This window comes from Lepus europaeus, chromosome 13 (genome assembly GCF_033115175.1).
Source record: "Lepus europaeus isolate LE1 chromosome 13, mLepTim1.pri, whole genome shotgun sequence".
Taxonomy (NCBI): Eukaryota; Metazoa; Chordata; class Mammalia; order Lagomorpha; family Leporidae; genus Lepus; species Lepus europaeus.
Genome location: NC_084839.1, coordinates 80,741,271 through 80,854,054, shown reverse-complemented (window position 1 = coordinate 80,854,054; position 112,784 = coordinate 80,741,271). Strand labels below are relative to the sequence as shown.

Below are 112,784 nucleotides of genomic sequence, written 5' to 3'. Positions count from 1 at the left end.
TCCTTTCCCAGCTACCTTGCACGTGCCTTCAAGAGACAGTGTGTGTGTGTTTGGGGGGCGGGGGTAGGTTGCTGACCCCATCAGTGGTCAGAGGACAGCCCAATGAACCAGACAGGGACGACCCAGGGCAAAGGATTTTTCCACCAACCTGGCCCTGGGCCAGAGAAAGGCCAGAAAAAAATCCTCTCTTCCTGGATGGTGTTTATCAAGACACAAGAACAGTAACAGGGACCTGCAGAAGGGAATAAACATTCTTGCCTCTTCCTAGGAGAAATGGCAGTTCCAAAGAGGAAATGTCAACTTCACCAACACATACTTTTAAAAAAAGAGAGAGATTTATCCGAAAGGCAGAACATCAAGAGAGGGCAAGAAACAGAATAAGAGTGATCTTCCATCTGCAGGTTCATTCCCCGGATAGCTGCAACAGCCAGGTCTGGGCCAGGCTGAAACCAGGAGCCAGGCACTCCATCCAGGTCTCCCATGTGGCTGGCAGGGGCCCTGGTACTTGGGCCTTCCTCTGCTGCCTTCCTGAACACGTTAGCAGGAAGCTGGATTTAAAGTGGAGCAGTCGGGACTCAAACCAGTGCTTTTAAAAAGTTGTGTTTTTGTTTTGTTTTGTTTTGTTTTGTTTTGTTTTGTTTTTAACAGGCAGAGTGGATAGTGAGAGAGAGAGAGAGGCAGAGAGAAAGGTCTTCCTTTTTGCCGTTGGTTCACCCTCCAATGGCCGCTGCGGCCGGCGCATTGTGCTGATCCGAAGCCAGGAGCCAGGTGCTTCTCCTGGTCTCCCATGCAGATGCAGGGCCCAAGGACTTGGGCCATCCTCCACTGCCTTCCCGGGCCATAGCAGAGAGCTGGCCTGGAAGAGGGGCAACTGGGACAGAATCCGAAGCCCCGACCGGGACTAGAACCCGGTGTGCCGGCGCCGCAAGGCGGAGGATTAGCCTGTTAAGCCACGGCACCGGCCTTAAAAAGTCTTTAATACATTTTGTCTTGAGACATCTTTTTTCTAACTTAAATACAATTTTGTCCCCAATTAGGTTGTAAGTTTATTAGATTACATACAGACATGAATTTTAGTGGCCAGGACAAATAGCCTGGGAAACAAAGTGTGTACCAGCCTGCTTTGGCAAAGAAACATGGCTGCCTCACCCTTCTCAGGTTCCCACAGGGGCAGGTAGAGGAGGAGTGGAATTCTTAATCTCTACTTGTGTCGTCCAGACCAGTTGCCATTAACCACTTGTGGCTGTTGAGTACTTGAAATGTGGCCGGTCTGAACTGAGATGTGTTGTAAATGTAAAATACACACCAGAGTTCAAAGATGTAGTATGAAAAAGAAGAATGGAAATATCGCATTCATAATTTCATATGTTGATGGCATGTTAGAATAATGTCTTGGTGTGGGGGGGTGAGTATTGTGGTGCAGTATTTAAACCACAGCTCAGGACACCTGCAATCCCATATCGGAGTGCCAGTTTGAGTCCCGGCTACTCCACTTCCCATCCAACTTCCAGCTACTTCCTGGGAGGCAGCACATGAAGGCCCAAGTACTTGAGTCCCTGTCACCCACATGGGAGATCCAGATGGAGCTCTGGGCTTCTGGCTTTATTCTGGACCAGGCTTGCTGTTGCAAGTATTTGGGGCGTAAACCAGATGGAAGATGTTTCTCTCTCTCTCTCTCCCTCTTTCTGTCTTGCTCACTCTGCCTTTCAAATAAATAAATTTAAAAAATACAGAAAGAAAGAAAGGGAAATGGAGTAGGATCCCCAGAGTGGGAATCAGGGTTATGATAGTTGAGAAGTTACTAGGCTCTCGCCTGCCACTGCCAACCTTAACATAGGTGGGTGTCCCTGGGGGAGCTGACCAGTGGCCTAGACTCAGCAATCATCAGCAGGTAGAGTCCAGAGTGTCCACAGAGGACCACCATAATCACACCCACACAAGTGGGCCAGGCGTTTGTGCACCGGGGCTAAGTTGCTGCCTGGAATGCCTGCATTCCATATTGAAGTACTTGGTTCAGTTCTGGCCCTATCACTTTCGGTGCGGCTTCCTGTCTGTAGCTGTCTCTGTCTCCCTGTCTCTCTGCTTTGTCAGGGGACGCAAGTACATGATGCTGACATCTGCCACCTCCCGGGATACACATTAGCAGGAAGCTGGATTGGAAGTGGAGCCGGGACACAAGCAGTGTCTTAACCAAACACCTGCCCATCTGATGTGGGCAAGGGCGTATTAGTTTCACAAAAAGATATTTATTTACTTATGTGAAAGGTAGAATTGCAGAGAGAACTCTTCCATCTGTTGGTTCATTCCCCGAGTGGCCACAACAGCCAGGGCTGGGCCAGACTGAAGCCAGGAGCCAGGAGCTTCATCCAGGTCTCCCGTGTGGGTTCAGGGGCCCAAACTCTTGGGCCATTTTTCCACTGCTTTCCCAGGCTCATTAGCAAGGAGCTGGATTGGAAATGGAGCAGCTGGGACTCGAACTGGCACCCATATGGGATGCTAGTGTTGCAGGCAGTGGCTTTACCTGCTACGTCATAATGCCAGCCCCCATCACCAAGTCTTGATTCATTCTTGGTCATGTCTCTCATATCCCACCCCTCCTTCATAGTCAATTGCAGGATTGGCCTGCAAGGCGCGCCTGCCGGGATGGTGGGGCAACAGTATTCTTCGACAAGAAGCACCGGGGACAAGTTTCAGTGAGCGTGTTTGTTTATTAAACCATCAAGTATAAGCTTTTAAAGGGCAGACAGAGGGGCCGTAGCTAATTCAGGGCAACACTAATTCTATAGGATGAAGCTGATATTGGCGCTACTATGCTTCTCCAATCAGCTTGAAGTTCACATAGGCTACAGTAGCCTCTCAGGTGCTCCCTATGGGCCTGGGTCCCACCTGGGAGCTGTTTACCTGATTCGCAATGACAGGGCCCTTTAACAGGGAGGGGAGGGGATGTGCCTGGGGCTCCCATCGGCCAGCAGTCAGGTTAATCTCCTGTGTGGGCTGGGCAGGCAGACTCCCAGCAAGGCACAGAATCACCACAGTCAATGCCAGTGTGATCTCTTCTCGGATAATTCCAACCTCCTCCAACTGACCATTCTTTCCCTGTCCATTCCTTTGGTGACTATCTGCTATCTTCCAAAAATACATATTTGAGTAGGCTCCACCCTGCCTCCAAGTTGAAGACCGAACTTCTCAGCATGGCATTTCAAGAGTGTTCTCAACCTGCTTTTCTAAGCTTATCTGTCATGAGACTCACCTCCCAGCCAGCCCTGCAGCCACACTAAATTACTCGCCCTTCCCCCAAGCACCTTACTCCATTCCCTTTTATATCTTTGCATAAAAGTTTCCCTCATCAGGATGGCACTGTGGCAAAGCAAATTAAGCTGCCACGTGTGACGCTGGGATTCCGTATCAGAGCACCAGTTTGTGTCCTGGCGGCTCTGCTTTTGATCCAGCTCCCTGCTAATATGCCTAGGAAGGCAGCAGAAGATGACGCAAGTCTTTGGGTTCCTTCTACTCACGTGGGAGATCAGGATGGAGTTCCTCACTCCTGACTTTAGCCCAGCCCAGCCCTGGCTATTGACATCATTCAGGGAGGGAACCAGTGGCTGGAAGATATCTCTTTCCCCCATCCCCAACTCTGCCTTTCAAATAAATGATTTTTTTTTTTTTGAAAAAAGGTTCCCTCATCACTGCTTGTGAAAATTGCATTGATATTTAAGACACAGCCTCCATGAAGCCTTCCAGATTCCCTTACCGAAGATAACTTGGGGCAGGTGTTTGGCACAGTGGTTAGGACACAGATTGTGTGCCCACATCCCAAATCAGAGTGCCTGGTTTGAGCTCTGGTTCCTCTGCTTCTGACCCAGTGTCCTGCTGATGTGCCTCTGGGGAGGCAGCAGATGATGGCGTAAGTACCTGGGTCCCTGCCATCCACAAGGGAGACCCAGAATGTATTCCAGGCTCCTGACTTTGGCCTGGTACAGCCCTGCCTGTTGCAGGCATTGGGGGAATGAACCAGCAGATAGAAGACATTCTCTCTCTCTCTCTCTCTCTCTCTCTCTCTCTCTCTTTCTCTGTATCTGTGTGTGTATGTGTGTGTGCACGTGCTTTTCAAATAAGTAAATAAAATATTTTAAAAAGTTCACCTTTTCCTTTTCAGATCTCCATCACATTTGATTTCTCTTTCATAGACTCCATCATGTGTTCTGCCATTAACTGCATACACATTTGACACCTCTTAAGAGCCTAAGTGTTTTTTTTTTTTAGATTTATTTATTTATTTATTTATTTGAAAGTCAGTTACACAGAGAGAAAGTCAGAGGCAGAGAGAGAGAGAGAGAGAGAGAGAGGGGTCTTCCATCTGTTGGTTCACTCCCCAATTGGCAGTAATGGCCAGTGCTGCACTGATCCGAAGCCAGGAGCCAGGAGCTTCCTCTAGGTCATCCTATGTGGGTGCAGGGGCCCAAGCACTTGGGCCATCTTCTACTGCTTTCCTAGGCCATAGCAGGGAGCTGGATCAGAAGTAGAGCAGCCAGGACTCGAACTGGTGCCCACATGGGATGCCAGCACTGTGGGCGGCGGCTTTACTCACTACACCACAGTGCTGGCCCTGAGCCTAAGTTCTATGAAGTCAAGGCTAACTTAGGAAAAAAAGAAAGAGAAAGAATGACATGGAGGTCAAAGGACACAGAATTGCCATTCCGGACACTGAACAGTGTCCTGTGAGGCAAATGCTGAAGTTTCTATAGGGGACTTCCACATCGATGGGCAAGAAATTCGCAGCTGCAAACCCGTTCTGACTGGTTCATGAACTACGAAATTCCCAGCTGCAAGAGGCGGAAGACTGGTGGAGACTGACTTCAATTGTTTTCCTAAATCTGTTGGAACATTCTTTAGCTTAACCTTTAGCATCTCACAATCTCTAGAATCCACTTGAGAAATTCTTAACCTTTAGTTCTTTTCTTCTTCTTCTTCTTTTAAGATTTATTTATTTATTTGAAAGGCAGAGTTACAGAGAGGGAGAGGGAGAGGGAGAGGCAGAGACAGGGAGAGGAAGAGGGAGAGAGAGAGAGAGAGAGGTCTTCCATTTAATGGTTCACTCCCCAGATGGCTGCAATGGCTGGGGAAGGCCAGGTTAAAGCCAGGAGCCAGGAGCTTCATCTAGGTCCCCCATGGGGGTTCAGGGGTCCAAGGACTTGGGCCATTTTCAACTCATTTTCCAGGCACATTAGCAGGGAGCTGGATTAGAAATGGAGCAGCTGGAGCTCAAACCAGTGCCCGTACGGGATGGCAGCATCTGGGAGGTGGTGGGCTTAACCTGCCGTGCCACGGCGCTGGCCAACCTTTAGTTGCTTTCCTTCACAGCAGGCAAGGGCTGTGCCCTCCCTTGGGGACCCTGTGTAGTGTATGACACACCCTTTACTTGGGGACCCTGTGTAGTGTATGACACACCCTTTACTTGGGGACCCTGTGTAGTGTATAACACACACCCTTTACTTGGGGACCCTGTGTAGTGTATGACACACCCTTTACTTGGGGACCCTGTGTAGTGTATAACACACACCCTTTACTTGGGGACCCTGTGTAGTGTATAACACACACCCTTTACTTGTGGACCCTGTGTAGTGTATGACACACCCTTTACTTAGCAGGCACCTCAGGGAGTGTTTCTGACACTGAGTTGAGAGATCTGAAACATGAGTTCTTTTTCCATAATGCGGACAGAACGATGATTTAATTTCTTTCTTTGAAAGGCAGAGAGAGAGACACACATACAGACACATACGTACAGAGAGAGAGAGACAGAGACAGAGGTATCTTCTATCTGCTGATTCACTCTTCAAATGCCCAGAACAGCCAGAGCTGGGCCAGGCCAAAACCAGGAGCCTGGAACTCAATCGAGGTTACCCACATAGGTGGCAGACACCTGGGAGGCACATTAGCAGGAACCTGGATCAGAAGCAGAGTCAGGACTTGAACCTTGGCTTTCCAATATGGGCTGTGGGCACTTTGACTACTGTGCCAATGCCCACTCCTTTTTAATCTTTTGTAAAAACAATTTTTTTAGGAAGGTGATTTTTTTTTTACATGACTGACTGCTTTTTATGGTACAACTCTAATTCTTCTTAAGATTTATTTATTTGAAAGGCAGAGTTACAGAGACAGAGAGAGAGACAGAGAGAGAGAGAGAGAGAATCTTCCATCTGCTGGTTTATACCCCAAATAGCCACAACACCCAGGGCAGAGCCAAGCCAGAACCAAGAGCTAGGAAATTCCTCCAGGTCTCTCACATGGATGCAGGGGCCCAAGCACTAGGACCATCTTCTGCTGCTTTCTCAGGTGCATTAGCAGGGAGCTAGATCAGAAGTAGAGCAGCTGGGAATTGAACCGGCGACCATATGGGATGCCTATGCTGCAGGTAGCAGCTTTACCCACACTACACCACAGTGCAGGCCCCAGAAAGATGATTTTTATTAGAAAAGATTCATGGGATCAGCTTTGTGGAGCAGTGGGTTAAGGCATCATCTATGATGCTAGCATCCCATATAAGCACCAGTTCAAGCCCCAGCTGCTCTACTTCTGATGGAGCTCCCTGCTAAATGTGCATTGGAAAGCATCATAAGATGGCCCAGGGGCCAGTGTTGTGGCATAGGGGGGTAAGACTCTGCCTGTGGTGCCGGCATCCCACATGGGCGCCAGTTCTAGTCCCGGCTGCTCCTCTTCTGATCCAGCTCTCTGCTTATGGTCTGGGAAAGCAGTGTAAGATGGGCCAAGTTCTTGGGCCCCTGCACTTGTGTGGGAGACCCTGAAGAAGCTCCTGGCTCCTGGCTTCAGATTGGCTCAGCTCCAAATCAGCCCAGTTCTGGCTTTCGCAACCATCTGGGGAGTGAACCAGTGATGGAAGACCTTTCTCTCTGTCTCTCCCTCTCTGTGTCTGTGACTCTACCTCTCAAATAAATAAATAAAATATATTTTTTAAAGTAAATGGCCCAAATACTTGGGGCTCTGCCACCCATGTGAGAGACACTGGATGGAGTTCTGAGCTCCTGGCTTTGGTCTGGGACAGCCCTATCAAGCCATTGTGGCCATTTGGGGAGTGAACGAGCTGATGGGAGATCTCTCTCTCCCTGTCTCTCCCTCTGTCTGTCACTCTACCTTTCAAATAAACAAATCTTAAGAAAAAAAGATTCCTGGCAACTCACCAGGAATCAAGATGGGCACCAAATGGCAGTAGCAGTCATTGTATTCCTCGATGCTATGCACTTGGAATTTTAAAAAATACCATTTTCAATTAAGAATATCCTTGATGATGCAATAAGTCTAAAATTATTAATTTTATCAAACCTTGACCCTAAGTACACATCTTTTTCATGTTTTGTGTGAAGAAATGGGAAATATGTATATAGTATATAGTACTTCCACATGGGATGACTCTCATAGTTTCCAGGAAAATCTCTTGTGCAATTAAACTGAATTAACGTTTCTTCTTATTTTATTTAAAGATTTATTTCTCTATTTGAGGGGCAGAGTTATAGACAGAGAGATCTTCCATCCACTGGTTCACTCCCCAAATGGTTACAAAGGACAAGGCTGGGCCAAGAGGAAGCCAGGAGCCAGGAGCTTCCTCAGGGTCTCCCACATGGGTGCAGCGCTGGTCCCTTGTTTACTTTTAAAGATTTATTTATAAGTAAATTCCAAGAAGTATGATTGTTTGATCATATGTTTTTAAATAATTTTTTAAAAGATTTATTTATTTATTTGAAAGTCAGAGTTACACAGAGAGGAGAGGCAGAAAGAGAGAGAGGTCCTTCATCCACTGGTTCATTCCCCAGTTGGCCGCAATGGCCAGAGCTGCAGCGATCCAAAGCCAGGAGCCAGGAGCTTCTTCTGGGTCTCCCACATGGGGGCAGGGGCCCAAGGACTTGGGCCATCCTCTACTGCTTTACTGCTTTCCCAGGGCATAGCAAAGAGCTGGATCAGAAGTAAAGCAGCCAGGGCTGGCGCCGCGGCTCACTAAGCTAATCCTCTGCCTGCGGCGCTGGCACCCTGGGTTCTAATCCCAGTCTGGGCACCAGATTCTGTCCTGGTTGCTCCTCTTCCAGTTAGTCCAGCTCTCTGCTGTGGTCCAGGAGTGCAGTGGAGGATGGCCCAAGTACTTGGGCCCTGCACCCCATGGGAGACTGGGAGAGGCACCTGGCTTCTGGCTTTGGATCAGTGCAGTGTGCCGGTTACAGCGTGTCGGCTGCAGTGGCCATTTGGGGGGTGAACCAACGGCAAAGGAAGACCTTTCTCTCTGTCTCTCTCTCACACTGAAAAAAAGAAAGTAAAGCAAAAAAGAAGTAAAGAAGAAAAAAGAAGTAAAGCAGCCAGGACTTGAGACGGCACCCATATTGGAGGCCCGCTCTGCTGGTGGCGGCTTTACCTGCTACACTAGGACACCCTGATCATATGTTAAGAGCATGTTTCTAGGGGCCGGCGCTGTGGTGTAGTGGGTAAAGCTGCCACCTGCAGCACCAGTGTCCCATATGGGCACAGGTTCAAGTCCTGACTGCTCCACTTCCAATCCAGCTCCCTGCTAATGTACTTGGGAAAGCAGTAGAGGATGGCCAAGTGCTTGGGCCCTTGCACCCACGTGGGAGACCTGGAAGAAGCTCCTGACTCCTGGCTTCGGATGGGTCCAGCTCTGGTCAGTAAGGCCTTCTGGAGAGTGAACCAGTGGATGAAGATCTCTCTCTCTCTACCCTTCTGCCTCTCTGTAATTCTGCCTTTCAAATATATAAATACATCTTAAAAAAAAAACCAAAGGAAAAAAAAAACCCCACATTTCTAAAAGGAAAAAGATAGGAGCCAGAAGTTGTGACACACTGGGTTAAGCTACCACTTACGACACCAGCTTCCTGTATCAGAGCGCTGGTTGGAATCCTGTCTGCTCTGCTTCCTGGTAACGCATCTGGGAAGGCAGAAAGCGATGGCTCAGGCACTGGGGTTCCTACCACTCGTGTGAGAGACCCACATGGAGCTCCAGCCTCTTGGCTTCAGCTTGGCCTAGACCTGGCTGTTGTGGCCATTTGGGGAGTAAACCAGTGAATGGAAGAGCACTCTCTTTCTCTCTTTGTAAACATAAAATGGCATTGTTGGCAAGGGGCAGGAATTGAATCAAATAGGCTGACTCATCAGACACCTCCTTCTTGTCTTCATCTCTGCTGCAGCTGGGGTAGAGCCCGCAGCAGGAGCCAGGAGTCAGGGGCTGCAGAGAGCCATAGCCCCACTGGCAGGCACCCTGGCAAGCATGCAAAACCCTGGGCAATGACATCTCCAGTGCTGTTTCTGTTCAGCTCACTGACCACTTTGTTCAGCTGGTCATCGTCCACCTCTGCCCACACTGGCCAGGGTCTTCTTGACGTCCTTGGCGCTGGGCCAGGCATTGCTCCCAAGGGCGGCCAGCAGGTAGGAGGAGATGTAGTATGTTGATGGCAATGAGTAGGCTTCGCGTGTGTGACCCCAGCAGCTTCATGGAGGGAAGGCTCTAATAAATAAATCTTTTTTTTTTTTTTTAAATTTTGACAGGCAGAGTGGACAATAGAGGGAGATAGAGAGAAAGGTCTTCCTTTTTGCCGTTGGTTCACCCTCCAATGGCCACCGCGGTAGGCGCGCTGCGGCTGGCGCACCGCGCTGTTCTGATGGCAGGAGCCAGGTGCTTCTCCTGGTCTCCCCTGGGGTGTAGGGCCCAACTACTTGGGCCATCCTCCACTGCACTCCCTGGCCACAGCAGAGAGCTGGCCTGGAAGAGGGGCAACCGGGACAGGATCGGTGCCCCGACCGGGACTAGAACCCGGTGTGCCGCAAGGCGGAGGATTAGCCTGTTAAGCCACAGCGCCGGCTCTAATAAATAAATCTTAGTAAAAACAAAAATCATGCACGAATAAAAGATGCAAAACATACCAATTACTTAGTATGTAATAGAGAAATTCATAGATAAGGTTTCAGATTCCACATTCCAATTAACGTTTAAAAAGCTACTCTTGTGGGACTGGCTCCGTGGTACCGTGGATTAAAGTAACACCTGTGGTACCTGGCCGCTCATACTGCAATGCAGATGTGTGTCCTGACTGCTCTGCTTCCAATTCAGCTTCCTGCAAATGCACCTGGGAACGCATTAATACTTTAGCCCCTGCCACCCAAGTGGGAGACTGTGTGTGGTTCCTGGCCCCTGGCTTTGGCATGGCCCACAGCAAGCTATTGTGGCCATGTGGGGAGTAAATCAGTAGAGGGAAGATCTCCCTCTAGCTCTGTCTCTCCTTCTCTCTCTGTTGCCCTACCTTTCAAATAATAATAAAAAAATTTTTTTTTAAAGCTTGTAAGTAGGGCTGGTGCTTGGTGTAGCTGGTAAAGCCACTGTCTGCAGTACCAGCATCCTATATGGGTACTGGCTCTATTCCGGCAGCTTCTCTTCTGATCCAGCTCTCTGCTATGGCCTGGGAAAGCAGTAGAAGATGGCCCAAGCACTTGGGCCCCTGCACCCATGTGGGAAGACCGAGAAGAAGCTCCTGGCTCCTGGCTTTGGATCGACTCAACTCGCACCGTTGTGGCCATCTGGGGAGTGAACCAGTGGGTAGAAGACTCTCTCTCTCTGCCTCTGTCTCTTGTAACTCTGCCTTTTAATAAATAATCTTTTTTAAAAATGCTTGTAAGTTTAGATATGGTATCAAGAATATCCAAAAGGCTGTTAAAATGCTTTTCCCTTTCCAACTAAATATCTGTGAGGCCGTATTTCCTTCATACTCTTCAATCAACATTTCACAACAGATAGAATGCAGAAGCAAAAATGAGAATCCAGCTATCTTCAACAAAGCCAGATGTTAAAGAGATTTGTATATACAACGAACCTATTCTTGTGAAAAATACTTGTATCTCATAAAATGTTATATAAACATGTAATGGGTTTACTATACATTAAATGAGTCAATCCAATTTTTAAAAAACTATTTGTTTATTTGAAACTTACAGAAAGAGAATCTTCCATTCACTGGTTCACTCTACAGATGACCTCAATAAGCCAGGAGCTTCATCTGGGTCTTCCACGTGAGTGTGGAGGCCCGGGATCTTGGGCTACCCTCTCCTACTTCTCCCAGGCCTAAGCAGGGAGCTAGCTTGGAAGTGGAGCAGCCGGGACTCGAACCTGCGTGGATCACAGGCAGGGGCTTTACCTACCATGCCACAATGCTGGCCTCAAGTCAATCCATCTTTTAAAGCCTCTCCACTTAAAAGCTTCTAATATGGTAAGTATCAGAACATATAACCCATCGACAAAGCTGTTTAGGGCCCTCTATAATTTATAACTGTTTACACTTTTAATAGCCTCGAGACCAACAAGTTGAGACCTGCTGCCCTGGGATGCTTTCCTCTCCTTTTCCTGGCTAATCCCAGTGGAGAGAAGTCCTAGAATTCTGTCCAGGACTCCTAAGCACCCGGGGCCCAGGCACCACACTAGTCACTGCCCTTGCTTTACTGCTCCTTCTTGGTGAGGTTCTTATTTCCCGGGTTCTCCGCACCCACGGGAAGAGGCCATGACTAAAAGGACTCTTGCTTTCACCTGAGTCCTCAACTCTACGGTCAACCTTTCTTTGCGCCTGACTGCTCACGCCAGGGAGCACCGTGAGGCCTAAAAGGGTCGGGAAAGGACCCAAGGAAACTGAGGAGCTAAAGTTTCCTTAGGGCTGAAAGACCAGCAAGGCCTCAGGTAGGCCTTAGGAAGTGACTCAGGCTGTGCATGGGCCCTAGCGTACTTAGGTCTACCAGCAACAGCATCAGACCACCCTTCTACTTAGGCCCCGCCCCAGGCTCCTCGCTCCGCCCCCTGACGCCCCGCCGGTCGGGGCCTTTCACGACAGTGTCGGCGCTTTCCGGCCGGCCACGCTGGTGTTTACGTGTCGGGGAGGTAGAGCCTATGGGAGCGAACTTTCGCAGCACCTCCTGCTCCTGTGCTCCGGCTGTGGCCCGCCTGCTTCAGTGGAGCCATGGCTGTTCGTGTCCGGTCCGCTCGGCCCCCGCCGGGCTCAGGTCGGCCTTGGGCCCTGTCCTGCGTCAGAGAGAGAGAAGGGCACTGGTCCCAGAGGGGAAGGGGCGGGAGGACCTGGGGACGGGGCGGGGGGTTTCGTGGGGTAGGGGCGTGTTGAGCGATGGCGGTCTGCAGCAGGTGATGATGCCCTTGGGCGCACGTTGCAGCGAGGAGGCTGTGGTCCGAGGGGTTCTGGGACGTTGGCGGAGCCTGCAGGAGGGGCTGCACTACATGTAGGGATGTTTGCAGGAGTCAGAGATAAGTGGGAGACGCCAGGTGGGCAGAAGCGCTGGGGCTATTGAGGTGGTGATGTGTCCCCCTTACTGGCTGCAGATAAGGTACAGAAAGACAAGGCTGGCCAGACCTCAGGGCCCAGGCAGGACAGCCGAATGAAGAAACTCTTGGGTTTCGAGTGGACGGATTTGTCCAGCTGGCAGAGGCTGGTTACCCTGCTTAATCGACCAACAGACCCCGCAAGCCTGGCTGTCTTTCGTTTTCTCTTTGGTGAGTCGATTTTCCGGGTGCGGGTCGTGTAGCTGGGGGTGGGAAAATGACAGTCGCCCATTTTGGGGTTCCTTAGTGGTAGAGGTGTTTGTCAAAGTTAGCATCAAATCCTCCCTATCTCCTGCACTTGGGGCTTGGTGGCCAGAAATACTTCGATCTGAGCCCTTCCAGAACTCAGAACAGAGGATCAGGGTCCCGTTTGCTTGTGGTCTGGAGTTGCGCCCTAACTGTGTTGAGGACTTCAGTGAAACCGAGCAAGGATAACAAGGTGCAGACATTGTCGCTGGGACTCCCTGATCCAGACCTTCCTAACTCACGGGCCACGAAGCACTTGTGCTTGGAGTGGGTCACAGGTGTGCCAAAATACGAATTTTTTTCCTCCTTAGCCGGATAGCTTTCACCTGCGAGGCAGTCCCCTCTCTGGTGGGGGGAGGAGGAGGTGACTGCTGGCAGCTGTGTAGAAGCCAGCATTGCTTCTAGATGTCGCGGCAGATGATTAACCAGCCCCACATGGGACTGATCCTGAGGTTGAGAAACCCTGCCTTACCCAAGCGCTCTTCCTGATCCCAGTAGCCCCTAAGGTTCATCCCAGCTGTGCGGCCCAAATCCCACTATTTTCTAGGGGTGCTAAGAAGGAAAAAAAAAAAAAAGGTTGAGACGCACTCTCAGAGCATTTTGTGCAGCCCTCTAGGGTGGATCTTTATAAAATGTGAAACATTTTGAATGTTTTTCTCCTTTAATCCTTCCTACCACCTGGTGAAGTTTTATGACCTTCCTTTTGTTGTACCTGAGTGAGGGCAAACAGAGGAGCACCACACACTGATAAAGTTTGATGGTCTTTTATTGCAGCCCACTGAGAGTGGGCTCATGCCCTAAAGAACTCTTGAGTTTTTATAAAGGCAAAAAAACACAAAATTGGGAGTGTAATGAATACATGGTTACCCGGGTCAAGCTAACCTAAAACCTATGTGAAACTAATATCAATTATAATCTTAATACCAGTTACAATCTAACAGTTTGAATTATAATCTTATTATTTTTTTTTTTTTGACAAGCAGAGTTAGTGAGAGAGACACAGAGAGAAAGGTCTTCCTTTTTCCATTGATTCACCCCCCAAGTGGCTGCTACGGCTGGCGCACTGTGCCGATCCGAAGCCAGGAGCCAGGTGCTTCCTCCTGGTCTCCCATGCGGGTGCAGGGCCCAAGGACCTGGGCCATCCTCCACTGCACTCCTGGGCCACAGCAGAGAGCTGGACTGGAAGAGGAGCAACTGGGACAGAATCCGGCGCCCTGACTGGGACTAGAACCTGGGGTGCTGGTGCCGCAGGTGGAGGATTAGCCGAGTGAGCCATGGCGCCGGCCTGAATTATAATCTTGACATTAATCCAGGTATTGGTTTAAATAATATGTAGGACATAGACGAATTACATTTTTATCTTTTTTTTTTTTTTTTTTTTTTTTTTTACTTTTTGACAGGCAGAGTGGCTAGTGAGAGAGAGGCAGAGAGAAAGGTCTTCCTTTTGCCATTGGTTCACCCTCCAATGGCCGCCGTGGCTGGCACGCTGCAGCCGGCGCACCGCACTGTTCCGAAGGCAGGAGCCAGTTGCTTCTCCTGGTCTCCCATGGGGTGCAGGACCCAACCACTTGGGCCATCCTCCACTGCACTCCTGGGCCACAGCAGAGAGCTGGCCTGGAAGAGTGGCAACTGGGACAGAATCCGGCGCCCCAACCGGGACTAGAACCTGGTGTGCCGGCGCCGCTAGGCGGAGGATTAGCCTGTTGAGCCACGGCGCCGGCCACATTTTTATCATTAACCCAGGTACAGCTTATCCACTTCCAAGCTTGAGCCATCATGCTAGGGGTTTTCTATACTTTGCCAAGTGTGATGTGGTGGACTGCTGTTGTCTTTTAGATCATAGTTTCAGACCAGCGTGTCATGGTGTGTGTGGGGGGGGGCAGAGGGGAGCAGGGTGCTTTCTCAGGATGGAATCTGAGGTACTCCAAAATGGAGTTCCTACTGTCAAGGTGTTACTTCACTTTCCACAAATGGGGAGTTGGGTCAGTGAGCCTCAGGGGTTATCTGAGCTCACACAGTTGACAGTGCTTAGCACAGAATAGGCACTCAGTAATTGTTGAATAAATGGCAGAGCTGAGGTTAGAAAAACAGTGCAGTGTACTGCTGTGTACCGCTGGTTCTGCTTCCTTACTGAGGCCTCTCAGTCCCTCTCCTGTTGCCTCCTCAGGGCTCTTGATGGTGCTGGACATTCCGCAGGAGCGGGGCCTCAGCTCCCTGGACCGGAGATACCTGGATGGGCTGGATGTGTGCCGCTTCCCCTTGCTGGACGCCCTGCGCCCGCTGCCGCTTGACTGGATGTATTTTGTCTACACCATCATGTTTCTGGGTGAGGGGAGCTGTGGGAGAGATGATGGGGACTGACCCGTCAGGAACACAGACCTAGCTTGCTGGCAGTGACTGAGGTCTTGGCTGCCTTCTTCCCTTCTGCTGCCATTCAGTTTCATGCCGCTGATCTATGTGTCACCTGAGCCATGACCCCATAACTCTTCTTTGTAAAGTGTTCAAATAACATTTAGTTTTCATTCAATGTCACCTGATTATAAAATGCCTCAAGAGTTTGCTTAATCCTCACCACACCCTGTCCCGGGGAGGCTGGGCCTGTGGTGACCCCTTGACCTCTTAATCCTCTCCCCACAAATCCCAGGGGCGCTGGGCATGCTGCTGGGCCTGTGCTACCGGATAAGCTGTGTGTTATTCCTGCTGCCATACTGGTATGTGTTTCTGCTGGACAAGACGTCGTGGAACAACCATTCCTATCTGTATGGCTTGTTGGCCTTTCAGCTGACGTTCATGGACGCAAACCGCTATTGGTATGAGTCTGGGGGGACATAGGGGAGGGGTGGCTGGATCCGGATGGTTCCCAGACTTGAGGGGCTAGTGAAGAAGTCCTAGCATTTGCTTTTATAAGCATATTGTCTTTCTCTTTTTTAAAGATTTATTTATTTATTTGAAAGGCAGAGTTAAAAAGAAGCAGAGGTAGAGAGGTCTTCCATCCGCTGGTTCACTCCCCAGATGGCTGCAATGGCCAGAGTTACGCCAATCCAAAGCAAGGAGCCAGGAGCTTCTTCTGGGTCTCCCATGTCAGTGCAGGGGCCCAAGCACTTGGGCCATCTTCTGTTGCTTTCCCAGGCCATAGTAGAGAGCTAGATTGGAAGTGGAGCAGCTGGGACTTAAACCGGCACCCATATGGGATACCGGCACTACAGGCAGTGGCTTTACCTGCTAAGCCACAGCACTAGCCCTTATAAGCTTATTTTCTTTCTTTCCCTTCCTTCCTTCCTTCCTTCCTTCCTTCCCTCCTTCCCTCCTTCCTTCCCTCCTTCCTTCCCTCCTTCCTTCCCTCCTTCCTTCCCTCCTTCCCTCCTTCCTTCCCTCCTTCCTTCCTTCCTTCACAGTGAGAGAGAGAGAACGGTCTTCCTTTGCCGTTGGTTTACCCTCCAATGGCCGCTACGGCCGGCACACCTCGCTGATCCCAAGCCAGGAGCCAGGTGCTTCTCCTGGTCTCCCATGGGGTGCAGGACCCAAGCACTGGGGCCATCCTCCACTGCACTCCCAGGCCACAGCAGAGAGCTGGACTGGAAGAGGGGCAACCGGGATAGAATCCGGTGCCCTGACTGGGACTAGAACCTGGTGTGCCGGCACCGCAAGGCGGAGGATTAGCCTATTAAGCCACGGCGCCAGCCTATAAACTTATTTTCAACCATGCTTTGCAGAGTTATGTGGTGACCTTTGATTAGGATGGATTTTTTTTTTTTTTTTTAAGATTTTATTTACTTATTTGAGAGGCAAATTTACTGACAGGGAGAGACAGAGAAAGATCTTCCATCCATTGGTTTACTCCCAAAATTGCTGCAATGGCCAGAGCTGGGCTGATCCAGAGCCAGGAGACAGGAGCTTCTTCTGGGTTTCCCATGTGGGTGCAGAGGCCCAAGCACTCGGACCATCTTCTCCTGCTTTCCCAGGCCATAACAGAGAGCTGGATTGGAAGTGGAGCAGCCAGGACTTGAACCCATACCCATATGGGATGCTGGCACTGCAGGTGGAGGATTAACCTACTGCGCCACAGCACCAGCCCCGATTGGGATGGATCTGAAAGGAGGAGGGGCAGCCACTTGGGCTGATGAAAAGCAAAATGGCTCCATCCCACCCCTTCACTTTTCCCGTATCTCCCCAGGGGCCTTGATCCATCTACTTCCTGTAGCCATCTTAGAAGGAGAAGACTGAAGCCAGACATAACTGATTTCAGATAAGCAAGGGTGATCATGTGGCAATGGGAGCATTTTCTCTGTGCGAGCTCAGAGGGACAGTTAGAGTCAGGAGTAAAAGTGACTGTGAAGAGGGGCTGCTGCTGTGGCACAGTAGGTTAATCTTCCATCTGCAGTGCTGGCATCCCATATGGTCACCGGTTCTAGTCCCAGCTTCGGTTCTTCTGATCCAGCTCTCTGCTATGGCCTAGGAGAGCAGAAGATGGCCCAAGCACTTGAGCCCCTATACCTGTGTGGGAGACCCAGAAGAACCTTCTGGCTCTGGATCTGCTCAGCTCTGGCCATTGCAGCCATTTGGGAAGTGAACAGTAAATGAGAGATCTCTTTCTGTTTCTACCTCTCACTGTCTGTATCTCTACCTCTCAAATAAATAAATAAAATCTTTTTTTTTTTTTTTTAAAAAGGTATGGAGGTCATGTCAGGAAGAAGGGGCCTGTCAGGGCTGCTCAGATTCTGTCCTGCGAGGAGGTAACCCTGCCCCATGTGTGGCTCTGATAGCTGGCTCTCCGAGGAGGTGGAGAAGGGGTTAAGAGACAAGGTGGCAGGGCAGATGAGTTTAAAGATTGTTCCCATTGTTAACTGAAACGCAAACAGGAGATGTCAGGAGATGAGTCCAGGGAGGAAATTTCAAACATTAAATTTATTAAAAATCATTATGTCTTGGCCGGCGCCGTTGCTCAACAGTCTAATCCTCCGCCTTGCGGCGCCGGCACACCGGGTTCTAGTCCCAGTCGGGGCGCCGGATTCTATCCCGGTTGCCCCTCCTCCAGGCCAGCTCTCTGCTATGGCCCGGGAAGGCAGTGGAGGATGGCCCAAGTGCTTGGGCCCTGCACCCGCATGGGAGACCAGGAGAAGCTCCTGGCTTCGGATCAGCGCAATGCGCTGGCTGCGGTGGCCATAGGAGGGTGAACCAACGGCAAAAAGGAAGACCTTTCTCTCTGTCTCTCTCTCTTTCACTATCCACTCTGCCTGTCCAAAAAAAAAAAAAAAAAAAAAAATCATTATGTCTCATTCATTACATTAGATGCTCCTTTTGTAAAACTTTAAACTCATCCAGAATGTCTGGCTCTGATCATAGATAATTAAGAGGCAGTTTTGACAGAATATCCCTGAGAATGTCCCATTTTTATGACTTCTATGCATTTTTAAAAATTGTATATATCATTAAGAGGCTGGTGTTGCGGCATAGCAGATTAAGCCGCCAATTGCACTTCCCATATCAGAGTGCTAGTTTGAGTCCTGTCTCTTTCCAATTCAGCTTCCTGCTAATTGCACCTGAGTAGAGAGCAGATGGCTGGCCCAATTACTTGGGTTCCTGCAACCCACATGGGAGACTGGAACGGAGTTCCTGGTTCCTGGTTTTAGCCTTGCTGAGACCTGGCTGTTGCAGTTATTTGGGGAGTGAACTAAGGATGGAAGGTCATTCTTGTCTGTTGAGCTGCCTTTTAAATCTTTATTTAAAAAAAAAAAAAAAAAAAAAAGCTATCATTTAATGAGGGTTTTCCATGTGGCAGCCTCTATGCTAAATATTAAAATTTTTCTTTTTTTAAGATTATTTATTTAGATCTGTTTATTTGATAGGGTTATAGAGAGGCAGGGAGAGACACAGAGATCTTCCATCTGCTGGTTCATTCCCCAAATGACTGCGATGGCTGGGCTGATCTGAAGCTAGGAGCCAGGAACTTCTTCTGGGTCTCTCACATGGGTGCAGGGGCCCAAGGACTAGGGCTGCCTTCCATTGCTTTCCCAGGTGCATTAGCAGAGAGCTGGATCAGAAGTGGAGCAGCAGGGACTGGAACTGGTGCCCATATGGGATGCTGGCACTGCATACGGTGGCTTAACCCACTGTGCCATAGAACCGGCGACAAGTGTAAGCTGCCCCTTTGCTGACTTCTACTTCTCAAAGACCTGCTTTGCTTCCAGCTCACCAGAATCCAACTGGTGTCAGTAGGCTGAGTTTATCAATTCTCTTACAGGATAGCAGGTGTTCAAATACACTGTGAATATATGTATTCACACTTTTTTTTTTTTTGACAGAGTTATATATAGAGAGAAAGGTCTTCCTTCCGTTGGTTCACACCCCAAATGGCTGCTATGGCAGGGGCTGCGCCGATCCGAAGCCAGGAGCCAGGTGCTTCTTCCTGGTTTCCCATGCGGGTGCAGGGGCCCAAGCACTTGGGCCATCCTCCCCTGCCCTCCCAGGCCACAGCAGAGAGCTGGACTGGAAGAGGAGCAACTGGGACTAGAACCTGGTGCCCATATGGGATGCCGGCGCTACAAGGTGGAGGATTAACCAAGTGAGCCACAGCGCCGCCCTATTCACACTTTTAACTTTTTCAATGCTCCCTCATGTTCATTCATTCCATTTTGTAGTCATTTTCTAGCATTGAAGTCTTTTCTTCCCTGAGTTGATCAATTGTGAACTGACAGTAAACACTGAATTTTTTCTTTTTTCTTTTTTTTTTTTTAAGATTTATTCATTTTATTTGAAAGATAGCATTATGGAAAGAGGAAGAGACAGAGATCTTTCATCTGCTGGTTTACTCCCCAAATGGCCACAACAGCTGGGGCGGCCAGGCTGAAGCCAGGAGCTGGGAGCTTCTTCCAGATCTCCCATGTGGGTGCAGGGGCCCAAGGATTTGGGCCATCTGCTGCTTTTCCAGGTGCATCAGCAGGGAGCTGGATCAGAAGTAGAACTTTGGGGACTCGGAACCAGCTCCTATATGGTATGTCAGCGTTGCAAGCAGTAGCATCCCATATGAGCACCAGTTTGAGTCCCGGCTGCTCCACTTCCGATTCAGCTCTCTGCTATGGCCTGGGAGGGCAGTGGAGGATGGCCCAAGTCCTTGGGCTCCTGCCCCCGCATGGGAGACCCCGAGGAAGCTCCTGGCTCCTGGCTTCGGATCAGCGCAGCTCCAGCCGTTGCGGCCATCTGGGGACCAGTGGAAGGAAGACCGACCTCTCTCTGTAACTCTTTCAAATAAATAAATCTTTTTTTTTTTTTTTTTTAAAGTAAAGATAGGGGGCCGGCACTGTGGTGTAGCAAGTAAAGCCACCGCCGGCAGTGCTGGCATCCCATATGGGCGTCGGTTTGTGTCACAGCTGTCTCCCTCTCTCTCCCTCTCCCCCTCTCCCCCCCTGTAACTGTTTCAAATAAATAAATAAACCTTAAAAAAAAAAAAAGATAAAAGGGCCGGTGCTGTTGTGTAGTAGGCTAAGCCTCCACCTGCAGTGCTGGCATCCCATATGGGTGCTGGTTCAAGTCCTGGTTGCTCCACTTCTGATCCAGCTCACTGCTATGGCCAAGAGCTTGGGCCCCTATACCCGTGAGGGAGACCCGGAAGAAGCCCCTGGCTTCAGATAGGCCCAGCTCTGGCCATTGTGGCCATTTGGGAAGTGAACTAGTAGATGGAAGACCTCTCTCCCTGTCTGTAACTCTGCCTCTCAAATACATAAATTAGAAAAATAAAGATACAGATGTGGCTGGGCTAAGCCCACCTCAACGCTTGCCTCCCTTGGCGTAGGTCTGTGGATGGCCTGCTGAATGCCCGTAAGAGGAATGCCCATGTGCCCCTCTGGAACTATGCAGTGCTGCGAGGCCAGGTACGGGGTTTCAGGGCCGAGGGAGGAGCCACTGGGACCAGCACGCCGTCCGCTGCTAGGCTGCACTCTCCTCTGTCTCCCAGGGTCTTCTCTTTTTTTCCCTTTGCTAGAAAGCAAGTCTGGCTTTTTCCCAGTCTCCTAATCTCTGCGTTCTCTCGCCTTGCCACAGAAAGAGTAGAGCTTTGTTCCTGCTAGATAAGACTCCTCATGAGAGAAAGGACCACGTCTGCTTCGTGACGCCTTTCTTGGTGCCTAATGCTGTGCCTAGCGACCAGAGGCTGTCAATAAACGCATGTTGGTTAAGTGAATATCGGAAATGAATGAACAGAATGGATCTGTGCTTCCTGGACTCTGGACTGAGATTAGAGCTTATATCATTCTTGATATCTGTAGAAGAAAACAAGATTGCTTTTGTTTGACCGTTGCTGTTGCATTTTGTGTTTTCAGATCTTCATTGTGTACTTCATTGCGGGTGTGAAAAAGCTGGATGCAGACTGGGTTGAAGGCTATTCCATGGAACACCTGTCCCGACACTGGCTCTTCAGTCCCTTCAAGTGAGTGGCAGTCAGGATAGAGGCCTCGTTGTGGCTCAGGTGCAGAGCAGGTGCCCTGTCTGCCTTGGGTGTGCAGTAATGCCTGCTCTCCCTAGTTTGCCTGAATTTGCCACCTGCCTTCCTCTGTTCACTGATCTCCCTTTTCAGCAGAGGCAGAGTCAAGGATATCAAAAGATTGAGGCCTGCTTGCCCCTGAGACCCTGATGGTCAGGTGGACAAGAAGGAAAAAATTCGGAGGGAAAGGAAAACGCTGTAACTAGGTGATTTGGTGGATGAGCTAACGCCTCCTGGTGGTTGCCTGGGATAATGTCTGTGTCCTTTCACTGTCGCTGGCCTCTCCTGGGGTTCTTTAGTCAAGATGCTGAGAAGATAGGCAGCCACTGTTTCTGCTCTCAGAAAACCATTGGGCCAGCGCCGTGGCTCAACAGGCTAATCCTCCGCCTTACGGCGCCAGCACACCAGGTTCTAGTCCCGGTCGGGGCGCCGGATTCTGTCCCGGTTGCCCCTCTTCCAGGCCAGCTTTCTGCTGTGGCCCGGGAGGGCAGTGGAGGATGGCCCAAGTGCTTGGGCCCTGCACCCCATGGGAGACCAGGAGAAGCACCTGGCTTCTGCCTTCGGATCAGCGTGGTGCACCAGCCACAGCGCGCCTGCCGCGGCGGCCATTGGAGGGTGAACCAACGGCAAAAGGAAGACCTTTCTCTCTGTCTCTCTCTCTCTCTCTCTCATTCTCATTGTCCACTCTGCCTGTCAAAAATTAAAAAAAAAAAAAAAATTATGGACTACAGAACAGAGCTTTGCCTCTCAGATTTCACTCTTCCTCTTCTTTCTTTCTTTTTTTTTTTTTTTGAAGGAATACAAACTTCATTTATTTCATAATTACAACTTTAGGAACATGGTGATTCTTCCCACCCACTCTCCCACCCCTCTTCCTCCCTCTCCTATTCCCATTCTTATTTTTTTTTATTAATAACTATTTTCAGTTGATTTTATACACATATGATTAACTCTGTGTTAAGTAAAAGGTTCAACAAATAGTATGGGGAAAAAACTGTTCCTCAACAGCTCAGACAAGAGCAGTTCAAAGTCATTGCTTCTCACAGTGTCAGTTTCAATTCCATAGATTACCTTTTAGGTGCTCTGTTATCACAGGTCAGGGAGAACATACGGCATTTGTCTTTTTGGGACTGGCTTATTTCACTAAGTATGATGTTTTCCAGCTTCATTTTGTTGCAAATGACTGAATTTTTTTTAACCACTGTGAAGTATTCCATGGTGTACATATCACATAATTTTTTAGAAAGCTTTTATTTAATAAATACAAATTTCATAGGTACATATTTTTGATTATAGCAGTTCTACCCCCCATACCTGCCTTCCCACCTCCTTTCCTGTCCCACCTCCTACTCCCTCTCCCATTCCATTCTTCATTAAGATTCATTTTTAATTATCTTTATATACAGAAGATCAACTCTGTACTAAGTAAAGATTTCAACAGTTTTCACCCACACAGATACACAAAGTATAAAGTACTGTTTGAAGACTAGTTTTAATTGTTATTCTCATAGTTCAACTCATTAAAGACAGAGGTCCTACGTGGGGAGCAAGTACACAGTGACTCCTGTTGTTGATTTAACAATTGACACTCTTATTTATTTATGATGTCTGTGATCACTTGTCATGAGCTGCCAAGGCTATGGCAGCCTCTTGAGTCCACAGACTCCAACATTATTTAGACATGGTCATAGTCAAAGTGGAAGTTCTCTCCTCCCTTCAGAGAAAAGTACCTCCTCCTTTGATGGCACTTTCTTTCCACTGGGATCTCACAGAGCTCTTTCATATAGGTCATTTTTTGCCACAGTGTCTTGGCTTTCCATGCCTGAAATGCTCTCATGGGCTTTTTCCGCCAGATCCAAATGCCTTTAAGGGCTGATTCTGAGGCCAGAGGTCTGTTTAGGACATCTGCCATTCTATGAGTCTACTGTGTGGCCTGCTTCCCATGTTGGAACATTCTCTCCTTTTTAATTATATCTATTGTTATTACCATACACTTGATCTTATTTATGTAATCCCTTTGACACTTAATCCTATCTTTATGATAAGCTATGCACTTAAAATGATCACTTTAACTAGTAAGGTGGCATTGGTACCTGCCAACTTAATGGGATTTGGAGTCCCAGGGCAAGTTTTTAGCTTTACCCTTAGGGGTAAGTCCGAGGGGACGTGTGCCGAACTGTACATCTCCTCCCTCTCTTATTCCCACTCTTATTTTTAACAGGGATCAATTTTCAATTGCATTTAAACACCTGAGAATTCTGTGTTAAGAGTTCAACCAATGGTATTTTTTAAAATAATTTTTTAAAATTTATTTATTTGAAAGTCAGAATTACACAGAGAGAAGAGAGGCAGAGAGAGGTCTTCCATCCAATGGTTCACTCCCCAACTGGCCGCAACAGCCGGAGCTGCGCCGATCTGAAGCCAGGAGTCAGGAACTTCTTCCAGGTCTCCCACGTGGGTGCAGGGGCCCAAGGACTTGGGCCATCTTCTACTGCTTTCCCAGGCCATAGCAGAGAGCTGGATTGGAAGTGGAGCAGATGGGTCTTGAACTGGCGCCCATTTGGGATACTGGTGCTTCAGGCCAGGATGTTAACCTGCTGTGCTACGGCGCCAGCCCCTCAACCAATGGTATTAAGTAGAGAAGACAATACTAAAAAGAGTGAAATAGTAAGCTGTTCCTCGACAGTCCTCGACAGTCAGGACAAGGGCTGATCGAGTCATTGCTTCTCATAGTGTCAGTTTTCAGTTTCACTTCTGCAGGTTTCCTTTTAGGTGCTCAGTTAGTTGTCACAGATTAGGGAGAACATATGATATTTGTCCCTTTGGGACTGGCTTATTTCACTTAGTATGATGTTTTCCAGATTCCTCCATTTTGTTGCAAATGTCTGGATTTCATTTTTTTTTAACCACTGTGTAGTGTTCCATAGAGTACCTATCCCGTAATTTCTTTATCCAGTCTTCCGTTGACGGGCATTTAGGTTGATTCCATGTCTTAGCTATTGTGAATTGAGCTGCAATAAATGTGGAGGTGCAGATAGCTCTTTTATTTGCCGATTTAATTTCCCTTGGGTAAATTCCAGGGAGTGGGATGGCTGGGTCGTATGGTAGGGCTATATTCAGATTTCTTTTTTTTTATTTTTTTTTTATTTTTGACAGGCAGAGTGGACAGTGAGAGAGAGAGAGAGACAGAGAGAAAGGTCTTCCTTTGCCGTTGGTTCACCCTCTAATGGCCGCCGCGGTAGCGCGCTGCGGCTGGCCAGGTGCTTATCCTGGTCTCCCATGGGGTGCAGGGCCCAAGCACTTGGGCCATCCTCCACTGCACTCCCTGGCCACAGCAGAGAGCTGGCCTGGAAGAGGGGCAACCGGGACAGGATCGGTGCCCCGACCGGGACTAGAACCTGGTGTGCCAGCGCTGCAAGGCGGAGGATTAGCCTGTTGAGCCACGGCGCCGGCCGCTATATTCAGATTTCTAAGGTATCTCCAAACTGTCTTCCATAGTGGCTTTACCAGTTTGCATTCCATCCAATAGTAGATTAGTGTGCCTTTTTCCCCACATCCTCACCAGCATTTGTTTTTGTTGATTTCTATATGAAAGCCGTTCTAACCAGAGTGAGGTGAAACCTCATTGTGGTTTTGATTTGCATTACCCTGATGGCTAGTAATCCTGAACATTTTTTCATGTGTCTGTTGGCCATTTGGATTTCCTCTTTTGAAAAATGCCAGTTTCAGTTGTTGGCCCATCTCTTAAATGAGTTGTTTATTTTGTTGTTGTGGAGTTTCTTGATCTCTTTGTAGATTCTGGTTATTAATCCTTTATCTGTTGCATAGTTTGCAAATGATTGCTCCCATTCTGTTGGTTGTCTCTGCACTTTCCTGACTGTTTCTTTTGCATACAGAAACTGCGCAGTTTGATATAATCCCAGTTGTTAATTTTGGCTTTGGCTGCCTGTGCCTGTGGGGTCTTTTCCAAGAAGTCTTTGCCTTTGCCATATCTTGCAGGGTTTCTCCGATATTCTCTAATAATTTGATGATGTTGGGTTGTAGATTTAGTCCTGGGCCGGTGCTGTGGCATAGTGGGTAAAGCTGCTGCCTGCAGTGCCAACATCCCATACGGGTTCTGGTTCATGTCGCGACTGCTCCACTTCCAATCCAGCTCTCTGCTATGGCCTGGGAATGCAGTAGGAGATGGCCCAAGTCCTTAGGTCCCTGCACTCACGTGGGAGACCTGGAAGAAGCTCCTGACTCCTGGCTTCAGATTGGCACAGCTCCAGCCATTGCAGCCAGTTGGGGAGTGAACCAGTGGATGGAAGACCTCTCTCTCTCTGTCTCTACCTCTCTCTCTAACTCAATCTTTCAAATAAATAAAATAAATCTTTTTTAAAAAAATTCTCTGCCACTGCTTTGTACACAAAGGCTGTTGATTTTTGTGTATTGATTTTATATCCTGCTACTTTACCAAACTCTTCTGTGAGTTCCAGTAGTCTCTTATTTTTTAATTTTAATTTATTTATTTTTGACAGGCAGAGTGGACAGTGAGAGAGAGAGAGAGAAAGGTCTTCCTTTGCCGTTGGTTCACCCTCCAATGGCCGCTGCGGCTGGCGAGCTGTGGCCGGTGCACCGCGCTGATCCAAAGCCAGGAGCCAGGTGCTTCTCCTGGTCTCCCATGGGGTGCAGGGCCCAAGGACTTGGGCCATCCTCCACTGCCCTCCCGGGCCACAGCAGAGAGCTGGCCTGGAAGAGGGGCAACCGGGACAGAATCCGGCGCCCCGACCGGGACTAGAACCTGGTGTGCCGGCGCCGCAGGCGGAGGATTAGCCTATTGAGCCGCGGCGCCAGCCCCAGTAGTCTCTTAGTGAAGTTCTTTGGATCCCCTATATAAAGAATCATGTCATCTGCCTTTAGGGATAGTTTGACTTCTTCCTTCCCAATTTATATCCCTTTGATTTCTGTTTCTTGCCTAGTGGCTCTGGCTAAAACTTCTAGAACTATATTGAATAGCAATGGTGAGAGTGGGCATACCTGTCTGGTGCCTTTCCAATGTCTTGATGTGTAGGTACCAATTGCCAAAAACTTCCCTCTCAACACTGTTTTTGTTTTTGTTGTCGTCTTCATTTGTTTTCAGAAAGTTTTTGATTTCTCTTTTGATTTCTTCTATGACCCACTGTTCATTCAGGAGTATGTTGTTCAGTTTCCGTGTGTTTGCATATGCTCTAGAGATTGCTGAGTTGCTGATTTCCAGCTTCATTCCATTTTTTGTGGTCCAAGAAGATGCATGGTATGATTTTGATTTTTTTGAATTTGCTGAGATTTGCTTTATGGCCTAGTAGGTGGTCAATCCTAGAGAAAGTTCCATGTACTGCTGAGAAGAATGGTGTATTCTGCAACTGTAGGGTGAAAAGTTCTGTAGATATCTGTTAGAGCCATTTGGTTTAAAGTGTCAGTTAAATCTGCTGTTTCATTGCTGATTTCCTGTCTGGTTGATTTGTCCATTGTTGGAAGTGGAGTATTGAAGTCCCCAACTACCATCATATTGGAGTCTAAGTCTCCCTTTAAATCCCTTAGCATTTCTTTTAAATAGCCAGGTGCCCTATAATTAGGTGCATATATGTTTATAGTAGTTACATCTTCCTGTTGAATTGATCTGTTATTCGTTACATAGCGCCCTTTTTTGTCTCTTGTAACAGTTTTTGTGTTAAAGTCTATTTTGTCTGATTTAGGATGGCTACCCCAGCTCTTTTTTGGTTTCCATTAGCATGGACTATCTTTCCATCCTTTCACTTTCAGTCTGCCTGCGTCTTTGTTGGTGAGATTGTTTCTTGTAGGAAGCAAATAGATGTGTTTTGTTTTTTAATCCATTCAGCCAGTCTGTGCCCAGTTGAGGCCATTTACATTCTGTTTTTTTTTATTTTTATTTATTTTTTGACAGGCAGAGTTAGACAGTGAGAGAGACAGAGAGAAAGGTCTTCCTTCCATTGGTTCACCCCCCAAATGGCTGCTACAGCTGGTGTGCTGCGCCAATCCGAAGCCAGGAGCCAGGTTCTCCCTCCTGGTCTCCCATACGGGTGCAGGAACAAGCACTTGGGCCATCCTCCACTGCCTTCCCGGACCACAGTAGAGCTGCACTGGAAGAGGAGCAACCGGGACAGAATCCGGCGCCCCTACCAGGACTAGAACCTGGAGTACCGGCACCGCAGGCAGAGGATTAGCCAAGTGAGCCGTGGTGCCAGCCGATGCCATTTACATTCAATGTGACTATTGATAAGTTTTGACTTTGCCCTGCCAGTTTTCTGAAGATATTCCAAATTTGTACTTTCAACTTCTTCGATCTTTTTTTTTTTTTTTTTTTTTTGACAGGCAGAGTGGACAGTGAGAGAGAGAGAGAGTCAGAGAGAAAGGTCTTCCTTTGCCGTTGGTTCACCCTCTAATGGCCGCCGCAGTAGCGCGCTGCGGCCGGCGCACCGCGCTGTTCCGATGGCAGGAGCCAGGTGCTTCTCCTGGTCTCCCATGGGGTGCAGAGCCCAAACACTTGGGCCATCCTCCACTGCACTCCCTGGCCACAGCAGAGAGCTGGCCTGGAAGAAGGGCAACCAGGACAGGATCGGTGCCCCGACCGGGACTAGAACCCGGGGTGCTGGCGCTGCAGGCGGAGGATTAGCCTAGTGAGCCGCGGTGCCTGCCTGCCTGCCTTCCTTCCTTCCTTCCTTCTTTCTTTCTCTCTCTCTCTCTTTCTCTTTCTCTTTTCCTTCGTTTCTTTCTTTCTTTCTCTCTCTCTCTTTCTTTCTTTCTCTCTCTCTCTCTTTCTTTTCTTTTCTTTTCTTTTCTTTCGCTGTAGTGGCTTTTATCGTTTTATGTCTCTGTAGATATGTAGAATGTTTGCTTTTGGTGAATCTCTAGAGGCTTGTAGTAGGTGTGGCCAGAGAGCTCTGTTCAGTTCTCGTGTGCCTAAGGTGACACACCCAGGTTTGGCATCGTAAATCTCTCTCTCTTTTTTTTTTTTTTTAATCAGAAGGGAGGTGTATTCTGCTCAGCTGAGCTCTTCTCAGTGAAGACCATGGCTGAGCGCTAGCCCCAGTGGGTATAATATTAGTCCGCTCTGTCCCAAGGACCACACAAGGGATCTGTGCAGTCCTCAGTGTAAGTTCAGCTTGCCCTGCAGTGTCTCTCACCAGGTAACCAGGAACCCTCGAGCTTGTGGAGTCTCCCACTACGACTACTCAAGGTCCCAGCCACACTGAGTTCTCCCACACACCCTCAGTTTTTTTCACAGTCCTGGTTCAGAAGCTTCACACAGTCACAAGTTCCCAGCCCCCTGTTATTTCTCCCGACCAGAGTCGGGAGTCTCCACTTGGCGAGTTGCGGGGCACAGACACGAGCTGGCGCAGCTGTTACGTATGTCCAAAATGGAGCCTGCTCTATCGGCTTGTCACAGTACAGGTTTGTAAAGTGATCAGAGAGAGAGAAATGTGTCCATCCCGTCTTTTTTTTTCTGCTCTGGTTTGGCTGGTACACGTTCTCCGACGGGGCTCCAAGCCTGTTTCCCTCTAGGCTCTTACTGCCGCTTTTTCACCAGTGGTTTGGGCTTCTGCAGTGTGGCCTTCCCTCACTTTCCAACACTGGTACTTAGGCTCTCGGCTGTTGGAGTCCTGAACGGTGGGCACCCATGCCCTCCACATAGGTCCACCATGTCCCTCTAGTTTCAGTAAGAGTTTCCTCCTCCATTTTTTCCCTAACATTTCCCTGAGACTACACTCTCTCCACTTTTGTTTTTTAAATTTCATTTGTTATTTGAAAGGCATAGTTACAGAGAGGCAGAGAGAGAGAGAGAGGTCTTCCATCCACTGGTTCACTCCCCAGATGGCTGTAACAACTGGAGCTGCATGGATCTGAAGCCAGGAGCTTCTGGGTCTCTCACACTTGTACAGGGGCCCAAGGACTTGAGCCATCTTCTGCTTCTTTCCCAGGCCATAGCAGAGAGCTGGATCGGAAGTGAAGCAGCCGGGACTCGAACTGGCGCCTATATGGGATGCTGGCACTGCAGGCAGCGTCTTTACCCGCTACGCCACAGCGCCAGCCTCTATCTCCACTTTTTTTTTTAAACTGTCTTTTCCTGGACTAGAGCAGTAAGCTCCCTCCCTACTGTGCCATCTTGGAACCTCCCACATAATTTCTTTATTCAGTCTTCAGTTGATGGGCGTTTGGGTTGAATCCATATTTTAGCTATTGTGAATTGAGCTACAATAAATGTGGGGGTACAGATTATTCTTTCATATGCTGATTTCATTTCCCATGGGTAAATTCCCAGGAGTGAGATGGCTGGGTCATACGGTAGGTCTATATTCAGATTTCTGAGGTATTTCCATACCATCCTCCATAGTGGCTGTACCAGTTTACAGTCCCAAAAGCAATGGATTAGGGTCCCTTTTCCCCCACATGCTTGCCAGCATTTGTTGTTTTGATTTCTCTGTGAAAGCCATTCTAACGGGTGTGAGGTGAAACCTCATTGTGGTTTTTGATTTGCATTTCCCTGATGGCTAGTGATTCTGAGCATTTTTTCATGTGTCTGTTGGCCATTTGGATTTCCTGTTTTGAAAATTGCCTGTTTGAGCCTTTTGCCCATTTAATAACTGGGTTTGTTGTTGTTGAGTTTCTTGAGTTCTTTATATATTCTGGTAATCTTTTATTAGTTTTGCAAAGTTTGTAAATAATTTCTCCCATTCTATCCGTTGCCTCTTCACTTTGCTGAGTGTTTCTTTTGCAGTGAAGAAGCTTGACAGTTTCATGTGATCCCATTTGTCAATTTTGGCTTTTATTGCTTGTACCTCTGGTGCCTTTTCCAAGAAGTCTTTGCCTTTGTCAATGTCTTTCAGGGTTTCCCTAATGTTTGCTAATAATTTGATGGTATCAGGTCATAGATTTAGATCTTTAATCCATTTTAAAAAAAATTTATTTTATTTATTTGAAAGAGTTACAGAGAGAGACAGAGAAGTCCTCCATCCACTGGCCCACTCCCCAGATGGCCGCAATGGCCAGAGCTGCACCAATCCCAAGCCCAGAGCTTCTTCTGGGTCTCCCACATGAGTGCAGGGGCCCAAGGACCTGGGCCATCCTCCACTGCTCTCCCAGGCCACAGTAGAGAGCTGGATTGGAAGAGGAACAGCCAGGACCAGAGCTGGCGCCCGTATGGATGCCGATGTCTCAGGCCAGGGCTTTAACTAGTTGCATCACAGTGGCAGCCCCCTTTAATTCATTGTGAGTGGATTTATGTGTAAGGTGTAAGGTAAGGTTCTTGCTTCATACTTCTACATGTGGAGATCCAGTTTTCCCAGCACTATTTGTTGAAGAGACTGTCCTTGCTCTAGAGATTAATTTTAGCTCCTTTGTCAAAGGTAAATTGGCTGTAGATGCATGGATTGATTTCTGGTGTTTCTATTCTGTTCCATTGGTCTATCCATCTGTTTTTGTACAAGTACCAGGCTGTTTTGATTCTAACTGCCCTGTAGTATGTCTTTTTTATTTTTATTTTTTTAATTGTTAGGCAGAGTTAGACAGAGAGAAAGGTCTTCCTTCCATTGGTTCAACCCCCAAATGGCTGCTACGGCCAGTGCACTACACCGATCGGAAGCCAGGAGCCAGGTGCTTCCTCCTGGACTCCCTTGCGGTGCAGGGCCCAAGCACTTGGGCCATCCTTCACTGCCTTCCCTGGCCACAGCAGAGAGCTGGACTGGAAGAGGAGCAACCGGGACTAGAACCTGGTGCCCATATGGGATGCCAGCGCCGCAGGCGGAGGATTAACCAAGTGAGCCACAACGCTGGCCCTGTAGTATGTCTTGAAATCTGGTATTGTGATGTCTCCAGCTTTGTTTTTGTTGTATAAGATTGTTTTAGCTGTTCAGCATCTCCTGTGTTTCTGTATGAATTTCAGAGTCTTTTTTTTTTTTTTTTTATCTGAGAATGCCCTTGGTATTTTGATTGGTATTGCACTACATCTGTAAATTGCTTTTGGTGTACGTATATTTTGATGTTATTGATTCTTCCAATCCATTTACGTGGAAGATTTTTCCTTTTTTTTGTGTGTTTTCCTTTTCTTTTCTTCAATATTTTGTGATTCTCATCATAGAGATATTTGACATCTTTGGTTAAATTTATTCCAAATTATTTGATTTTGAGGGGGTTAGCTATTGTGAATGGGTTTGATCTTAGAAGTTCTTTCTCAGCTGTGGCATTGTCTGTCTATACAAAGGCTGTTGATTTTTGTGTATTGATTTTATATCCTGCTACTTTGCCAAACTCTTTGATGAGTTCTAGTAGTCTCTTAGTAGAGTCTTATGGATCCCCTATGTATAGGATCATGTCATCTGCAAATAAGGACAGTTTGACTTTCTGTTAGGAAGAGTTGCAGATTTGTGCTTCCTCACACGGGGCACCCAAATGTTAGGAAAAGAGTCGCAGAATAGAGAGGAGGCAGTGTACGAATTTACAGCCAGACCGAATTTATTCAGAGAAAATAAACTCGTAGAGGTGGGTGACCACCTGCATATGTGTACATTGATGGAACACATGGCAGAGGGCCCTGACCCCCAGGGGCCAGGCCTTTTTATATTTTAGGAGGGCTAGGGCTGGGGATGGGGCTAGGAGGCAGCAGGCAGAGGGGAATTCCTAGAACTTGTCTTTCAATTGGCGTGGGGAGTGGTATGAAGGCGATAGGGTGTGAGACCCAATTGAGATTCAAGGGCAAGGAATATGTTCCAGTGTTTATCTTTCTTTGGGGCAGTGAAAAAGAATGGCTGAGATTTATGTCTGTTCCATCAAAGCAGACTCGGAGTATAGATAAGGAGAAGGGGCACCGATTTCTCTCTGGCTACTACCTGCTGATATGGGGCATAGACATGGAACCAGGAGTCTCTACTCGAGATCGGATTGATTGAAGAAGACGAGCAGTAGAGTTTTTTTTTTTTTTTTCTTTTAAAGAAGGTTTCTATTTAATGAATGCAAATTTCATATGTACAGCTTTTAGGAATATAGTGGTTCTACCCCCATTCCTGCCCTCCCACCCTCAACGAGCAATCTTTTGCTGCAGTTACGAGATGACTTGAGATATACAGTTATTCATTCCTGCAAGAATGTTTGGAATAAGTTAATTATACATGGCAGAAATAGGAGCCCTATGATTATGAGGACAAAAGGGAGATTGCCCACAGTGGAAACGATGGCCAAAATGAGGCAGAGTTACCTTGTGTGTAGCTCTTGTTAGCACACAGCCTGAGAGAGGTGGGTGAAGTCAATCTACCAGTCCTCTCCTGGGAGTGATCCATGGGCCTGGGGAGTGGGGAGTGGGGGTGGCCTGATATTAGATTTAGGGTTAGAAGTTAGACAGATGTTACATGTCCAAGATATGTTATACAGAGTTTCTCTTATGGCAGGAGTTAGATGTATATGTGATCTCAGGAAGTGAAGAAGAGAATTTGAGTTTGAAGGATTGAGAGAATGGAGGTTTTTTAGAAAGGTTGCTTGGGGAGAAGAAGGGAGTATTAGTTTTTCATCTAGAAACCACCATGAATCCTTTCTAGATGCCCCTTGTTGTTAGAACTGAGAGATTTCTAGGTCTGAATACACAGGAGCTAATTTAAAGAGAAAAGAAGGGATCGCCTCCCCACGAGCCGCTGCCTTAGCTGTCAGATCAGCCTTGTTGTTAGCTTCATATAGGTATTGTTTACCTTTCTGGTGGCCTTTGCAGTGAATAATAGCAGCTCTTGTTGGCAGCTGGGCAGCTCCTGGCCCATTGTCTGGTATTGCCACACTTCATACAGGTTCCAGGAGGGCTAGAGCCTTTAACAAAGGTGGGCTTCGAGTTGGAGCAGGCCTTGGCCCAATGCCAACATTGCCACATCAATAACAGGGCCCCTGAATGGTGGGACTTAGCTGGCAATTGGGGTCTTGGTGAATTACAGAGGCAAGCCTCCGAGAGTTTAGTTTTCTATTTATTTCCTTCTGAGTTCTTAATTCTTCATCTCTATTGTTAAAAACATGAAAAGCCACATCTATGAGGTCTGGGGGGTCTGCGGACCATCTTGTAATTTTTGCAGTTTGTGATGGATATCTAGAGTTGACTGGGACGTAAAGTGGAAATTTAAATACAGTCATCCCTCTGGGGAATTGGGATCGGTGTTAGTATACTTTCTCATTGCTTCTCTAAGGCATGATATAAATAGAGCAGGGTTTTCATGGGGTTCCTGAGTGACCTCTCTGATCTCCTCATAATTAACCTGTTTATGACTGTTCTTATCCGTAGCCACCAGCAGGCACTGGCCCCCACGCAAGCTTTTTAAGAGGCAGGCCAGAGGGAGTTGGGTGAGATCCGAGAAATTTTGGAACTTATGGATTAGGCAAAATACAGCCTGAGGGAAGGGCGTCCTTTTCACAGGGCATCCCCTGAAAAATGATAACCCCGAGAACCGAAGTTCTGAGTCCTCCTAATAGGAGAGAGGAGAAATCCCAGAGTCCCAGTTCTAAGCCAGGGAAACTGACCAAACACCCCGAGCCCTATGATGAGGGGAAAGAACCAGTCACGAGCATCGCCCCAGTGCGCTTGAGGTGACGAAGGCCTCTCTCACCAGTCCGATGGGTCGAGAATGAGATCCAGTGTTGTGTGCAGAGATGAGATCCGGCAAAGGGTTCTGGCTGTATATTCGTTGGGAAATGAGAAGCACAAGGAGGAGGAAAAACATGTTTGGAGAGATGTCTCAGGGCTGCTCGGGTTAGAAGAAAAAAAGGAGACTGTAGGAACAAGAAGGTAAGGTGGGGTGGGCAGAGGCAGTAAAAAGTGGTAGGAGTTCAGAATAGAGAAGAGTTCGGAGGAAGGGTCGGGCATCACAGCTCTTACCCAGAGAATGCAGGGAGCGGCTGGTGTGGGCAAGATGCTGGTTCCTCACTCCCCTCTTCACACAGGGCACCATAAATGTTAGGGAAAGAGTTGCAGATTGGTGCCTCCTCACACGGGGCACCAAAATTTTAGAAAAAGAGGTGCAGACTAAAGAGGAGGCAGTGTACGAATTTACAGCCAGACCGAATTTATGCAGAGAAAATAAATTCATAGAGGTGGATGACCAACTGCCTGCGTGCACATTGATGGAACACTTGGCAGAAGGCCTGGACCCCAGAGGCAGGGCCTTTTTATATTTTAGGAGGGCTAGGGCTGGGGGTGGGGGTAAGGGGCAGCAGGCAGAGGGGAATTCCTGGAACTGGTCTTTCAGGTGGCCGTGGGGGGTGGGGTATGAAGACACTAGAGTGTGAGACCCAAATGAGATTCAAGGGCAAAGAATACATCCCAAAGTTTATCTATCTATTGGGCAGTGAGCAAGAATGGCTGAGGCTGCTGTCTTTGTCCCATCTCTTCATCCTTCCCAATTTGTATCCCTTTCTTTCTTTCTTTCCTTCCTTTCTTTCTGCCTAATGGCTCCAGCTAAAACTTCCAGACTATATTGAAGAGCAGTGGTGAGAGTGGGCATCCTTGTCTGGTTCTGGATCTCAGTGGGAATGTTTCCAACTTTACCCTATTCAATAGGACGTTGGCCATGGGTTTCTTATAAATTGCCTTTTGTTGAAGAATGTTCCTTGTATACCCAATTTGCTGAGTTTTCATCATGAAAAGGTGCTGTATTTTATCAAATGCTTTCTCTGATCTATTGAGGTAATCATGGTTTTTATTCTTCATTTTGCTAATGTGATGTATCACATTGATTTGTGAAATATTGAACCATCCCTGCATACCAGGGATAAATTCCTCTTGATCTGAGTGAATGATCATTCTGATGTGTTGTTGGATTCAATTACTTAATATTTTGTTGAGGATTTTTGTGTTTGTGTTCATTTGGGAACTTGGTCTGTAGTTCTCTTCATCTGTTGTATCTTTTTCATATTTAGGAATAAAGGTGATTCTGGCTTCATAGAAAGAATTTGGGAGGATTCTCTTCCTTTCAGTTGTTTTGAATAGCTTGAGAAGAATTGGAGTTAGTTCTTTGAATGTCTCATAGAATTCAGCAGTGAATCCATCTGGTCCTGGGCTTTTCTTTGTTGGGAGAGCTTTTACTGATTCTCTTCCTATCTTGGTTATTGGTCTGTATAGGTTTTCTATGGCTTCATGGCTCAATTTAGGTAGGTTGTATATGTCCAGGAATCTGTCCATTTCTTCTGGGTTTCCAAGTTAGTTGGCATACAGCTCTTTGTAGTAATTTCTGATGATGATTCTTATTTCTTTAGAGTCTGTTTGTTACTTTCCCTTTTTCATCTCTAATTTTGTTAATTTGGGTCTTCTCTCTCCTTTTTTGGTTAGTTGGGCCAATGGCGTGTCAATTTTCTTTATTTTTTTCAAAACACCAGTTCTTTGTTTTGCTGATCTTTTGTATTATTATTTCTTTTTGTTTCAATTTTGTTGATTTCTTCCCTAATTTTAGTTATTTTCTCTACCAGTTTTGGATTTGGTTTGCTGTTGTTTTTCTAGGTCCTTGAGATGCATTGATAGCTCATTTATTTGGTGCATTTCCAACTTCTTGATGTGTAGGCACCAATTGCCAAAAATTTTCCTCTTAACACTGCTTTTGCTGTATTCCATAAGTTTTAATTCATTGTATTATCATCTTCATTTGTTTCCAGAAACGTTTTGATTTCTTCTATGACCCACTGTTCATTCAGGACCGTGTTGTTCAGTCTCCATGTGTTTGCCTATGTTCTAGAGATTCCTGAGTTGTTGATTTCCAGCTTCATTCTGCTGTGCTCCAAGAAGATGCATGGTATGATTTTGATTTTTTTTGAATTTGCTGAGACTTGCTTTATGGCCTAGTATGTGGTCAATCCTAGAGAAAGTTCCATGCCCTGGAGAGAAGAATATATGTTCTGTGACTACAGGATGGAAAGTTCTATAGATATCTGTTAAGTCCATTGGTCTATAATGTCGATTAACTATTGTTTCCTCGCTGATTTCCTGTCTGATTGATCTGTCCATTGCTAAAAGTAAGATGTTGAAGTCCCCCATTATCCTTGTATTGGAGTCTGTGTCTCCCTTTGGATCCCTTACGCTTTCTTTTAAATAGCCAGGTCCCCTGTAATTAGGTGCATATATGTTTATAATAATCACACCTTCCTGTTGAATTGATCTGTTAGTCATTACATAGTGCCCTTCTTTGTCTCTTTTAACAGTTATTGTGTTAAAGTCTATTTTGTCTGATATTAGGATGGCTACACCAGCTCTTTTTTGGTTTCTGCTAGCCTGGGAGATCTTTTTCCATCCTTTCAGTCTGCATGTGTCTTTATTGGTAAGCTGTGTTTCTTGTAGGCAGCAAATACATGGGTTTTGTTTTTCAGTCCATTCAGCCAGTCTGTGTCTTTTAACTGCAGAGTTGAGGCCATTAACATTCAAGGTGACTATTAATAAGTATCGACTTTGCCCTGCCATTTTTCGGTAAATATTCCTATTGTTTACTTTGAATTTCCTTTGTACTTTTACTGGGAGATTTTTTGCCTTCTCCTTTTTTCCTCCTGTCCATCTGTCCATCCATCCGTCCTTCCTTCCTTCCTTTCTTTTTTCTTTTTTTTAAATTTTTGACAGGCAGAGTGGGCAGTAAGAGAGACAGAGAGAAAGGTCTTCCTTTGCCATTGGTTCACCCTCCAATGGCCGCCACGGCTGGCGTGCTGCGGCCGGCGCACCACGCTGATCCGATGGCAGGAGCCAGGTGCTTCTCCTGGTCTCCCATGGGGTGCAGGGCTCAAGCATTTGGGCCATCCTCCACTGCCTTCCTGGGCCATAGCAGAGAGCTGGCCTGGAAGAGGGGCAACTGGGACAGAATCCGGTGCCCTGACCAGGACTAGAACCCGGTGTGCTGGTGCCGCAAGGCAGAGGATTAGCCTATTGAGCTGCGGCGCAGGCCTCCTTCCTTTCTTTTTTAAAGATTTATTTATTTATTTATTTGAAAGAGATAACACAGAGAAGGAGAAGCAGAGAGAGGGAGGGGTCTTCCCTCACTGATTCATTCCTCAGTTGGCCACAGTGGCCAGAGCTTCACTGATCTGAGGCCAGGAGCCAGGAGCTTCTTCTGGGTCTCCCGTGGAGGTGCAGGGACCCAAGGACTTTGGTCACCTTCTTCTGCTTTTCCAGGCCATAGCAGAGAGCTGGATTGGAAGTGGAGCACCCAGGACTTGAACCATGCCCATATGGTTCATTGCAGGCAGCGGCTTTACCCACTACGCCACAGTGCCGGCCCCTTCACCTTCTTTTGTAATGATGACCCTGTTTCTGTGTTTCTGTATGTCGCACATCCTTAAGCATCTTTTGTAAAGCTGGACAAGTAGTGAGAAATTCTTTCAATTCTGTTTGTTATGGAAGGTCTTTATTTCACCGTCATTCATAAATGAGAGCTTTGCAGGGTACAGTATTCTGGGTTGACAATTTTTTCTCTTAAGACTTGGACTATATCTCGCCATTCTCTCTTAACCTGTAGCGTTTCTGATGAGAAGTATGCTGTGCGTTTAATTGGAGATCTCTGAAAGTAATCTGGCCTTTCTCTCGTGCACATTTTAGAACCTTTTTACGTTTCACTGTGGAGAGTTTGACTACAATGGGTCATGGTGAAGATCTTTCTGGGTTGTGTCTGTTAGGAGAACTCCTAGGAGTTCTATCTGCTTCCTGGACTTAGATGTCCCTTTCTTTCTCCAAATTTGGGAAGTTTTCTTTAATTCACTGAAGAGGCCTTCTAATTCATTCTTTGTTTCCATGTCTTTAGGAACTCCTAAGACCTGCATGTTGGGTCGTTTGATAGTATCCTATAGATCTCCAACAGTGCTTTTTAATTTTCTGATTTCTTCTTTTTTGGTCTGACTGTAAAATTTTCAGAGATTTTTTTTTGACAGGCAGAGTGGACAGTGAGAGAGAGAGAGAAAGACAGAGAGAAAGTTCTTCCTTTTTCCTTTGGTTCATCCCCCCCAATGGCCACTGCGGCCAGCGTACCACACTGATCCGAAGGCAGGAGCCAGGTGCTTTTCCTGGTCTCCCCTGTGGGTGCAGGGCCCAAGGACTTGGGCCATCCTCCACTGCACTCCCTGGCCACAGCAGAGAGCTGGCCTGGAAGAGGGGCAACTGGGACAGAATCCAGCGCCCCGACCAGGACTAGAACCCCGGGGTGCTGGCGCTGCAGGCGGAGGATTAGCCTATTGAGCCGCGGCGCCGGCCAGATATTTGTCTTCTAATTGGGATATTCTTTGTTTTGCTTCACCAAGTCTGTCGTTAAGGCTTTCCACTGCATTCTTTATTTGTTCTGTTGAATTCTTCATTTCCAGTATTTCATTTTGATTTCTATTTTTTTTTAAAGATTTATTTATTTATTTGAAAGGCAGTTATAGAGAGGCAGAGAGAGAGGGAGAGGTCTTCCATCCACTGATTCACTCCCCAGATGGCTGTAACAGCTGGACCTGAGCCTATCCAAAGCCAGGAGCTTCTTCCAGGTCTCCCATGTGGGTGCAGAGATCCAAGAACTTGGGCCTCTTCCACTGCTTTTCCAGGCCATAGCAGAGAGCTGGATCAGAAGTGGAGCAGCCGGGACTAGAACCATTGCCCATACGGGATGCTAGCTCCACAGATGGAGGATAAACTTAGTGTACCACAATGCTGGCCCCAAGAATTCACCTTTAAAAATTTTTTATAATGTGAAAACCAGAGGCAGTGAGGGAGCTCCCATCTCTTGGTTCAATCCTCAAATCTCCAGTGGCCAGTGCTGGGCTAGGCCAAAGTCAAGAACTAGGAATTCAATCCAGGTCTCCCACATGGGTAGCAGGGAACCAACTACTTGAGCCATCATCTGCTGCCTCCCACAGTGCACTTTAGCAAGAAGTTGGAACTGGGAACAGAGCCGGAATTTGAACTGAGGCATTCTTACATAGGGTATGGGTATCCCAAGTGGCATGTTAACCACTATGCTAAACACCTGCCCCAACTTTCTACCATTTAAAGTTTTGTCCTACTTGTTCCCTTTCTGAGGAGCCTGCCCTCACCACTCCTCAGATTTCATCCTAGGAGACCTGGCCTTGTTCAGTACAGAGGGTATGTTGAAAAATGGATGCCTCGGGACTGGCACTGTGACGCAGCGGGTTAACGCCCTGGCCTAAAGTGCTGGCATCCCATGTGGGCGCCAGTTTGAAACCCGGCTGCTCCACTTTTTTTTTTTTTTTTTTCTTTTTAAAGATTTTATTTATTTATTTGACAGGCAGAGTTACAGACAGTGAGAGAGACGGAGAGAAAGGTCTTCCTTCCGTCGGTTCACTTCCCAAATGGCCGCAATGGCCGGAGCTGCACCGATCGGAAGCCAGGAGCTAGATGCTTCTTCCTGGTCTCCCATGCGGGTGCAGGGGCTCAAGCACTTGGGCCATCCTCCACTGCTTTCCCAGGCCATAGCAGAGAGCTGGACTGAAGAGGAGCAACCAGGACTAGAACCGGCGCCCATATGGGATGCCGGCACTGCAGGCGGAGGATTAACCTAGTGCGCCATAGTGCCAGCCCTGCTCCGCTTCTGATCCAGCTCTATGCTGTGGCCTGGGAAAGCAGTGGAAGATGGCCCAGGTCCTTGGGCCTCTGCACACACATGGGAGACCCAGAAAAAGCTCCTGGCTTTGGATCGGCGCAGCTGCGGCTGTTGTAGCCATTTAGGGAGTGAATCATCGGATGGAAGACCCCTCTCTCTGCCTCTCCTTCTCTCTGTGTAACTCTTTAAAAAAAATGAATAAATAGTAAAAAAAAAAAAATTGGATGCCTAAAGCGTGTGAAGCTGTAAAAGGTACAGGAGAACTACCGTAGTCTGTGTGGGTGGGTTCGGTACCTTGGTTCTGCCACCCCCTGGGGTATGTCCTTTGGCATCAAGAGGGAAGCAGAGGCCCATTTGTCACATGCAAATGTGCCGTGACTGCTGGCTTCACCAGTGGCCTGGGCCTGACCCCAATGCTCATGTCTGCAGATTGTTGCTGTCTGAGGAGCTGACCAGCCTGCTGGTGGTGCACTGGGGTGGGCTGCTGCTTGACCTCTTGGCTGGTTTCCTGCTCTTCTTCGATGTCTCAAGGTCCATTGGCCTCGTCTTCGTGTCCTACTTCCACTGCATGAATTCCCAGCTCTTCAGCATTGGTCAGTATCTGTAGCCTGGCAGGAAACAGGAACCACCAGTCTCTAGGGAGGGACTAGCCAGGGGTATTGTTTGGGAGTGGGGAGATGCTGTTGGGAACAAGAGCTAGACTGAGTCCAGTGTGGTCACTGAAGCAGGAATAAATGGAGGTTTTTACAAGATTGCTTGATTGATTGATTGATTTGAAAGGCAGAGATAGAAGGAGAGACAGAGGTCTTCTATCTGCTGGTTCACTCCCCAAATGGCCACAGTGGCCAGGGCTGCGCCAATCCAAAGCCAGGAGCCAGGAGCTTCCTCCAGGTCTCCCATGGAGGTGCAAGGGCCCAAGTACTTGGGCCATCTTCTGCTGCTCTCCCAGGCATATCAGCAAGGAGCTGGATTGGAAGTGGAGCAACTGGGACTCAAACCACTGCAGGTGGAGGCTTAGCCTTCTGTCTCACAGTGCCAGCCTCTGGTCTCAGCATACAGTAGAGTAAGGAATCTTTGAGAGAAACAAGTACAGATTGAGCAACCCTAATGTGAAATTTTGAACCTTTCTGAACTGAGAATTTCAAATTTTATATTTTTTAAAGATAGATTGATTTATTTGAAAGGCAGAGTTGGAGGGAGGGAGGGAGGGACAGAAAGACTTCCATCTATAGGTTCACTCACCAAATGGCCACAACACACTGGGCTGGGTCCGACCAAAGTTGGAGACCTAGAACTCCATCCAGGGCTCGTGTGGGTGACAGAGACCCCAGTACTTGGGCCATCTTCGGTTACTTTGCAGGCACATTAGCCAGGAGCTGGACTGGAGGTGGATCAGCTGGGACTCAAACTGGCACCTATATGGGATACTGGTGCTGCAGATGGCAGCTTAACCTGCTGTGCCACAACACTGGACTTGATTCATTTATTTGAAAGAGAAGATCTTCTGTTCAGATTCACTCTCCAAATGGCTACCAAAGCTGGGGCTTGTCTAGGCAGAAGCTAGGAGCCTGGAATTCTATCTGGATCTCCCACATGGGTGGCAAGGGCCCAGGTACATGGGCTGTCCTCTGCTGCTTTCCCAGGCACATTAGCCTGGCACTGGATCAGAAGCAAAGCAGCTGTGATACAAGCTAGCACTCAGATATGGGATGCTGGCATTGCACACTGCAGCTTAGGTCACTGCACCGCAACGCCAGCCCCAAATGTTGGATTTTTGAGTTAAGGATGCTAACCAGTGAAGTGTACACAGATAGTCTAAAATCTGAAACACTTGACAGTCTGAAACACTTCTGGTTTAGAAGGCATTTTAGATGAGGGAGACTGTGTGTCCTGTGGTTCAGAACTCCTTTCATTTTAAGTAGAACACGCGAGAGGCTTGAGGGAAGAGGGCTGAGGGGTTCAGCTTTACTAGCACGGAGATGTGTGTTTTCTCCCTGCCTTCCTAGGTATGTTCCCCTATGTCATGCTGGCCAGCAGCCCTCTCTTCTGCTCCCCGGAGTGGCCCCGGAAGCTGGTATCTCACTGCCCCAAAAGGCTGCAAGATCTACTGCCCCTCAAGGCTGCCCCTCAGCCCAGTGCTTCTTGTGTGTACAAGAGGAGCCGGGCCAAAGGTGGCCAGAAGGCAGGCCTGCGCCATCGGCTGGGAGCCCTCTTCACCTTGCTTTACCTCCTGGAGCAGCTGTTCCTGCCCTATTCCCACTTCCTCACCCAGGTTTGTAAGGGTTGTGGGTGTGTAGCAGTGCCTGGGCACGGAAAGTGGCAATGGTGACAACAGTTGCGAAGGAATGGGGCTGGTTTCGCACCCCTTTCTTGGTGGACGTAGGGGTCTGTATGGGAAGCATTGAGCTGATTCTCTGCACTGCGGCCTAGGGCTATAACAACTGGACAAATGGGCTGTACGGCTACTCCTGGGACATGATGGTGCACTCCCGCTCCCACCAGCACGTGAAGATCACCTACCGTGATGGCCGCACGGGCGAGCTGGGCTACCTTAACCCTGGGGTGAGACATCTGGTGCTGACGGGTGACTGTTCTCCTAACCCCCTTGAGCCTCAGGGTCTCGTTTGGTCCTACACACACCTTAAAGTGAAACAAATTTGAATCTTCTCTGCCCTCTCTTAAGAGCTAGACTAGGCCGGCGCCACGGCTCAATAGGCTAATCCTCCGCCTAGTGGCGCCGGCACACCAGGTTCTAGTCCTGGTCGGGCCGCTGGATTCTGTCCCGGTTGCTCCTCTTCCAGTCCAGCTCTCTGCTGTGGCCCGGGAGTGCAGTAGAGGATGGCCCAAGTGCTTGTTCCTGTACCCGCATTGGAGACCCGGAGGAAGCACCTGGCTCCTGGATTCAGATTGGCGTGGTATGCCAGCTGCAGCGCACTGGCCGCAGTGGCCATTGTGGGGTGAACCAACAAAAAAAGGAAGACCTTTCTGTCTGTCTCACTGTCCACTCTGCCTGGGGAAAAAAAAAAAACCTTTTTGTTTTTAAGATTTATTGACTTGAAAGGAAGGGTCATTTCTCAAATGACTCCAATGGCGAGGGCTTGGCAAGGCTGAAGCCAGGAGCCAGGAGCTTCATTCGGGTCTCCCACATGGGTGCAGGAGCCTGAGGACTTGGGCCATCCTCCACTACTTTCCCCCGTGCATTAGCAGAGAGCTGGATCAGAAGTAATGTAGGCAGAACTCGAACTAGCAGCCATATGAGATGCCAGCGTCCCAGGCTGAGCCACAATGCTGGCCTTTAACCTCTTTCTTTCTTTTTTTTTTAAAGATTTATTTATTTGAAAGGTAGAGTTACAGAGGCAGAGAGAGAGAGAGGTCTTCCATCTGCTGGTTCACTCCCCAGAAGGCCACAACGGCCAGAGCAGTGCCGATCCGAATCCAGGAACTTCCTCTGGGTCTCCCACACAGGTGCAGGGTCCCAAGGACTTGGGCCATTTTCCGCTGCTTTCCCAGGCCATAGCAGGGAGCTGGATCAGAAGTGGAGCAGCCGGGACTCGAACCAGTGCCCATAAGGGATGGCGGCACTGCAGGCAGCAGTTTTATCCACTACGCCACAGCACCGGCCCCTAAACCTTCTTTAACGTGGGCTCAATTAGGGCAGTGACTGTCCCTTGCTTGAATTGTGATTAGGTTTAGGAAATGTTAGGTTCCACTAGCCCAGCAATGAAAAATTCATCCCTAAAGATGAGTGTTTTTTTGTTTTTCTGTCCAAAACGGGCAGCAGGCAGGACTCTGTGCTGTTGTGTGGGACCTGTGTGACCGGAAGTGATGAGGTTGGACTAACGTAGGGGTTTGGGGCAGGTGTTCACACAGAGCCGGCGATGGAAGGATCACGCAGACATGCTGAAGCAGTATGCCACTTGCCTGAGCCGCCTGCTTCCCAAGTACAATGTCACTGAGCCCCAGATCTACTTTGATATTTGGGTCTCCATCAATGACCGCTTCCAACAGAGGTGGGCCATGGGAGCAGAGAATGGAGAAAAATGGAGTATAGCTCTTGTGTTTCCTGGGTTTGGTTTTAAAAGGTTCTCTCTTTAGTGCATGTTCTGGTTGATCTAGTTGTGGGTATAACTGGTTGCTTCCAGCAGGGGGCACCACCATCCCGGAGAAAAGGGAGAGGACTTTTCCATGCTGTGAGCACAGTGCCTTCTCTTGGCCACTAACGCCCATTTTTCCCAGTGCTGCAGACTCTCTTCCCTCTCTCTGCCATAGACAAGCTGACATAAAGCTGTTTCTTCTATCTGGAAACTCTATTCCCTCTGCCTGGGAACAGCAGTAGAAGCAACAGGCCTAGCAGTTCTGCCGGGTAGGTGGCTGTGGCCTCCTGAGCACTTGGTTTTCTTTCCCAAGGCTTTTTGATCCTCGTGTGGACATCGTGCAGGCTGTTTGGTCCCCCTTCCAGCGCACACCTTGGTTGCAGCCGCTCTTGATGGACCTGTCCCCCTGGAGGACCAAATTACAGGAAATCAAGAGTAGCCTGGACAACCACACCGAGGTGGTCTTCATTGCGGATTTCCCTGGTATGGAGGAGAGGCAGAAGCAGCTTAGCTGTCTTCCGTCCCTTCCGGCTCTCTTGGCCAGAGATGGTGCATGTGGTAGAGAGGGAGGAGCGTTTATGGTAGGAAGAAGGGCTGTGAAAGCTGGGGGTGCTGATGGTGATGGTGATGGTGTGGCAGCTCTGTTCTGACTGGGAGTGAGTTCACTGCTGCGGCTGATGGTAACTGTGTGCCCCGGCAGGACTGCACCTGGAGAATTTTGTGAGTGAAGACCTGGGCAACACCAGCATCCAGCTGCTGCAGGGGGAGGTGACTGTGGAGCTGGTGGCAGAACAGAAGAATTGGACTCTTCGGGAGGGAGAAAAAATGCAGGTATCTGACTGGGATTAATGGCAGAAAGCTGTGCTGAAAAGAGTTTGTTTGCTATAGATGTCAGATGCTTTCCTGTGGTGGTAATGCAGTGGGGGTGTGAGCTACAAGGGCCTGTGAATAGACTTATCCAGGATTCCTTTTTTTAAAAATGTGCTTATTTTGTTTGAAAGGTAGAAAATCAGATCTCGCTTCTGGTTCCCCAAATGCCCACAATGGCAAGGACATGGCCAGGCTTTGGAACTCACTCTGGGTCTCCCATCTGGAGGGCAGGGACCCAACTCCTTGAGCCATCGCCTGCTGCCTCCCAGGATGTGTGTTAGCAAGAAGCTAGAATCAAGAGCAGAGCTGGTACTAGAACCCAGGCACTCCAGTATGCTATGCGAGTGTTACAAGCACTGTCTTAACCACTGTGCCAAATGCCTGCCCCTCGTTCAGGATTTAAAGGTCAGTGAAATACGTCCATTTCTTCCCCGTCAGTTGCCTGCTGGTGAGTACCATAAGGTGTACACCGTGTCGTCTAGTCCTTCCTGCTACATGTACGTCTATGTCAACACTACAGAGCTCGCGCTGGAGAAAGACCTGGCACATTTGCAAGAGTTAAAGGAGAAGGTAGAGAATGGAAGTGGTGAGTATAGTATGAAGATCTGGGCTGACACAGCCTCTGGTTTCAAGAAGTCAGGGTTATGAATGAAGACCTAGACATTAGACAATGTAATTGAAGCGTCTAGCTGGTAGAAGGGGAGTTCCAAGGCCAGACTGATCCATCTCAGTGATTCCTCTTTTTGTTGTCTTCCGGACAGAACCAGGGCCTCTGCCTCCGGAGCTGCAGCCTCTGTTGGAAGGGGAAGTTAAGGGCGGCCCCGAGCCAACACCTCTGGTTCAGACCTTTCTTAGACGCCAGCAAAGGCTCCAGGAGCTCGAACGCCGGCGAAATGCCCCTTTCCACGAGCGACTCCTCCGCTTCTTCCTGCGGAAGCTCTATATCTTTCGCCGCAGGTAGGTTTTGGTGGCACCTTGTCATTGCTGAGATGTTTGTAGCCATGTAGCTTTTCTCCAATGATGGTAGCACTGGAAGACCCTTTTCCAGAACAGTCTGGCTCTAGTACTCTTTCCCTTCCGTTTTCCCCAATTACTGGTAGATTAAGCGGCCCAATGGCCTGTTTTGTTCTGCCTCAGCCCTTCTCCAGGCCCCTCCAGCTGGGAGGTGACCGATCACTAGGGAGATCCCCTACGTGCCTGGGTGAGAGGAGCGAACACCCAGCTAAGGGCTTTGGCTGGAATTAGTTAAATCGGAGTTTAAACTAGTGACCGTTTTCCTGTTTTTCAGCTTCCTCATGACTTGTATTTCACTTCGAAATCTGGCTATAGGCCGCCCTTCACTGGAGCAACTTGCCCAAGAGGTGACTTATGCAAACCTGCGACCCTTTGAGCCGGTTGGAGACTCCACAAACATGGGTCCTTCAAATTCTGATCCTCCTGAGCCAGATGCCGATCCTGTCCACTCAGAGTTCTAGGGAGGCCAGGTAGTTACACATCTACCTATGCAATAGACGGTTGAGAACTCAGATTTCCCCCTTGTCCAAAGGTCTTTTAAATTAAATGGCAGCCTACAGGAGTCGAGGAAAAGAACAAGTTGCCACCTTTGACACCAGCACCAAATTGGAGCTCCTGGCTATTGTACTTCTGATCCAGCTACCTACAAGTGTGCCGGAAGGCAAGGGAAGATGGCTCAAGTACCTGGGTTCCTGCAGCGACTCAGATGGGATTCCCAGGGCTTTGGTCCAGCTGTTGCAGCCATTTTGAGTGAACCAGCGGATGGAAGATCTCTCTACCTCTCCCTCTGTCACTCTACCTTTCAAATAAATCTTAAGGTTGAAGGGCCAAGAGATTACAAATGAAAATAGCTTCTTAGGATAAAGAAGTAAGAGGTTTAAAGTGACTGGCTCTTTGGGGGAAAGATTTAGCCAAGTGTTCCCAAATGTGCTAGGCACTATTACCTTTAATTCTTATTAGTCATTAGCCCTATTTTAATTGTAGGAACTGAGAGAAAAAGGTAAAATAATTTGGTCAGATGTTAGTAAGGAATTTTTCATATTATCTAAGCTTTTTACTAGTAGTAATGAATAGCACTGTTAAGAAACATTAGCTACTGCTAGTGGCATTTGGCATTATTCTAGCCTTTAATGAGCAGGTGACAAAGTGATTAACATGGTAAGAGACCAGGGAACAGACCTTTTAGTACATCTGGATTTGCAGGGGTGACTTGGGAACCTCCTTAGTACTGAGCTTGCAAAACAAGAATGCAGAATAAAATAAGGGTCCCTCCCCCAGCACAGCCTGACAATAAATAGGCACTGTCAGTAACCTCTTTCTTCCACTGATCCCTTTTCCCACCTCTTTGGACAGTGGTCCCAAGCCTTGTTAGTAGTGGACTGAGTATACCTATCCCCAACTCAGACCTGCCTCTCATTTACCCTCCCATTCTCCCTACACCCACCTGCAGTGTACCTACCTTGTCAATGTTTTCACCTTCATTAACCTGGGTTCTTTCAGTTAGGGACTGATCACTTTGCAGTAGGTGGAGTAGGAGACTACTGGTTTTCAGACACTGGGAGCATTCAGGGTAGTCCAGCCATAAACATGGAGCACTGGTTTTTATTTCCTTGTTCTAACCCCTTGCAGACTTGTTAGGGAAAAATGGGTCTTCACCTTGGAACAATTACAATGGCACTTTAACATGTAAGTATGCTACCTTTGTCAAGAAAAATGTTCAGGTGGGATGAGGTCAACAGAAAATTAGACATGTTGATTTTATCAGTAAGAAAAGTTTCTCAGCCAGGCTGCTTTAACACCTGGATCCCTGATTACAGCCGCCTGTTTTTTAAACACCCATAGTCTGCAAAGTGAACATACGCGGCCCTCAGGGGGGTACCTGGGACAGGACTGTAAACCTAATTGCTTGCACAGCACATCCAAGGATTGAGGTGATTTTCTGAAATATGGGTAGGGTTACAATTGTTCCAGGTAAAAGGTGACACGAATACATTGTTTTCAGCTCACATTTATACCAAAATACTTTAAAAAAACAATGGACACAGTTAAGGTAGAACCTAGCATTTTATTTAGATCTTCATTAAACTGTTGGAATTGAGAACCAGACATACGTAATAAACCTCCAAAAATAGATCCTGAAAGGCACTTTCTGCTTAGGGCAAGCAGTCATGGATGAAGCATGTAAACAAGCTGGCTTCTCTGTACCACACCAGCCAAGTCCGCTTTCTCCATGGCCAGCCGCACCAGCTCTGCCCTCCCTTCCGCTAACACCAGCCAGACCCCCTGTAGGTCTAACCCAAGGTTTTTCTGTAGGACACCTTGGCCTACCTGGGAATGCTGGAAACATGTTGTTAAAGGAATCATGGTGTTGAGAGAGAAAGAAAAATCTTTTAAAAGCTGCCATCTGAGGAGATGGCTTCTCTGTACTTACGCCATCCCCCAGAATACAATAAATAAGCAATTAGAAAATGTTCAAGTATGAAGGGATTGCCTCCTCCCCGCCAAAAGCACTGCTCTCTGAAGGAAGCTGGTTTCTCTGTAGCCACACCAGCTGTTCAGAAAGCTCATTGGACCTGGTTTTGAAAATAAAACAAAGTTAAAACCCTGGGAGGAGTTATTGTGCAGTGTGGAGTACTCGGTCTTTCTTATAAAGAAAAAAAAAGTTATCTGGTACCAAAGTGTGCAACCTACAGACCCTCGGGTACTGCCCTGTGACTTCTCTGTATGACGTCACAAGGGTGCCAAGTGCCTGTCTGCTAGAGCTAGGAGTTGGTGAGGTTTGGCTAGTGCTGAAACCATGCATAGGATTGGTGTACTAAATAAAAACCTTATTACGTACGTACGTCCTCCAAAAGACAGCTGAAAGTGGAGAGATTTAATTTGGTGCTGTTAGAGGTGGCCATTAGAGCATGAGCACCAGGGAGATGGTTTAATGGTAACTGCCTTTTCTTATGTCAGGCTAGAGCTCCAACTGGAACTTGCGTTACATGCAAGATTGATTGGATAGGGAACACTCCCTGACAAAGAGCTACATAATTAGAGACGGACTGCGTTACAGGGAGGATAAGGGAGGGCTTCACATTCATAATAGAGCTCAAGACATTACAAATTCATGCTGACAGGGTTGTGGCATTGCCAGACAGAAGCTAGAGTGGAACTACAAATACTTTACGTGCACATTACAAGGACATTTTCAGCATCTGGTGGGGAAGTCAATGCAATTAGGACTTCGGAAGGTTGGGTGATGGGGCACAAAGGTTCAATTTCAAAGCATTATTTACTACAGTGTTGTTTCTAGGCAGTTACATGGATCACCTATGCTCACTAAATTCATTATAATGGTGAACAAAACACCTAGGGACAGAATAGCAAGCCCAACTTACAGTCCCAACAAAGGCTAAAATTCATGTCATTGACTATAGAGTGACTGCAACTGATCAGGAGCTGAAAGAGGACAGGAAAATTTAGGAAGAAGGGCCCTTTCCCTCAGAGCTTGAAGGCTTCTCTGTAACCTACGCCAACAAGTCTGGGGAAAAAAGGCTAACACTTTCAGTATTTAAGCTTTTTGGGCACTTCCCATGGGAAGCTGTCCCTACCAAAGTGGCCATAGGCTGCAGTCCTCTGATAAATTGGCTTCTTCAGATCCAGATCCCTGGAATATACAAGTCCGTAACTTAATATGTAGCAATGAATTAAAGTAAAGCAAAACAATCAGCAAGACTCATTTTCAAGAGCTCTGGCAAATGAGTTCAGTTCTCTGGGGTATGCTAGGAAAAAAGTTTGCGGCAAAAGTGTTACTTCCCTCGTGTCCAAACTCCTTGCACAGTCCTTATTAGTAACTACAGTTCTTGTTTTTCCATCCCTGGCTCAACAGATATGAAAACTTTTGTCATTATTCTGAAAAATTCCAAGTTGTCAGAAGCTCATCTGTAATCACGGAATACTTACCAAGATCTCACTGTCCACTATATTTTAACAGCCCTAAACATCCCACTTATCAAGTTCTCAATGTGAACACCCTTAGATGAGTACAAAATCTAATATCAAATGTGGAAGATTTTCTGAGGTGGTTAGTCTAAACCACTGAACACTAGTTTTAGATTCCTCAAGTAACTCGGCCATCTCCTGAAGACAGTTTAAAACATCAACTTGTTCTAGGAATGTGTTTCCTCAGTTGAGCACCTTTTCATACTTTTACATCCTTATATTTTAGTAGTGTATGCATGTGTGTGCATACTGACACAGCCTCAATGTTTTTCACTAACAATAGGCTTTACCATCTTTACCTGACAATGACCCCAGGGCGCAGATCAAAATTCTTCTTCACAATCTCTAATAGCTCTCTCTCACTCTTCTGAGAGGTACCATAATGGAAAATGGAGATAGACAATGGATGAGAAACTCCAATAGCATAAGAGACCTAAAGGGATTCAAATGTCATAAGAGTCAGTGATTAGAAGACCACACACTTGTATTCTGGCATAACAAGAGACAAGCAGGTTAAATATTATAAGACCCTCCCCACCTATGAGTCTGAATCACTCCAATTACATATAATGAAAGAGTATATACCTGAACAAGAACCCTCCTGCACAGACCTCCTTTAACAAGGGATTTTGCCACCCAACGAGCAGCGTAAGCAGCTGAGCGGTCCACCTTGGTATAATCCTTTCCTGAAAAGGCACCTCCTCCATGAGCTCCCCAACCACCGTAAGTATCCACAATGATTTTCCGGCCAGTCAATCCTGCATCACCCTGAAATGACAGGATTTAAAGTCACTTTATGCCCACTTCTTTCTAGTAGGTGGTTCTAGATTGAAGACACCTCTATAACCCAAGCAAGTATCCTCAGAAGATGCACACGTAGGCCTGAGAAAGCCTAGACAAAAGGTGGAGGCACCCAGAAGTTTATTACATAACCCAAGATCCAAAACAATGAATTGACATTACCTGAGGCCCGCCAATAACAAATCTGCCACTTGGCTGCAGGTGGTAGATAGTGTCCTCGTCAAGATATTTTGCAGGTACAACAGCTTTGATGACTTTCTCCTTTAGGGCATCCCTCATCTCATCAAGACAAACTTCTTCATCATGCTGAACAGATATAACTATCGTGTGGACTCTGATGGGAAGCACAGCACCTCGATCCTGCATATACTGCACGGTCACCTTAAAAGCAACACAGTTCATCAGAACCCCAGTGCACAGCACAATAGCTTTGTTCTTGGTTCTCTACTTAAGTGAGAATTAAGACAAGTGCTATTTTCCAATTAGCTATTAGCTATTCAACACCTTTATGGATTTCCTTTACCAATATAATATGAGTTTAGCTTTATGATCACTTACTTGAGTTTTAGAATCTGGGCGTAACCAAGGCAAAGTGCCATTGCGGCGCAGTTCAGCCAGTTTGGCATTGAGCTTATGTGCTAAGACAATGGTTAAAGGCATACACTCCTCCGTTTCATCAGTGGCATATCCAAACATTAAACCCTGAAAAGAGAAAATCACTAATGTGATCGAGGCTGCAGGATTTAACATTAGTGGAGATGCAAACAACCTCTACCAAGTTACCTGGTCTCCTGCACCAATGTCCTCCTCATTCCGGTCAAGGTGAACACCCTGAGCGATATCTGGTGACTGTTGTTCCAAGGCTACCAGCACATTACAAGTCTTATAGTCAAATCCTATAAACAAAAAGCTTGTTTAGGAAAAAAGTCATAGTACTACCTTCTATTTAGAATCCTAAATACTGGAAAAAAAAAAAGATGCAGTATCTTAACTGCAGTTTCTACTTTGCATTATCCATGTCCAACCACCACCTAAAAATGTTACACAGAAAATTCCAGAAATAGTTTTTATTGTATGCTGTACAGTGTGATGAAATCCTGAGTTGCCATCACAGCAGTGGGTTAAAGCCACTTCATGCAATGCTGCCTTCCTATACTGGGCTCCTGGCTATATTCTGCATCCAGTCCAGCTTTCCATTTATACGCCTGGGAAGGCAGCAGATGATGAGTACTTTGGGCCCATGCCAGCCATGTGGGAAACCAGGATGGAGCTCCTGGCCCAGACCTGGCTGTCGTGGGAATTTGGGAAGTGAACCAGCAGATGAACACCTCTATTGCTCTGCCTTTCAAATAAACATAACCTTTAAGGAAAAACAAATCTTGGGCTGCACAAAAATGTTAATTAGCCCTTCTTCCACTGTATCCATGCCCTATGCTACTTCCTGTCACTCAATCCAATTTTTAAACATTTGAAAAGCAGAGATTTCCCATTGCTCATTCACTCCCCAAATTCCTGCAACAGGGAAGGTTAGATCAAGCTGAAGCTGAGACCAGAACTCGCGCCATCACCACAGCTTTCAGGGTGCAATCAGCAGGAAGCCGGATTGCAGCACAGCTGGAAATAGAGCCAAGCACTCATGATGTATGCAAGAGGCATCTTAACTATTGTACCAAACACCCCATCTCAAAACAGTTTTTAGATCTCCAAAGCACAAGAGCAGTAATTCTGAAAATTTGGAGGCCAGCACTGTTAAAGCTCTGGCCTGCAGTGCCAGCATCCCATATGAGCGCTGGTTTGAGTCCCAGCTGCTCCACTTCCAATCTGGCTCTCTGCTATGGCCTCTGCACCCACGGGGGAGACCCGGAAGGAGCGCCTAATCAGATCAGCTCAGCTCTGGCCATTGTGGTCATTTGGGGAGTGAACTAGAGGATGGAAGACCTCTCACTCTAATTCTTTCAAATCTTAAAAAAAAAAAAAAGAAAAAAAAAAAGCTAGAGTTCTGTACTGACAGATTCCAGGCGCTCACAGGTGGAGGGTGAACACTTGTAATGGATGAAAGGTAAGGGGGACACTATATATATATATACACACCTACAACATCACACTTTTTAGAGAATTCAATATAGCTGGAACAAAATAGTAAAACTCAGGATTATCAAACACTCTGCTAAATAGTCTTCAACTTTCACTAGCAGTATCAAAAAACAAGCTCAGAAAGACGAAATCATTAAAATGTACCTTTGGAAGAATCATCATATCCAATGTGTTTAATGGCCTCACGAACCACTTTCTGGTAGTCCACAGCAGCTCTGGATGTGATCTCTCCAGCAAGAAGGATCATGCCAGTTTTAGCAACAGTTTCTAAGAAGAGAAAGGCTCACACTCAAACATATTTTTCCTGAGGTTACTTTTCTTCAGTTGACATGCAAGCACATATTCCAAACCTACCGCATGCCACTTTGGCATCAGGGTCCTGCTGGAGGTGGGCATCAAGGACAGCATCACTGATCTGGTCACAGATTTTATCTGGAAAAAACAAATCCTCGACTCATTTTAAGTTTGTTAAATAGGTCATGTCCCTTCCGAGCTCTTCAGCACTGCTTTAGCAGAACCCATTTGCTTGAATAAGTGTTGGAGACAGTGCTGCCTATTACTTGAAAACTTGACACCACAGTCTTAAGATAGTTGTGCAAGCTCACCAATTCAGATAATCCAGCAAAACACTGCATATTTAACACATCTTACTCCCTTATGATACATTTATATCCAACTGACTCCAGTCCCATCTCAAAAATATTTCAAATGTTTTGAAAAATTAAGCTCATAAGCAAAGCAATTTTCGCCGTTGACCTGTAACCAATTAATCAGGTTAAAGTAGAAAACAGTGGTATCTTTAAAGAAACATTTCCCTTTATAACATTCAAGAGCACCTCTTAACCCCTGCACACCTGGGGCCTAGGATAACTAAGACCACCTGTCTCAAGCTGTTACCATAATTTAAGGATCACCAATTTGGGCAACAGAATTAGAACTAAACAACTGACAGGAAACATTAACTTTATGAACAATGGGAGTAAGCACTTATTTGGTTCTGTTAGAGCTCTCCAGGAAAAACTCAACATGCCCAAATGTATTCTGAATCCTTCATCTGTTAGTGGAAATGGTGACCAAAATCAAGACTTATGAACAAACTGTTTTGAAAAGCCTGTAACTTGTAAAAGCTGGGTCAACAGAAACAAAAAAGCCGCAGCCGGAACAGCCGGCCTCCATCACGGATCACCGGCTCGCGTCTGTCCTCTCCTGCCACTCGCTGGCCTGTGGGCTCTCAGCGCAGCACTGGCGCCTGGAGAGAAACAGATCCTTACGCCATCAGACTAGACACCACGTTATCGTGGTCACTTTAAGGGCAGCAACACAGTCATTATCTGTATTAGAGAGCGACACTTCCTAGGGGCGCTTCCCTCGCTCACGTGCAAAGTGGCCCCAATCATGGCGGCGCAGTGGACAAAGCCCCGAGAAAGGAACGTGGAGGAGGACCTCGCCCGGCGGTCGGCCCCAAAGCCTTTAAAAGGAAACCCCACGCAATGGCAGCTCCCGCTTCATTCAGCCTCCCCACCGCGCCCAAATAAGGGCTGCCGCCTCCACGGCGCGCTATATTTAGTCGGAGACTGTCACCTTGACGCCAAGGCCGCTGCCGCCTAAGGGCACGGCCGTCCTCTCGCGGGCGTGGGGGGGCACCGAGCCCGCGCCCCCAGCCCCAGGCCCCGCGCGCGAGCGGCCCCGGGCGCCGCCACACGCGGCGGCGGCGGCCACGTGGTCGCCGCTGCAATGCGGGGCGCGCGCTCCCGCGGCCGGCCGCGAGCCTGCGGGGCGGGTCGCCCACTCGAGGGCTTTCGGGCCGCAGCGCCGAGAGGAGACAAGAATGCCCGCCCGGGGCCAGCCCACGAGCGGCCGCGGCCCCCGCCCTGCACGTTTTCTGGAATCTTCCGCATGCCGGAGCGCGCGGCCGGATGGGCGGGGGGAGGGGAGGGGCGGCCACGCGCTCGGCACCGGCAGCGCCACGAGGAAAAACGCGCAGCCGCCGTTCTGCCCCCGCCGCCCGGCGGCCAGGGGCGAGCCGCGCGGGCAACGCTGACCAGCGGGGCCGGCCGGCGGGCCTGCGTGCGGCCCCGGCCCCGCCCCTCCCGCCCTCGGCTGCGGGCCCAGGCCCCTCACCTGGGTGGCCTTCCCCCACAGACTCGGAGGTGAACAGGAACGTGCCCTCCTCAATGAACGCCTCGTGGAAGCCGTTGAGCTGCCCGTTCATGTTGGCGACGGTGGCGGAGAGCGAAGGCGGCGGCGCTGAGGCAAGCGAGCGGCAGCGAGGCAGCGACGGCGTTCCACCGGGGGCTGTCGGCCGGCGCGGAGCAAACGAGGCGACGGCCAGCGCGGCCCAGTATTTATAGCGCGGCGCCCGCGCGCGCCCGCCCCGGGCCCCGCCCCTCGGCGCCGCGCGCCAATGCACCACACGCGCGGGGGGCGGCCGGGGAAGGCGGGTGCGCCGAGCGGAGCCCGGGCTGAACCACTGTGCGAGGCGGGGGGAGGCGAGGGAGCGGAGGCACTCGCGTAGTTAGCCATCTTAGGAAGCTGTGTGTATATAGGCAGGGGAGTACGTGGAAACGTGAATATCCTGAGTCTTCGCGGTGGGAGAGGCAGAGCGACCAGGGCTTTATGGCACGGGTCCCCTGTGCTGTGAAATGGCACCTCCCTCCCGACCGTTGGCTGCGCTGCTTCTCCGCCAGGTCGCGCCCCCCGGTGGTGGCGGCGGGAATCGCCGAGGTTTTGTGCTAAGGCTTTTGGGCGAGGGTCTTTCCCGCCGCCCCGGCTTATTTATTTAGGGCCTGGTGACAGGCAGCCCGTGGGCTCTCAGGCGTGTGGAAGTGGCCATCTTGAGTGACCAACATACGCTTCTTATCCACCCCACCCAGCTCGCGGCGGGCAGCTAGAAATTCTGAGGGGCCCCGGCCCAGCCAGCAATGTCTTGGTTAGTGGCTCTGACGAAAATGGCTGGAAAGCTGATTAATAACAGTGCTGTCGCCGATTTGAACAATTGCTACCCCATCCCCCCCCCGCGAACGTGTGTTAGAGGCACCCCCAGCCTCCGTCGACGCCACGGCGAGGCCGCGCTCCGGCCTCCTCCTCGTCGGAGAGAAAGGAGGCCGCTCACCAGGCTTCCCGTGCCTTTGCAAGAGAAAGAATCGCTTGCCGCGTCACTGCAGCCTCGGGACGAGGGGGCTAGTTCTTCTTGGGGGCAGGGCCTTAGCCAAGCCCTTGAATGTGCTTCTGCAGAGCTGCAGAGTGAAGCTTTCACTTTAAAACGATCACCTGCGGTGCCCTCGTTTTACCCATGAAAGGAATTCTGAAGGAAAGAGAGCAAAAAAACAAGACTGAAGCCAACAAGGAGTAGGGAGGACCGATTGCTTGGAGTCCCCACCAAAAGGGAGCCTCAGCGAGGACGGGTGGCACCCCAGGGCGGGCTGTGGGGGGCTGCGCGTGCCCAGGATGCCAGGGGCAGGCGGCCCTGACACAGCCTTCGGCGGCCTGGGACGGTGACTCCTCAGCGGAGAGGAAAGGTGGGATTCGCCCAAAGGATCCCTGGGAAACAAAGGAGGCTCTTGGGCTGGGACAAAGAAGAGTAATAAAGGGCTCATCTGCTGGCTTCAAGACCACATTCGTGGTCACTCGCAGCAGGCAGCAAGAAAAGCAAGAAGAGACAATAGCCTTGTTATCTTCATTTGTTGGCTTTTACTTTTCAAGCTCACCGTGGAAAAATGACTGTGTCAGAGTTTCATAGTTTTTTGTTTGTTTTAATGTTAATTCATCGCTTTTAAAAGCAGGATGCCAATTTATTAACTCACAATGAGTAATAAAATTGTCAACTGCAACAAAATGCGTGTGTAGGCTGGTCAGTGCATTATCTCCCAGCAGAAAAATCCATATGGGAAGCCAGAACATAATTAAAAGGATTTTATTAATAGAGAGAACAAGGGGATTAGCTAAATTCAATGATTAGCTCATTAGACCCCCATACCCCTATGCTACCAACTCCGCAGCGGGGCCGTTCCTGCCAAGGAGATTAGAATCTGCTGTATATACTTGCTTACCTACTGTTCTTTCTCGCTCCCAGTAAAGGCAGTAAAGTGGCTGAGTGGGGGTTGGGAGCCATGCCCTTGCCACTTATTAACAGTCTTGGGCAATCGAACTTCTGTATACCTCCGTGCCCTCAGTCTGTAAACTTGGGATAGTAATACTATCATCATAGGATTGTTTGAAGGGATAGATAAAATTGTGCAAATAAACTGTAGCACAGCACAGTCAACATTCGAAAAAGACTAGCATATTTTTCTTTAAATGTTAGCAGAAAAATATCAGCTGTGATTCCGGTAAGTAACTTTCAGGGGCTCTCCATGTGCTGTCAGGATGAAGATCACAATCCCTACTTGCCCTTAAAGGGCTGAGTGTGATCTGGCTGTGACTTCATCAACCTCCTCTTGCGTCACGCTCTCCTCTTTCTGTCTCCTACTCGGGATTTCTTTTGGTTAGTAACAGTCAAATGTATTGATTAGCACAAAACAAGCATAGTCACTCATTTTGCCCTTCCTGTCTCCCAAACACTGTGAGCAGCCCCACATACTGACACAGTCCTGCTCTCAGCCCTGTCCAAGCTCTAACTGAGGGAAGGTGCCTGGCTGACTAACTCGTCTTTGCCCTCTGCGTCCCCGCTCACCTGCTGCTTCCTGGCTAAAGCCTTCAGCTACACACATTTCTCAGCGTGTCCTGTGCTTGCCTTCATGTCACTAAGCACAGTTGGAAGTGACAGAAGTGCTGAGTAGTTGATGGATGTCCCCAGCTCCCAGTTGGAATTATAAACTCCATGATGAGAAGCTGCTCTGTGTTCCTCAAGCTTTGCTGCTGAACGCCTGGCACACATAAGCTGCTTACGAACGTTTGTTGCAGGGGAGAGAAGAGAGGTAGGAAGGGAAGAAGGTGAATGAACACAAAGAATGGCAGAAGGACGCAGGGAATGAGACCCTCGTGATCAGGTGACACCCGTGGAAAAAGGCCCTGCTTAGTTTTAGTCAGAAGCGCCGTGACGAATAACATTGCGACGTCTTTACTAACAGAGAAGCACATGGCCATCCTGTTCTGGGAGGAATGAGATTTCTGATTTCATTGACTAGTGCCCTAAGGGTAAAATAAGCCAGGAGTAGCTATTGGTTTCTTTCATATTTACCATTAATGAGATTTATTGAAGGCGAAAGGCTGTAAAGCACATTGGAAAAAATCTAACCACTGCTTAGAAGCTCCATATTTCTCAGCCCAGAGAACATACATTTAACATTAGTCCTGCTAAAGAGGCAAAATTGGAATTGCATAACTAGTATTTGTAACCCAGACAGCAAATACTCAGAAACAAATACGACGTGAGTCTCTCCTCATTTTTAGGTTTTTTGTCTTTTGCTTTTATTTCTGTTTTTCCCTCTGGGTACTTAAATCTTTTTATAGCCCTTATGAAGACGTATGGGATGGACAAATGCACAAGATACAGCGAAGAGGACCCTGGGCCACTGATAACAATAGCTACAGTTGTGACAGGCAGTTGTAATATCTACTCACAACAACTCTAGTGAGGCAGTTACCATTTATTTCTTCTTTTTTACAGGCGAAGAAACTAGTGTGTAATTCATACATGTCACGTATCAAATCAGCCTGGGTCTCCGCCCTAAATTCATTCCCCTTTTTATAGATAAATATTTCACACTCCACAAGGTAATTAATCATAACACTTTGGTTCGCACCTTTCCGTATCTTTTGCTGTGAACATACACGTGTACACACATGTGTGCGCACATACTTGTGCACACTTGAGGTTTATCACTCAGAGAAATGCGGATTTCTCTCTTTTTAAAAAAAGATTTATTTGTTTATTTTGAAAGGCAGAGTTAGAGAAGGAGGGACAGAAAGAGAAATTTTCCATCTGTTGGTTCACTCCCCAAATGGCCACAATGGCAAGGGCTGGGCCAGACCAAAGCCAGGAGCCACGAGCTTCACCTGGATCTCCCACGTGCATGACCAGGGCCCAACGGTTGGGCCATCTGCTGCTGCCTTCCCAGGTGCATTAGCAGGGAGCTAGATCAGAAGTAGAGCAGCCGGGACTTGAACTGGCACCCATATGGAATGCCAGGGCAGCAGGTGGTGACTTAACTCACTGTGCCATAGCACTGGCCCTAGAGTATTCTCTTAGCAATTTTCATGACCATCTCTCCAGGATATAGAAGCATAAATCATTCTTTTTGATCCTCCTTTTTTTAAAAATTGTGATAAAATAGATATACCATTAAATTTGTTATTTTAACTTTTTAAGTGTGCAGTTCTGTTCCATTAAATACATTGATATGCTGCCAAAAGATTTTTTTTAAAAAGATTTACTTATTTATTTGAAAAACAGAGTTAGAGAGAGAGAGAGAGAGATCTTCTACCCACTGGTTCACTCTCCAAATGGCCTCCACAGCCAGGGCTGGGCCAGGCCAAAGCCAGAAGCTTCTTCCAGGTCTCCCACATGGGTGCAGGGGTAAAATATAATATGATTGTTATATAATCCATTCAACTGTTACCTTATTTGTTTTTTTTTTTTAAGATGTATTTATTTATTTGAAAGTCAGAGTTACACAGAGAGAAAAGGAGAGGCAGAAAGGTCTTCCATCCACTGATTCACTCCCCAGTTGGCCGCAATGGCCTGAGCTGCGCCAATCTGAAGGCAGGAGCCAGGAGCTTTTTCCAGGTCTCCCACACGAGTGCAGGGGCCCAAGGACTTGGGCCATCTTCAACTGCTTTCCCAGGCCATAGCAGAGAGCTGGATCAGAAGTGGAGCAGCCGGGACTCAAACCGGCACCCATATGGGATGCTGGCACTGCAGGCGGCAGCCTTACCCCCAATGCCACAGTGCCGGCCCTACTTTATTTGTTGATATTCAAGTTTGTTTCTCATTTCTGCCCTACACACATTATTGAACATAACATCTTTATGAACCTACATAGACTTTTGTGAACCACTATTTGTATTTTTATGGAAAAGATTTCCAGAAGTGAGACTGATTAGAAAAAGGGTATATGTGTTTTATATGCTGTAGTTACAGCCAGACTACTTTCCAAACGACTGTCAAAACTCACATTATCAGTAGGGTATGTGAATATTATTTCCTAACTTTTACCAGTGCTGGGTATTACTACTGTTTTCAATTTTTGTCATTATGAGGCATGAAAAATGGCCAAAGAATATTTTTATAACATTGACAATATACAGAAGTCAAAGAAAAAAGATCAATACATTTAACATAAAAATGAAAAGTTATTGTATAAGTAATACCCAAAGAGACAATAGGTGAAAACATTTATAAAACACATGAGAAGGGTTAATGCTAATTGATAAGAAAAAAAAAAAAAGTCCAATGAAAACTAGGGGAAAAGTGTGTTAAGTAGTTCACCAAGAAGAAGATCCAAGTTATCAATAAACATGAACAGAGGCTCAACCTCACTGACAGGAAAATGAATGAATTTATTTATAAAGAGAGTTTGGGGAAAATTAAGGACAGAGAGGTGGGGTGGGTAGGTCAGAGGCAGAATCCTGCTGTGTCTCTAGCTCTCCAGTTTGGGGAAAAGCTCTGGGGGAGCTTTCATGATGCTGACAATGCTCTCCACATTTTCTCTATTTTTTTAAAAAAAGATTATATATTTGAAAGAGAGAGAGAGAGAGTCTTCCATCTGCTGGTTCACTCCCCAGATGGCTACAATGGCCAGGGCTGAGCCGGACTAAAGCCAGGAGCCAGGAGCTTCATCCGGGTGGCAGGTTCCCAATACTTGAACCATATATGTTCTTTTTTTTCAGGCCATTAGCAGGGAGCTGGATTGGAAATAGAGCAGCCAGGACAAGAATTGGCACCCATATGGGATGCTAGAGTTGCAGGCAGTGGCTTTACCTACTATACCACAACGCCAGCCCCTCTCCAAAATTTCTAATATTGGCATAGATGGGGGTGTACAGGGTTTAAGCATTAACATTCAACCCTCTTCCTAGGGGGGCATCCTCAAGAACCTCTGTATCCTTCATCTTCTTTATCTTGCCTATCTCTGCCCTTGGGAGGTCATAGCTGTACCCAGGGACAGAAAAATACTTCAGGACAGAGACTGCTGATTGGGTGGGGCAGCTGGGAGCATGTGGCCCCACCCTCAGTGGTGTTGCCTGCATAATGCAGAGAGACCTTATCTACTTGCTATAGGTTTTGCTATGCTTGGATAACTTTTCAGTTCTCAGGCTACCCAATTCCCCAGGAAGCTTAAATCATTTGTATTCTTTTTTAAAAAAACAAGATTTATTTATTTATTCGAAAGGCAGAGTTAGAGAGAGAGAGAGAGAGAGAGGTATACCATCAGCTGGTTTACTCTCTAAATGGTTGCAACAGCCAGAGCTGGGCCAATCTGAAGCCATTAGCCTGGAACTTCTTCCGGCTCTCCTACATGGGTGCAGGGGCCCAAGGACTTGGGCCATCTTCCACTGCTTTCACAGGCCATAGCAGGGAGCTGGATTGGAAGTGGAGCACCCAGGATTTGAACTGGCACCCATACACAATGCTGGCACTGCAGGTGGCGGCTTTACCCACAGTGCTGGCCCCTATACTTTGTATTATTATAATCTCATTTACATGGGGCCAGCATTGTGGTGTAGTGGGTTAAGCTGCTGTCTGCAGTGCTGCCGAGAGCTCCCACTGCTCCATTACCAATACAACTCTGCTAATGCACCTGGGAAGGCATATGAAGATGGCCCAAGTGCTTGGGCCCCTGCACCCACATGGGAAACCCAGAAGAAGCTCCTGGCTCCTGGTTTTGGATTGGCCAAGATCCAGCTGCTGAAGCCATTTGGGGAGTGAACCAGCGGATGAAGACCTCTCTCTCTATCAAAAAAATAATAATCTCTTTCTCTCTTTCTTACTTTGTCTCTCCCTCTCTCTCTGTAGCTCTACCTTTCAAGTGAAATAAATCTTTTTTAGTAAATAAATCTTTTTAAAAAAGAAAGAGAAAGGGAGATTTTGGTTTGATTGTGCTTTGCGATTACAGGCCTGGCAGAAGAAGAGTTAAAAACTAGCTCATGACCAGTGTTCACGGAGGTCGAGATCCTCTCAGCTGCTGGGGAGCAGAGTTGTAGTTTTTGTCCCCGAACTTAGCCTGGAGTAAATGTCACCCTTCGTATGACATCCTGGAAGACTCATGGCACCCATCACAAGGAAGGTGACCCAGCACAGCACTCACCCGAAAGGCCTGCTCCTCTGGTCAGGCTCCAATGCTGGCACCCTCCTTCCAGCCTGCCAGGTGGGTTAAGGTATCAACCCAACCCTCTGGGATGAGGTGATGCGCAGATTAAAACTAGAGGTTGTTTTTCTGGAGTCTCTTGAAAACTGCACCAGCTAGGAGGAGAGTAATGGGCAACGTTTCTCATGTAGATAATTCACAGGAACAGCATTGTGGTCTCAGCCCTGGTTGCACATTAAAATCAATGGAGGTACTTTTAAATCAGTGACACCTGGACCCCATCAAGTATCTCTGGGTTTAGGACAGGGTACAGGCGGTTTGAAAGGCAACCCAGGTGATTCTAGTGAGAAACCAGTGCTGACAATGATTGGTTGCTGGGCCAGCAATTGTTGGTTGAATCAATGGTAAAAATCTTAAGTGTTACCTTTCTAGACCATGAACACCTTTGCTGGAAGCAGTGGGTTCTTGAACTTAAATATGCAAGTAAATCATGCAGAGAGCCCATTATGCTATGCACTTAACGAGAGCCCGCAGTTCTGACAAGCTCTCAGGTGGTGCTAATCCTGCTAGGTTGTTGACCACACTTTGAATAGCTAGAACCTAGATCGGTAATCTGCAAACTGCGATAGGACACCCCTGGGGCGACATGAAAGCTTTCCATGTCTGTCTAAAGGTGGATAGCTTTGTAAAAAAAAAAAAAATTTTTTTCAAAAGGCAGAGTAACAGAGAGAGAAGGGCAAAGAGAGATCTTCCACCCACTTCTTCACTCCCCAGAAGGCTGCAACAGTCGGGACCAAGCTAGGCTGAAGCCAGGAGCCCTCTGGGCTTCCCTGTGGACTGCAGGAACCCAAGCACTTGAGCCACCTTTTTGCTGCTTTTTCAGGCACACCAGCAGGGAGCCACATCAGAAACAAGCCAGACAGGACTCAAGTTGGCACTCTGATATGGGATGCTGGCCTTATAGGCAGAGGTTACCTGCCCCAATGCCAGCCCCAGAACATGGATAGTAGTAATGTGTTCAATTTCCAAACCCCCAACATGTGTATGAACTATTTTCTCAAACTGATGCAAGAATGGCCTGAGATGGAAGAGCGCACAGCTCTGCAGACAGCTGGGATGACTGGAAGGATGCAGGTCACGAGTAGCTCTGCATTGATGACTATGGGATGGCTCCCCAGAGATACTCCAGAGGGAGACTTCAGGCACACGCTCAATGCTTTCCTGGTGGGATCAACACCCAGCTAATTGTGTCCACAGCAAAGGACTGAAGCTAGGGATTTAGGTAGACGTTGAAAATAAAACCTGCACAAGCCTCCCTGGGAGTTTGGGATACTGTGACATTTGCTGACTGGGAAGTAGATCTGCTAAAATGTGACAGTATGGAACATTCGGCGCGCGGTTATACATGCATAACGATGGCCCTGAACAGCTCCGGCAGACGCGTTTTGCATCGCTGTGAGTGGCCCCTTTATAGACGGCCCTTACATAAGCTCGGTTACACAGAAATCCAACAGCACTGCCATGACTGGCGCGACTTTGCTGACATTTATGATTCCTGACAAAGTGTAAAGAGTGGCCTAGACAGCTTCTAACAGCAGGGAATTATGTCGCTGGACCAGGAGGTGGGAATGACCCAGATAAGTTTGTGATTGGCAACTTTGGCCTCAGCTGGGATCAGCAAGGAACTCGGATGGCCCTCTGGGCTAGCGCGGCAGTCCCTTTATTCGGATCTAATGATTTCTGACACATCAGCCCCCAAGCCAAAGCTCTAATTCAGGATAAGGACCCCTTAGGCAAGCAGGGGTATCTGGTTGGAAGACCAAGTTGAGGGATGGGAATGACCTCTCAGATGTAGCCTGGGCTGTAGCTATCATACACCTGCGGGAAGCTGGCGGCACTCCCACTCACACTCTTAACTGCTTCCCTAGGTGAGGCGGACTGTAACCCTGCCTGCCTCGTCACGTAGCTGCTCTCTAGGAAAAGGGAGCATGGGCTTCTATGCATGCCCTACAAACTTAACTCAAGTCCCATGGGCACTGTTTTGCTTTCGCTAGAAGAAACAAGTCAAACTAAATGAAAAAACATACATTAAAACGTATACAGTAGGCTGGCGCCATGGCTCACTAGGCTAATCCTCCGCCTGCAGTGCCGGCACCCGGGGTTCTAGTCCTGGTCGGGGCATAAGATTCTGTCCCGGTTGCTCCTCTTCCAGTCCAGCTCTCTGCTGTGGCCCGGGAGTGCAGTGGAGGATGGCCCAAGTGCTTGGGCCCTGCACCCCATGGGAGACCAGGAGGAAGCACCTGGCTCCTGGCTTCAGATTGGCGCAGCATGCTGGCCATAGCAGCCATTTGTGGGGTGAACCAACAGAAGGAAGACCTTTCTCTCTCTCTCACTGTCTAACTCTGCCTGTCAAAAAAAATGTATACAGTAGTCCCCCTTTATCCATAGAAGATATGTTCCAAGACCCCCAGTAGATGCTGAAGCTGCAGATAGTACTGAACTCCTTATTTACTGTTTTTTTCCTATACCTAAATACCTATGGTAAAGTTAAATTTATAAATTAGACATCATAAGAGATTAACAACAATAATAAAACATTTATAACAATATGCAGTTTGGGGGATGACACTGTGGTGTAGTAGGCTAAGCCTCCACCTGCATCGCTGGCATCCCATTGGGCACTGGTCCGTGTCCCAGCTGTTCTACTTCCAATCCAGCTCTCTGCTACCACCTGGGAAAGCAGAGGAAGACGGTCCACGTGCTTGGGCCCCTGCACCCACATGGGAGACCCAGAAGAGGCTCCTGGCCCCTGGCTTCAGATCGGCGCAGCTCCAGCTGTTGTGGCCATTTAGAGAGAGAACCAGTGGATGGAAGACCTCTCTCTCTCTCTCCCTCTCTGCTTCTCAAATAAATAAAATCTTTTTTAAAAAAACGCAGTCACCTGCCACGCAGTGTGTCAGTCAGCAATGGAGGGCATATACAGTAGCGGTCCCATGTGATTGTATTGCCTAGTGACATCTTAGTTTGTGTGAGTGCACTCTGTGCATTCCATAAAATCACCCAACAACACTTCCCAGAATGCACTCCTGTTAAGTGACACATGCCAGTAAAAGTTATGCAAATTTTCCCTCTCAAAAACATGGTACTGTGCTCAGCCTTCTTGTGATGATGTGAGATGCTACAATGGCTAGGTGATGAGAGGAAGTGAGGTAGGCATTGTGAGGTAGCACTAGCACCGGGTCCTACTCTGTAAGGATGACTTGAACACAAGCATTGCGATACCGTGAGAGTCGATTTGCTAACTGAGAGGGCTACTAAATGATTAACAGGTAGGCAGCATATACAGAGTGGATGCACTGGATGATTCACATCCTGGTTGATGGCATGATACTTGATCACATTGCTTAGAGCAGTGTGTAATTTAAAATTTATGGGGGCCAGGACTGTGGCTTAACGGGTAAAGCCACCAGCTGCAGCACCAGCATCCCATATGGTTGGTTTGAGACTCGGCTGCTCCACTTCCGATCCAGCTCTCTGCTGTGGCCTAGGAAAGCAGTAGAAGATGGCCCAAGCCCTTGGGCCTTTGCACCCACATGGGAGACCTGGAAGAAGCTCCTGGCTTCTGGCCTTGGATCAGCACAGCTCCAGCCATTGCAGCCAATTGGAGAGTGAACCAGAGATAGAAGACTGACCTCCCTCTCTGTCTCTGCGTCTGTAACTCTGCCTTTCAAATAAATAAATAAATCTTTAAAAAACCCACTTATGGAAGGTGCATATTATGAAAAAAGATAAAAATTTGTGCATTTTTTATTTCTGGAATTTTTTATTTAATATTTTCAGGCCACAACTAACCACAGATAACTGAAACATTGGAAAGTGAAATTGTGGATAAAGGAGAATTACTGTATTTTGCTGCCAAAGTGACTACCCCTCTTCCTGTCTACTTTTCCTCCATTGCCACTTAAAAAGCTCTATTTTCTTAAATAAAGTTTTCCAAAGCTAGAACTCTTTAAGAACGGAAACCTCTAATCCTTTGTTTTCTGCTCAATTTGATGATTTAAGGACAATTGTTAGCTGATAGATCATTAAGCAAAATTTTGGACAGTAAATCACTATGTGGGCTTTGTTTATTAACATTTACCTTGGAAGGAATTTGATTTAAAAATTAATAAAATTGCCCCGACAAAAAACTTCCACACTCTGGCCTCAGAACCAGCCCTTAAAGCATTCTGGTCTGGCTGAAAAGCCCATGAGAGCATTTCAAACATGGAAAGGCAAGACACTGTGACAAAAAAAAATATCCTACATGAAGGACCTCTGTGGAGACCCCAAGGGAAAGCAATGGCCATAAAAGAAGGATGTACTTTTCTCTGAAGGGAGGAGAGAACTTCCATTTTGCTTATGGCCTTGTCTAAATATTGACGGAGTTTGTGGTTTCAAAAGGCTTCTATAGGCCGGTTCCACGGCTCACTAGGCTAATCCTCTGCCTGCAGCGCCGGCACCCTGGTTTCTAGTCCCAGGAGCTTCTTCCCAGTCTCTCATGTGGGTGCAGGGGCACAAGGACTTGGGCCATCTTCTACTGCTTTCCCAGGACACAGCAGAGAGCTGGATCAGAAATGGAGCAGCCAGGTCTCAAACGGGTGCCCATATGGGATGCTGGTGCTTCAGGCCAGGGCTTTAACCCAATGTGCCACAGTAACGGCTCCAAGATTCATTTTCAATTAATTTTAAAAACAGAAGACCAACTCTATACTAAGTAAAGATTTCAACAATTTGTACACACACCAGAAAATAAAAGAAAAATCTAGGCCGGCGCCGTGGCTTAACAGGCTAATCCTCCGCCTTGCGGCGCCGGCACACCGGGTTCTAGTCCCGGTCGGGGCGCCGGATTCTATCCCGGTTGCCCCTCTTCCAGGCCAGCTCTCTGCTATGGCACGGGAAGGCAGTGGAGGATGGCCCAAGTGCTTGGGCCCTGCACCCGCATGGGAGACCAGGAGAAGCACCTGGCTCCTGGCGCAGCGGCCATTGGAGGGTTAACCAACGGCAAAAAGGAAAACCTTTCTCTCTGTCTCTCTCTCTTTCACTATCCACTCTGCCTGTCAAAAATAAATAAATTAAAAAAAAAAAATCTGTTTGAGAACAAGTTTTACAGTTAACTCTCATAATACAACTCATTTAGGACAGAAGTCCTGCATGGGAAGCAAGTGCACAGTAACTCCTACTTTATGCATGATGTCAGTGACCACCCAAGGCTCTTGACATGAGCTGCCTAGACTATAGAAGCCTTTTTTTTTTTTTTTTTTTTTTTTTTTTGGCAAGCAGAGTTAGACAGTAAGAGAGAGAGACGGAGAGAAAGGTCTTCCTTCTGTTGGTTCACCCCCTAAATGTCCGCTATGGCCAGTGCGCTACGCTGATCCGAAGCCAGGAGCCAGGCACTTCCTCCTGGTCTCCCATGCAGGTGCAGGGCCCGAGCACTCGGGCCATCCTCCACTGCACTCCCGGGCCACAGCAGAGAGCTGGACTGGAAGAGGAGCAACCAGGACAGAACTGGCGCCCCAACCGGGACTAGAACCAGGGGTACTGGGGCCACAGGCGGAGGATTAGCCTAGTGAGTCATGGCGCCAGCCTGTACTTACGAAATGTAAATGCATTAAATAAATGGTTTCTTGGGGGTGGGGAGAAGAGGCTTCTGTAACCATTTACATATTCATGTGAAAGCGATTACTTAGTCCTTGCTTCTATGAAAGCAAAAATAATATTGGAATCAATAATGAACCTTGTCTCTAGCAACAAGTAATATTTTTTCTTTTTTAAAGAAAGATTTATTTATTTATTTGAGACGCAGAGTCACAGAGAGAGGGAGAAACAGAGAGATAGAGAGAGAGAGAGAGAGAGAGAGAGAGAGAGAGAGGTCTTCCATTCACTGGTTCACTCCCCAAATGGCTGCAATGGCTGAAGCTGAGCCAGTCTGAAGCCAGGAGCCAGGAGCTTCTTCCAAGTCTCCCATGTGGGTGCAGGGGTCCAAGTACTTGGGTTGTCTTTTGTTGCTTTCCCAGCTGCTTAGCAGGGAGCTGGGTTGAAAATGGAGCAGCTGGGACAGGAACTGGTACCCATATGGGATGTCATTTCCACAGGCAGCGGCTTTACCCCATTATACCACAGCACTGGCCCCAATAAATATTTTTATAATAAATGATTTATTTTAACATAAATAAATTTATATGATATTTGTATTCCATTGGGCATGGTGACAGCGTGTTCCATTGGCACAAAGTGACAGCTTTATTTGAAATGCCAGTATTTACAATATGCTGAAAATGACAATCTTATCAACTGTATGTATGATGGGAAACTTTATATGTCCACTTAAAATGTGGTGGATGAGCCAGAGTTGTGCCATAGTGGGTAAAGCCACCACGTGTAATGCTGGCATCCGATATGCTTGCCAATTCAAACCCCAGTTGCTCCACTTCCAGTCCAATGCTAGTGTACCTGGGAAAGCAGTAGAAGATGGCTCAAGTGCTTGGCACCTGCACCTGCTTGGGAGACCTGGAAGAAGCTCCTGGCTCCTGGCTTTGGATCAGTCCAGCTCTGGCTGTTGTGGCCATTTGGGGGAGTGAACCAGTGGATGAAAGATCTCTCTCCCTCTCTGACCCTCTCCCCCTCTCTCTGTAACTCTGCTTTTCAAATAAATAATAAAAATTTTTAAAAATGTTATGGTAGCGGCTGGCGCCGTGGCTCAACAGGCTAATCCTCCACCTGTAGCGCCAGCACAGCAGGTTCTAGTCCCGGTCGAGGCACCGGATTCTGTCCCGGTTGCCCCTCTTCCAGGCCAGCTCTCTACTGTGGCCAGGGAGTGCAGTGGAGGATGGCCCAAGTGGTTGGGCCCTGCACCCCATGGGAGACCAGGAGAAGCACCTGGCTCCTGCCTTCGGATCAGCGCGGTGCACCGGCCGCAGCAGCCATTGGAGAGTGAACCAACGGCAAAGGAAGACCTTTCTCTCTCTCACTGTCCACTCTGCCTGTCAAAAAAAAAAAAAAAAGTTATGGTAGCATAATTTTTAAAAATTTGTTTGGGGGTGAAAAGCCACAATAATTTGAAGACCACCTATTTAGACACACTGAAAAGAGAAAACGTCTGAAGATTCAACCACAAATTGTTGAGAAATGGATTTCTCTGAGTTTGTGTGAAAGCGATTATAAAAGATACAGCCCAGGATGGTGCAGGCAGAAATCACATGATACCTGGACTGGGTAGCCTGTAGAAATATGGTCAAAACTGTGGTCACTCTCTGGTTCCAAACAACATGGAGATGCTGTTCATCCGCTAATTCTCTAACCTTGACACAATGGACAGTTCGTGTTGCATATTTCTTTTTTTTTATTTTTTATTTTTTTATTTGAAAGACAGAGTTACAGAGTGAGGTAGAGACAGAGAGATCATCCATCGGCTGGTTCACTTCCCAGATGGCCACAACAGCCAGAGCTGCACCAATCCAAAGCCAGGAGCCAAGAGCTTCTTCCTGGTTTCCCACATGGGTGCAGGGGCCCAAGGACTTGGGCCATCTTCTACTGCTTTCCCAGGTGTATTAGCAGGGAGCTGGATCGAAAGTGGAGCAGCCGGGACTTGGACTAGAAACCCGTATGGGATGCTGGCACTGCAGACTATGGCTTTATGCACTGCACCACAGCGCCAGCCCAAAACTTTTAATAATAGGAAGATACCCATATTTTCCTCTTGGATATTGAACAATCAATATAGATATCTTTTTCTATTTATTTATTTAAGGTTACTTATTTTTTTCATATAAAATAAAGCACTTTAGGGGCCAACACTATGTCATGGCAGGTAAAGCTACTGCCTGCAGCACCAGCATTCCATATGGGTGCTGGTTTGAGACCCGGCTGTTCCATTTCCAATCCAGCTCTCTGCTATGGCCTGGGAAAGCAGTAGAAGATGGCCCAAGCCCAGTTCTGGCTGTTGCAGCCATTTGGGGAGTGAACCAGAAGGTAGAAGATCTCTCTCTCTCTCTCTCTCTCTCTCTCTCTCTCTGCTTCTGCCTCTCAAATAAATAAATATATTTTTTTAAACACTGTAAAGAAAGTTTTGATGAATAGGATTAAGAATCTAGAAATAAACTCATAGGTAGATTATGGTCGACTGATTTTGGAGCTCCTGGCCTTGGCCTGACCCAGCCCTGCTGTTGCAGCCATCTGGGGTGTGAACCAGCAGATGAGGGATGCCAGCATTGAAAGCAGGTAACTCAACCCTCTGTACCACAGTGCTGGTCCCTTTTTTTTTTTTTTTTTTTTTGACAGGCAGTGTTAAACAGTGAGAAAGAGAGAGAGAAAAGTCTTCTTTCCATTGGTTCACTCCACAAATGGCCGCAACGGCCGGCGCGCTGTGCAGATCCAAAGGCAGGAGCCAGGTGCTTCTCCTGGTCTCCCATGCGGGTGCAGGGTCCAAGGACTTGGGCCATCTTCCTCTGCCTTCCTGGGCCACTGCAGAGAGCTGGCCTGGAAGAGGGGCAACCAGGACAGAATCCAGCACACCAACTGGGACTAGAACCTGGGGTGCCGGCACTGCAGGCAGAGGATTAGCCTAGTGAGCTGTGGCACTGGTCATCCCTTAACTTTTTAATAGTAGTCAAAATGTGGTATGCCCATGCAATGAACCATCATTGGCTGCAAGAAGGAATGAAGTACTGATACATGCCACAGCACAGAGGAACCTGTGTTCATGTTTCACCAATGCTTGCTGGAAAAAGCCAATGACAAAAGACCATGTACTGTATGAGTCCAATTAGATTAAATGCTCAGAATAAGCAAACCCATCCATATGAAAACATAGATTGGTGGTGACCAGGGGCTAGGAGAAGGGATGGAGAGTGACTGCTAATGGGTATGGAGGTTTTCCTTGTTTTAGGAAACATTTACTGGGGCCAGTACTGTGGCTTAGTGGGCTAAGCCTCCACCTGCGGTTCTAGTCCAAGCTGCTCCTCTTCTGATCTAGTTCTCTGCTATAGCCTGGAAAAGCACTAGAAGGTGGCCCAAGTGCTTGGGATTTATTTTGTTCATTTGAAAAGCAGGGTGAGAGAGAGGGAGAGAGAAAAATCTTCTATCTGCTGGTTCACTCCCCAAATGGCCACGATAGTTGAGACCAGGACAGACTGAAGCCAGGAGCCAGGAACTCCATCAGGATCTCCTATGTGGGTGATAAGGGTCCAAGCACTTGGGTCATCTTCCACTGCTTTCCCAGGTGCATTAGTGGGAGCTGGATGGAGAGTGGAACAGGCAAGATTTGAACTTGTGCCGGTGCCGCGGCTCACTAGGCTAATCCTCCGCCTTGCGGCGCCGGCACACCGGGTTCTAGTCCCGGTCGGGGCACCGATCCTGTCCTGGTTGCCCCCCTTCCAGGCCAGCTCTCTGCTGTGGCCAGGGAGTGCAGTGGAGGATGGCCCAAGTCCTTGGGCCCTGCACCCCATGGGAGACCAGGATTAGCACCTGGCTCCTGCCATTGGATCAGCGCGGTGCGCCGGCCGCAGCATGCTACCGCGGCGGCCATTGGAGGGTGAACCAACGGCAAAAGGAAGACCTTTCTCTCTGTCTCTCTCTCTCACTGTCCACTCTGCCTGTCCAAAAAAAAAAAAAAAAAAAAAGATTTGAACTTGTATGGGCTACATACAATATGGGATGCTGGAGTCTCAGGTGGTAGTTTAACACACTTTGCTGGCCCCAGAGGGTTTATTTTATTGTATTTTATTTTAATTTTGAGGTGATGAAAATATTCTGGAAATAGAGATGATGAATGTGCCATGATTTTGCTAAAATTTACTAACACACTAAAAAGAATTTTATGGTATATGAATTTATTTCAATAGAAAACTAATTTTTTTAGTTTGGAAAAAAAAGAGAAAAAGCACCTAGTCAGCAGCTGTTTAGCAAAATTACTATTAACATTCCCTTTGCTTTTCTTTTTAAATGTACTGTAAATAATATATATGCAAATTATGCAAATGTTAGTTTCATCCCATGTTAAGTCATTTTCTCATTAGCATTTTCCATGTCCTCACCCAGTCTTCCATTTTGCCATTGGTTCACCCTCCAATGGCCGCTGTGGCCGGCGCATCTCGCTGATTCGAAGCCAGGAGCCAGGTGCTTCTCCTGGTCTCCCATGGGGTGTAGGGCCCAAGCACTTGGGCCATCCTCCACTGCCTTCCCGTGCCATAGCAGAGAGCTGGCCTGGAAGAGGGGCAACCGGGATAGAATCCGGCGCCCCGACCGGGACTAGAACCCGGTGTGCCGGCGCCGCAAGGTGGAGGATTAGCCTGTTAAGCCACGGCACTGGCCCCAGTCTTTGTATTAACAAGTGCAAAGCACTCAACAATACATACAGAGAACTGACTGATGAATTTCCTTCTTGTTAGACATGCAGGCTGTGTGTAGTCTTCCATTATGTAAGTGTTCATGAACTTCTTGTGTATACATTTTTTTTTTAATATTTGGAATTCTTTCCTTAGGAGAGACTCCCCTAAGTAAAATACTGGGTGGAGGTAGTAGTCCTGGGTTCAAGTGTATTGATCTGAGTCTCTTGAGGAGCCTGGCCAGTTTCCTTCCACATGTTCTTGATGTTATGCAGCAATGGGGGAAGCAGAAGGAGGTGAGGGCTCCACAGCGAAGGGAGCAGGGAGCAGCCGGCTGGTCAGTGGAACACCAGTGGATAGAAAGTGCTGCGAGTGGTCCCGTCTTGAACTTTCTGGGGCCGCTCAGTCCTCTTTGCTTGCCTTAGGCCTCTACTTGAGCAAAGGTGAACTTCATGTATTTCCATCACTCTGTTAACTTCCCTGGGCAACAAGGTGACGGTTCAAACATCCAGACTTACTAACATCACTATCCTACAGGGCATATGAACTATTTATGAGCAATAAGAATAGCCAATACATATGTGGAAAGATATCCACCCTCGCTCATAGTCAGAGAAATGCAAAGTAAAACTAGATTCCATTTTATCAGATTGGAAAACAAACAAAAGTTTGGTAATGCCCAGTGTTTACAGGATTATGAAGAAATAGGCACTCTCCTACCTGATTGCTGGGAGTGTAAACAGATTGAGATCTTCTGCAGGGTAATTTAGCAACGTCTGTCAACATTTTGAAAACTCATACTCATTGACTCAGCAATTCTACCACTAGGAATTTGCCTTAGGGAAATATTGACAGAATTATACCAAAATCATGTGCAGGGATGTTCACTGCAACAATTTCATAACAAAAAGAAAACAGCTGCACAGCACATCCATCAGCAGGGATCAGACACCACCACTGACATCATGGAGAAGTCTGCAGTCATTAAAACCTGAGGTGGAACCGTATATGCTGATTTGGAAAAGAACTTTGAAATATATTACGTTGGAGAAAAACCCAGTGTACATGGCAATATGGTTACATGTGTGTTAAATTTAAAAAATAGGTATACAGGTAAATGTAGACTTGTTTTCAGAAGGAATCCACAGCAAATGGTCATAACTTTTGGAAAATGACACTGGTGGTCAGAGGGAGAAGATAACTTGTTTTTTGACACTCTCCCCCCACCACCTTTTTTTTTTAAGATTTATTTATTTGAAAGGCAGAATGATAGAGAGGCAGAGGCAGAGAGAGAGGGAGAAGGAAATCTATCCGCTAGTTCACTCTCCAAATGGCTGCAGCAGCTGGAACTGAGCCGATCTGAAGCCAGGAGCCAGGAGCTTCTTCCCAGGTCTCCCACGCAGGTGCAGGGCCCAAGGACTTGGGCCATCTTCCACTGCTTTCCCAGGCCATAGCAGAGAGCTGGGTTGGAAGTGGAGCAGCCGGGACTCCAACTGGCGCCCGTATGGGATTCTGGTACTGTAGGCAGCAGCTTTACCTGCTACGCCACAGCACCGGTCCTGGCACTTTTCTATAATACTTGGACTCTTACATCAGGTGAATATAAGACTGCTAAAAAATATTTATATATTCATATGAAAGGTAGAGTTACACAGAGAAAGGGAGAGACAGAGAGAGAGAGATCCTCCATCTGCTAGTTCACTCCCCAAATGGCCACAACAGTTAGGGCTGGGCCAGGCTGAATTCAGAGCCAGGAGCTTCATCCAGGTCTCTCATGTGGGTGCAGGGGCCCAAGCACTTGGGCCATCTTCCACTGCTTTCCCAAGTGCATCAGCAGGGAGCTGGATTGGAAGTGGAGTAGCCGGGACTAGAACTGGCACCCAAAGAGGATACCTGAATTGTAGGTGGCAGCTTTACCCGCCACACCACAACACTGGCCTTTATAAGACCATTAAAAAAAAAAGTAGAGATTTTGAAAACAGACAAGGAATGTATAGAGCTCAAGATGAGAGATCCCAGGGCCGGCGCCATGGTGTAGTGAGTAAAGCCACCGCCCGTGGTGCCAGCATGCCATAAGGAGACTTTGGAAAGTTTTTGCAACAGGGCAGGGCTCCAATTGGAGGGGATGGTCGGGGTGGGAGGATGGTCAGAAAGGGAAAGTAGTAGCTTTGGTGACGAAGAGGATGAGAAAGTGGCTGAATGAAGGAGGTGGCCCAAGCACCCGTGGAAACAGTCAGGAGGGGGCAGAGGGTTAGAGGCCAGAGGACACAGGAGAAGAAAATACTGAGTTCACTTTGATTGCTTTTGTTTTTGAAAGGCAGAGAGACAGAGAAAGAACGTGCCTGTCTGCTGGTTCACTCTCCAGTTGCCGACAATGGCTGGGCCGGTCCAGGCCCAAACCCTGGAACTCCATCATGTCTTCCATGTGGGTGGCAGGCACCCAGTTACTTGAGCCACCACAGTTGTCTCCTAGAGTCTGTGTTGGCAGGAAGCTGGATTCAGGAATTGAACTCAGTTCTCCAAGATGGCACATGGGTGTCTCAACCGGCATCTTAATCAGCAAGCCAAAAGCCTGCCTGCACCACGGATTCACTTTTGAATGCGGTAAGCTGAGGGCCATGTTGAGTCTGAACTTGTTGCATTGGTGTGTGGATCCGGAGCACAGAGAATGCTGGGTTGGAGAAAGACAAGCAGGATCAGGTGTGGGCTAGGCTGCTTCTGCAGACAGCAATGTCAGGTAGCGTGGAGTTGAGAGTAAGTGTAAGGAAACTGTAGACCAAAAAGAGGGCTAGTTCAAGGTGAGACTCTGGAGATCCCTGATCCTAAGGGTTGGATAGAGGAAGGGAAGGGAGGCTGAGATGGCGGTATCAGAGCTGTGAATGGAAAACCAGGGGCCTGTAGGGTCACACACGCCTGTTCTCTGCTCCTGGCTGGACACCATGACTGATTTTTTCTAAGTTATTCTCCCACCAGTGCCAATTCTCCTGCTCTTGTCACATCCGCACAGTAAAATCCCAACCCTAGATTTTCTGCTTATGTTCCTAAAGAGGCCACCCAACCAAGGAGCGTGACCCCCACTGGATTCACAGCTTATACCGCCATGCCACCTTCAAGCCTTTTTCTGATGCAACACTTCTCCTTGATGGGTTCTGATTGAGTCCCCAGCTAAACATTCCCTTACTTCACTTCTCATCTCTCACTTCCACTCTCATCTTTATGGCCAATCTCTCCTCCTTCAGGGAACTAACGAGGCTCTTAGGAGTAAACACCTTTAACAGCTCAGCCCTCTCCCTATTTATGTGGTTAAAACCCAGTTACACCCCACAACCCAGTGCCAGATGAGAAAACCAAGCTCAACCTCTCCCAGTGCTCTCATAATATTCTCCCTCTCTCCCCTATCTGATCTTTCAACAAGGGAGGTTCGTTTTGACTTTCTGTAAATTTTAAAAACAAAATAAATATAGTATGTACTTTTTTTTTGGTCTGCTTTTTTAATCATCATTGTGTTTGCCAGATACATCCATATTGTTTCATGCTGTCATTTCCCTTGCCACATAAAATACTCCATTGTATGAATAGACCATAATTTCCGTATCCACGCAAACACGATGACAGTTTGGATAGTTTCCAGTCTAGAGGTATTGTATGGTAGAAGATACGGTGGAAGGTATGATGGAGATAAGAACAAAGCGGGTCAGACTTCATTCATCTTTGTGGGTCCAGTACTTCACATGTGCCTGGCCTAATGGTTTATGTATAAAAATGTGAGGGAGGTAAAGTGGCACTTGTCCACTGTTTGGATGGTGAGACAACTACTGCAATATTACATTCATTCCTGTGGACCACGTTTAAATGTCTAAGAAGTCTTATTGATACCTTGACCTGCCTATGGAGGGCAGCCCTGGAGGTGTGTCTGGAAGCCATGCTGTGTCAGGTATGGTGGGAGGCTCCAAAGACAGAGCAAAGGGAACGAGATGAGGACCGGGTTCCTCTTGAAGACAGCCTTGGGCCAATGACTCAAGATTTCGGGCAAGCAGCTTTCGGCTCAATTATGATACCGTGTAACATTTTTTGGAGTATCTGCCATACACCAGACCCTGGCACATGCTCAGGGCGGGTATCCATTGTTTCAACACAAGAAGGGCTCTTTAAATGATGAGACTTGAACATGAGCTGCGTGGTGAAATGGCGATCACTTTGTTACGGCAGCCACAAGCCCCCCCAGACCACTCCTCTCCCTCTCCTGAGGGCACTGCGTCTTACATCTCTCCAGCAGCCACCTGCAGGGCCTCCGTGGGCTCCATCAGCACCGGCACAGCACAAAGCGCCTCTGTTAGAGGAGTGGCTCCGGTCCTTTCCAGTCTCCCCAGGTCAGCTCTCCAGCATTGCTCTGACTCATAACCTGCGTGTGCGTGTGCGTGTGCGTGTGCGTGTGTGTGTGTGTGTGTGTAGGGGGGAGAAGCAGAAAACGTCGCTCATGGATCTGTCCAGTTTGTAACTTTCGGCCTCAGAGAGAAAAGCCCAGACAAATAAATCCGGGAGGCTACATGCATGCTCAAAGTGTTTGTTAGAAGCAAAATGCTGCCGTCCTTGCAGGGGATACGGTGCTGCTGGCTCGGGGACAGGACACAGGACGCTTTATCTCTCCATTGGCGCCTGAGGCTTAAGCCTGGCGGCTGGCTGCAGGATCACAAACAGGCAGCATCCAGACAGGGACGGGCAGGCTGTGGGGCGCTGGGCCCGCTGCCCATTAGCCGCCCCAGAACCCTGCTCTCTCATCACTCGTGTTTCTTCTGGGTCCTCTGGTTTTATTTGATTGCAAGGTTCGGGAAGCTGGATGACAGTGGGCAGACCCCACCACCACCACTCGCTCCCCCACCCAAGCCTGGCTCCCCTCCTCTCCTGTAGCCCTAATTCATGGCTTATTTCACCTCCCCTGCTGGACAGAGCCCCACGCCCACTAACAGCGCTAGCATGATAAATATCAGCTGTGCTGACCTTTCGCTCTGGGTGCTGGAGTGGCCCCGACTCCTGAGCGCTGACTTCCTTGTGCTTAAAGTGGATTTAAGTGGCTGCAGGGCCCTGTACTCAGGCTTGATGGAATCAAATAGAGATTGCCTTATTTGACTGAAAAAAAATTTTCCACTTGAAAGTTAAAGTCCTCCAGGGAAATTCACCCAGGGCATACACATACACAACTTTAAATTGGATTTTAAAAATACTTTGCCAGCTGTTTGCTAGGTCGTGCTTTAGGTTCTTGCTCTTGATTGCTGTTGGGTCCATTTGGGCAGGGGGAAAGGCCAGGAGGGCGTGGAGTAGCTGCCAAGGCTGCAGGGCCCCAGATGCCAGGAGACTTTCCCAGGAGCCCTGGCAGCTGTTGCCATGGGCCTTTAGAAACCCTCAGACCCCTGGCACCAAAGCCCGCATCGCGCCCAGAGAAAACAGCCAGAGGGCTCAAACCACCTCCCCCGGCCCTGGCCCAGCCCTGCCTGGTCACTCCTGAGCCAAGGCCTGAAAGAAAAGAAGAAGCGCTCTTCTCAGCTGGAAGGGGATTTTGCACTTGATTTTGCACTTTCTGTGGCTAAATATTTCTTTCAGCTCCTTGTGTGACCTTCAAGGGCTGCACAGGTGGGGCCTCTGGAGCCATCGTCCCCCTGCTCTCTCCCTGCTTGACTTCCCATCATCCTCAGGTCCCGGCTGGCTGTCACTGCCGCAGGGAGTGGTGCTGAAGAACTCCGGGGTGCTGGGGTTTGGGTCCTGGCCTAGCACTTAGGAGCTGTGTGACCTTGAACTAGTCCCTTAACCCCTCTGTGCCACTCAGTGTTCTCTTCTGTAAAAGAGAGACGATGGGAGCACCTACCTCAGTGAGGCTGTTGCAAGGTGCGGATTCAATGAGTTAATATACGTTATGTAGGGGCCAGCGCTGTGGCACAGCAGGTTAACACCCTGGCCTGCAGTGCCGGCATCTCATATGGGTGCAAGTTCGAGTCTTGGCTGCTCCACTTACAATCCAGCTCTCTGCTATGGCCTGGGAAAGCAGTAGAAAATGGCCCAAGTCCTTGGGCCCCTGCACCCACATGGGAGACCCAGAAGAAGCTCCTGGCTCCTGGCTTTGGATCGGCGCAGCTCTGGCTGTTGCGTCATCTGGGGAGTGAACCAGCGGATAGAAGATCTCTCTGCCTCTCCTCTCCCTGTGTAACTCTGACTTTCAAATAAATAAATAAATATTAAAAAAATATATATGGTATGTAAATCACTGTTGTAAAATGCTCACAACATGGCCTGGCACACACTACGCCTCCGTACGCCTCTCCTAAGTCCGCGTCCCCAGGCTCAGAAGCCAGCTGCTGCCCTGAGCTCTCCGAGCCTCCTGCACTCTTTCTATGCAGCACCTGCCCTCATTCACCTCTCTGTCCCTTCCACCAGGACAGGAACTACGTCTGTCTTGTGCTCTACTGTCCGGTCCGCCTGACCTAAACCATGCCTGGCGTATGAGAGCCTTAAGAAAGCCTTGTAACTGCAATAGTAAATGACACATAGAAAAGAAGAAATGCTACAAGGCAAATGTGATGCAGAAGGCCGAGAGACTCTGGGCTCTTGGGTCACGTTTTTCCATCCATATTTGCTCCATATATAAACTTGGCCTTTTCATTTTGTTTGTCTGACTGTTAAACAAAGAGAGAGATGATGAATTTTGAGTTCCGGGATTATAAGGACAAGGTTTTATAATCACATCCTTTGCCGGGAATCTCTGCCTCTATCTAGTTTTTCTAGATTTAATTGAATATTAAATGTATGCAAAAGAATAACTTGGGGCCATTGCTGTGGTGTAGTGGGTAAGGCTGCCTGCGGTGCCAGCACCCCATATGGATGCTGGTTTTAGTCCTGGTTGCTCCACTTCCGATCCAACTCCCCTGCACCCATGTGGGAGACATTGAAGAAACTCCTGGCTCTTGGCTTCAGATCAGCTCAGCTCCGGCCATTGAGACCATTTGGGGAGTGAACCAGCAGAAGGAAGACCTCTCTCTCTCTGAAACTTTGCCCTTCAAATAAATAATTAAATCTTTCTTTCTTTTCTTTTTTTTTTTTTTTTTTTTTTTTGACAGGCAGAGTTAGACAGTGAGAGAGGGAGACAGAGAGAAAGCTCTTCCTTCTGTTGGTTCACCCCCCAAATGGCTGCTATGGCCAGCGCTGCGCCGATCCGAAGCCAGGAGCCAGATGCTTCCTCCTGGTCTCCCATGCGGGTGCAGGGCCCAAGCACTTGGGCCATCCTCCACTGCCCTCCCAGGCCACAGCAGAGAGCTGGACTGGAAGAGGAGCAACCAGGACAGAACTGGCGCCCCAACCAGGTCTAGAACCCAGGGTGCTGGCGCCGCAGACGGAGGATTAGCCTAGTGAGCTGCGGCGCCAGCCATTATTGCTTGTCTTTTAACATTGCATAAAATACCTCATGCTGTCTGTTTTCTTCAGCTTGCAGGAGACTCAGCAGGTCAAGCTGCCGCCTGGGGGTCCTGCATCCCTTATTAGAGTGCCTGGAATTGAGTCTCGCCTCTTCGGACCCAGCTTCCTGCTAATGTGCTTGAGAGGCAGCGATGGCGGCCCAAGTGCCTGGACTCCTGCCACCCACCTGGGAGGCTCCGGTAGGGTTTCTGGCTTTTGGCTTCAGCCTGGACTAGCTCTGGCCTTTGAGGGCATTTGAGGAGTAGACCAGGAAACAGAAGATCTCGTTTTTTTTTCCTCTCCCTCTCTCTTCCCTTCTTTCTCTGTTGCTCTGCCTTTCTAATGACAAACTGTTTTCAATAATAAAAAAAAGTATCTTTATACACACTTTGCTTTGCTCACCTCCCAACATGACATATCTGTGATATCTGTGACACTTGCTGTGGCCGTCCCTGTCTCATATTCCGCCACGTGAGCACTCTGCCGCTTTCTTTCCCAGTCCCTGTCAGTGGCCGCTCGGGCTGCTGGCAGTTCTGGGTTTTTGCTGTTGCTGGCAGTGCTACTGTGAACGTTTCTGTGTGTGACTGCTGAGGCCCACAGTCAAGAGTTGTTTTGGGAATTTTCCTGCGTCCTCAAGTTCGCACGTTTTGAACTTGTCTAGACGAAGCTCAGTTGATTTTCTCAAGGAATTCCCCGGCTTCCCATCTGGTCCCAAGCCTCAGGTTCTGCTGTGTCCATCTTCTGGCTGCATCGGGCGGGTTGGGAAGCGGCTGTGAGCAGGGCCAGGAGGAGCCTATCAGTTGCGGCCCCACCTCTGGGGGCAGGAGGGGACAGCTTGGCCCGGTGACTCAGATCTGCACTTGAGGTCCGTTCCCTCCTGCCCACAGCCCCACACAGAGCCGCACAGACAGGAGCAAGCTCTGTTTATCCAGAGCCAAAATGCTCAGTGAAAACCAAACATAGCTGGGAGCAGCAGTGCTTCAGAATAATCCGTTTCTTTTCTTTTCAAGCTAATGAAAGTTAACATTTTTCTCAACTAAGTGAAAGTGGTACCAGTAACTTCCTTTTGTAGCCTGCCTTTGAACCCATTGTTTTAAAATTCAAAAGTGCATTGTAGTAGGGTTTCAAGAAAGAGTGAATTGTGCCTGTGTGTGTGTGTGTGTGTGTGAAGTAGAGACACAGAATTCTCTATCTACTGGTTCACTCCCCAAATGCCTGCAAACCCAGTCCCAGTCTCCCACTTTTTTGGCAGGGATGCAACTATTTGAGCCATCTCTGCTGCCTCCCAGGGTGCACACTAGCGAGACACTAGAATTGGGAGCAGAGCCAGGACTCTGAGATGGGATGCAGGCTTTCCAAAAAGCATCTTAACCGCTACACCAAACACCTGACCCAAAGTTTGTGTGAGTGCTTTAACGTTTATTAAATTAATTTATGTGAAAGGCAGAGTGACAATGAGAGAGCAAGAGATGGAGATCTTCCATGCAGTGGTTCACTCCCCAGATGGCCACAATAGCCAGATCTGCACCAGGCTGAAGCCAGGAGCCAAGAATTTTATTCTGATCTCCTATGTGGGTGGTAGGTGCCCATCTTCTCTTGCCTTCCCAGGGACAATAGCAGGAAACTGGATGGGAAGTGAAGCAGCTGGGACTTGAAGGAACTGGTGTTTCCACATAGGATGCTGGCACTACAGGCCAGAGCATGTGTGGCACCACGGTGCCACAATACCAGCCCTTGAACTCTGTGGGGTTTAAAAATATATTTTTTGAGAGTTTTGTTGTCTCTGTCAGTAGGTCAGGGATCTATTTGCAAAACCAAAAGTAGAAGTTCTTTCTTCCAGGCCAGCATTGTGGTACAGCAGGTTAAGCCACAGCCTGCAACACCGGCATCTCATATGGGCGCTGGTTAGAATCCTGGCTGCTCCGCTTCTGATCCAGCTCCCTGCTAATGAGTCTGGGAAAGCAACAGAAGATGGCCCAAGTGCTTGGGCCCCTGCCACCCACATGAGAGACCTGGATGGAGTTCCAGGCTCCCGGCCTTGGCCTGGCCCAGCCTTGGCCATTATGACCATCTGGGGAGTAAACCACGGGATAGAAAACATCTCTCTCTGTCTCTTTCTCTCTGTAATTCTGCCTTTCAAATAAAAAGAATTTTTTTTTAAAAAAAGCACACACACACAAAACAAAAGAAGTAGAGGAGCTGACCTCTGATAGGGGATGCGGGCATCTGAGGCGGCAGCCTAACTGCTGGGCCAAACCCTGACCCCAACCTCAGGGAGGCGCAGAAATAAGCCCCAGGGCAGGCAACCATTTGGCTCAAAGGCTGCGTCGCCACTCGGGACACCTGTGCCTGGATTAGGGTGCCTCGTTCAAGTCCTGGCTCCTCCACTTCCACTAGTCAGCGCCCTGAGACGGCTCAAGTGTGTCAGCCTCTACCACCCACTTGGGAGACCTGAACGGAGCTCTGGGCTCCTGGCTTCAGCCAGAATCAGTCCTGGCTGTTGCAGGAATTTGGGAAATAAACCAGCAGATAGAAGATTTCTGTCTCTTTCTGCCTCTGCCTTTCAAATCAAGTGCGAATAAATAATTGAAAATAAAATTAAAAAATTTGAGCTATAGAAATAAGCGCCAGAAGGGGTAGACATTTGGTGCAGTAGTTAAGACCACTGGCGGCCATTGCAGCCATTTGGGGAATGACCCAGTGGACAGAAGACCTCTCTCTGCCTCTGTCTCTGTCTCTGTCTCTGTCTCTCTCTCTCTGTAACTCTGCCTCTAAAGTAAATGAATACATCTTAAAAAAAAAAAAAAGTCCCTCTTGGATGCCTACATCCAATATCAGAGTACCTGGGTTTGAGTCCTGGCTCTACTCTTTAAAAAAAAAAATATATATATATATATATATATATATATATATATGTATATATATATAATCATTTTTAATTTATTTGAAAAGTCAGAGCTACAGAGAGAGCGAACAAGAAAACCGCTTCTCAGCCTTTTGGCTAAGATCAAGTGCAGAGAGAGAGTGAGATCCTCCATCTACTGTTTCACTCCCCAAATGACCCCAATGGCTGGGGCTGGGCCAAGCCGAATAGAGGAGCCCAGAGCTTCTTCTGGGTTTCCCATGTAGGTGCAGGGACCCAAGCACTTGGGCCATCTTCTGCTGCTTACCCAGGCCATAGAAGAGAGCTGGATCAAAACTGGAGCAGTCAGGTCTTGCACTGGTGCCTATATTGGGATGCCAGCGTTGCAGGTGGAGGCCTAACAGGCTGCACCATGACACCAGCCCCCTGGCTCCACTCTTGACACCAGCTACCTACTACTGGCAGCAAGAAGGTGATGGTTCAAGTACTTGGATCCCTGCTATATATGTGAAAGACCTGGTGGAGTTTCTGGCTCCTGGCTTCAGCTTGGCCCAGCTGTGACTGTTATAGGCGTTTGGGGAGGAGTTGAAAGATTACTCTCTCTTGGTCTCTGTCTCTCTGTTTCCCTCTCAAATAAAACAAATTTTAGGGGCCAGCGCCGTGGCGCAGTAGGGTAATCAGCCTGTGGTGCCAGCATCCCATATGGGTGCCAGTTCTAGTCCTGGCTGCCCCTCTTCCAGTCCAGCTCTCTGCTATGGCCTGGGAAAGCAGTAGAAGACGGTCCAAGTCCTTGGGCCCTTGCACCCACGTGGGAGACCAGGAAGAACTGCTTGGCTCCTGGCTTCAGATCAGCACAGCACCAGCCATAGCTGCCATTTGGGGAGTGAACCACTGGATAGAAGACCTTTCTCTCTATGTCTCCCTCTCACTGCCTGTAACTCTAACTCTCAAATAAAAGAAATAAAATCTTTTTTTTTTTTCACAGATGAGTTAGACAGTGAGAGAGAGAGACAGAGAGAAAGGTCTTCCTTCCGTTGGTTCACTCCACAAATGGTCACTACGCCAATCCGAAGCCAGGAGCCAGGAGCTTCTCCTGGTCTCCCATGCGGGTGCAGGGCCCAAGCACGTGGGCCATCCTCCACTGCCTTCCTGGGCCACAGCAGAGAGCTGGACTGGAAGAGGAGCAACCGGGACAGAATCCGGTGCCCCAACCGGGACTAGAACCCGGTGTGCCGGCGCCGCAGGTGGAGGATTAGCCGAGTGAGCCGCTGCGCCGGCCAAGAAATAAAATCTTTAAAAAAACACACAAATTTTAAGTTTCTCCAGTACAATTAAAAAAAGCAAGCCTTGGCCGGCACCATGGCTCAATAGGTTAATCCTCCACCTGCGGTGCCGGCATACCAGGTTCTAGTCCAGGTTAGGGAGCCGGATTCTGTCCCGGTTGCCCCTCTTCCAGGCCAGCTCTCTGCTGTGGCCAGGGAGTGCAGTGGAGGATGGCCCAAGTGTTTGGGCCCTGCACCCCATGGGAGACCAGGATAAGCACCTGGCTCCTGCCTTCGGATCAGCGCGGTACCGGCTGCAGCGCGCCAGTCTCAGCGGCCATTGGAGGGTGAACCAACGGCAAAGGAAGACCTTTCTCTCTGTCTCTCTCACTATCCACTCTGCCTGTCAAAAAAATATATATTTAAAATATATATATATATATATATAAAGCAAGTCAGTATTACACATAAATGTAGCTACACCTGCCCAGGCTGTGTTCCTCCTGCCTGTTCCTTTGCTGTATCCATGGCTATGCCACAGGGACTAACATCATCTAAAAGCATTTCCCCACCTGAGCTGCTCCCCTCTTAATTCACCTCGCCTGGATCAACCTTAATTGTAAGAACCAAAACAGCAGCAACAACAAAAACACCCATATGCAAAAATTTCTTACCCATGATCCTCTCTTCTCCACTCATCCCCAAACTTATTGGCTCCCATAGCATAAAATCAGCCCAGTTGTGCAAAGCTTCCTCCAAACTCCCTTGACCCCTTTGGCCATCTCCACAGATACCTGCACAGACACCCCATTTAAAGCCGAGTTTCAGGGTTCGGGATCCCTGGAGCCGGCCACAGATGCCGGGGTCCGAGGCACCGGGCAGCAGCACAGCCCTGCCTGCTTGCCCTGTCATCGGCTGTCTGCACCTCCTGCTGCAGGCTTCAGCCACACCTGGCCCATGTCGGCCCCCAGAGCTTCCAGGTGCCAGTCTCCCCGCCTGGAACCTGCCCACTCCGCCGTTTCCAGGCCCTACCCGTCCTCAGGGCCCACCTCCTCCAAACCTTCCCTGACCGCCATCTCCCCTCCTCTAGACTTCAGAATACGAGGCACACTCCATGCAGCGTGTACAGCTAGGCTGAAACCCCAGAGGGCAGGAATAATGGTGTCTCCGCCTCCCAGGGCCTTCTGCATAAACACAGACAAAGCACACAGCGTTTCAGGACAGGGTGGCGACCGTGATGCTGCAGGGAGAAGTACTGAAAATAGAAAGCGGGGGCCGGCATTGTGGCGCAGCGGGTTAGCCACACTGCCTGTGACACCGGCATCCATGTTAGAGCCCCAGTTTGAATCCCACCTGACCCAGCTCCCTGCTAATGCTCCTGGGAAGGCCGCAGAGGATGGCCCCAGGAACTGAGCCCCTGACACGCACTGGATGGAGTTCCTGACTCGGCTTCAGCCTGTCCCAGCCCCAGTCATTGCACCCATTTGGGGAGTGAATCAGTAGACGGAACATCTCTCTGTCACTCTGCCTTTCAAATAAATAAATAAACCTTAAAGAGACAAAAAAGAAAAGAAAGAAAAGGAACATTCCCTCTTTCTCTATTTCAGATTAGGTCTTCCTACCTGTCCCCTCCCCCTAACAACACCTGCTGGAAAACACCAGGGTGCCTTCTTGATTCTATTACTTAAGGCAGCAAATAGAGAAGTTGACTAAAGCAAACTAATACATTTCTTTTAAGGACTCAGATAGCCTAGGAAAGGTAAACAAAAGGGCAATGCCCTCAGGGAGGCCGTCCAGGTGGCTCTGAGAGGAGCTGGCCAACACCTGGCCCTGGCCCCCAGAGCCACTGGCCGCTGCTGCTCCCCAGGTCTGAGGGGGAGTCGGTAAAGGAAATGGGCCGAATCAAGGGTGGGCGTCTGGCAGGGCTTGGCCTGTACTTGAGGCACCCACATCCCGTTTCAGAGTGCTTGGGGCTTGAGTTCTGCTTCTGCTCTCCGAGGTGATGGCTCAAGTGCTTGGGTCCCTGCCACCCACACGGGAGACCCTAACACAATTCTGGGCCCCTTCACTCCTTTGCACCTGTGGCGTCTTAACCATTACACCAAACTCCCACCCCTCCATCTGATATGGGACCTGAGGGCCATGACGGTCACCTCACAATAGTCCATGGGAGCTTCTTAAGAGTAGCGTTTTTTTCTTCCTTTCCTTTTCAATATTTATTTGAAAGGCAGAGTTACAGAGAGGAGAGGAGGGAGATCTTGCACCTACAAGTTTACTTCTGAAATGGCTGGCAAACCCTGGGATAGGCCAGGCTGAAGCCAGAAGCCTGGAACTCCATACTGGTGTCCCACATGAGTGACAGGGACCCAAACACTCAGGCTGTCTTCTGCGGTTCTCCCAGGCACGTTAGCAAGGAGCTGGAAGGGAAGCAGGGAGCCAGGACGGAACCAGCTTCGAAGGCAGCGGCTTACCTCTTTGCACCACCACACCGGCCACACACCAAGCCTGGACTTAAAGCCCTGGGCTGTCTGACCCCATTCTATCTCCCATTGCCACCTCCCCACAGGCAGCCCCTGGTGCAGTCAGCCCTTTCCTGCTGCCCGAGGCAGACACCCCCCAGTGGAAAGACTGAGTGAACCCCACAAGCTGGGGAGTGGGACGGCCTTGGGGATCATTGTCCTCTCACAGTGAGCTTCCCGGGCAGAGGGCAAAGTCCTGGGGGGCAGGGACTTACTCAGTCACCTCTGGACTCACTGCTGCACCTGCACCACGGCCATCGGCCATGGCAGTGTGCCTGAACACCCCTTCACTGCTGGGTCCCTGTGGACATCCGGCCTTCCTCCAGGACCCAGGCCGCCCCTCCCAGCGCCGGCCCTCACTGCCCCCAATAGCTTAATCAGATAAGAGTAATCAGAGCTGACCCTGTTTAGAGAAGCCTTGGAGAAGGCAATTACAAATAGCCCGATTTCTTTTACAAAGGATCATTGCTTTAATCTCACCACAAAAACAAGGGAGGCAACTCTTAGAGATAGACACACAGGAGGGATTAACGCTCTGCTGGAAGTCACACGGGGACAGGCACTCACCAGGAGGCCAGGTCTGCCAAGCCTGACCTTGGCCCCTGTCCTACCCCAAGCTGCCCCTCATAATAACAAAGCTATCTTTATTCCCCTAAAAGGAAAAATGTGCTAATATTTTAATTGGGAACTTTTCCTAGTAAAATGTTAATTTTACAAGAAATTACTACGACTACCCTGCCAGGTCAAAATACTAAAAATGAGGGGCTGGTGCTATGGCACAGAGGGTTAAGCCACTGCCTGTGACACCAGCATCCCATATGGGCGCCAGTTCAAATCCCGGGTGCTCCTCTTCCAATCCAGCTCCTTGTTAATGTGCCTGGGAAAGCAGCGCAAGATGGCCCAGATTCTTGGGTCCTTGTCACCCACATGACAGATCTGGATGAAGTTCCTGGCTCCTGACTTCCACCTGGCCCAGCCTGGGCCGTTGCAGCCATTTGGGGAATGAACCATGAATGGAAGATCTCTCTCCCTCTCCCTCTCCCTCCCTCCCTCCCTCTCTCTCTCTGTAACTCTGTTTTAAAGATAAATAAATAAATCTTTAAAGAGAAAAAAGAATTTTCTTTTTTTAAAAGATTTATTTATTTTAAAATCAGAGTTACACAGAGAGAGAAGGAGAGGCAGGCAGAGAGAGAGAGAGAGAGAGAGGTCTTCCACCCACTGGTTCACTCCCCATTTTGCCACAAGGACCAGAGCTGAGCCAGTGCAAAGCAAGAAGCCAGGAGCTTTTTCCGGGTCTCCAATATGAGTACAGGGACTCAAGCACTTGGACCATCTGCTGCTTTTCCAGGCCATAGCAGAGAGCTGGATCGGAAGTGGAGCAGCTGGACTTGAACTGGCGCCTATATGGGATGCCAGTACTGCAGGAGGTGGCTTTACCCACTACGCCACAGCGCCAGCCCCAAAAAAAGAATTTTCTAAATCAAAATACTGAAAATGTTTTTGTCTTAAGCTGTCTCATCTTCCTGAATTCAGGATAGACTTGAGGATTAAACCATGATTAGGCCATCTAATAATGTGTTTATATTTATGCTTATCACACTGAAATCTACTAAACCTTTTGGGTATTCAATAAAAATGCAGGTACACTTGAGAAAAAAAAGAAAAATTACTCAGTGTGCCTGCATATTGGCAGCAGCAACTTGACATACAAAAGATAGCATGTTATTTTTAGGCATTCCTGAAATTGTGAAACTCAGAAAGCACATTTATATTGTAAAAACATTATGTTTGTTAGTGCTTTATATCTATTATAATCCTCATGAAATCCCTGTACAAGAACTGGCATTTTTGTCTCCACTTATTTATTTTAAGATTTATTTATTTATTTGAAAGGCAGAGTTACAGAGAAGCAGAGGGAGGGTAGAGGAGGAGAGAGAGAGAGAGCAGGAAAGTCTTCCATCCACTGGTTCACTTCCCAAATGGCTGTGACAGCCAGAGTTGGGCCGATCCAAAGCCAGGAGCTTCTTCTGGGTCTCCCACATGGGTACAGGGGCCCAAGGACTTGGGCCATCTTCTACTGCTCTCCCAGGCCATAGCAGAGAGCTGGATTGGAAGTAGAGCAGCCGGGTCTTGAACCAGCGCCCATATGGGATGCTGGCACTGCAGGCAGTGGCTTTACCCACTACTCCACAGTGCTGGCCTGTGGTCTCCACTTTGAAGATGAGGAAACCAAGGCCACAGGGCTTCAGCTGTGTGACCTGCTCATCAGCTCACGAGTGGCTTCCATAGTCAGGATCCTGGCAAGAAAGGCAGGTGCACTCCACTCGGTGACTGCAGAATTCAGTAAAGGAACTGTGACGGCCAGGACGGAGGTATGGTTGTTTGGCCTATCCCAGCTGGAACAACTGCATCCCATACCAGAGGGCCTGGGTTCGAGTCCCGGCTACATATCCTGATCCCGGCTTCCAGCTAACGAGCACCCTGGGAGTCAGCACCCTGGGAGTAGTTGGGTCCATGCCACCATGTGGGAGACTCTGATTAAGTTCTGAACTCCAAGCTTTGGCCAGGGCCACCCCCAGTTGTTCCAGGCATTTGGGGAGTGAACCAGGGGGTGGGAGCTTTAGGTCTCTCTCTTGGCCTTTCAAATAAATAAAATAAAATAAAATTTTTTGAAGTAGAGGCAGGGTGTAGGAAAACCACATGGGCAGTGTACTGTTGGGGGGAGCTACCCAGCCTGTGCGGGACAGCGGACGTGGGGCAAGGAGGCCAGGCCCAGGGAAATCTGCAGTCCTAGGATTTGGTGGCCACAGCAACCTCCTAGGTCTAAGAACTCAAGGGAATTAACACCAGCCCCGCAGTCCCCCGACCCTTGGACCCCCCATGGGGTGGTCTCCTCGCCTCTCTGGACACCAGAGCGCAGGAGCCCGCACAGGTCCACAGACGGGCCAGCCTCTGGGGCACGGGGTGGCACTTCGAGGTGGGGGGGACAAGCAGAGCCCACACGGAACAGTCCACGCTTAGACCTCAGATTTAAAAAATAAAAAAACACCGAAAAAATAAACAACACCTGTGAGGTGACAGACACGTTCACTGTCCTGATTCGTAGGATCATAATGGACGCCTGTATCAAAACATCCAGTTGTGCACCTTAAACATACCATTTTTATTGTCAATTATAATGCAATAAAGCTTAAAAAAAAAAAAAAAAAAAAAAACAAAAACAAACTCAGACTTCCCGTCTCCTATTCCTGTGTTGTTTTCACAACCCTTTGGCTTACGCACACTAAGCCCTGGCAGAAAATTCCAGAGAAGATCCCTGGGGAGACCACCCCGAGGCCCACAACCTCCCTCAGCACCACACGTGAAGCTGGTGTCCTAAAAACATTACTGTGGGCATTAAGCTCCACGAGAGGATGGACAAGCAATGGCGTGGGAGCTGCAAACCAGAGGGCGGCAGGTAGCCGGCCCGCGAGCTGGCAGGCCGAGACTGCTCACTCTGAAGTCCTCACTGGTTCTTGGCCACCACGCCCTGGCAGAAACGCCCAGCAGCCTTGAATGCAGCCACAGTGGGCATTAGCCACAAGGCTGGCCAAGGCTCAAGGAGAAAAGAACCCCTTTTCCTATCTTTTGCATCTGGCAATTAAATTATCCAGACAGACAGACTCTGAGTCTTGTTTCTGACTTCCCAGTTTGCACTTGGCCAGCCTGGGTTAATTTTCATGTAATGTCCCTGGCACAGGACTCCAGATATAAATGACAAGGAAGCATCTGGGGGAGTTGGAGCTTGCTGTCCTGGAGAAGTTCCTTTTTCACCTTTATCCCGGGTTCTCTGGGGGCGAAAGTCATACCAGAGTTTAACGACGGTGACCTTTTCCAAACCCAGGAGCTATGCGGGCAGTGTAATGAGAAATGCAAAGCCTGATGTTCTCACAGAGCAGAAGCTCGCCGTGAGGTCATGGCCAAAGAATTCTCGGTTCCTGTCCTAGCAGAATTGCTTCCAGAGAAATGAGGCGATGGTCACGTGTAGCCCTTACGGTCTGAGCGGCCACGTTCCTGAAAAAAAACTGTAACTGCTGGAGTCTATGATGACTTCTCTACAAGGTTAACAAAGTCAAATTCACTCCCCTACTCCTTACCCAAGTGAGGCCCGAGCACTGTGGCTGGGAAGATTCTGCTCAGCTCCACTCTTGCGGAGCACCAGTTTCCCCGGTTCTGTTGGAATTGACCAAAGCAGCATAGAACCAAGCCAATGGGTTCTTGAGAAAATGACTCTGGCACAGTGCCCCAAGCATTGTGCCTGCCTCAGGACTTTTGCTCTTGCTCTCAGATCTCGGCATGGCTCATATCCTCACCTCCTCACGTCCTCACCTCCTCCAGGACTTTGCTCATATGTGGCTGCCTCAGTGAGACTTTACCTCACCACGCCTTCCCCCGACTTACCCATTTTTTTCCCCATAGCATAACATCTAACTTACTCTCCCCTCTTATTTATTTACCTATTTTTTATAGTGGTAAAATATGCATAACATAAAATGTACTGTCTTAACCATTTTATTATATTATTTGAGAGGCAGATGGCGGGTAGAGAGACAGATGGACAGACCACTCTCATCTGCTGGTTCAGTCTTCAAATGCTTATGATGGTGAAAGCCAGGAGCTGGGAACTCAATCCAGGTCTCCCACACTGGGGGGCAGGGACCCACCTACTTGAGCCATCAAGTGCCTCTCAACGTCTGCCTAGGTAGGGAGCTGGAATGAGGAGCTAGAGCTCCGACTTGAACTCCAATACGGGATGTGGTGTCGTAACTGCTAGGCCACATGCCTGGCCCCATTTTAACCAATTTTTAAGAGTTCATTTCAGTGGCATGAAGGACATTCACATCGCTGTGCAGCCATCACCAGCGTCCATCTGCAGAACTTTGTCATCTCCCAGCCGAAACCGTGGACCCATCACACACTGCCTCCCTGTGCCCGCCCTCCCTTAGCCCTTGGTGCTATGGTCTGGATGTGGTTTGTCCCCCAAGGCTCTGCACACTGGAGGCTTAGTGCTCTGTGTGGTGACCTTGAAGTTGTGGAAGCTTTAAGAGGAGGGCCCTACTAGGAGCCCCTTAGGTCGCTGGGGGCACTGCCCTCGGATGGGATCACTGTAGTTCTTACGGTACCCTTCCGCCAATTCTCAACAGAGGTTTTTCTGAGAGAGCAAGCCTGCACCCACCCAGTCCTACCAGGCTTCCTGTCTAGCTATGCGAGCACTTCCCCTGGCACACATGTCTGTCATTGTGTTGCATCTGGCATGTGGTCCTCACCAGAGCCAAACTAATGCGACATCATGCCCTTAAATCCCCAGAACTGGAGATACATAAATCTTTTTGACAGGCAGAGTGGACAGTGAGAGAGAGAGAGAGAGAGAGAGAGAGAGAGAGAGAGAGAGAAAGGTCTTCCTTTACCGTTGGCTCACCCTCCAATGGCTGCTGCAGCTGGTGTGCTGCAGCTGGCGCACTTCGCTGATCCGAAGCCAGGAGCCAGGTGCTTCTCCTGGTCTCCCATGCGGGTGCAGGGCCCAAGCACTTGGGCCATCCTCCACTGCCTTCCCAGGCCATAGCAGAGAGCTGGACTGGAAGAGGGGCAACCGGGATAGAATCCGGCGCCCAGATCGGGACTAGAACCTGGTGTGCCGGCGCCGCAGGCAGAGGATTAGCCTAGTGAGCCGCGGTGCCAGCCAAATCTCTTTTCTTTATAAAGTTACCCAGCCTCAGGTACAAGCGTTTTGTAATAGCAACAGAAAATGGACTAATGTCTTGGTGACCATTATTCTAATTTTATTCTCCATGAATCTGAATATATTATCTGACCATATTTTCCAGTTGTGTGTGTGTGGTTTATTTCACTCAGTATAATGCCTTCATGTGTTTATATATGTTGCAGCATGGGCCAGGATCTCACTCCTTTTTTAAGGATGAATTTATATATATATATATATATATATATATATATTATTTTTGATAGGCAGAGTGGATAGTGAGAGAGAGAGAGACAGAGAGAAAGGTCTTCCTTTGCCGTTGGTTCACCCTCCAATGGCCGCCACGGCCGGCGCACTGCAGTCGGCGCACCGCGCTGATCCGAAGGTAGGAGCCAGGTGCTTCTCCTGGTCTCCCATGGGGTGCAGGGCCCAAGCACTTGGGCCATCCTCCACTGCACTCCCTGGCCACAGCAGAGAGCTGGACTGGAAGAGGGGCAACCGGGACAGAATCCGGCGCCCTGACCGGGACTAGAATCTGGTGTGCTGGCGCCACTAGGCAGAGGATTAGCCTGTTGAGCCACAGCGCCTGCCCAAGGATAAATAATATTTCATTGAATGTATGCACCACATTCTTTTTGTCCACTCATTTGTCAGGGGCCCCTGAGTTGCTTCCACCTTTGGGCTATTGTGAAAAATGCTGCTATAAGTGTGGGGCACAAATATCTGAGTCTCTGTATATATGGGGGGGGGGTGTCTTCAAAAAGTTCGTGGAAATGCACACTATGAAAAAAACTATGCTTGGATTTTCAAAAAAATCTTTGCACCCAAATAAACTTATGTTTTCACTCCATTTTCTGTGAACATTCTGAAGTGCCCTCATTTACCCAGAAATAAAATTGCTGGGCCAAATTCTACATTTAATTTTGGAGGAATTTCCATGCTGTTTTCCACAGTGGCCACACCATCTTGCTTTCCCATCAAGCCATCTAACCCTACTTTTGCTTCTGTTTTTTGTTTAGTGCTCCCCACCTTTACTGGAGTATAGTCCCATGAGGTTAGAGATTTGCTTCCCAAGTATGTGGAACCTGGCTTGGTGCGAGTCAGTCAATGACCGGTAAGACTTGAGAGGCCCATCTCCCGAGACGACTCTGCTCTGCTGTGTGCGTGCCACTTACAACTCTTCCCCATTTCTGCTTCACCTTCCGGTTGTCTGTGAACTTACCCGATCTCTTCCTCTGAATCCTGACTTCTTTAAAGCTTGGTTTATTTACTGTGGGCCTTTTCTTATCTTGTTTTTATCATCTCTCTGGCCCAAAGCATGGAGACTCAAGACATTATGTTTTCTTAGTGCATTTTCTCTTGCTATAACAAAATTCTTGGGCCCGGGTAACTTATAAAGAATGGAGGTGTGGCGCTGGCACGTGGTGCCACAGTTAAGTCACCACTTGGGACGCCCGCATCCCTCATCAGAGTGCCCGAGTTCGAGTCCTGGCTCTTCTTCCACTCTGACCCAACTTCCTGCTGATGCTGCATCCTGGGAGGCCACTGATGACGGCTCAGGTGCTGGAGTCCCTGACACCCATGCGGGAAACTCACATTGAGTTCTGGGCTCCCAGCCTTGGCCTGCCCAACTCTGCCTGTTGTAGACATCTGGGGAGTGAAGCAGCAGATGGAAGATCTCTATTTCTGTCTTTTCAAATAAAATGAAAATTAATCCATTGGTTAAAAAAGTAGACTAGAGGACTATCAACTGGAGGACTATCTGGAGGTTGGTCCCAGCATCTGGTTAGAGCTCTCTTGCTGCAACATACCACGGTGAGAGGGAAGGCACATGCTAGCTGGAACCACTCTTCCTCTTACAAAGCCACTAAGCCATCATGGCCTTGTGACCTGCTCTACTCAAAACAACCTCCTAAGAGCACCACCTCCACACATCCTAACACACGAATGGGGATTAAGTTTACACACATGAACCTCTGGGGGACTCATTTAATGCATAGCACGCATGCATGCACACATGGACATATCAAAGCCATGTCCTAAATGCCCAAGGTGAGTAGCAACAGACTGGGCTCAAGGCATCCAGAGCTCTCTGAAGCCCACGCCTCACAGGGTCCCTGGCTCTGCAACCTTGGCATGAACCTCATCCTTCAAGTCTGACCCTCCTGTGTTGGATGAAGGGGTTGGACCAGAGACCTCTCGAGGACACTGCGTGGGCTGTGGGGCCAACCCTTGGGCAGAAAGCAGGGCTATGGGGTCCTCGCCTTGCCTTTGGGAACCCCTTAGTCTGATGTGGATAAAACAAAAATAGAAAGCGAGGTTAAGGGACCCAAGAGGAGCCCTGTGCCAGCGCAGGCCTTGCGCTGGGTAGGAGGGCGTACCCAGCTTCCCCTCATCCAGTCCCGTTCCCCACAGCTGGCACTGCAGGGCACAGAGCCCTCTAAAGTGCAGGGGGTAAGAAAGGATACATCCTTAGAACCCATATGGTTCTGTTTGGTTATTTTAAACTGTTTGTCTTTCTGGCCCTGCCCCAAGGAATGAACATTTAGGGGCAAAACTAAAGGAACTTGGGCCTCCCCTCCCCCCACACCCTTGGCACAGCTATTTGTGTATAAATAGGACTTAAGTACAGTCTCTAAAGACTTGCGGCCCAGCCCCCACCACACTCCCCTTCTTTCTGAGAGGCTGAGAAAGTATGAGTTTTACACCCAAGAGTGGAATGTTTCCGAGTCTTCCATATTTCAAAAATATTTCTTGTTCAAGTTCATAAGCAATGCACTGACAATATTCACCGATTCCTTAAACGAGTCACAACCCAACAGCCCCAACGTGACTCTGCATTTTTACCAAGTGTCTTCCAGTTTTCCCCCGCAGGAAGGCCGTGTCCACAGCGTGGACACCAGGCCGTAGTTACTTTGTGGTTCACATTTTCTTACTAACATCAGTAATCCCACACACTTTCCAAAAGCGTGTCTTCGTTCAATGTCACAGCTTGGTAAATCCAGGTGGACTCCATCACAGATGGATGGCCCTGGGCTAACACTGGGTAGGCTATGGAGAGGTGAGGGCTGGCTCAGAGATAAGACATCCACCCATGAAACAAGCTGGGACAACAGCTAACTGTGGAAAATTGTGACCGGGCACTCACGAGGCAGCATGCATGGTGGGGGACGGCTGCCCAGCTCCGGGGACCCGGAGGCAGCCACCTGGCTTTGAAGATGGGGGAGTTGATTCAGCAGTGGCCAGTAGCTTTGTAGGCAGGGAGGCAGGTCAGGTCCGGGAAACTGGAGGGAGGTGTAGAATACAGGGGATACAGTTTGGGGGCCCCCACGGCAGATTGGCCCAACAGGCACTGGAAGGGAAGTGGGGAGGAAGAAAGCCAGGGAGGTGCTGGGAATGAGAAGGCATCAGAGCTTCCCAAAGGGCTAGCGGGAAGGGGAGTTGCTGCTCTTGGCATCCCCGAGGGGCAGAGGGTGAATTCGGTGCTGTGGCCCCCGTTGGTCTGGGAGGGTGGCCGCTGTTTTGTTTTTGAATTGAAAAGGACCAGGTGCTATGGTGCAGAGGATTAACGCCCTGGCCTGCAACGCTGGCATCCCATATGGGCACCGGTTCAAGACCTGGCTGCTCCACTTCCGATCCAGCTCTCTGCTATGGCCTGGGAAAGCAGTAGAAGATGGCCCAAGTCCTTGGGCTCCTGAACCCGTGTGGGAAGACCCAGAGGAAGCTCCTGGCTCCTGGCTTTGGATCGGCAAATTGGGGAAGTGAACCATCAGATGGAAGCTCTCTCTCTCTCTGCCTCTTCTCTCTCTGTATAACTCTGACTTTCAAATAAATAAATAAATCTTTAAAAAAAAAATGAAAAGGACCTAGCCTGCTGTAGCCAGCCAACAGAGGAGATTTAAGCTGCCAGAGAGCAGGAGGTCAAAGGGGAAGCAGGCACCTCGGGCCTCTCACACATGGTAACACTACAGGTCGAGCGAGGACCTTGCCCTCTCCTCCCCGGCTCCCTTCCTGGCCAGGACGGTGCCAGTGCAGAGGAGGTCCCAGTTAAACATTTGCAGCACGAGAGCTGTGCAGGATGTCTGCGCCGAGGTTGGCGCATCTTGTCCTGCCCCAGGCCCCTTCGTCACTGCGGTCACACAGGGAGGCAGCTTCTCGTGGTCCTTTTGGGACAGGTCAGGTGGGCAGGCTGTGCGAGTCTCCAGAGGCATAAGCCTAGCTTTGCTGAGCCCTGTAAGGCTTGGCGCTGGGGGCTGATGACTCGAGATCCCAGTTAGTCATCCTGGCAGCTGCTTCCCGCCCCACTTCCCTGTCGCCTTCCGCCTTCCGTTGGGGCGTCTCAGGTGCTAAGAGGATAGTGCCTGGACTCATCCATTATTACTGCTGGAAGGCAGCTTACGCGGCAGCTCGCGCGCCTTCCGCAGCACACAGATGGACTGAGTCAGGCCCACAAGGGAGCAGGGCTGACCCAAATCGTGTGGCTGCTTGGTGTCGGCTGTGGCAAGAAGCCCAGCAGCTCCACTCCAGCCTCCTTCGTTCAGGCACCTAATGAACGTCACTGAGCGCATGCCGTGTGTCAGGCACCATCTCGGGACTGGCAACACAGCAGCGCGCAGACAGATTAAAAATGCTCGGGTGGGGCGACCAGCCATCAGCGAGATAAGTAAAGTGGACGGTGGGAGGTGCCCAGGGAAAGGTGGAGGCTGATAGGAGCTTGCAAGCGCAGAGAAAGTAGCTAAGGAAGGCCTTGGCGAGAAGGTGCCATTAAAGGGGTCGGCGCTGTGGCCTAGCAGGTAGAGCCACCACCTGCAGTACCAGTATCCCGTGTGGGCACTGGTTCAAGTCCTGGCTGCTCCACTTCTGACCCACCTCCCTGCTAGTGTGCCTGGGAAAGCAGCAGAAGATGGCCCAAGTGCTTAGGCCCCTGCATCTACATGAGAGACCCAGAAGAAGTTTCTGGCTCCTGGCTTGGCCTGGCCCAGCCTCAGCCATTGTGGCCATTTGGGGAGTGAACCAGCAGATGGAAGACTTTCTTTGCCTCTCTGTAACTCTGAGTTCCAAATAAATAAATAATTTCTTTAAGATGACATTAGAACAAAGGGCTAAACAGGAAGTGGGAAGGGAGCATGGGGCTATCTGGGTGAACAGAGATGCAAAGACCCCAAGGCAGGAGAGGCCCTGACATGTTCTAGGAGCAACAGGGAAAGGAAGAGGCAATGAGCCGATGGGATATCAAGGCAACTCAACATGGGGTCTGCGAGTCCACTGTGAGGACTTCGGTCTTTCCAGTTGCAGCCCAGGGACCTCAATCATGACCTGCCTTTCCCTGTTGACTCTCCAGGAGCAGCAGTGAAGGGGGGCAGCCAGCAGGGCTCAGAGCAGTGGTATGGGAAGCTACTGCCTGCACTCCCCCCCCCCCCCGTGCTAGTCCGCCCCCACGTACCTGCTCCAGAAGTCCTCCGGGTACAGGGCGGCCTTCGGGCTCAGGTTAAGGAGCAGACGCCAAGCCAAGCCGAGCCAATTAAGTCCGCAGAAGCCACAAAATGCCTGCGGGGGGCAAGTTCACAGCTGAAGTCAGTGAAAAGAGCTGAGTCACAGGCCCAGAGCACCCAGGCCCTGGTTGGGTGAAAGGCAGAAACGGATGCGTAGACCTGCCTGGCTGACGGTGTTGTCCTTAGGGCTTTTCATTTGATTAGCCCAGGCTTCTAATTTCTCCTGCCCCATGCTTCCGGCCAGCACTCCATGCCCATACAAGTGAAGGCCTCTTCTCGGGCTGGCTCGCCAGGGATCTGTGTGGATCCCAGGCCCTGGGTGGCAGCTGAGGCCATTGGTTGATTAGCTCCTGCCTGCCAGGGATCCCACCTCCCAGAAGGAGTTACACCTGGGGCAGAGCCGGGTGGAGAGAATGTTTCCCTGGGCGTCATGGTTTCTCCAGGGGACCAGACCCCTCTGCTCTGTGGAGGCTCCAAGGGTCTGTGTAGAGCCAGGCCAGGAGCAACGAGGCTGAACTTGGACTCTGGTTCTGGCTGTGGTCCTCATCTGCGAGGCCCCTCTTCCTCCCCCAACAGAGTCCAGGAGTCAAGATCAATTCCATCCCACTTTCACTTCTTATATTAGATGGTCAAGCACATTATCTGTTGCAAGGGATTGATAAGGCATGAATCTTCCCTTCAGGGAACATTGAATCTATTGTGTGTTGGGGCCAGGTGCACACACACGTGTGTGTGTATGTGTGTGCACTAACTCACACATGCTTGTGGGAGGCAGCCCAGGGTGTTAGTAGGAAGGGTGCTGAGCTAGAGTGAGATGGCCTCATCCCAAATCCTGGTTACTCAAACCACTTCCTGTGGGCCTTTGGATCAGCCACCTGCTTTCTTGAAGTCCGGCCTCCCACTGCTATCCAACAGGGACAATGACATTTGCTCCATCTGCACGGGGGAAGGATCAGATGTAGCAATGTCTACACATGGTGAAGTACTCGATACACATAAGAAGTGTACGCTCATGACTGTTGGCAGCATGTATGTTAGCAACACACAACTTATTAGCATTGAGCAAAAAGAGCAGGCTAAAACGAAGGAGCAGAAACTCCAGAAGCTGCTGTGGGCGTGTGTGGATGTGTTGGTTGGTGCAGGGCTGTGCACTGCCAGTTCTGCCAAAGACCCTCCAGAGAGACCCCGCAGCTCTCTGGCAGAGCAAGAAAGTCCCCTTTCAGCGTGGAGGAGGCTGCCTCCTGCCCAGACCATTGTCAAGGCCATCATTGTCGTTAGCCACAGACATTACATGCTAAGGCTGAATGAGGCATTGGGCCAACAAGGAGAGCTAACATTTGTCTTTTTTTCTTTTAAAGATCTTATTTATTTATTTATTTATTTGAGAGGTAAAGTTACAGATAGTGAGAGGGAGAGACAGAGAGAAAGGTCTTTTTTCTGTTGATTCACTCCCCAAATAGCCACAGTGGCCAGAGCTGCACCGATCTGAAGCCAGGAGTCAGGAGCCAGGAGCTTCTTCTGGGTCTCCCACGCAGGTGCAGGGGCCCAAGGACTTGGGTCATCTTCTACTGCTTTCCCAGGCCATAGCAGAGAGCTGGATTGGAAGTAGAGCAGTCGGGACTAGAACTGGTGCCCATATGGGATGTCGGCACTGCCAGCGGCAGCTTTACCCACTACACCACAGCACTGGCCCCCCACGTATTTTGTAGCTAATGAAGAACCCAGCACTCCTGCTCCTTTTGCTTGTCTTGTCGCTCTGCTGATGCTGCCTCTCCCACACAGCTCTCCACGCCCAGCTGACTTCCCAGTTACCCTGTGAGCCAAGAGCAAGTAGACCAAGCAGGCAACTCGCTTCTCAAGTGAGGGTACAGAACTCCTGCCCTGTTCGTCTCCGTTCTCCAAGCGCTGTGAGGAGGGCTTATCTCAGGTTTGCACTTGTAGGACCCAGCAGAAACTGCGGGCCGTCGTGAGCCGACTCCTCGAGCCTCCAGTGGAGAGGAAGGGCCAGAAACGCGCAGCCTCTCCCGTTCAGGAAGAGCACCCGAGACTTCGAGTGCCAGCTCCCTTCCCCGCTATCGGAGTGCCGGCCGCCCTGCTCCCAGACAAAGCCAGCGAGGTGAGCATTCCTTTACAGTTATAAGTTATTTATTTATTTATTTATTTATTTAATAGGCAGAGTGGATAGTGAGAGAGAGAGAGAGACAGAGAGAAAGGTCTTCCTTTTGCCGTTGGTTCACCCTCCAACGGCCGTCGCGGCTGGTGCACTGCGGCCTGCGCACCGCGCTGATCCAAAGGCAGGAGCCAGGAGCTTCTCCTGGTCTCCCATGCGGGTGCAGGGCCCAAGCACTTGGGCCATCCTCCACTGCCCTCCCGGGCCACAGCAGAGAGCTGGCCTGGAAGAGGGGCAACCGGGACAGAATCCGGCGCCCCAACCAGGACTAGAACCTGGTGTGCCGGTGCTGCTAGGTGGAGGATTAGCCTAGTGAGCCGCGGCGCTGGCCTACAGTAATAAGTTATTTTGCATACCTACCTTTTTAAATTTTAGATTGTTGTGGAAATCGTGTATCTGTCAGATTTACCCTTTGGGGTTTTTGTGTTTGCAGTCTTGCCTGGGAAGGGCTTTCGTAATCCCAAAATTTAAAAAAAAAAAAGTTTTGTTTCTAATACTTTACTATGATTTAGCTTCCCAATCCATCTGGAATATTCTGGGGTCTTTCCCCAAACTGATAAGTCAGTCCCTCTAGGAGCATCTGCTCCTTTATTTGAAATGCCCCATTTGGCAAGTAGAATAGTCTTTTTTTAAAAAAAAAAATTTTTTTTCTTAGATTTATTTATTTACTTGAGAAGCAGAGTTACAGAGAAGGGAGAGATGGAGAGAGGGCGATTGTCCATCCACTGATTTGCTCCCCAAATGGCTGCAACGGCTGGGGGTGGGCCAGACCAAAAGCCAGGAACCAGGAGCTTCTTTAGGGTCTCCCATGCAGGGGCAGGGGCCCAAGCACTTGGACCATCTTCTTTTTTCTTTTTTTTTAAAGATTTATTTATTTGAAAGGCAGAGTTACAGAGAGGCAAACACACACACATAAACACAAACACACACACACACAGAGAGAGAATCTTCCATCTGCTGGTTCACTCCCCAAATGGCTGCAAGGGCCAAAGTTGGGTTAATTCAAAGCCAGGAGCCAGGAGCTTCTTCTGGGTCCCCCACGTGGGTGCAGAGGCCCAAGAACTTGAGTCATCCTCCACTGCTTTTCCAGGCCATTGACAGAAAGTGGGATTGGAAGTGGAGTAACGGGGACTCACATGGTATGCCCAGGTGGTATGCCGGTGCTGCAGGTGGAGGCTTAACCTACTATGCCACAGCACCAGCCCCTAATTTAACATATATTGATTATTATGTCTCTTTGGTCTCACATACATTACTTATGTTTTAAAAATTGTTTCGTGCTTTTTTTTAATGAAATTGCTTTTTTTTTTTTTAAAGATTTATTTATTCATTTGAAAGTCAGAGCTACACAAAAAGAGGAGAGGCAGAGAGAGAGAGAGAGGTCTTCCATCCAATGGTTCAATCCCCAGTTGGCCAAAATGGCCAGCACTAGGCCAGGCTGAAACCAGGAGCCAGGAGCTTCATCCAGGTCTCCTACGTGGGTGCAGGGGCCCAAGCACTTGGGCCATCTATTGCTGCTTTCCCAGGCCATAGCAGGGAGCTGGATCAGAAGTGGAGCAGCCGGGACTCAAACTGGCACTCATGTGGGATGCCGGCGCTGCAGGTGGCGGATTTACTGGCTCCGCCGCCACGCCTGCCCCTCACGCATGTTACTACTTCCAAAGAAAAAACAAGCCTCAGCTCTGTGTCCCTGCTCTTCAGGGGACTTCCGGGAGCCCTGAGAGCTGACATGTAACTCTGTATACATGCGTGCACATGAGGATGAATATGTGCGCTTTTTTCGGGGAAGAGAATTCAAAACATTCCGTAGATTGCCTGGGTGATAATCCTCCAAAAGTTGAGAACTAGTAGTGCAAAAAGAGTAGACGATTGCCTTGAAGAGGGAGAAAAGCCAAACTCCATGGCTGAGCGCAGTCGCCCAGGAAGGCGGCTTTTGGGGGGGAAAGACATGGTCAGGTGATGTGAAGTCTTTGTTTATCTCTAATTTGGGGAAAATAATATCGGTCTATCAACCCCAGTGGAAAGATGCATATGGAAATACTCGGCACCACCAAAGTGCACTAAAATCAATGCCAACGTTAGTTACCAAGGCTTCAGAGAACCCGGGCTTCTGAGACCTTGGCACACAGACCTCCATCACGGTGCAGTGAGGAGAAGATACGAAGTCTTGGGCTGGTTTTATTTTTTTGCAGTTCCCCCTCTCGTCACACTCTGGATGATACAACACAAAGACAGGGTCTGGGCTGGTACCTTACTTGGGGTGACACCTGCACGCTCACTGCTCACTCTCCCTTGTCTGGCTGGGACCTGACTGGTGGCTGGCTGTGCTCCTGTCTACAAAAGGGCTGCAACAGGAATGGGCTGAGCCTTGTCATTCACTTCCAGGGAAGCCCTTTCTCCGAGACCACAGAGCCCCTCTCTCACCAGAGGTACCTTGTGCAAGTTACCGTCGTCCCTCTGAATCCACGCGGGCTTCGTTCTAGGACTCTCAGAATCCTTGGATGTTCAAGTCCCTTCTGTAAAAATGGCTTCATATTTGCAAATAACCTGCACACCTGCTCCCATGTACTTTAAATCATCTCTAATTACTTACAATACCTCATGTGGTGTGTAAGTTATGTAGACAGTTGTCAGACTGTATTGCTAAGGGAATAATGACAAGAAAAAAATGTCTGTATCTGTATCGAAAACAGGTATTTCAACCTACAATTGAATGAATCCTTGGAGCAAACCCCATGGATACAGAGAGCCAGCTGTACTTCAGTCATCTTCCCAGGGACAATGGCAAACATACTCTTCCACGCTGTTTGGAATACTGGGTACTTATAAGGGAATTTGTAGACAGGGCAGAACTCGGGGGTGAAGGGGCTGGAATCAGGGCGCTGGCTTCCTTGGCCACCACTGTGGCAGGTGAGGTAAGAATGACGAATGCCAGGCGGCCTGTGAAGCCGGAGCATGCCTCCACCGGCGTTTCTAACTGAGGAAAAAGCTATAAACCGTATGATCTCTGTTTCAAAGAAAACACATTCCTTATTGATAATAAGCTTAGAAAGATTGTATTGGATGAATTCCTACGAATACTTCCTCCAAGTTCTATGCCAACTTTTGTTCTCCAATGCCAGGTGTGAATTTCCCAATGTGCTATCTTTAAGAAACATGACGAGTTTAAACACAGCCATTTCATTATTGCTCACGTCTGAATTCCAGTTTATGTTCTCAAAATGGATAAAAACAAAGTAATACCTTTTAAAAGATGTTAATTAATCTCTCAATAGCCTTCTACTTAATAGCCAGGAACTTGACCAAGTTATGTGATCCTTATAAAACCTCAGACTATTTGGGAGCCAGTAGAAGATGAAGTCCAACAGGTGTGAGTTTGGATTAGCTGGTGACCTAATAGTTGGTAAGCTATTTAACATCTCTACGCCTTCAGGTTCTCACTTGCAAAAGCAGAACACAGAATTCATTCAACAAATACATTTTATTTTTTAAAAAGATTTATTTATTTATTCGAAAGGCAGAGTTACAGAGAGGCAGAGAGAGAGAGAGAGAGAGAGAGAGAGAGAGAGAGGTCTTTTATCTGCTGGTTCACACCCCAAATGGCTGCAATGGCCGGAGCTGCTTCGATCCGAAACCAGGAGCCAGGAGCTTCTTCCTGGTCTCCCACATGGGTGCAGGGACCCAAGAACCTGGGCCATTTTCTACTGCTTTCCCAGACTATAGCAGAGGGCTGGATCAGGAGTAGAGTAGCCGGGACTTGAACTGGTGCCCGTATGGGATGCCGGCACTGCTTTCGGCAGCTTCACCCGCTGCGCCGCAGTGCCAGCCCTGACTGTATGTTTTTAAGACCCATGGGCTACCATGTGCAGTCAGAGGGTCCCTCCTTTTCATTAATGAATTGTGTTCCAGTGTACGACTATGTAACACTGTATTTACACATCCTCCTGATAGCAGTCATTTGTATGTTTCTAACCCTTTCTTTCTTTCTTTCTTTTTGAGAAAGAGATAAAGTTCCCATCTTCCATTTCACTCCCCAAATGCCTGCGTGGCCCCAAAGCCAGGGGTTGAAGCCACGAGCCAGGGACTTAATCCACGTCTTTTTTTTTTTTTTTTTTTGGACAGGCAGAGTGGACAGTGAGAGAGAGAGAGACAGAGAGAAAGCTCTTCCTTTTGCCGTTGGTTCACCCTCCAACGGCCGTCGCGGCTGGTGCACTGCGGCCGGCGCACCGCGCTGATCCGATGGCAGGAGCCAGGTGCTTCTCCTGGTCTCCCATGGGGTGCAGGGCCCAAACACTTGGGCCATCCTCCACTGCACTCCCTGGCCACAGCAGAGAGCTGGCCTGGAAGAGGGGCAACCGGGACAGAATCCGGCGCCCCGACCGGGACTAGAACCCGGTGTGCCGGCACAGCTAGGCGGAGGATTAGCCTAGTGAGCTGCGGCGCCGGCCTAAGGGACTTAATCCAGATCTTCCGTGTGGGTGCCCGGAGGAGCCCAGTTACCTGAGCCATCACCGCCCCACTCAGGTCTGCATTAGCAGGAAGCTGGAGTCAAGAGTCAAACCCAGGCACTGCGTGCGCTGAAGGATGCAGACCGCTTAGCTGCTCGGCTGAACGGCCGCCCCTGCTTCCAGCCATTGCTGCTGCAGGCAGGTTTCTGCACCTTGAGGAAACAGCACGACCTCAAATTGCCAAATAAAGAGAAGGGCACCGTTCTGGAGGGCCCAGCGTCACTGCCCATTGTTTGCCGCCAGAAGCCAGCAGCTGGATGACTCCAGAGAAGCCAGCTCCGCCCTCCAGGACACAGGCAGTGGGGGAGGTGGAAATGCCGGAGCAGCCATGTTTAGTTGCCATGGCAACTGCCTAGGTCCCAGCCTCCCCGGGGAAATTGCAGAGGACAAGCAGAGGGAAGGAGGGAGTGGCAGTGCCCAGCCGTCTGCCTTGGGGGCTCTGGCTGCACTGACCGCCTATATCCTGAAGACTGGGGGGAGACGGCCCCAGGCAGGACAGTAAGATTTAGAGGTTTATATCATGCAGAAGTTACTACACGAATGTTCATGGCAGCTCTTTCATAACAGTAAGAAAGTGAAAGCAGCAATACAACATGGTGGTTCTATTTAACAACAATGCATCTTATGCCTGAGAATTGCCGCAAGCACAGCTAAGTGTTCTTACTCCAAAAAAAAAAATATATATATATATATATATATAAAATAATAAAATAAAGTATGTGGGATGAGCATTTGGCAGAGTGGTGAAGTCACCACTGGGATGCCCACAGAGCGCCTGGCTCGAGTCTTGGCTCCTCTGCTTCCAATCCGACTTCGGCTAATGTACACTCTGGGAAAAAGCACATGATGGCTCAAGTACTTGGGTCTCTGTCACCCACCTCTGAGATCTGGATTGAATTCTGGGCTCCTGGATTCAGCTTGGCCCAGCCCTGACTGTTGTGGGCATTTAGGGGGTAGACCAGCAGTTGAGAGATTTCTCTCTGTCTCTCTCTCTCTCTCTCTCTGCTTTTCAAACAAAGTGAAAACAAATGAAAAAAATCTTAAAGTATGTGAACAGGGGGCTGACACTGTGGCTCAGTGGGTTATCCACTGCTGCTTGGGGTGCCAACATCCTGTGTCAGAGTGCTAGCTTAAGTCCTGGCTGCTCCACTTCCGATCCAGGTTGCCTGCTCAAGTGCTGGGAAAGCAGCAGTTAATGGTTCAAGAACATGGCCCCTGCTACCCACCTGGGAGACCAGGTGGATTTCCTGGCTCTTGGTTTCAGCCCGGCCCAGCCCTGGCTGTTGTAGCCATTTGGGGAATGAACCAATGGTTGGAAAATCTATCTCTCTCTGTGTCACTCTTCATTTTAAATGAAGAAATCTTAAAAAAAAAGATAAAGTTGAAACACATTTTTTTTAAAAAGTGACTCAAAAGTGCTAAATTTATCTTTTTTCCTAATTGAAAGGACTATCTTTAGGAAAGCTGTATTTCTTGTTGTCAAGAGAAATTTTCTGAAGTTCAAAAATTCCTGCAGTTTTTTTTCTCCCATTAAATGTCATGCTTTTGTTTTTTTTCAAGGAAATGTGATCCCATTTTTGTAGTGCTATTGTGAGTATTTCCATTCTCTGTAGAACTACTTGTCTTTTCACCCACGTGCACAAACATTTTCTCTCATTATCATTCTTAACTGTACAGTTGCAAAAAGAAACATTTGGAATGGGCTACTGTTGTGGAACAGCTAGGTAAGCCACAGCCTGTGATGCCAGGATCCCGTATGGGTGCCGGTTGGAGTTCCAGATGCTGCACTTTGGATCCAGCTCCCTGCCAATGCACCTGGGGAAGCAGCAGAAGATGGCCCAACTCCCTGGGCTCCTGCCACCCACATGAGAGACCTGGCTGAAGCTCCTGGCCATTGCAGCCATTTGGGCAGTGAATCAGTGGGTGGAAGATCTATTTCTTTCTCTTTCTGTCTCTCTCTCTCTCTCTCAAATAAATAAATCATTTTTAAATGATTTATTTTGAAAGGCAGAGTTACACAGAGAGAGAAGGAGAGGCAGAGAGAGAGAGAGAGAGAGAGAAAGAGAGAGAGGTCTTCCATCCGCTGGTTCACTCCCCAGATCGCTGCAGTGGCCGGAGCTGCACCAATCCGAAGCCAGGAGACAAGAGCTTCTTCTGGGTCTCCACGCAGGTGCAGGGGCCCAAGGACGTTGGCCATCTTCCACTGCTTTCCCAGACCATAACAGAAAGCTGGATTGGAAGTGGAGTAGCCAGGACTCGAACCGCCGCCCCTATGGGATGCCGGCACTGCAGGCGGCGGCTTTACCCACTACGCCACAGCGACAGCCTCAAATAAATAAATCTTTTTTAAAAATTCTGAAATAATGGTTGCTAAATATCAACAGTGAATTGTCTGAGTGGTAGCATTAGGATAAATTTATTTTTGTTTTCTTTTATTTTTATTTGGACATTTTTGATATGGCTCAATTTTTTTTTAAAAGATTTATTTATTTGTCGGCCGGCGCTGCGGCTCACTAGGCTAATCCTCCGCCTTGCGGCGCCGGCACACCGGGTTCTAGTCCCGGTCGGGGCACCGATCCTGTCCCGGTTGCCCCTCTTCCAGGCCAGCTCTCTGCTGTGGCCAGGGAGTGCAGTGGAGGATGGCCCAAGTGCTTGGGCCCTGCACCCCATGGGAGACCAGGAGAAGCACCTGGCTCCTGCCATCGGATCGGCGCGGTGCGCCGGCCGCAGCGCGCCTACCGCGGCGGCCATTGGAGGGTGAACCAACGGCAAAAGGAAGACCTTTCTCTCTGTCTCTCTCTCACTGTCCACTCTGCCTGTCCAAAAAAAAAAAAAAAAAAGATTTATTTATTTGAGAGAGAGAGAGGGAGAGAGGGAGAGAGTTTTTTCTATCCAGTCATTTACTACCTAAATGTCCATAATAGCCAGAGCTAGACTGGGCTGAAGCCAGGAGCCAGGAACTCCACCCGTGTCTTTCACATGGGTGGCAGGAACCCAGGTCCTTGGACCATCACCTGCTGCTTCCCATCCACATTACCAGGACACTGGACTAGAAGCAGAGGTGGGGCTTGATCTCAGGCCCCATCTGGTATGGGATGTGGGGAGTCCAAGCAGTGTCTTCTTCTTCTTCTTTTTTTTAAGATTGATTGATTTATTTGAAAGGCAAAGTTATAGAGAGGCATGGAGAAGTCTCCCATATGCTCTTTCACTCCCCAAATGGCCGCAACAGCTGGAGCTGGGCCGATTCAAAGCCAGGAACTAAGAGCTTATTCTAGGTCTCCCACTCAGGTGTAGGACGGGACTAGAACTGGTGCCCATACCAGATGTCGGCACTGCAGGAGGCAGCTTTACCCACTATGCCACAGCGCTGGACCCATCCCAAGCAGTGTCTTAATCACTGGGCCACCACTCCTGCCTGGATATAATGATTTAAGTAATCCCTATCATTCTAACATTTGGTTCAGTTATACTGTAAATGTAATTGGATATAATAACAACAATGTACAATGCAGATTATAATTAAGAAGCCTTTAGGGACATCCACATCCCAGATATGAGTGCCTGAGTGCAAGTCCCAGCTCCACTCCCAGTTCCAGCTTCCTAGGAGGAAGCAGTAGGTGATGGCTCAAGTAGTTGGGTCCCTGTCAGCCATGTGGGAGACCTGGACTGAGTTTCCGGTTCCTGCTCTTGTGGACATTTGGGGAGTAGGTTGGTGGGTGAATTCTCTCTGTCTGCCTCTTTTTGTCTCTCTGCTTCTCAAACAAATATTTCATATAAAAAGAGGTAAGTTGGGCCCGGCACCATGGCATAGTAGGTAAACCTGCTGCCTGCATCCCCCATGGGTGCTGGTTCAAGTCCCAGTTGTTCCACTTCCAATCCAGCTCTGTGCTATGGCCTGGGAAAGCAGTAGAAGATGGCCCAAGTCCTTGGGCCCCTGAACCCACATGGGAAACCTGGAAGAAGCTCCTGGCTCCTGGCTCCTGGCTCCTGGCTCCTGGCTTCGGATTGGCCTAGCTCCAGCCCTTGAAGCCATTTGGGGAATGAACCAGTGGATGGAAGACTTCTCTCTCTCTCTCTCTCTCTCTCTCTCTGCCTCTCTGTAACTCTGCCTTTCAAATAAATAAATAAATCTGAAAAAAAAACAGAAATAAATTTATTTTGTTGCAAAAATTTTTGGAAATTCATGCATAATTTTCATAATGTACATTTCCCATGGATTTTTTAATGAAAAAAAGTGTTCCTAGATTCTGAAATTTTTTGCATCCCCAAATTCATATTTTCTTATTTGCATATTTATTTTTTAGTTGAGCAGCAAAGAGAGTTAGGAGAAAGAGAGCACTCCCATCTGCTGGTTCATTCTGCCAAAATGTTTATAATGGTCAGGATTGGGTCAGGTTAAACAGGAGGTGGAAACTCAATCCTGGTCTCTCCTGTGGGTGGCAGGAACCCATAACCCATCACTGGGCCATCCCTGGGCCATCACTGCTACCTCTCTACCTCTCAGGGACTGCATTAGCAGGTATCAAGAGTCAGGAGCCAGAGCCAAGAACGGAACCAGGCACTCAGGTATGGGATGCAGGCATCTTAACCACGAGGCTAGATGATTGCTCAAGATTTGGGTTCTAATTCCAATTTTCCACCAACATTTTGAAGTAGCCTCATGTTCCCAAGGTGTATCGTGTGGCCAAATTGCCTTCTAGAAATGTAGGGAAAAGAGTGCAGATTGGTGCCTCCTCACACAGGGCATCAAAGTGTAAGAAAAAGGGGCGCAGAACAGAGAGGAGACAGAATACGAACTAGCAGCCAGACCGAATTTATTCAGAGAAAATAAATCCGCAGAGGTCGACCCACTGCCATCAGGCCCACAGAGCAAACACGAGGCAGAGGCCTGAGCCCCAGCAGGCTGGGCCCTTTTGTATCTTAGGTGGGGTGGGGGTGGGGGTGGGGGTGGGGGGACAGTAGGCAGAGATGGGCTTCTCCATACTGGGTCTTCAGGTTTGGCCCACCTGCTTCCAACCTGGGGAGGACTGCAGGGGTGCGGTGAGGAAAAAATCAGGGTGTGAGACAGAAGTGACCTCCTGAAAGAAGGTGGGGCTAACAGGAAACCTAAAGTGGTGGAGGCTCGTGTCCTTGTTCCATCAAGAAAGACCTCGCTAACCACACATTCTCACTGAGAAGTTCTTGCCTTCCGGCGCCATTCATATCAGGAGACGCTATTTAGGCCACATGAACTTTGAACTTTCTTCTCAGTTGGCTGGAGAAATGTGCACACAAATACAGACCTAGGGTATACGTGTGTGTCTACAGAACGGTCAGCTGGGGTAGGGGGGGTCATCTGAAGAAAGTTCATTGCAGCACAGCGGCCCAGTGAATGGCCGCATGGACAGTCTAGCCCCAGTCCCCGTACCTGGCTTCGTCCTCATCTCCCATTTCCTCCCAAACTCGGCTTCTTGGAGTTGCCTCCACGTGGTGCCTGCTTGCACCTGACCTGCACTGCGTTTGCATTGCTCAGTTAATTTGTGCCCCCAGGCTGGAGTTCCAGGAGGACCAGGAAGCACAACTGCCTCGCCCACCATGGACAGTGCCAGGCACAGAGAGGAGAAGTCTGTGATGGACGCTCGCTGAGAGCCAGAAGTCGGTGAGGAGTTAACCAGACACCTGTAGATCCTACCTGTCTCTGCCTTGGCTCCGTCTCTGTATCCAACGTGTGATAAGTCAGCATTTTCTCTCAAAACCATGCCCTCCTGCTCATCTCGCACGCCCCCTGGCTAGCCCATGTCCCTTGAGCAACCAGCTGACCCTTTGGCCAGGTGCTTTGCTTCCCAGTTTCACTCTCTTGCATGGCTCTGTATTGACCACCGGGATCAGATTCCATGATGCCCCCTGCTTATCAATGTAGAGCTCCTTGTTCCCTCTAGAATCACCGACCTCGGTGCTGCGGAGCTCTGGGGCCCGTCACCACCTTATCTTGACCTTATCTTCCAGGAGAACGCTGCAGCCCTGTTTTGATGACCTATACAAATGAATCAGAATCCTCCCCCGCCCCCGCCCGAGTCACTCTGTTTTTCTGCATCTCTCGGTGGATGCTCTTTCTGCACCTGAAATGCTTCCTCTTCTGCTCCGAGTTTCTATTCTGTTTAAGGCCCCACCTTGTCACCTGCACAGTGAATCTTCCTGTGTCTCTCTAGGCAAGACTCGGGACTACTTCATTTCTAGCCCCACCATTCTTGATTCATAGTGCTACAAAATGTTTCTTTTTTAGCTTTTCTAGAAAGAACAGATCTTTCTTTTCCTTTATTTTGTTGTTACTGTATTTATTTGAAAGACAGAGACAGATAGACAGATAGACAGAGTGATCTTCCATCAGTTGATTCACTCCCTCAAATACCTGCAACAGCTGGGACTGGACCAGGCCAAAGCCAGAAGTCAGGATCCCAGTCTGGGTCTCCTACATGGGTGACAGGAACCCAAACACTTTTGTGTCACCTGTTGTTTCCCAAAGTATGCAATGACAGAAAACTGGAATTGGGAGTGGAGCTGGGACTTCAACCCAGGCTCTCCGATGTGGGCATCCCAAGCAGAGCTTAACCGCTGGGTCAAACACCAGCCCCAGAATATTGTTGCTCGTTCTACAACATGCCGTTGACTGTCAGTGCTTCTTATAAGTGGCGACTTCCTTAAGGGACTTCCTTAAGGGCCAGGACTGTGCTGTCTTCCTATTTCTTGAGCCCAGCAGTATCTGCCACATAGTGTTTGTTGCAGAAACAGCTAAAAGGCTGCATTCCCCAGATGCCTCTGCAGCTAGGTGTGTCCACGTGACTACATTCAGGACACCAAAATGGCCACGGAAGGAGTCTGGGACTTCCGTAAGTTTGCTTACACAGAGGGAAACGCCCTTCTGACTCCTCACCTTTCCTTCTACCTGGAAGGCAAACATGACTGCGACAGCCGGAAAAGCCACATCTAACAACCAGGGACCTCAGGTCCCTGCCGACCACAGAGGTTCCACATGAACCCCGATTTCCCCCACGTTTTCTAGACTTCTTTTACCCTTAAAAGCAATGCAGTGTTTCTGGGTTTTCTTTTTAACATGGTCCTGATTGATTCATACTCCATAAAAGTTTGTCAAATGTAGAGTAACTGCAAAATTAAGTGATTTCCATTTTGTCTTACCTCCTAATGTACTTGGAAATAAGATTTAGCCTGTCACAGCACCACAGGTTCCTTGAATTCTTCAGGTCCCTTTATTTGAGTCTTGGGTCTGTAGTCTATTTATTTTTTAAGATGGATTGATTGATTGATTTGAAAGACAGAGAGAGAGAGAGAAACAATAGCCAGGAGCCAGGAATCCCATCCGAGTCTCCCCCGTGGGTGGCAGACGCCCAAGTTTTTTGGGCATCTTCCACTGCTTTCCCAGGCACATAAGCAAGGAGCTGGAGGCAAAGTGGAGCACCTGGGACTGGAACCAGTGCTCCAATATGGGATGCTGGTGTCACAAACAGTGGCTTAGGTACTTGTCTTTGCTTATATTTTATGAACTTTGTAAAGTTGATTTAAATTCGTTTAAGATGTAAGTAAAATATAAATTCCTCTCAAAAATCAGCTTGCGATTTAAAAGTCAGGCAATTAAAGCTGGAAGTCCAAAAGCGGGGAACAGTAGAGTCACGCCTGAAGCCCGCAATCCTGGGCTCTGTTCACCCAGCCCTGCCCCCACTGGCTGCCTAGGCGGCCCTCTGCTCAGGGTTTCTCAACACCACTCAGGGTGACACAATGCAGGGCAAGAGCACACACCCCCAGAGGAGGTTTAGTGTTGGTAAGTGGATGCGGCAGACGCTGGTAGAAGGCCAAGCAAGGGGGAGAGAGAGGTGGTGAGCAGGTCAACTGGTGAAGCTCGTACAGGCTCAGAAACCAGGCAGGTGCCTGCTACATGGGTGAGAAGCCCATGGCCCAGGGATGGGAAGTGAAGTGCCTGAGATCATGACGCTGACGTGGAGCGTAACCCATTAAGTCCCAAGTTTTCAATTCTGTAAATATTTTAGTGACATAATATTTGTTTCAAAATTACCTTAAGTGTTTTATTTGTTGCTCAGCTGAAGCTTGTATACATTGAGGATGATGGAACATAATGGATATAAGCAAAAGGGGGTGTATTAGAACGCACGATGGCTCTGGCTCCCAGGAAGGGTTCTGTGCTCTCCACTCCTGCTATGGAGGGTCAGGAGTGGTGTATCACAGACCACATCCTGTTCCCTCCCCCAGCCTCCCAATCATCCCAATGGATTAGGTTTTCCTTCTATTAATCTCCGAATTACTGAAGTCATGGTTTCCTTTGCTGGCTGTCTATGCACTTGTTGTTCGTTCAGCTTTCCCCTAGAGTGGTATAAATCTCCTCTCGCTAGGTTCAGAAGCAGTGAGTGTTGCATCCGTTTCATCATCTTGAAGAACTCTCTCCCAGGGCCTTTGACCTGCTCCCATCTGCTCAGGCCTGCTGGGCGAGGTGGTCCTGTGATCTCACTCGGTCACCATCGTGGGGATTTCTTGTCTGCACGCACATTTGAAAGTGGAGCACGGCACAGCTCCTTGAAAGCCCCATGTGCATCTGTGGGGCTTGTTAGCTGGAGACTTTACACAGTGATCTGGCTGGG

General features: G+C 48.7%; 2 protein-coding genes and 1 pseudogene across 2 annotated transcripts; 2 read left to right on the top strand and 1 right to left on the bottom strand.

The window, feature by feature from the left end:
• Positions 1–11,901: 11,901 nt before the first annotated feature.
• On the top strand, positions 11,902–48,793 carry GGCX (gamma-glutamyl carboxylase). The gene is made up of 15 exons (XM_062209766.1): positions 11,902–12,057; positions 12,389–12,559; positions 14,802–14,960; positions 15,279–15,444; positions 20,424–20,502; positions 20,950–21,056; positions 40,103–40,266; positions 41,680–41,945; positions 42,104–42,235; positions 43,532–43,683; positions 44,081–44,250; positions 44,468–44,598; positions 45,076–45,223; positions 45,399–45,594; positions 45,926–48,793. The coding sequence occupies exons 1-15, from the start codon at positions 12,015–12,017 to the stop codon at positions 46,110–46,112; spliced, it is 2,271 nt and encodes a 756-aa protein (XP_062065750.1). The 5' UTR covers positions 11,902–12,014; the 3' UTR covers positions 46,113–48,793.
• On the bottom strand, positions 47,709–54,835 carry MAT2A (methionine adenosyltransferase 2A). The gene is made up of 9 exons (XM_062209767.1): positions 54,655–54,835; positions 52,888–52,965; positions 52,678–52,800; positions 51,223–51,335; positions 50,998–51,141; positions 50,602–50,820; positions 50,224–50,406; positions 49,938–50,071; positions 47,709–49,303 (listed from the first exon to the last, which is right to left on the bottom strand). Exons 1-9 carry the CDS (start codon positions 54,743–54,745, stop codon positions 49,201–49,203), a joined length of 1,188 nt encoding a protein of 395 aa, XP_062065751.1. The 5' UTR covers positions 54,746–54,835; the 3' UTR covers positions 47,709–49,200.
• LOC133772382 (alpha-galactosidase A-like) lies at positions 54,744–104,400 on the top strand (annotated as a pseudogene).
• The last annotated feature ends 8,384 nt before the right edge of the window (positions 104,401–112,784 follow it).

Coding starts and splice junctions, on each gene's coding strand:
- GGCX (XM_062209766.1), top strand. CDS start 12,015: ATGGCTGTTCGTGTCCGGTCCGCTCGGCCCCCGCCGGGCTCAG. Junction 12,560..14,801: donor TGTCTTTCGTTTTCTCTTTG/GTGAGTCGATTT, acceptor TTGCCTCCTCAG/GGCTCTTGATGGTGCTGGAC. Junction 40,267..41,679: donor TTCCCAGCTCTTCAGCATTG/GTCAGTATCTGT, acceptor CTGCCTTCCTAG/GTATGTTCCCCTATGTCATG.
- MAT2A (XM_062209767.1), bottom strand. CDS start 54,745: ATGAACGGGCAGCTCAACGGCTTCCACGAGGCGTTCATTGAGGAGGGC. Junction 51,142..51,222: donor ACATTGGTGCAGGAGACCAG/GTAACTTGGTAG, acceptor TTCTCTTTTCAG/GGTTTAATGTTTGGATATGC. Junction 50,072..50,223: donor GCAGGAGGGTTCTTGTTCAG/GTATATACTCTT, acceptor GAATCCCTTTAG/GTCTCTTATGCTATTGGAGT.